The sequence below is a fragment of the Watersipora subatra genome, chromosome 9 (genome assembly GCF_963576615.1).
Source record: "Watersipora subatra chromosome 9, tzWatSuba1.1, whole genome shotgun sequence".
Classification (NCBI taxonomy): Eukaryota; Metazoa; Bryozoa; class Gymnolaemata; order Cheilostomatida; family Watersiporidae; genus Watersipora; species Watersipora subatra.
Window position 1 is genome coordinate 28563411 of NC_088716.1, and position 114481 is coordinate 28677891.

Genomic DNA, 114481 nt, shown 5'->3' on the forward strand with positions numbered 1-114481 from the left:
CTGTAAAATAATTTCAGTTTTTTATGAAAGGGATATAAACTATTTAAAATTGCTCGCAGCTTGCTACATGACGTTTAAACGGGCTGGACGCCGAGAAAAATTAGCTCAAAAAGCGCGGTTTTATCACAAGCTAGCGTTGTTATCGCACTTTTTAAATATGCATTGCAAAATAGCTTATCTACCTTTCTGAAAAGACTGATATTATTTTTAAGGCTGAATTTAGATATTAATGGATTTTAAAACACCCATCTCTATTATTCTAAATCGGTCTAAACATATCTACGTAACTTCTGTTCCTTAAAAGCTAGGTTACGTCACGTATTTATGGGCGGAGCTTGTTATGCCGATCGTGTTGTTTTCGAGACCGATATTAAAACGCTATAAAAAGTCCTTCATTAATCTGAAAGTTAGTGGCCTAATCTTTATTTTGATTACAAAATCGGAATCAGCGTGTCTGATTTACCCAGTAAATACAATAAAAGTTGTTCGTGACAGTTATGGTTTAAAGCAAAACTATTTGCATCGTTTGCTTGGATAGCTGCGTTATGATTGTTGCTTTTAATGGAACGAACACCTTCTAGTTGTCCAATACCTTCCACAATATCTTCTGACCTCAACACTTCTTCTGCACTGCTGAACTAGTCAATATTAGCGTCCAAACAATTTTTGGCAGAGCAAAACTTTTACGCGGTGCATTTAGCACTAATGCAATGCCTAAAAGTTTGCTCACTAACGTAACTTTTGGCCCAAATCTTGCAAACAGTTTTTTATATGCGTGTTCTTCAAAGTATTTAGACCGGTTGAAACAAGTAACTACTATTAGGTTATTAGGTATTTCTATGCTGTTGCTTTCAAAGTTCATTTACCATCGTAAATCTAAACAGTTTTTTGTATATGTAGGCCACTTTAAAGTAGAAAGACCACATGAAACAAGGAACTGCTATTAGCCTGAGACTGTATTTGATTATTTCTGTTATTGATTATTATTTTATTGCTTCCAAAGTTTGAACAAAAAAAGCAAAAAGCTTTGGAGTTGGACAACGAGAGAATTGATTGTTATTAATGTGAACAATTCATTATTAATAGGATTTTGTGGACATTTTTCTATTGATCACTTGATATTATGGGTTCATAAAGATCAAAAATAGACAAAGCGGTGGTCAAATGGAGGTGGTGTTCAAATAGAGGGTGGCACTCTATTTTTAACCCTTCTCTCATAGTGGCGGTCAAATAGAGGTGACGGTTAAATAGAGGTTTTACGGTATATACAATGTATATATATATATATAAAAAATTGTTTCCTCACCCCGGATACCCCGTATGGGTGGTAAATTCTGCTCTAACTCGGGTCTCCTACCAGAGACCTGGAAGTTTGAGCACTCGCCTCAAGATCTTAGCTGTTCTCAATAGCGCACTTTTCTTTATATATATATATATTTATTTATACAAATATATATATTTATACATATATTTATATAGATAAAAGCCTCAGTGTTTGTCTTTTTGTATTTTTTTATTAAACCTTGTGTTCAGTTATAGCAATTAAATTCTAGCAATAAAAAATCTGCATGTCACTGGATTTGATCTCAGGACCTCCAGATCTAAAAGCAGCTAATGTAACTATTAAGCTACACGGAACACATTGAAATCATTGGGTAAATAATCATTACATTGGTTAAGATACTCACGCTTGGGGTTGATAACTAGCACTGTCGACCTTTAGGCGTAAAAACTGTTAAAGGTTGACTTGCAACAAAATTCACTTTACCGTTATTTGATATGAAAAGATTCTCCATGTCTTACTCAGCTGTGTTGTAGGTGCAAAATATGTGAAAGCAAAATATGTGAAAATATGTGAAATATATGATTACAAGCTCTTAAAAGCTCAAAAACGAACAGAAAATCGCAGCCACACGAGACCGCTGTAGTTTGGATTCCCTTTCCAAAACGGCTCAAATGTGATGTAGTTGTGAGAGATGGTTTCTGTTTACACTTTCTTGCAACCTTATTCGTCGAAATATTTTCACAAATATACTTCACGCATTCAATAAAACTATGTCTATTGTTCTTACGCCTCCGTTTTATCGTCATTGCAATGCTGTCACTTTTAGCACTGATATCTTATAACTTACCGTAAAAAATCGTTAAACATTTTAACCTTAGCTCGAAGAAGTATATATCATTGTCTGATAATCATGACAAGCCTGTTGGTCACCTGTGATAATCAAAAAGTGCTGCAAAAATTATTTGCGAAGTATTGGGTCACATGATCAGATTACGACTTGACGATTGAATAATGCCCAAACAAAACTGTAAAGTAGCGAGCATCTATATTTAATACGGGTCTTCGGTAAAACCCGAAGTGTTCGTCATAAACTAGTACTACGATAAGTTTTATATTGAGCTTTTTATTGGCCTTTCAATTCACGTGAGAACATACGTGACAAGACGATAACAAAATTTCGTGGTTACGTCATCGAAATAAAGAGATTCCAATCTACGGCGGCTTTTCGTTTTTGAGCTTTTAAGAGCTTGTAATCACATTTCCACATATTTGGCACTTGCAACACAACACAGTAAGACATGGTGAATCTTTTGATACCAAATAACTGTAATGTGAATTTTGTTGCAAGTCAACTTTTAAGCTGAGCCAAAATGTGGGTACTATTTTAGTAAAGATCTAGCTTTTCAGGTAAGTTACTCAAATTCATTAGGTAATTATTCTATTAACCAACAACTGCATAGCATTGGATTAGTAAAGGTATAATGATGTTGTTGTTGAGATGTATCAGAAGGACACAGTTTCTGATGATATTACATCTCATGAAGTAGTGTTTTAATCAATAATGAATTACTTATGCTCATCCTACCCACCCAAGGCCTACTTGTCAGGCATTTGCACCTCAGCAACTCTCGGCAGCCTGCTGACACGTTGAAAGGCAGTGAGTTCTTACATCTCAGCAAACAATTTGCATGTGGTTTACAGCGCATAAACATTTACGTTCACAGGTATAGCAAACAACAAGGAGGTTTCTCGTGACCTCTAGTACCTCATGGCAGCTAAAATAGTTGCACGAGATACCAAAAATAACAACACTGGAACTCATCACAGTAATAGAATGATTTGACGATTTCAACTCTTGCTGCATACCAGAGTTAGTCAACAGCAAGTACATATACTCCCTGCAAGATGCTATATTTTGATTAGACATTCTCTTTGTTAGTTCAATACTTTCTCCGTGGTGTAGTGGTCTAGAACGCCAACCTGCAAACAACAGATCAAGGGTTCAATACCCAAAAAGTGTGAGCAGTGATAACAGGAATTGCATCAGGCTTTCAATTATTCTCTTTACAACTGGGCATGTCTGCAGTCATCAGATAAGGACAGGGATCCAGATAATGAAAAGAGGTTCCCTTGCCACTTGACATGTCCAGCCAAGGTCACGGAGCCATTGTTTGTGTAACAATGGCTCGTGACCTTGAGCTCTGCATATGGCTCTTAGAAACATGTGCAGCCTCCACTAGCAGTAACATAAACAGACGTCATACTTTCATCTTTGAAAAGCTCATAGATCAAGTTTGATGTGCTTCCGCATAGTTTTTGTGATAAGCACAAAAAATAACTAATAATGTATTGTTCAGAAATTTAATAAATTTTTTTCATTAGGTTTGAGACATTTTATCACTGTGTTTACGTGCTTAAATAAAATTTTTTGTAAGATTTGTTATTTCTTTGAAAAAGTAGTTGTAGGTGAGTTTCCGAGTAGTTAGAAAGGGTTAACTAATTTAATTTTATGCATATACAGGGACTTGCATAAAAATATACTTTATATATTTTATGCAAGTCTATGCATATACACATTTATGTGTTTATGCATATACACATCTATGTGTCTATGCATATACACATCTATTGTATATGCATAGACACATTGTAAAAATTGTGCATTATTATGTAATCGTTTCGCGAACTTGCTAGCGGGGGGGGGGGGGGGGGGGGGTCATGTCGGTGCTGTCGCCAGTGATTGGTCAGCGGAAGTAGGGCAATCCTGTGTCTACCAATGGGGTCCAAAGTGACTCAATATTCCCTCTTAGCGGTTGTTTGTTCTGTCTGGGCTGTCAGTAGGTTTTAAGCCACATAAAGCTGTACTTCACATTTTACGTTTTTCTAACTAGGCTTTCATATTTCACCTTATATACCTACCTACGACATGATATTGTTGATGCGATTTACTGGAGCAGCAAAGGTAAATATTATGCATCTGTATTTAGCAATTATCTTTGCATACATTATTCTCACTTCATACGTACGCTCTGCATATTTCTACTCTTTATTTATCATGTATAATGTATTTTACACATGATGTCATTATTTTGCATTTTATAATATTGTAATCTTGTGAAATCTTATTTTAGATTTCACGGTGGTATTGGTGACTAATAAATACATTGCATCCATCACTACCAGCAGTGACTTCGATTTGTATCCACGTAAATTCGCAACATACACCAGATAGCATAACGAAATTTGCTACAAACATGGATGCGGTATAAGAGATACATAAAACCAACTGACTACTGATTTATTCATGATAAACCTGCTTCTGTATTGATTGCCTAAAGAGTTCGGCAGCCATCTTGAATATTAAATAGACTTGACAATAAACTTGGATATGGGTTGTCTACACTCAGTATCTAGTATCATTTGTGGTTTTGTTCACTCGTGTGACTTGAGAAAGCACAAATATATATCTAATTACACGTTCACATGTTCACATTTGCGCTATATATAAAAATATTTAACATTGGCTGAAACTATTGTATGAGCTGTCGTTAAGGACTATGTGCTCATTGAACTCTTGGAGTTATCCCCTACATGCTCTTTTTTAATGAAATATGATCTGATGTACTCTATCGATTAGACCCGATGAACCAGGAACAATTTTAATAAAATACTAGGTGAATGCCCGGCATTGCGCGGGTAATAGAATAATTAACTAATGAATTTGACTAACTTCCCTGGAAAGCTAGATCTTTACTAAAATCTTTACTCAAACAATACCAGCCTTTTTGGCCAGCTTAACTATCAATATGCGTAACAGTCAACAGTGTTAGTTATTATCTCCAAGCAAACGCTTCAAGCATGAGTATCTTAACCAATGTAATGATTATTTACTCAATGTCACCCAAATACCATGTGTAGCTTAATGGTTAAGTTTGCTGCCTCTAGATCTGGAAGTCCTGAGATCAAATCCCCTATCATGCAGATATTTCATCGCTATAATTTAATTGTTATAATCAGACACGAGGTTTAACAACAAGGCAAGCACTGAGATATATATATATATATATATATATATATATATATATATATATATATATATATATATATATTTGCACGACAAGCAGCAAGTTATTCTAGCCTATATACATATCTCAGGCTATGTGTACCCCATATGCATCCCTGCCTTGTGTTACCCATATACATACCTGCTATGCATAAAAAACCAGTAGCTTGGGTTTGCTTTGCGTTAAGCAAGACAGCATCTACCTTTGACTTTTTGTGTTTCTGTTTAATAGCTATAACTAAATTTCAGTTGTATGTTATGGTCTTTCAAGATCAACTTACACAAAATTGTTGTAGACTTTATTCAAAAGTGTTACTGTTTTTCCATCATTTGTGATTATTTTTGATGCTTGAGGTGATCCGATTGCCAGGATGTTTCAAGATTAAAATTGATAAAACTTGATAATGATTAGAACTCTGGAAAAAATATGTGCAAAATGGCATCACTAGTTGATATCGGCTATTGTGTTCAATTTGATGTGTTTCGCTTCTCTGGTCTGTCGGCAATGATAATCGTATAGATATAGATATAGATATCGGCATCGTAATCGTACTTTTGATTGTTCTGAACATTATAATTGAGATAAAGTTTTATTGATTTTAATCAGATCACCTCAAACGTCAAAAACAATTGCAAATGGTAAAAAAAACTGATAAATTTTGATAAAATTAAATTTTGTGTAACTTCATTCTTTAAGCAATGACAAGGTTTTACGCAAAAAATAAAATGCACAAATAGGAAATTTCTAACAAACGACTAAAGCCAGACATCAGCTAAACTTGCCTATTCGTGACTTGATATTCATCAACATGCACTTAAACAATGTTTGTTTAGTTTTCCAATTAACTCTATTTTTAACCCCATCCGTCGTCAGCAATTCTCTTTTTTCATTGTTGAGTAATACTAGAAAACTTCATCCTAACCTCCGCTGTCTCTCAACTTAAATATGCTTAAGATGGTTTAAAGTGACTGTTCAAACAATGCAAGTACTTTGAACTGAAGTTCATTTCAAATGTCTAAAGTCGTCCTCTATAAAAGGCTTACGCTGATGCAATCATGAATTGCTATACCTTATTGGAAGTATACATGCGTCGGGCGTTCCTCCCACTCTTGAATATATCTATTTTGAATAAGCATTGATTCTCTCTTCTACGCTTTCTCTCAACAGAAGGCTGAAGGACTTCCCTCGCTGAGACAACAGCAACTTACAGGGTAAGGCATAGATCTGGTATATGTTAATTATTTCCCAGTATTAAAGCTGAAACACACTAGGCGATATGTAGCAGGATATCGCGCTGCGTGACGCCAATCTGCGCTGGAACTCGCCTAGCAAGTTGAGGCTGAGCGATAACGCTAGACTTTCTCTATCAAAACTTTACCGCGTGCGAGATGCATTTCGATTGGTTGTTTTTCCCCAAAATGCAATGTTTTGGCTGCTAATTTTTTCATGTCAATGTTCACCAACGTACAAAAATATTTTGCTATTTTGTTGCGATTGAAACATCATCAAAATGAACATTGAATTATTCATAGATTTAATAAGTACACACCCAGTTCTGTACGACGCAACACACAAAAATTGCAAAGAAACCCAGTTGAAAACCCACACATGGGAGTCAATCGTTGCGCAGGTTGACCATCTTGAGAATGGTAAATACTTATCATATTAAAAATAAAAAACTACTATAACGGAAACTATATATAAAAATCGTAAAATATTACTGTTAAAAACACAAGGATCGTGTTTTTTATGTCTTCTTGTAGCGCACAATCCGTGAAAGTGAGATAGGCCTAATAATTAAAGCAAAAGTTGTTTACATCGCTGCCAAAACGGCGCCATATTGACTTGAATTTATTAACAGCTCCGAAGAAACTGATGATACGGAATTTTATTGGCAGTTTGTGAGTGTGCCCGCGTTGTCATTTGCTGATGAATCGCTCAAGTGTGTTTAGGCACAAGCCAGCAATATCTTCGCGTTCCTCATGACGCACACGATAAAATCGCCTATAGTGTGTTTTCAACTTTAATGATGAGCTTGCACAAAGTTTTAGTAGATTTAATCCGAAAGTATCGATACTTTTCTGTAATATGCACGATTGTTTGTGATGTTTGAGGTCATCTGATTGCCAGGATGTTTTAAGATTAAAATCGGCAAAACTTGATCGTGGTTAAAACGTGCAGATCAAGCAAAAATGCTATTATGATGTCTATAGTTGCAAAGAGATCGGCAGAATAGAAACGCGTAACGCTGCAACTTGAACATAATAGCTGATATCGACTATAGCAACGATAGCAACTAATGACGTCATTTCATGCGCATAGACACATTTTTTTTATCGTCTTAACCGGGATCAAGTTTTATCGACTTTAATCTGGAAACATCCTGGCAGTCAGATCACCTCAAACATCAACAACAATCGCAAATGATAAAAAAATGTCGATACTTTCTGATAAAATCTACTAGTTTTGGGTAAGTTCATCTTTAAGGCTGGTTCACACTATATCCCCGTATATTGGTGTTAATCACACAATACTTTGGTGATCGTGTCTAATAACAATATTCAGACTATCATAAACCCATCCATGTTTACACCAGCAAATAGTCCGTGGCATAGTGTTCTCATTATACAATGTGGTGATGGAAATACTAGTCCCGCAGCAACTGTTAATAACGAAGATCAAGCAATCCGCTACAGCCAACCACCGTTGCCGAAGTAGCGCACGTCGCACAGACAGTCGCGGATGCTCAGCGAATTATCAGGAAGTTTGGCAGTTACAATCTTTCCCAACGGATCCGCATTGCCTCGGCGATGTCATCGGTTTACGGTTCACGTAGTCGATGGATAATTCCCAAAATGACAACACCGACATGCGGCGATATAGTGTGAACCAGCCTTTGTGGTGCTTTTCGTCGTAAATTGTATTTTTAAACTTTTGCTCAGGTCTCTTCATCTTCATCTATCATCTATGAATTAAAGAGAGATACCAGCACGACCCTAAATGCTGTTTCCGATATCAGTATTATACTGTTATTTAGCCCCCAGGACAAATAAATACCAGATCTCGGGTGATCTACAAAACTAGCAAAATCTAACCTGGAGTGTTATTACTATTCTCATTCTATGACTATAATCGGTCTGTTGAACTCTCCTTTGTTTTATGTAAGTTTTTATGTATGCCGTGTTACTGATATCAACACCATTTCAATACTTGTCAGTATTCTAACATAAAATTAACCCTTTTAAATTGTGGATTGTCTTAAATTTATATAATTTACTTGTAAATATTGTATGTGAGCCGTTATGACAGATGTGTACTATTTTTGCATGGAGTGCCTGCGGCATCCCAAATACCAAATCTTGGTCGAACCCCGAATTACCAAAATCTTAGATGGGCTACCGAATGTATATGACATGAGTTGTCCGTGCAGTGAGGACTAGAGCTATTCACAACGTAAATGATGTGGCCACTACACCTAAGAATGATATCTGTACAGATATAAATTTTACACAGCGTCGGTATTCCTACTGTTTGTGACGCACCACCCAACCGTGAACATTCCAAATTGATTATACTTGTTGATGTTCTGTGCCAAGTCTAATAGTGACATTTCCGTCCAAGTGTTGCTTGAGAATCCAGTGATGGATATTTAATTTTTTCAGTTATCTGAGCAGGACAGTCTTTAGTTGTTCAATTGTTATTCTACTTTTCGGTATTCCTCTGTGCTACATGAAAATGTGTATGATAAAATACCAATTTGACTTAGATTTGTAACAGAGACAATCGTGTCAAGTATTGATTAGGTATTGACAAGTATTGATCAGGTATTGATCAGCTATTGATTAGGTATTGATTGGGTATTGATTAGGTATTAATTAGATACTTTAAAGGGGGGATTGAATTGCTAGTTTGGTGAACCATGTTTAATGTTTTTTTATCACTACGCGAGAACTTCTTTACTCAAACTAATTGCAATGCCCAACCTTTTAGGAAATATTTGCTAGCACTGCATGAGAATCCTAAAAAGATGAGCTAGCACAACATTTTTAGTAGATTTTATCACAAATTTTCGCTATTTTCCTTTTCAATTGTTTTTGATGTTTGAGGTGATCTGACTGCCAGGATGTTTCAAGATTAACAAAACTGACAATACTTGATTGTGGTTCAAACACTGAAATTGTGGTTCAAACACTCAGATTAAGCTGAGATCAAATCGATAAAACTTATTTTTTTAAAGTTTTTTCTGAGCCTTCAAACTGTGATCAAGTTTTGTCAGTTTTGTTTATCTTGAAACATCCTGACAGTCAGATCACCTTAAACATCAAAACCAATCACAAATGATAGAAAAACACCGATACTTTCTGATAAAACCTACTAGAAAACGTGTGCTAGTTCATCCTCAATGGCCGCACTCTCCCTACATGAGGTGCTCCGTGGAGTCTCTGGCACTCGGCTGCTCCATATTATGACAGTATTAATGTCTTTGAAATGATTTTCTATTGCCTCCAGACAGTCTTCCAGCTGTTTACACTCTTCATCCACTCAGATTTTTTAACAAAAGCACTCAGATTTTTAAGTAGAAAAGGTCAGACAAATCGGGAAAGGTCAAGTGAGTTGAGAGAGGTTACGTGAATCATTCAGTTAGGTCGGCCGGTTAACGACTGCTTATCTCTCTCTTTGCTTATTAATTGATGAGTACTTGTTTGGTCACAAAGGAGCATAGCGTTAACTTTAGATCATCGTTGCTCGGTGAAGGTGATTATTTATGTTGGTGATTTATGGTGGAGATTTAGTCAATTTTGGCATAATAAAACTATTATAAGGCTAAATAAATCAGTCTTATAAATCTCGGTTTATTATATTTATTTATCATATTAATCGCTTTTATAGCATACAATACAAGTAAAATAATTAACTTCAAACTCATAGAGCAAAAAAGTAAATATTGTTACATAGTATCAATATTTAGTTTTTTTAAACCTGTAAAACAAATTTCAACTTTGAATTAATATATTCTGTATTTATAGCACTTCTTTTCCTAATTAATTGTTTGATAATTTAATATGGATTTTTTTATTTTATTGAAGTTAAATTTGGTTGCTTATTTAACTCCTGCTACTCTGACAGCCCATAGATCTTGGACAAAAAAGAAATATGCTTCATAGATTTAAAATAACTAGCTGTCTCCTATAAATAGAGGGCAGAAGATAGATATCCAAATCACCCATCTGTGTTTGTGATGTTGCAACTTTTTACACCTATAAGTGTAACCCTAAATATTCCCATTTTTAATACACCTTAACATCTGACTTTGGACGACAAACAGAGGTCGATATCAAATTTGAGTACAGTTAAACTCGGATAACTCGCCCTCGGATAGCTCGAACACATGGTTAACTTGAACGGATTTGTTTGGTCCGTTCCCACGCAATGATAAATTGCTTTAAATAACTCGACCTCAACTTGGTTAACTCGAACAGTTTTTTGCCAACGGCTACTGCGACGGTTGTTATCGCTTTAGAATATCACTTTATTCCAAGCCATAGAGATAAACCTCAACTTTTAGTAGTTCATAGACGTCATTATTACCATCATCGGCAAAATATTTTCGTTAACGACTTTTCTAAAGGTTGGCAAAAAATCAAATTTTACTAAACATCCGCTTAGCGATGGTCCTCCGAAAGCAAGGAAAAGTGAGCTAACCTTGAAATAAACTTGAAGAAAAATGGGCAAACTTGATCTTGGTTAAAATTCTTCTGAGCATTTCAACAGCGATCAAGTTTTGCCAATTTTAATCTGAAAACGTCCTGGCAATCACATCACCTAAAACAACAAACCAATCTCAAGTGATAAAAAAGTCTCTATACTTTCTGATGAAATTTTTTTAAAACTTCACAGTAGAAGCTTTTTAATTTGAAACAAGCCATCTATGCACTCAATTTATATTATAGTTTGTATATGCACATTTATCTACTAATAAATACATGGACTTGTGACAGTGCTCTGATAACTTGAACGCTCTGATAACTCAAACACTTTCGTTTGGTCCCGTGAAGTTTGAGTTATCCGAGTTTCACTGTATATGTTTCACTGTATATATACAGTGAAACATATACAGTTTTAAAAACTTATATATAAGTTTTTAAAACTGCTATTTGTTTTTTATATCATTATTACTTTTCATTTTATTACCATTTGTGTATTATATCATAGCTGTTTGAATATTATATATGCATAAATATAATGCACTTTTTAATAATATCATAACATATTTTTTCTTCACTATCGTTTATTTTGTTTTTTGTCTGATAGTATAATTTTCTTTGAACGGATTTACCGGTGATAATAATGTCCATATCTAAAAAAAAACATTCTCAAAATTTCGTTTTCTATAAAGAAAAATTTGTTATTAAAAATCTTCATTAATTTTTTCATCACAGTTATGTAATATTTGCTAATTGGCCAATTTTGGCTACATTACTGAGTTAAGTTACTTTGCTCAGTTGCTTCATGTTTTCATAAAGGCACCTAACTTACTTTCTTGTAATACTACCCAAGCTAAAGATATTGTGATTTTGGTGAAAATTATTTTCACCAATTTTTGTTCATGAAATAGTCAGTTAAATATATATATAACATTTTGTTTTGATACCTATACTGAATACTTGTGAAATAATTTGAAGAAAATTTTAGCCAGGCACCATGTCGTATACAGAGCTTGCTATATATATATATATATATATATATATATATATATATATATATATATATATATATATATCATATACAGTCGTATACAAGTCGTATACAAGTTGTATACAGTCGATTGCTTGAGGTCAGCAGTTCGTAAACCTGTTAGACATATTGAACCCTACCAGTTTCATATGTGCTTTACCAAACCCTTCTTTAATGAAAAATGAAGTGTGATCTTTTTTCACATTCAAGACACAGGCACATGTTTTACTTGTACATAAAAAGGAACTGCGTACTAACATCACTGTGTTCAAAGAACAAAACCATGCAATGTATGAACTTACAACAACTACATATTATAAAAATAGGTGATATTTTTATTATCGAAATAACGATATCACCTTGCAAATCACTGTGACATCTGCTGATGCAGTTTGAGAGAGCTCCACTGAACCCCTAGGGTTCAATCCAACCCAGGATAAGAACCACTACTCTAGGTTTTCTGGTGTTTTGTTCTGGTGAAATGTCAAGTGTTTATTTTATTCACCAACTTTCCAGATGACCAGCCAATCATTTAATAGGATGGTTAGCCAATGAAATGTATGACGCACTCAGGTGGGTGGTCTGCTATAGACCTTTAGTTCAGTGCTATTCAACACACTGGGTGGGTTGGTTATGTCTATCTCTGGCTCTATATTATCATTGCAGCTGTAGTAGCCGCTATTAAACCGGAAAACATGCTGGACTGTTAAAACTGTTACAACAACGAATTATACAAGACTGTTTGAAGGTATGTTCGCATGAATATTTCCCTCAAGTCAAAATTTAAAATATTTTATCGAAAAGTATAGACATTTTTTATCATTTACAATTATTTTTGTTTTATGTGATCGTACGGCCAATTTTTAATTACTTACATAATTAAAAATTGGCAAAACATGATCGTGGCTAAAACATGCAGATCAAGCGAAAATTCTATTACGATGTATATAGTTGCAAAGGGAACAACAGAATAGAGATGGATAATGTTGTAACTTCAACACAATAGCCGATATCGACAATAGCAACGATAGCAACTAATGACGTCTTTTGCACATATTTTTCTTCTGATCGTCTTAACCGGGATCAAGTTTTATCGACTTTAATCTGGAAACATCCTGGCAGTCAGATCACCTCAAACGTAAACAACAATAGCCAATAATAAAAACATGCCGATACATCATCAGATCTACTAAAATTTTGTGTAAGTTCATCTTTAAATGCTGGTTCACACTATCGTCGTATGTTGGTGCTAATCATGCAATACTTCGATGATCGTCTATAATAACAATGATTACACTACCACAAACATATCCGCGTTTACATCGGTGAATTTTTATAATATTGTAATTTGACACGAGTGACCCTTTAAGCGGTGCTATTGAACAGATTTTAGCAGTACAGATTGCTAGTAACTTTATTGATTTTGAATAGCTCTATTATTAGATTACCTCTTTTGCAAAATTATTTCGAACAGTCTGCATTTGCATGAGCCGAGGTTATATCAGCGATTGTGCTCACTAATAGCATAGGCTCTCCAACAGAGCTGCCGAGGGGAACCCTATTGATCAATGTACCATCGTTAAAGGTGTGCTGCTTACTCAACTCTCTCTCACTGACCCGGGGCCAAGCTGCTAACGTCACTTGGGAGACGTAAAACGTTAGCTTGTTATTGTCAGCCTCTTTTTGCTGCATTAGCTAGCAGCTACAAGCGTTATTCAAGATGAACTTTCACAAAATTTTGGTAAATTTTATGAGAAAGTATCAGTATTTTTCTATTATTTGTAATTGTTTTTGATGTTTGAGATGATCTGACTGCCAGGTTGTTTAAAGATTAAAATCGAAAAAACTAGATCTCGGTTAAAACGCTCAGAAGAGAAATACATAATGGCAAGTTGCAGCGGTACGCATCTCTATTCTGTCGGTCTCTTTGCAACTGTAGACATAATCACACTTTTGCTTGATCTGAGCGTTTTAACCAAGATCAAGTTTTGTTGATTTTAATCTTGTAACATCCTGGTGATCGGATCACTTCAAACATAAAAAAACTGCAAATGATAGCAAAATATCGATGCTGTCTAATAAAATCTACAAAATTTTTGTGGAAGTTTACCTTTAGCAACACTACACGTTGATAGAGTGAGTTAACTTTCTGTTCTGCAGGAAAGCATTTAAAGAACTTGATTGTGGTAGGTTAGCTATCTCCTTATAACAGTAGAATAGAGTTTGTGATATCATGTTTTATTCATGTGCTAGATAACCTAGCTAGACTCTATTCAATCAATACCATTACTGTCTACATAGCCTGGTATAAGACACTTACTTAATGTAAGACAAGGCCTAATAGGCACCTATCCCAGGTCTATACACTGCAGCATATAATCATATGTTAGTACATGGTTTCTTTGTTTGAAAAGTTATGAGCTAAGGAAATATACATTACTTGAATTTCCTAGCAAATTGATTTTAGTATCTGTTCTTACGTTATAGGCTGGCTATTATTACGCCCGTGGCTTATAGACGTAAGGAGCTCCTATCCAATGGCAGTTTGATAGTTCTCACCATTAGCCAATCAGAAAGCAGTAGCTATTGAATTGTTTTCAGATATAATCCGCTATCCTAGCCGCAAGCACAAACATTGTTCATGCGTCAGAGAGTAACAGTAACGACAAACGTCGAGTGCAGTTTAATTCCGCCAGCTTTCTTTGAGCATGGAGGACATCGTACAAGCTCTCATAACACTTGCTTTGCTTCTCGTCAACCCAGGTAAAATATTGTATAGCTTTCCTTAACCAAGTTCATCTAATTTGGAGTTTGTATTGTGGTAGCGTTGGGTATCATCATTTGGTTGAAATACTTTGGCAGCTTTCAAAAATCAACATTCATAAGGTTAGTAATCAATGCAGCAGTTGAGGAACGTTATGAACAAGCTCTGGACGCAAGATTGAACTCAGCTGATATTTTTCTTATTGATATTGTAAAGCTCTGACCAATATTATAGTAAACCAACCTCTCCTTTTGAACAATAAATGACAGCTCAAATTGTTATTTGCAAGCTAATTGTGTGCAGGATTCGGTAAACATTCAAGTAAGCTATCAACAAACCAGTTACTTCACGCATTCTTCGTTTACAAAAGAGCGGACATTTTCTACTGAAACATCAAAGAGAGCGATTATTGATGGAGACGATGAGATTGTTAGTCAAAGTTCACTGTTCTGACACGAGTAAAAAATAGCCATGCCCTGGCTGAGCTTAAAATAAAACAAGGATATGAATGTCAACCTGTCTAGCGGCACACAGTAAACCAACTTTATTAATGAGTAACTGGACTTCCTCTACTAGGATTTACGCTAATCCGTTTCGAATCCTTGAAAAGACTTACCTGAAATTTAATTGAGTTTCCTTGACTTACCAAAGTCGAACCTTAGCTGGGAGGAACGATTATGCTAACAGCTAAGAGGGTACTCTTTTAAACAGGTTCTCCAGAAAGGCTGTGACAGCCATCAATAGGAAAGCTACCTCATGCTGCCACTTGTAATTAAGTCAAGGATTGCTAACTGGGTGCGCAGTGGCAACTAATCTATCTTTAATCAGATCAAAAGAAAATTTGCAAGATTGCGCATGCCTGTGTGGTTTTGGCAAAAAATATCATTCATCATGAAAAAAACTAATTACAAGGGTATTTGACATCTCTGCGTATTGTTCGTTGACACTAAAACTCTTTTGATGTGAAACTATCTTCTTGTTTATAAGTGCCTATATGAGATTATTTTTAACAAAAAATATCTGCCATCCAGTTTAGTTTACTTACCTTCATCATTGAAGAATAGCCGAAGAACTGCATTGCCGTATGTCTGCATCCGTTTTTTAACGATACAAATACCGTAGCTAAAAGCGCTGAAACCAAAAATTATCTGTTTTGTGCCAAATGTTATCTTTAGCACTTATATTACTAACTTGGCACTTATATTACTTATATTTGGCATTTATATAATAAATGCATTGACTAGTGGTCCGGGTTTAATAACCCCCCTCCTTTCAGACGCTTCATAGAGAAACTTAGCCCTTTTTTGGCTTATTTTTGAAAAAAATATCTGTTTGTTTATATAAAATTATTACATTTCAAACTCGGCGTAATTTATCTTGAATTACTGGTGCTGCTGAAGCAAGCTGTCACATTTGTGACAGCTTCCGCTAGATGAGTGTTCCAACTATAGATGTTTTGCAAGGTTAATATTTTGCACTTGGAAAGTAAGCTGCTGTAACATTCCATAACTAGCCTCAACAAAAGCGTGTTGTGTTGCAATGCACTGGAGGTCCCAGCGGTGCATATAATTACGACTTTCTTTGTAACGGCGAGTTCAACAGATGCGAGTACTTTGCCTTCTGTTAATTTGTCATCGCCTCATCCATTTTATACCAAGGTTAGGAGTCCGGAAGGAGAGGTATGTTTGCTATATGCCAGGCGTGTCCTGAAATGTGAACTTATACAAAATATTGGTAGATTTTATCAGAAAGTATCAGAATTTCTATCATTTGCGATTGTTTTTAATGTTGATTGGACTGCCGGGATATTTCAAGATTAAAATCGACAAAACTTGATCGCAATTAAAAGGCTCAGAAGGAAAATAAGAGAAATGATGTCATTAGTTGTCCAGCTGCGTGTCTCTCTCGTTTCTGGAATCGGTTATCGAGTTGCAGCGATACGCGCCTCTATTCTGTCCGGTCCCTTTGTGCCAAAGTGCAACTATAGATGTCATAACTGCACTTTTACTCGAATCTTAGCATTTTAACAGCGATCAAGTTTTGTCAATTTTAATCTTAAAACAAACTGGCAGTCAGATCACCCCAAACATCAAAATAATCACAAATGATAGCAAAATACCGATACTTTCTGATGAAATTTACTAAAATTTTGTTCAAGTTCATCATTCACACAAGCAGTGCCAAGAAGCGAGGGAGCTCGAGAGGTCGATGCTATCTTACGATTAATAATGAATCGAGAATCTCATGCTGACAAGAATAACAAACTTCTGCAGAAGTCCCATGAATCACTTGTGATTAGCAAGTGGGAAATATTCCTTCAAATATTTCTTGCTAATTATAATGTATGTCAGTTGAGGTTGGAAAAGTAATTTGTTGCAGAGTAAAGCTCTGGTAATCCAGTACTCTGCTCACAATTGATTGAGTATGATCTATGGTATCGAAAATGTTAAAAAAGAACTAAGCAATGCACTCGGAATGAAGCAGGTCATCCCCGGCAGACTAAGTTGTCTCCATGTTTACAACAGCTTGTTATTGTCAGCGATTAGGGCAGTTTTGGGCGGCTGAAAAAGGAGAACTGCTGCATGTTCTGCTAAGACAAAAACAAAGGACTTCTGTCGCTATTTATAGTCTTGTTGATGTCGGGTGTAGTATGTCGTACATTGGACAAAACAATGGCAAGCTCCACTCTTGCTAGTTTCTACGTGGGGAGCAAGTAGATCGGGGCTGTTTACCTGGAACACCTGTTTACTCTTGTTTGCGGTTTGTATAATCGAGGCCCTCTCACTTACCTTGATTTCGCAATCGAGGCTTTCTTAGCAAACGGCGTCCAGGGAGGGGAATTAACTTTCTCTATTTTGGTTGCTGTTCCAAAAACTAAGATGTACTTAGATAAAGCGCTAACTCTCTTATCGTTGACTTTAGACAGCAAACATGATAGTTATTACTATCTGTTTTCTGTCTAGTCTTTCTTTGATGCTATTATCATTCTACTGCTATAATCCTTCTGTCAAACTCTCCTTTGTTTTATGTAAGTTTTTATGTATGCCCGTGTTACTGATATCAACACCATTTCAGTACTTGTCAGTATTTCAGCATAAAGTAAACTCTTTTTTAATTGTGTATTGTTTTAAGTACATATCATTTACTCGTGAAAATTATTTGTGAACCGTTTTGGCAGATGTGTAGGCTACCATTGTTAAATGGAGTGCCCGTGGCATCCCAAACACCAGTTCTTGGCTGACCTCAAATTACTAAAATGTTACATGGAGTGCCCAAAGTGATTGTCAGGAGTTGTCCATACAGTTGGTAATGAAACTATTCGTTTCGTAAATACTGTGGCTCGGTAAATTTAAAAATGATATCTGTACACAAATGAAATGTTGGGCAGCGGCGGTTGTAATGAACGCACAAAATAATTAACATTTTGTGGCAAGTCTAACAGTGAAATTGATGTTCAAATGTTGCTTAAAAGGTTCAAAATTATAAATATATCATTTTCTAGTATCATTTTCTAGTTCGATTAGCTTGGTTATTCAATTTGTATTCCAACTTTCCGTACTCCTTGGTACTACATGCAAGTTTGTATACGAGGCTCTCAAATAGATGAGGGTTTTTACCAGTTCTATGTCAAGTTTGACAGATACATTTATGTCAAGTACTGATTAGGTATTGATTAGGTATTCCAAAGGATAATATGGAACTGTTATTTTGATGAGTAAACGTTTGGGGAATTAATGTTTTTTTCTTCTGACAACACTTTACTCAAACTGATTGCAATGTTTAATCCTTTGGTTAGTTTATACTATAGTAGGCTACTTTATGGATATCCTACAATATTAATACAATTCCTCATGTTATGCGAGTATGTGCTGGTTGAGTCATTTGATTTTATATAAAAAATTATATTGGTAAAATATTGCGAATTCAGTAGCCAGTGATAATGTGTTTTTACCGAAGTCAAACATGACACTGCGAATAACTTGCAGTTATAGCTAAATAATATTGCCCTTTCTAAAGAGGAGATATTAAGACGTGTTACTAATGACAACTGCCTTATACACCGAGTCTGGCATACCCTTTGTTCTCATGTTTGGCTCGCTCGTGCCATGCTCCTGAAAAATGCTTCCTTATAGGGTGCTACATGGAGTCTTCCGATTTGGGTTACAATGCCGCCATCTTGAGGAACTACAGTAATATTGCTATCCAGTATTTTGTTATAACTGCGTATTTAATCATAATGTTGAGGTTTTCTTGCTGGACACGAGTTGAATATAATATATACATGTTAATAGCTCAGACTAGTTGATTCATTCACACTTGCCTTAATTGGAATAGCTTTCTGTCAAGATTTATGATTGAATCAAATTGGCCTTATTTGTTCGTGGCAGCTTAACTGGACATCCTGTTCTTTGTATACACGCTTGAGAAGGGAACAGGCGCTGTGGCATTGACTTGTTCCATCAGCAAATTAGATATAGCAGAAGTGTGAAACGGCGCTTTCTTATGAGAGGCAGCAGTTTGGTTCGCTGCCATTTTAGACAAGTGCATTAACAGCTTCAGCAGGCATTGGCAAATTGTATTCGCTGACATTAACACCCAAACGCTGCCTTCGTAACATCTTATTCCTGCATTTCATCTGACATTCAACATCATTTAGGCAACTGTTGCAATAAGTGGTACTTGTACAAGCTTGCCTCTCCCCACCTGCTGCCCACCTGCTGCCCATGCTCTTGACTGCAGTGATAATTTGTGAGGTGTGCACTTTCCAGGACAGAAAAGCATCAGCACTGCACAAACAGTTTGCCAGTGTATATATGTGCCTTTTTTGTTTGGAATGCTGAACTGTTCAACGACTAGCTGGCCTCTCTGTTTTCTCACATCTCACCTCTTTCATTTGAATGCTCCAAATAATTGCTCTGAGATATTTACTCTGAAACATTGTATATAGTTGGCCAATATGCCATATCAGATATCCTATTGCAACCAGGTAATGCCGTTGTTTTTACTTTCTCTTCCTCTAACCATAAACTAGTACTTTCAAACCATATGCTAAATAGAAAAGGGCAAAGCAGTCATCAAAGGCACTGTTTGTTAACAGTAAAGGCCCATTCCAGGCCTCTCTTGGCAGTTCGCCAACTTTCATCATGCGTAATATATGCATCACATCTTGTAATATAAAACATAAAATAAATCGTGAAAATAAATATTGTAGAAAAATAATTTGCTATCTGTCAGGGAAAGTATAGCTAATCCCATTGTGTGACCCATTGTGACATGCAAGCTTTATTTTGTCATGAAGATGTTCGGCCAATAAATGAAGAGTATGGATTACCAGAGAGTATGGATTACCAGAGACTATGGATTATGGATATGCTAAATCTATTTGACCTTGTACATAACAAAGGAGTACGGCATACTATAACTCTCGCTAATAAAAGTTGCACTAAAAACAGATATATTATTTTTAATGAGTATCATTAACTGTAAAGCTCTCAGTTTTTATACATATGAAAATTTTAACTAGGAAGGATAAATATCCAAAAATATTTAACTTGGAGTACTTGCCAAGGTCACTAAGGTCACGGTCGCCCTAAAGGAGCTAGCAAATGTATATCAATTCAGAAGACATCACAATTTGATCTGTCCACTGTATCTGTGATCTGTCACCTGTATGCCTCATCCAGTCATACAGGTTAAAAGTGTGTATCGAACGAGCGAACACGGAACCACAGGACATATATAACCAGCAGGAACTCTGGTTTGGTTTCTTTGGAAACGAACTAAATGATAAAATAAAAGATATAAAATATATGGAATAGTACATCATGTTTTGGCCAATTTGTCATTCTATGTTTTTGTAACTTAACTGAACACAAAGTTACCTTTTCCTTTTGTAAGTGGTAAGAGTAACTTTATTGATGTAAGATGTACTTTTAGTATACTATTAATCTAATTTACCATATATTCTACATTATAGAAATGTTTTGCTCATGCAAACAGCTATGGATGAGACATGTTAAAGCACTTTTCAGACAAATATATGCTTCATATTGGCAATTTTTTATACCAAAAATATCCGACTTACTTATGCTTACATTTACACTCATCGTGTAGCCATGGATCAAAAGACTGAGATGTGAAACCTATATTGTAGTAGTTGGGGGCGGGTGTCCAGACAACCCTAGAGGAGAGACGATAACATTGCCGGGAAGATGCCTCGAGTTTATAAATAAAGAGGTGTTGTATCCGAAAGCTCAAGAGATGTGTAGGGAACGAGATGGCTACGTGATCACGATAGAAAACAAGGAGGAACAGGTTGGTTGAAACGAAGCGCTGTGTATTGAATAATGCTGCACATGACAATTGTTTTTTTAGATATGATCAACTTGCAAATGACAATTAGTCTAAAGAGAAAATGCTTGTCTGCATAATAATTATGATCCTGATAGTAAAATATAATTGAGATTCTTTCTTGTTTGATTAGCTACTGATGTTGCCTTTCCTTCTCCATATATGTAAGCTCTTATTGACTTAGTCGTGGTCCTTAGAGATTCGCCGTTCTGGTTTTTGTGCCTCCCAAATGTTAAGCTTATATGCTGCCCAGTACACCGGTACACGGATTCATTAACATCCGAAAAGAATCGACTTGTCAGGGAATTGTTAGACGGCGAACTGCTAGTTCTTCTCCTTGAGTATGGTTCCAAATTGTTAAGAGACGGCTAAATACACGGACGAAACACTTGCTTGCGCAATGTCGAGGTATTATGTGAGAACAAATGTGCCGTGGACAGTGTATTGTAGAGCCGTGGACCATGTGTTGCACATTTAATGTTTCTTGTAACAGCAAATGCTGGAAAAGTCAGTGAAAGAACTCCTCGGAATGGACAAAAACAATGCTGGGACTCCATCAGTCTTCTGGCTTGGCATTACTCGAAGGTTTGAAGAGACCAATGATGGCTCTAGGCGCCAGATTTGGTACAAGGACAACGGAGAAAAAGATGCTGAAAAAGGTTCGTAAATATGCAACATTATTCTTTACTATAATAAAAGAAGTACCTAACTGTCTGTTCAAAGCGATGCTAAGAGCATCAGAAAAAATTTGCCCGTAGAAGAATCAAACCCAGATAATCAGACTCCCAGACAGGCATGCTTACCAACTGCACTACTCTGTCACCTTGCTGCATAGAGTAATACTTGTGTACATAGCTATTACACATGACTATTACTGTTTCCATGATGCGCAGTACTTCGGAGTTGCACCCTCTCCGAATCATGGAAACGGCGTCTTCGCACTGAAATCACTACGCACTGATCAGTGCGAAGCCAGTGCAAATTCGCAGCAAGGAAACGGCATTTGCGCAGTGGCTGCGCATAGCTCTCTTGTTGTGGAGGCAGATTCATCGAGGGCCATAAACTAATACAAAAGTTATCCCGCTAATTTTGTTTTTTCTATTCTTCCGATCTTCTTTCACTTAAATTTAATTATGGTCTGCACCCACAAGGATGATGAGGTGATTACTTTTCTAGACTTTGTTATCGATGCCAAAACTTTTCGAAAAATAGGTGGCAAATCCTAAAGTAAGGTTTAAATAATATATTACTTAAAAATACTTATTAAAAATATATTACTTTGTAAAAATTGTGTTAAGGTTTGTAAAACCTTGTGAATGTTTATTGTAAATAAAAGTATAATGACGACAGAAGCCTTAATAGACTGTTTCGGATGTTCGGTATCCATGATCGATTCTATTTCTCCATCAGGCGATTCGATTTATACAATTTCTCTTCTCTGGCTAATTTGCTGAAAACCACTGCGCAGCATGTAATTGTACAATCCCCTAGACTTTGGAGGGGGTTGCATCGCAGTACTGCGCATCATGGAAACATAGGGTATATCTTTTAGAAAGTCTCCAGAAAATTGGACAAGGGTTTGAGCATATTTTGAACCGGATACCAGAGACTTGTAATGTTGGTTTTTACAGTTGGCAAAGTTATTATGGCCTTACTATCTTCATTGCTTCTTCGCTGTCATCAGCCATATTGACAAGTTTCATTGAGTTTTTCTTGTTTTTATCTCATGCAAAGCCATACAACTTACAGAGTGGGAAGACTAAAAATGCTTAGGTAAGGGTTGTATACAAACACCGTAAAACTATGAGTCAGCATAAGTGCTGTCAGCTGCCGCACCGTGTATTCCTCATTAGTTCACTTTCATGAGAAGCATTCGTTGTTGACCAGCAACGCAGCCGATAAATTTAGCTTGTAGTGGATGACCAATGTAGACACTTGTAGACACTTGAGCAACAACTTCGTCTCAATTATTTTAGCATTGGTGTGATTAGTAAGGGCAGACCTTTGTTTAGATTCTAAAAATATGAAGTAGAGAAAGGAACCAATAAATGAATGACCTTTACCTTCAGGAGTAAAGCCTCATCTTTGAAAAAAGACCAGAATAGAGCAATGATGCAATGATGCTGCCAATGATGTCACTATTCACTAATGTAAATATTTAGCTGGTCACCAGCCATTTTGCCAAACGGACTAAAAGACAAATAAAATAACTTGTCAACCTGCTTTTTATGATAGTCTAAAATTGGAATGATGCTATTGGCTAAACAACCATGTATAAATAAAACAAGGTCACAATGCCTATTGACCTACTTGTAGTCGGCAGCTTATCTCATTGCTACAAGTTGGTTTTCAGCAAACAATGTCAGACAAGGAGAATATTTCAAAATATACAGAGTATCGAGTTACTAATTGCATTTTTTCCTTGTTTCAGATGAGGTAACTCCAATCAACTACACTAATTGGGATACCGAGGAGCCGGATTGGAACAGGGACAGAAACTGCGCTGCCTTTGGCTATTGGACAGACTTTAAATGGCAGGCAGATTTATGCAACTGCCAACGTTGCACTTATCTCGTCATCTGCCAATATGGTGAGCGATTTGCGTTTCGACCTTGACTACCGGGCACATTCGGCATGCTGTTTATTTTCTAAAAGAAGCTTGTCAATGCGTCATGAGAATGTTCCCTTGTCAGTATCAGTGACTAGATGCTGTGACATAGCCTGGAATCTCTTGACAGATCAATGTCACAACACAGAACAGTAATGTCATGTAAAAACTTTCCAGTCAGTAAGCTGATGGTGCTCTTCTCTTCGGGGACCAAAATCAGTCAGTCTTCACCTAGGCCATATTGAATAGAAAACAAACGCTCTATGAAACTTGCCTTTTCGTTACGTGGCAGATGAATAGCGGGACAATGCTGGTGAACAAAAGACCAAACGCAATCCTTATTTTTATTATTCAATGCGATTGAAGTATGCCTCGGCAGAAGTTAAAATGTTTTACTGTGTGGCGACTGCTTAACCAAAGCTTGCTCAGTCTACCAACAGCACAACTCATGCCACAGGAATTCATTTGAACTTTTTTGCAGCTGATAAAATGTTGCTGTCACCAAGCTGAGGCTATCTTTGACATTTAGCTATCGGTTGTCCTCTTATAGTTGGCTGCCATAGATTCTCATGTCACAAAATGTAGTTTTTTTTAAATGGAGCATTCATTAGGTAAAAAACACATGCATCGTGTGGAATGATGTGGTAAAATGGCTGAGCAAAGCAATGCAACAATGTGAAAGAGAATTAGTTCCTATTATTTTGACCTGTTGTTTTGGTTGTAGATGAACCAGCTACCAGAGTACCTAAACTAGCATGTGAGTATACCTACTTACTAGTTACCTACTTACTAGTCGGCTAGCATACACGCCCTTGTCATTATAAGATATTAATAATCACCATGTTTTTATTTGGCTGATGATGCTGATTTGGAGTTGTGCGCACATTGAGTTACTTTATGATAAGTGTTTTAGTGGAAATTTTCATGTTGCGAATTAACCCACGCGCTTTATCAAAAAATGTATAGATTTCTACGCCAGAGGTCGTAGCAGCGCACTCGTATCTCGCTTAGCAGGCATGCTTTCAACGCAATGCTAGGAGTATGGAAATGTTTAAAATGGAATAGCTCCCGTGCCATTTTCTTGCGCATCATTCGCAAGTGCCATTTTCATTTTTCACATGCTCAGATTGCTCAGGGTTATTGACGCGCATTGACAAAAATGTCAGAGTTCACAGGCGAGTTATCAAACAGTGTTTAGAACGCAGGGCGCAATAGACAGAGTTTTTGTCCACTCCACTCGACGGATCCGTGAACCAAAACCCGAACTCGCAAGCCAAAACGCGAAACCGCAAGATCGAATTACTCAATCTCTATTACCCGAGACTCGAGAGAAGATAAACCCGCAAGTTCCACGAGTTTTATTACCCGTGCCTAGCACTATAGCACACAATGCATCACTCAACGGTACACCTGTTTTCTTCTCAACCGTTGCTAAGCAACTTAAAGCACATAAATTACATAATTTTCCCACGACCAAACAAGAGCGAAGCGATTGATCGGAAGATTTATGATAAATGCACATGTGCACACAACTCCCGAAAAATTATCTGTTAACGGCCGTCACCAAACCCTTGCAACGAAATCCTATCAACAAATTTAACTATTTTTCAGTAAAGTCGTTTAAGTATAATAATGATACAAAACGCATATAAACCTATTTAAATATGTTACCAAGCCTTTGAAAGGTTACCGCAAATTCCTAAAACTAACCCATCTGATCGGATTATACACAAATAGACAGATCAATTTGGACGAAAATCGCCACAAAATGCTTGAAAAGCTTGGTTTAATAAAAGTTAAGACCGGAAATTGAAACGCCGAGCGACAGAGAATAGAAAGATAGAGTCTTGCGCATTTCACGAAAAAATAACGTGCACTTTTCACCAGTCTATAGCATTGTCGAATTGCCGAAGGTTTCGGCAATTAACATAGGACTACAGAAATCGTTTCATTTTTGCCAATTTTAATTTTTCAATTTTCATTTGCCGACACATTTGAGTACTTTCGTATTCTAACTGATGTCCAACGCAGTGTAAGTAAAGGAAATGACGATGATATTTTTTTAACGGTTCTTATGAGATTATTACAATAATTAATTATAAGTTTGGATGACTACAGAACAATGACTATGTAGTACAGATTTTCTAAAAATCTATATAAATATCACAACTTCGTGATATTGTTAGCTATGACGTTTTGAAATGTAAACAAAATTGTGCATTGGTTTTATATTATTACTATATTAATAATATTGGTTATTCTAATAATATCAGTGCATTTTACTTCTAATATTGGCCATAATTGCATTTCTCTTTTTGCAGGAGGAGAAATATAAACATATAATCTTTTCCTTTCATTATTGCTATTTGTTGTATATAATAACACCCACACCCAGTACATTACAGCTACCATTGCAGTTATCCTATCTGACTGCTAATATTGCATTTCTCAACAATAAGTACCCTTTCTTTTTTCCAATATCACTTTGGTCGTGGGCTGTATGACAGTGGAATTTCTAGTTTTATTATATAGTTCAATACATCAGAGTCTTGGCTTTCGAATAAGCCTATATTCAATACACAAAGAATAATAGAACTATGAAAAACAGGGTGTCAAAAGTATGTCCTGCAATAAAAAAACACTTGGTTGCGGTTCCCACAATGTGATGTCACAATTAGTATTTAGCCTTAGGTAGTCGATCTCTTTCACTGCCATTGAGGTTGCGCTTTTCTGTGACAATCAGTGCTGTTAAACCCAGAGAGCGCTAATAATAAACTAGGATTTTAGATAATCAACAATGCCCGGGGATCGTGCTAACGCCCGACCAATACAAACACATGTTCTGGGTTAATTAATTATGCTTCAATAAATATACTGTCGTTGATAAAGGTAATGAAATCACATCGATTAAATTGTGACCTGCGGTTGCGTGGCCCTAGGATTATATGTCAATCGCACTTTCGTGCGATCACGCAATGCTTGAAATTAATTAGTCTCAGTCACGTCCCTCAACATCACAATAAAATGAGAGGGCTAGTGCATAATATCATCAGGAAAATATAGTATGGTGCTTGGAATCTGAACTAGTTATTATAGAAATAATCTGTACATGGAGAACTAATGACACTGATTCTTTTATCATCTTCATTAGTTCTCTGGAGTTGTCTTACCTTCCCCTGACACTTGCGTCATTATCGTAATTGATAAATATAAGCGGTAAGCAATAAAATATGCGGTAAGAGCACACAACACCGCATATGAAAATTGTGACGTCACAATTTTCGAGTCTATACCATTAAACATTTTTGCGGTAGAGCTCTGTGGAAATCCTATAAACACCAACCAATGTCTGTCTCATGTCAAACAAAGGCTCATTCGTAAGCCAAGACTCTGATGTATTGAAATATATGATAAAAAATTATGTAATTTATGTGCTTTAAATAGTTGGAGGCGAAATTTTAAACTTACACCTTCAAATAAAGCTTAAATCTAAAACTTGAAGAATGGACAAAATCCTCACAGCTAAACATTGGCAACAATTATTAACATTGTTTTTATAAATTTAAAGGCCAAAAGTTAGTTAAGTCGTAATAGATCAAAAAAGATCTCGAAACAAAAAAGATCACGAAACAAATATTTGATCTTTAATGCCATTGAAAAGACATTGTGTAGTTTAATAATAGAACTTAAAAGAAAGAGCGCAAACCGTGATCTACAGTGATATAAAGAGTGATATACATGTAAGCTAGTCAGTGCTGGGGAAGTCAACGATTTGACATATGTTGAGATCGCATGTCGGGAAGACTGTTGAGATCGAGAGTGCTTAAAGAAAATACAACTCTTGCAAATATAACGACAATACTTTGTGCTGAACTGCTATTTAAATTTAATTTTAATAAATATATTTAAAAAGCATTAAAGTTTAAATACTATTCTACCAAATTTGCAAAAATAGTTCAAAACAAATTTTAGGTACAAGTCAATGTGTAAGTTTAATTGTTACTTTTCTGCTCACCTGGTTTTGGGATGATGTAAGGAATGGGATAGCATGGTGATATGATGTAGTGGTGTGACATGAGAGAATATTTGTGGTCACACCGAACAAACTGTTTGCTACAAGCTATTCTAGTAAACTCTAAAATTCAAAATATTTTTATTGTTTACTCAATCACATAATATTATTGCTTTTCACTTATGTACCGTTGCGGAAGAATACGCGGAGTCGAAAATGTTTTAAAAATTTGTTTTTGTAAGTTTTGGGTTCCAGCTTTAAAATAGCTTTTCATTTTTCTAGTTTGTTTTTTCTTTTAAGGCTGTAAAGCTCCGACGCTAAAGTGTCGCAGTAAACATTTTATGAATGCAATCAATTTACAGCTGGATTTCTATAAATGTTTATTTTTATGTCTATAAGTGGCTTATTTTATTTAGTTTAATGTGCATGTGTAATCTAATAAGAACAGATTTATGCAATTGACACTAAAAGGAAGATGTCATACAGATTTGTAGAAGGAAATAGTTAACAACATGCCAGTATCTGCTATAAAAATTGTCATAAAATGACTCGTGTATGTAGTATGTTGGTGTCATGAAACAGGAGAGGTTGTCTATTCTGTGACACTAACATACTATATCCATGATCATGTTTCAGTTTATGAACTTTCTGTTACTATAACCTTCAATTCACTACCCCAACTCCCCCTCAATACTATTAGATTACTAACTTCTGAAACAATGTCTGTTCAACTCACTTGATAATTCCCAATTGCTGTCTTTTTATTTCTCTTTTTGGCATGTGACGAAACACATCAGTCTGTTGTTGATCACCAATGCCAATTAAAGGTTTTACAAACATACATCCTTCCTACTTTCTGCAAAAAATTTATCACAGGGTTTGACATACTTTGCCGTTGTTCAAAACAACTAATGAAATTACGTCTGATCCTTGCAGGCTATCGTAACATTTTAGAAGATGTCTTTGAGGCTTTTGTACCATCTGCTGGCCTAGCTAGCAAACTCACATGTTTTCCCAGGAATCTTGCTCTGTCGCCTTTCTCTATTCTAATAGGTTTTGACATGTGATTAGATGAATGACATATCTTTATGCAATTGAGGTAATCATAATCACATCATATCACCGCTGCCGTGCTTATCATAAGTGTCTCTCTTGATTAGTCATTCAAATGCTTTCATTGACTGCACTCGGTAAACTATCTAGCTTGTTAGGAAAATAAACTCGACCATTGTCTATTAACGCTCGCGAGAAATACGTCAGCAAAGCAAATTTGTGGTAAACTGTGACCTAGACATCAACCTAATAAATGCTGTTAGATTAGCAAAAACAAAATTAAAAATGATTTTAAGTCAGTTGTTCAGTTTTCGTTAGTCTTTTGCCAAAATAATTTCCCGGGGAAATCCAAAAAGCTCTCTAATCACTTGAAAAAGTAAAAATATTTGATAAATAGACCAATTTTTAGCTGGCATAAATCTTAGATGAGATTACGGCAACCACTTTATACATTAATAGACATACCAGTAATAATTCCTATCTATGGAGATAATAAACTTATTCTATGTTATTGGAGAAGTAAAAATAAGACTTTATATTTAGTATAAAAGTCTAGAATCCGCAAGAACACCTTTCCCTCCTCGATGGGTGTAGGTCTTAGTTCTACTTCATTTGACATGCATCTACACCTCCCTTATTAGGGTTGTGAGAACATAACTCCATAAATACACTAATTTGTTGCAGTGCTTCTGACGGTAATCGGATTGATAATTGTATTTGCTGCCATTGGATTTGGGCTTTCCTACAAATGCTACAGCAGAAGGTAAGCCTTCTCTCTATGCACTCTCAGCGTGCGCATCAAATTCAGAAGTCAAACTCGCCTGTCAATGGCGTTTTTTAACTATGTTGTTACTTTATGTGTTGTCAATTCTATGGTGTTGTTAACACTATGGTGTTGTTAACACTGTGGTGTTGTTAGCACTGTGGTGTTGTTAACACTATGGTGTTGTTAACACTGATGTTGTTAATACTATGGTGTTGTTAGCACTATGGTGTTGTTAGCACTATGGTGTTGTTAGCACTATGGTGTTGTTAACTCTATGGTTTTGTCAACTCTGGTTTTGTCAGTTCTACAGCATTGTCAATTCTATGGCATTGTTAGCTCATTGACATGGTCAACTCAAGATGCCATAAAAACTGGTGAGTGCAGAGTGATATTCTGTCAATCATATTAAGATGTGAACTGGCATCCCGCTGAATCGTGTGCCGACACAAACTTCGTTATCTCAGCAAATATGACAGCATCCATCGCTGGCCTGGTACTCGCTTACTGTCTTAGTGTTAATAATGTCTGTTTATTCACAGGAGAGAGCTAGAAAACCATTTGCACAGCGAGCATTCGGAAGAAAGTATTTACTCCGCTCATGAATATCACATCACAAATACAGACCCAGATGCGAATGGAGAACAAAAGTTTTGCACAGATAACAACCTGACGCCAAACGCTTATGCACCGGTGGCTAATATAACCTCATCAGGAGAATCCTATCATGACTTTAACATACTCCATGATACCGGACACATTCAAGACAAGTTACAGTACAAGGACCTCAGTCTAGGCAATGTATATTCCCAGTCACTATTACCTGGTGAAAATGTAGAGTTTTCTCCAACCGATTACAGGCGCAGTATATCGGCTACATCGAGCTGCCCTCCACCATATCCAAGCGCACCGTCTGAAACGAGTTCAATCAACATCGACGACATAGAACTAGGCAACAGAGCTGATGAAACGCTGCCACTGCACATAAATAGAACAGAAAGCGTTACATCCAACAATCTCAATGTCTAGAATATGTCTAAAGCACTACACATAAAAATGCAAACTGTATTTATAGATTTATGGTAACTATAGGCCTTTGTAAATAAGTAAAATATTTTCATTGTTTTAACAACTGGTATTGCCTGTGTCAGTAGATGTCAGACTGCACAGCTACAAGACCCTTTTGTTCTAACTTCCATTCCACATTCTCCTAAAAACTGCCCAAATTTCTAGTCTCTAAAGCACAATTGGCAATAGGAAGATGCGGGTAAATATATTGCTGTTCATCTGTCTTCCTTGAAGAGCATTCTAAGAGATTACTGCATGTGACAGTGCAGTTGTGCACATATATGTTATATATCTGGTTCATGTTGTAATACATATAATATATTACAAAATGAACTGTCATACTCAGATTATTCTTATGGAGTTATGTCATTAATGTGTGTTTCTGAACCACAGCATTGTAGACATTTTATAATATTACCTTGTCTCCTATTTTTTGTAGCACGTTTTACGCCATGCGTGTTTGTTCCTGGTCACACTAGTCAAAATAAATAGTTTAGCTGATATGTGCATTGTTTGGTCTTGGCATTTGTATCTGATTTGTTAAGACAATGGCTGCTGGTGTCAAACTATTTGACAATGAGCCTATACCTCCACAGAGTAGCCGCTATACTTCCACGAAGTAGCCGCTATACCTCTACAGAGTAGTCACTATATCTCTACAGAGTAATCGCTATACCTTCACAGAGTAGCCGCTATACCTCCACAGAGTTGCCCACCAGTTTTCATGAGTTATGAACTATCTATGCCGCTCAAAGCAAATCGCACCATGAGACAAAAACCAGAGCTAGTAAAGTAAATTGTAATTATCTATATTGTAAAAATGCTTTTTTGCCTACCGCTGCTCTATAATGTAAATTGATGTTCGTGTCTAATACAAGGTGTAGTGGTTTCTTTAGGGAAGTTTGAATGTAACGGATGGCCTGGTAGATTGGAGATACGATCTGAATATTTTAGACATCAAATATCTAAAAACACATTTAGGTCCTCAGCATGAAGGGCCTTAAGACACTGATCATTACTGTCCATATCAGGGAGCATAACCCTAAAGCATAATTTTTGAAAGCATTCAATTTTTCTTTATCAGTTTTCGATAGAGATACCACCTTGAAGCAGTATAAGACAATATGCGATTCTATATTGGTATAGCTCGTGTTTTCTTGAAAGTAAGAGAATATGGCAGCTATGATGCCAGAAATGTTTAGCTACCTTGATCACAGGATAAACAATAATATATGGACCTACATTACTTTCACAGGGAAAAGAAGGGAAATAGCCAGTAAGGTTTTCAAATAAAACTTGCCAATTAAGTTTATCTTTTTATGTATTTTGGAAAACGAACGGCACTGCTGATGGAGAATAGGCCAGACTCCTTCAAGCATTTGCTTGTTTCACAAAGACTAGTACTAAGACTAGTACTTGAAAGTCTAGTAGACGGTGAGATAAATCGTCAAGTGTGCCAATCAGGCAAAGAGAATAAGTATGTGCACAATCATTCTAGAATCCTGAAATATTGATGAACTGAATGTTGCAGATGCGAATCCTAACGATGCAATATTTTTACCCAACGAGAGAGCGGCTGATCAGTGCAGGTGATAGTGGTGCTGGCAGGTGAAGGCAAATGTTTTGGGTTCGAATCCCCTACAATGCAGCATTTTTTCCCGACATCCAACCCAACCATGGCTTCGAACGGACGGACGAACATGGCTCTTATGCTAGTGAAGATTGAATAGCTCTTCAAAACCATTTAAAGATTAGAGTTGTCTTCTCTTCCAATAGTCACAGAGAATTTGAGAATTGTGTTCTCCTGAATCAATGCCTGGTTTTGATGGAATGCGAATGCATTTGGTAATCTTCAATTGTCTCTTCAGTGTGTAAGGTGAAAATAATGTTTAACAAGCGCCGTGTTTGTTCATTAATTAGAAACATAAAGTACACTAACCAACAGGCTTATCAAGTCACTGTCACAAATATTGATACGTTGCTAAATGACATTGACAACATACCTATTTTGGGAAATATTGTTTACTCAAAAAGCTGTTCACCTTGAATAAGTCGAGCAGTTTTTGATAGTTTATTTTAGCAGCTGACAGTTTCTATATTCAAGTTATTATAATGAACATGTTGTGCTGGTCACATCAGTAAGACTGTAGCAGCACTGATTATGATTAGATGTCACAGTAACAGTGTCACGCAGTCATGGCCTAGTGGTCTAAAACGCTTTACCTGTACCCAACAGGTAGGTGTTTAATTTTCAAACAAGGATGGTAGTGTTGACAGAAGGAAATTTTTAGACATAAATCTCAGTGTGTCTTTTTGTTGGTCTTTCTTTGTTTTCATCCGTGTGTCCAGATTTAGCAATTAAAATCTAACGATTGAAAATCCACTTCGTCGAGGATTTCAACTCACGAGATGCAATCCATATATCTAGAAACAAGAGCGCATAACTACTAGGCTAAGCCGTTCTTATCATTATTAACGCTTTTACATTTACCCTTGTCATGATTGCACACGCCAAATATGCGCTTATTATTACTAATTAATACCATATTATATTGTTATTTTATTTATTGTTATTTATTGATATTAATATTGTTATTTTTTAGAAAGTTTTTCAAAAGCTCAGTTTTTTAATATGCAATTTTTAAATGTGCTATTTTGATTTCAAATGTGCCGTTACACTCTTATTTTCAGTTTTTGTAAATCTGTAAAAGCTAAATACTTTATACCTGGCAATTGTATTATTTAGAGTAGGAGTTGCCTCTACATTTTCTCTCCGTTTGGATAGACAAAGTATCAGACAAAAAAGTCTGATATCACATTTTTACGTTTGTACCAGTACCGAGAGAGGCTAGTATCGTTCATCAAAACTTTGAATACAACGAACTTCTGCTGCAACAGTGATCTTTTTTTAAACACACAATTCCATGTACTCATTGTTTCCTTTGTCTCTCAACTTATTTGAACTGCACAAAAACACTTTTCTCATGATATGAAGTTTAAAAGTTAGAATGGTAAATGTTGTATATGTTAAATAAAAATAGGTTTTTGGCATGAAGACTTCATTATTGCCCGGGCAACGTCGGGCATTCAACTAGTCAAACCATAAATTGCTCTCTGCAACTGGGCATGTCTTCAGTCATAATGTTCCCTTGACTCAGGTATGTCCAGCCAAGATCACAGAGCCATTGTTTGTGTAACATGCGCAACCTCGACTTACACTAAGCTCAGCAGACATCGTACTCTTTCTTCAAAGGATTGCTCACACAAAGCATTAGCACTTGATATAATCAGTTTTATTTTTAAGATAAAGAATAATTATTTATTTTGCTTTGTTACCGGCTTTTATTTTTTACAATTTACTAAAAGGTGCGTGTAAACAGTACTTTTTGCTGCACCATTTCTCACGAAAGAAAAATTTCCGAACCGTATATTCGCTTGTCAAGTTATACTTCAAATACAAGACGCGAAAATATTAAAGTCATAAAGTTTCCTATCTGCATATATAAATCTCAGTGTCTGTTCGTCTGTGATTCGCTGTGTCCAGCTATAGCTATTAGAATCTTGGAATGGAGAATCCATATCGCAGAAGATTTTATCTCGGAACCTCCCTTTCACCAGGCAACAAACTAACCAATTGAGCTACATGAGATGCCCTAGAATTATTGGACGATATGAGTGGTTATTTAGGCTGAAATGCGCATAGCGATTCTGCATTACATTACAGCGCAACATCATGAAGCTTGCTCTCACGGCTGTTATTAGTAAGTTTAACAATACGAATACTAGCTTGCTCAAATTAGCCATAGGCAACGTGCCAAGCTAATGACAAGTGGCAGGCAACTACATTACCTGCCACTGTTTATAAGCTGATGTTAATACCCGTGCAACGCCAGGAATTTCATTAGTTATACATAAACATGGTATTTGATGTGCTCCCCAAAATTTGCTTTAAATTAGACTAGCAGATATTGAGCTATCGATGTAGTAAACAAACTCTCATTCAACTAGCGCCTAAGAAATAGCCATGAGATCACCATCGCATTATCGACAATATAATAGCTTAGTTAAGCCTGGTTTCCATATGATAGCGCAATGATCGTGCGCGGCGCAGTGATCGTGCGCAATGCATTTCTTAGGCTGCGGCGCAATGTTTCCATAGCGCGCGTAGGCGTCATGCTTGCATTGGACAGGGTGAGTAGTTTCCTTACTTTTTCGTACAAGAGACCAATTTCTTCAGAAAACAGCTCTTCGTTTGAATTGTGGGATAGGTTGAAAACGTAGAGCAGTGTATTGTGGGATACATCATCGCGTTCACTCGTCGCAAGGATCCATTCTGTTGGATCCTTGCGATCAGCATACGCACGTCGCACGATCGTCATGCATTGACGTTTCCACATCACAGCTGGCCTACGCACGACGTCGTGCGCCTTGTTGTGCGCCTTGCGCTGTCATATGGAAACCAACCTTTAGTGATGCTTGTTTATATAAACTATGCATGAAGATTGCATTGATACTGCCTATGAATCAAATTGGCCATTTTAATCCTTTTTTGTGTATTTTTAGCTAAGCTAGAGATTCATAGCTCTTGTACTACCATTTTGCAATAAATTGTATTTTTGTTTATGTTATAGCCAACAGTATATAAACCCTGCTGATTTATAATAAGTCAATTTATACCAAGCTACTCTGCTAGTTGGCAGCATGTAGTTTTTAATATTTACGCTTTATCAACAGTCATACCTTGACATACGAGTGATCAAGTCTTTTTACTGCCTTACCTGGGTAGAAGGCCAAAAAGTTATGCAATTTATATTATTAGCAGTCATTCATGTAATTGTTGTAGCATTTGCATATTATAGAACTTATAAATTTTATTGATTTTATATTGCTTGGAATTGTGCAAATTGCCTACTGATATAAGCTTCTATTAACACATGCCAAAATATTTTATGTCATTATGTTACGCTTTTATTTTAGTTTTCACGGTTTGGGTTCCAAATAAACAATATTAACCTGAATCAGTTGGACTCAGTTCTTTAACCCTGTAAGGACAGTACAATCGATGTCCATTGGCCAGCCCAGAGAAATCACCATAACTGAGTAGACAAGGATTTCGACAACCAGAGCTCCTTTTCTCTTTTATGATGCTTCAGAGTGCGGAGCGTCGCGCTGCAACCCAGCCTCCATATGTGTTGAGAGTTCAAACTAATTGTGGAAACACTATATAGCTCAATGACCAGGCAATCCAATTTAGACTATGGTAAGTGTAGACCGCAGAAGTCTAAGAAGATGCCTAAGTATTCAAGTGACTATGTCTATCATTATAATAGCAACCAATAAGGAAATTCTAACACAACAGATGCATTGTGGGTATTATAAACGGCTGCTTATTTATGTTATTATAGATACCAGTACTCACAGATTTATCAGTTATGTTTTTCTAGAGAATCGACATTGCTTATACGTTTATATAGTACTCTGAAGGTTAGATAGAGAATGTTGTATAATATAATGTTGCAGGTATATTATGGTCCTACATCCCTGATGTATAATATTGGACAGGCATTCCTGACTGGAAATAGCGCAAGGTGCTGTCATGAATAAATATGATACTTTCTGTCACTTTATCGTAGACCAACACACTCGCTAACCAACACATATAAAAATATTGTAGCTAAACTATACGCCGTGGTTTGACATTTGCCATCAGCATATTACCCACAATACTTCTAGCTCAAACGCGTTTCTCAAATAGAATTAGGAATATGAAAAAGGTTGAGCTGATTTGTTTGTAATGTATATATAGATACTTTTATTGGGTAATAAATAATAACTTTTATAGAAATACATTTTACGCATGGTGCTAAATATAGAAAGAAAGAAAGATCACATGACACCACATGACATCACATGTGATGTCATAAACGCAAAAACAAAAACTTATACAAGGAAGACTTGACATGATTTATAGTTTATGATTTGGTTATAAATTTATTTGGTTTTTTAAATTCATGCTGTAAATTACATCAATGACTTATCAACATTTTCCCTGCAATCATTGCGATCTATTTTAAATTGTTCAGCATCTTGGAGTTATCATAGCCTAAAAGTTATTGTTTATTGGCTGTTTCTATCCTACTGTAACAGTGGTCATTACTGATTTACGTCTAGCTGTGTATTGTCTCCCCTTCAAGATCCACATATACATGTATCTTAGCATTGTGTCCTGCATCATAACTATTGGTTGTTTGTTGCCATCAGTTCTCGTCTATGAACATGTGACCACACCATCGGTTAGAAACTGCATAAGCATGAATGATCGATTGATTGATGAGTCATCTATTGGTACACAGTTGACCCAGAAAATTACAAGTTGAGGGTGAGTGACACAACTAAGGTAAGTCAATTATATTGACTTGAATCACACACTCTTGAGACACCGACTAGTTATGTTGAGCAGAATAGTGGCAAAACCGAAACCAGTTAAAGTTCCCATTGATGGAAATGGAGGGAGGAAATGTTGTTAAGAAGCCAAAAGATTTATAAAGTGACACACTTAAAAAGAGAAATTGATATTGGTTCCGTCTAGATTTCTCTGGTTAGCCAACTTCCACCACTCACTTCACAGTCTTCTGGTTCCATATTTTTGAACCAGTATAATAATTAACATTGGCTCACTCCGAGCCTAAAATTCTGGAGTCGTTCTTTGCAGTTTCTCAAGAAGGTAGAATTATAATTAAAATCCTACAATATTCTCATGGCCTTAGCTCTATTCTGTTTAAATATTTAGCTCATACAGAAATTTTATTAAACTGATTATTGGATTCAAGTCTCTGAGCAAAATAAAATAGGATAAACATTATTAGGATAATTATTATTAGGATAATTATTATTAGGATAATAATAATATAATTACGATAATAATAATAAAACAAGGAGTAACTCCTATGGGAGGTTAACAAATAATAAAATTTACTATTAATATCAATATGGCAGGTAAAATTTATTGTATATCATTTTGTTTCTTCAGGATCGTGGTATGGACCTATGACTAAAGCTTTGGCTGCAACAGTGAAATCATTTGCATATGGTATGTGCATGGTATAGTCATTGCTTGGTAAGCGTATGACCTGGGTAGGCGTCAATGGCAGCCGGTAGGCCTTTGGCTCAAAATTGAAATCTCTGTGTTCAGACCTTCAACAATGCATCACACTCTACAATCTACATGGTGGTTATATAATGTGAGCAAGTGGCTGCCTTCTTACTCACCATTACTGTAATTATATTTCTGTAGGAGACAGCAGCTATTTATTCAAGATCAATTTTAAGAGATGTATAAATATTGGCTATGATTTAAAGACTAGCTAAATGCCCGGCGGCGTTGCAAGGCTATTAAAAACAGCTTATGAATAGTGGCAGGTAATGTTGTTGCCTGCCACTTGCCATCAGCCTGGCACATTGCCAATGGCTAATTTGAGTAAACTAGTAAACTTACTAATAAGAGCCGTAAGAGCAAGCTTTGGCGAGAGTGCCAATGCAGGGTGCGATGCATATTTTTATCCGAATAGCGACTCAAATCGCTCGACGAATCCATTGCATTTCGTTAGTTTATCGCCTGGTGAACAGAAAGTTCCAAGGTCAAGTCCAGCACATTAAGGATCTGTTGAAATACTTGAAAGCAAAGAAACCAATTACTCTATTATTGAAAAGCTAATGTCTATATTTCTATCATTCATTAAAGTTTTTTGATGGTAATGCTTTTTTGGCTATAAAGCTAACAAATGGCTATATAAATGAAACCATATTCTGTACTCATCAAGTTATGAATAAACTACTACTGTTATTCAAACACTGGAAGGACTCAGTATTTCAGACCTTTGAAATAACCGCATTATAAACTTAAAATTATTGAGAAACATAACAGGATCGTTCATTCCTAGATTTTAATAGCTGAAAAGACCGAATGATGAAGTTAGAGATTTATTTATATAAATTAAAAAAATGGTAGCTATATCCGAGTTGAATATTTATGTGAATTGTGGCTTTGGTTATTTAAAAGATATAAATCCCTACTAATACGACGGTACAGAGACTGTCAACCTACTCTTCATATTCTATACTCCTCTGGTGGCGGATGAGAAGTACCGTTTCATAAAGAGCTAATTATTATTATTATCAATATAGAAACTATTCTGGTCAAACAACTATTTTTTCCTGCTTCTATGCCTGTGATCTTGTTTGTATTTTTAGAACAAAGCTGTGGTGATATTTATTAGACAAGAACTCTCGAGCTAGATCTAGTTGAGTACCATACATACACACCAGTGAAATAATAGCAAAACACCAACCGAATATCGAATAGAACTGAATAGAACTGAATAGAGAATTACACATGACACAATTTTACGCTTAGGCCTCATGCTTTAAAAATTTTTGAAATGCTTGTTGTTGCATTTTTATAACCATTGTGTTTACAATTTCTTCTTTGTATATGTTCATTATGTGACTGATGAGGAGTAAATAATACAGACTGGGCAAGGGTGCACACACCCAGAAGATCATGTATTCTGATAACTCTGATACACTCTAAATTATTAGGTGCAAGTGGAGCGCCTCAGGAAACGGTATGCTACAGTGTTATTACATTATTACAGCCGTAGCTATTTAGTGATTATGCAGCCTCTGCTAGTACTCTCGTGTCAAGCTGTTGTGAGTTCCGCGATATACTGAATCGACTGAATCGGTTTCATCTGGTGGTGGAGGTTATGCCTACAGTTTTGGAGGTTGTGCCTTCTCACTCATCAATAGAAAGAAAATGGAAAAAACATGGTAAGAAATAATGCAATAATAGTGTTTTCTCTGAACATTGGTTGTAAAATTTACTAATGATAGGGTATATTTCATCTATCAATCAGAACGAAACACGTATGAATCTAAAATCAAAGGAACGCATCATCTGTTATGATACGGCACAGGTAGTGGGTTTCATTTTATATTTGTTTGTATTATGGTTAGAATACTCATTCAACATTCGTGAGCAAATAAGCAAGAGCGAGAGAAAGTAGCAATACTGACTTTTTGTCTAGAGAGTTTGTAGCGAGCCACTCGTAACGTCATCCATTTATCCATCTGTTTCTTTCTCTACTACTTCTACCACCTTTGTTACTACCACTGATACTATTACCACTGGTACTACTACTACCACTGTTACTACCACTGATACTACTACTACCACTGATACTACTACTACCACTGATACTACCACTACCACTACTACCACTGGTAAATACTACTACTACCACTGTTACTACCACTACTACTGATACTTCTACTACCACTGATACTACTACTACCACTGATACTACCACTGATACTACTACCACTGATACTTCTACTACCACTGATACTACTACTACCACTGATACTTCTACTACCACTGATACTTCTACTACTGATGATGGCTCCTCCAAACCACCAAAACACTAAGATGTGCACTCAGACTTCCAAGGTTCTGATAGATGCCCCGAGTCTGAAAAGATCATCACCACCTTAGGATGAGTGAACCCTTTTCTTGTATTATGAATCATTATAATTTATTAATAGTTGGTAATTCATTAATAGGTTGCAACTCGTAGTGAACTAGTATTATTAAGTCCATATGCTTATAGTAAGTTGATATTAAACCGAGTGTAGGTGCATGAATGAACCAAAACAATCTAATTATATGTAAATAAATAATAAACAAATAAATATTTGTTTTATAGTTTAATTATTCCATTTTTCTGGTCACTTGCGGTATATTTTATTGTCTTGTTTATTGCTGATTTATAGTAATGAAGTAAAATCACAGCCGATAGCAGACTGTATATATGCCAGTGCAACCCTTTGATCCAGGTTGTCTAAGTTACTGGAGAAGATGAGTTATACTTGAATAAATTTATTATAGTATCATAGTATGTCTCAACATTCTAACCAAATTCCGACTGTCTCTCAAACACAGAAACGACTGTTTATATAGGTGAGCAGAAACAAACTCAACATATGACTGGTGAGTAATTGAAACTTCTAGGTCAAAATGACAGTTATTTTTTTTAAGAACAATCGCTATTTACCAGTAAATGTATACTATACAAATTTTGCTACGTTTTTGTAATATACTAATTAAGACGAGAAGAGAGTTAATAACAAAACAAAGAACCAACGATTATTCCTTCTCTATTTTCAGAGGATTTTCTGCTTGTAAGTCCAGGGTAGCAGGTGCCTTATAATTCTTTTAGCAGGCGCATTCTCGCCTTTATTTATTCCATCAAGACGCTTTGTCTCCATTGGCCGATGAATCACTTCAAAATTTAAACTTTTTGGTTGGGTGCATAAGCACAGATTGATCCGCTAGCAGGCCTATAGTTTTAACCTGTGCTCCCATCCTCTCCTCGGCCCTTCTCAGTGCCACCAACATCTAATAGAGTTGTTCCTTTGCTTTAGAGGTGGAAAGTCTTTTCAATAATACACATAGTAGTAGTAGTAGTGATATAACAAAAATATATACCATAAAACTTCTATTTGAATGCCATGGTGCTCTATTTTTCAACTCTTCTCCTATAATGGCGGTCAAATAGAGGTGGTGTTAAATTAGAGGTCTTATGGTATCTTTGGTATATATCTTATATAGCGGTTTTTATTATTTTGTGCTGGTTGATTGATCAAAAGATTGAGCCATGAGTTCAAACTGTTTTACTGGGGATTGCTAATAGTGATAAAAACTGGTAAATAAAATCTAAATAAATAAATACCTGCAATAAAAAAATTTAAGCTAAAATTTAAGCAAAGTTAGTCTAAAACTGTATAATATAAAAAGCCAACACCATGTAGCAAGCTGTACACTACAATTATACACATATGTTATGTAATATTTAAATTGCAAGTCTTAGGTAGCGGCTTTCCGGGTTCATCCAAAATAATTATTATAAACAAGATGACTACATGCCTTCATTCGGCTGGCAGTTGTTGGACCTTCGTCATAATCACTCCACATCATAATCATTCCAGTTTCATCAGCCTTTCCTAAACTGTCTTAGATGATTTTTTAGCCCTTTCTCTGATTTTCTTTGCTGAGATAAGTTTCACTTTGATAACTGTCAACTTAGATCCTCTATATAGTTTTGTAATGGATTTGTAAAGATTTGGGGCACCACAGCTGAATGCCCTGTGGTTGAACCGCCGGCGCCACCCTTCCACCTCGTTGTTTTTTTGTAGGACTCCTGAAATGAAACCATGAGGTGGGTGGCCATTAGCCTGGGCATGGCTCTCGTGGGGGATTGGGAGAGAGAGTCTGGGACACATAGCAACACGCGGGGAAGACAACTCTAAAAGTCGACTTCTGAAGTCGCTAATTCACAATCATTATTTCCAAAGGAGTATCATGTGACGGCCTTATGATCTACACAAGTATTATGTATTATTTTTAATCTGAATTGGCAGCAAACAAACGCTGGTTAGTAAGTATGAAATATTGGTTGCATAATAAATCAATCACGAGAGTTATATTATTTCATATGTTCAATTCATTATGTTTTGATTTAATTATAATAAAAAATTAAATCAATTGAATAAAAAAATTCGAAATAACAATACAAACATATTAAACGAATAGCAATAGAACAACAAAAATGAATCGCACGCTGCTAGTAAAGAAAATTTTATCTAGTAAAAAGTAATCTCAGTTTGATTTTACTCGCGAGTATTGTGATTACTCGCGACAGTTATTATGAACAACTCGGACCTACCACGGCAAAACGGTGCCATCTGAAAGCAAATACTCTTTCCAAAGCCAGTAGGAAGAACTGCAAATTGGTAAAAACTTGCGATAATATGTTGTAAAGTTTGAAACTGTTCTGGTCTCAGTGTGACTATGCCTAGCTTTGATAGTAATTTTTGAACCGCTCCATATTTTATCAGTATAGGAAAGGAAACTGCTAACGTGAAAACGCAAGAGAATAGTAACCTATGGTTCTTATCGTTTTATTATCAAATGGGGTGTTACGTAACCACCCAGCCTATCAAAAATATAGGGCTTTTTACTAGATCAAGTCACGTGACCATGACAATAGGCTTTTAAACGCACCACATCTAATACATCGTGAGATCCTAACGACACGCTTCCATTAGTATCAGTCTGAGCGTCATATGTAACATATGTCGCTCGTTTTGCAGAAGTTATCTTACCTTTTTTCTGCTGTGTCCCAGGCTCTCTCTCCCAATCCCCCACGAGAGCCATGCCCAGGCTAGGTGGCCATATAGTCAATATGATCTATGTAGACCTGATATACTAGGCTAAATATTCAAGCTTATAATCTCTGTTTGCCATTCTGGTCCAACATTCTTCTGTTGAGCAGGCAGAAGGTAACGCTAAAAGGTTTTTGATGATTTTCTTAATCTTATTGTCATCTTTAAATAGAGTAAGAAATCCTACTGTCTGTACTTTTCTATACATGGTTTGGGTCCAGTGAATGTAGCAGTCATGCTCTGATACATCATATATAGCTTTGGCACCTTTCCATAAACCTGTTGGAAAAACAAGATCAGCCTTGTTTGGTAAAACTGAAAGGTTGGTATATTCTCATGTAGCCTGCGGTTTGTTAAAAATTCGCAGTAATATTATGCTGTTTTTTCAACAGCACTCGCTTGTTGAAATAATCTTTCTGGATTATATACGTATTGCAGGAATAAAAATATCATAATAATAGCAATTTGCATACTGCTATTACACATTGCATATATATACATACTAGCTGTGCTACCCGACGTTGCCCGTGTTATAAAAAAGTCTTTGGACAAAAAATTGATTTGTATTTAACATATAACAACATTTCCCATTCTAACTTTCAAACTGCATATCATGAGAGAAGTGTTTTGTATAGTTGAAGTAAATTAAGAGACAAATAAGACAACTGTAAAGGTTTTAAAACTTTGTCAAAAAACTGTAACTTTCAAGCTATTAGCCTGGCACATTGCCAATGAAAATTGCAATAAGCTGCTTAATAAGCTAGGCTTCTAATGACGGTAAACCATGACTTTGCGTCTGCATCGTTGTCCAGCTGCAGTTATTCTAATAATAGCTATAGCCGGAATGCAGACCGACATACGACACATGGACATACTTTGAGAAATATATATATATAGATATAATAGCGTATATACAGGTAACTTATTAATTTATGGTGAGTCATAACGCTTACAACATTTTTTTTATAGCAGTTGTCATGTTTATCACCTGTTTATCACTGTCACATTTATCACCATGATTGTCACTCTGTACAAATCTACTTATCACACACTTGCCGTTGGGCACCTTATATATCAAGCTGAACCGAGTAAATTACATAATGATACTTTCTAATATTTTCTAGAACATATTGCTTTTTCTACTTTGTAGAACATCTGTGGATCGGGTGAGGATAACAGTCAATAGGAAGCTACATGATAATGTGTTATTGAACGTACAAATGTTACCATTTCAAAAAGTAGGTCTACCACTAACATGATGGTGCTACTATGTGATAATTGAGAAAATTGAACAAATCAATCCGTACTAGATGTTCAAACTTTTTTGCAGAATAAATCTTAAACTTGTAATATATCTGCTGATTCAATTTATGAAATAGGAAAACTTCAGCCAAGTAAAAATACTACAAGAATGTGTATATAGCATATGAACTGTCATGAGTGTAAAAGTAACATTATTCCCCGAAATTATACTTCGAAAATTTAAAACAGTCAACTTACGAGATATCCATGTTAAGATTCTCTGCTATGACGCTACTATTCTCTCCTTGTGGACTCCAATCTTTCAGTTTTTGTCAGCATCCTAGTAAATAGCCATATAATATATTTATTAGCATACTTAAGTGGGCATACTGCAATAAAATTAATATATTTGAAGTATGAGCAGCAGTTCAAAGCTTTTTATGTATTTAATTTACCAGGCTTTGGTTATTGATGAAACATTTTTACAAGATTTAACAACAAAATCTATTCTACAAAAAAACTTCTTTACATATTACATGTGAGCGTAAAGGGTAAACAATTCATAATAATTAAATTTAAATGTGTTTGACTTTACATTTAGAAAAATTTTATAGAAACACTAACATATACATAATTGAGCAAACCATTCCTTTTAGAAACAATTTCATTGTTAAACAGCGCAATTCATAGCCTGAGAACTAGAGCTTACTGAGGCAAAGTTGTGGTAAAAAGCAAAGGTCTCTCCATCTTGGCTTCCCTTCTGCTGCCGCCTCCTTGCAACATACGTACATATAACTCAAGGCAATGATATAACTTTATCACACAAGAGTTGTTTTAATAATGATTTGACAACTCCTTAAGATGGCCACAACAAATGCTGTACTATTCAGTTACAGTATGATAAGTTATAACAGCATTGTGGTAAGTTTATGATGTACAGACATTAAGCATAAAATAAAAATGTGTGCATGATGATCACAACCACCTGCAAAGGAAGCTCCATATGAATTTGAAACATAAGGATAGGTAGTAGAAGATAGACGAACACCGAGTTATGTCATGATATATTGACTGACAATTGAGTACCACTTGTTGCAACAAGCTGCTCATAGTATATAGAAATACTCAGCAATCAACATGTGTCTGTATGTATAAGACTAATGACTTCAAAAATCTATAAGCCTAATTTTTGGCTTTATGACTCAGTAAAATTATGGTTTAACCTCAAAAACGGTTTTCGCTTTGTTGCAAATAAACAGCTGTTAAAATTACCGCAATCTCCAATAGTCTACTCAAGGTAAATTTATATATTTTATTTGATTTGTTAACAAACAAACATTGCTCTGCATCTCCGCCCTTACATGTGCATGTAATTTGATAATTTTTGGCATTATTGATGTGTATTGTTTTAATTTTAATTTTTATTCAGTTGAAAGTGTGCGCGCGTTTGTATACATATATACATATACTTATAGCACATATACTATGTATGTTGTATGCTATATATATATGTATGCTAGGTAAAACAGGTACTAGAACAGCTTATAAACACTGGCATGTAATGTATGTAGTTGCCATTGGCTAATTTGAGTAACCTAGTATCTGTATTGCTACACTTACTAATAATAGCAATAAGAGCAAGCTTTAGTGACATTGCGGCAACACTGCGTTGTTATGACCTAGATACCGAATATCTGACTAAGGAATCCGTTATAGCTCAATAGGTTAGCTTGTTGCTGTGAGAACAGCAAGGTCTGAGATCAAATTCCTGGTGATGCAGATTTCTTTGCAGAAAGTATTATCTGATCTAAGATAGTTTTTTTTTATATATGCGATACATTCCCATGCATACATTCATCATGCCATTCTTTATTTTATACATATCAGAACAAAGAGTAGACATAATTAATTCTAAATCGTAGCCGGTCTTGACAAACTGTTGTTTTTGTGGAGTTGTCCCCCGTCAAGCGAAGTGAGCACAACAGTTGTTTTGCTCGCTCTGTTTGACGGGGGACAACTCCGCAAAAACAACAGTTTGTCAAGATTGGCTACCTAAATCGTAGCCATAGTCTCTCAGTTTGTAGGCTTAACCTCCTGTAGGCAAATCACTTGTAGGCAAATCCCTTGTAGGCGTAATATTCTGTAGGCAAATCACTTGTAGGCGTAACGTCATAAGTCTATACCGTAACCATTGAACTCAAACCCCTGGAATGGCAAAGATCATTCGCGAGTACGGAAATCCGCCCGACGCCATGTTGAGTTAGCGTTTGAGTAAATTAATATTTCATTGTGTTCAATGAGAGAAAGAAATATAGTTTCAGATTTAACAGCTATGTAAGATCACGAATACACCGCTGAATCAAAAGAACAGGCTACTGAGATTACTACTAATAATTTATGTAAGAGACCTTTTACATAGTGATATGGTAGCATTTTGACCTATTTTAATTTAGCTTATTTTATTAGCTGTGTTGTTGTACTATAATAATTGTTGTACTACTACTACTTGTTGTACTATGTTTATGTGAATAAGACATTCATTTTTGTTGATTGTATGTAATTGTTATAGTTGATGCTTTTGTTTAGGTGGTTGGAATAATAATCTTACTGTTACTCAGTTTACGCAAACTTATCAGCAAATGTGTTGCAAAATCAGATGCTCGTAAGACAGGTAACGTTGCTGCTCAAAACGAGATTCTTATCATACAGGCTACTCTACAAGTTATCAGTTTGTGGAGCACACAATGATTTCAGATGTCAAATTTCTGTTATAGGTAACAGTATAGTCTATATAGCTGGCTACATTGTGCAAAAGCTAACTAAAGTGCTGTCATGTGACATTGGCCTTCAGTCGCTGGTTACCTCTAAGTCAAGTATCCAGTACCGACATCTCTATACTCTACTCGAGCTACACACTAATGGAGGATTGGTGTGTCCATCAGACGGTGTCATCAGGATCCTGCTAGTTGCAGATCGATACTTTTGTATTAGTGCAAAGCCAGATCCACTCCATAGTGTGGTGTATGTTATCAGTAGTGTAGGATCTAGTGATGTGCTATGCCTTGGGAAACACCTTACGGACACAGCAGATGGCATATTTAACCACAGCTTCATTAATGAAAAACCTTATTCAATCGTTTTATGATCTCCGACAGCATCATTATGCTAAAATCGTACATTCAAACTGCAAGGTGCATCTTTGCGGCATAAAATACTAAAGCAGTACTTTTTAAAGGCCAGTAACAATGTAATCACTGTAATATTCATCTACAGCTGTTGTTGTGCTGTTATTCCTAATCTGATTTAGTTCTAAGAAACTGATGCACCTTGGCTCAATATCCAGTGATATACAAATCTCCTTTTACAAATTTTCTGTAACGTGTATGTATAAGTGTAATCATATGATTACACTAATTCCTGCATTTCCTTGTTTGCAATATTTTGATTATCCTCTATCACAACTATTCTTAATTTCCGTTTAGTTGTTGCAGTAGTTTATTTCATCTCTTACAAATACTGTATTATACATATTACACATTCATGAGCCTGAAAATGGTTTCTGTTTTGGCAGCATATGTGGCCATATGTGTTGTTTTTATCGAAATACTTCATGTGCTAAGTTTCTCCATTATGGTTTATGCATATGTTATATAATTTTACTATAATGGAACAGTTGTTATTTGCCTGAATATATCATTTGCTGGGTTTATGCATCTGTAATGCAACAGTTTGTATGAATAATATGGGCATGGTCCACGAAAATCTATTTTACATCTACTTATATTTATTATACCCCACTCCATATGTTATAAATAGGTTTTCTTTTACCAGGGCACTCTAAACGTTGTGTAGGAGTTTTCATTAACACCCAGCTAGAAAATAACTGTTCAACATGTACGTTTCTGTCATTTTTCACTGTTTGTTTACAAACGGAACTAGTAGGTATACGATCAGCTCTCCAATAATTATAGCGCATGCCTTACGTATCGCCAACGATGTAAAAGTCACGTGATTGTTGTTCCAGGGGTTTCAATGGTCGTAACGCTCAATGTGTCTTGTTACGTAGGCTTCGTCTCTGATATAGTACATATAAAAAATACACTACGGATCCTCTTGCCGAACTTTCAATGAGCATCTGTCAGTATATTGCGGGATGTTTATAAAATCTCGGGGCTTTTATGGCATCAGGTACATGTACCGTATATAGAAGGCGGGTAGCTCTAATCACGGGAGGGTCCCGCAAAACCTTGCAGCTTTGGCAATGATCTAGATTCTAGATAATGCAGAAAATTTTATTACATAATTTTGGTATTAGAAATAATGTAACTGATATATTTTTACAAATATGTGCTAATTACAAAAAAATCTAGGCTACGTTCATCGTGTTTCAATAGTGTTGTTTTTAAGCGGAAGTATACAATATGTAGCAGCGCAGCGAATATTCTAGATACAATGCGCTTGCGCTGTAACTGAGCAAGCTTTGCAATTGTTGCGTATTCTGAACTGTGGCTGTAATCTTGACAACTCGCAAAATGTTTTCTTTCTCGTTCAAGGATGATCCATTTTTCCGGTTTGTTATCTTTATATATGGTTGTATTTTTAGGTTGTATCAAACAAAATTTGATAATTATCATCCAAGGAACTTGCTACCGAATGCTTTTCTTTTAGCCATAATTTCAGAACGCACAACCTTGACAGATTTGTTTTACAATTATTTTGGCATGTTTGTTAGACATTTTATCTGCATTTGATCGTTACTTTTTTTATACGTTCAGGGTCGATAGTCTCCATTTCATTATGATCTAAGTATATTATTGTGGTTTTAGCGACCATGGTTTTCCAGAATTCTTTGATAAGCCAAGCATTGGCTTTGCTGGGAGACATGCCCTGGCGCCTTTGCGAGATGTGGACCGGAGCTTTGATCAAATGAGACGAATGATGAATGAACTGGCTCAAGGAAAAAACACTCAACTGGTTGGTAACTACCTCTACGTTAGTGATAATGGGATTTCTGCTGTTTCTTTTTGTATTTGACATCCTCAAGGTTTGACACTGCATAGTGTTGGTTGAAACTTTCTCTGTCATAAAGCGTTCAATCTCATTCATCGGTTGATCTGATCATGTGCATGAATATTCTCATTACTGGCAGCTTTATTTGTTGTGGCACGGTTTAATATCATAGTGAATGAAAATTGGATTATTTAAAAAAATTCTGAATACCAAATAAAAATCCAATTGAAAATTTTCGGTTTTTTTTGTTTAGAGTGTGGACGGAGGAAACGGCCATTCATACATTCAGTCTTCTGTTTACAGCTACAGTAGAAATGCTGATGGGAATCCTGAGATCTATGAAGCCCATCATTCTAACCGTCATGGGCCCGGAGGGGTAAACCGACTACGTTAATAGTCTGATGGGCATTAACATTTATCGGAGATGTGTGATTTCTCCAAAACTAAGCAATCATTTTATTTATGCTCACTGATGAAATTATGAGATGGCAAATTAGAGCCTATTGGATAGATAATCAGCACAGGAAGTAATCATTCCTTGCACCTAAACTCACTGTAGCTTTGGGAGCAAAATATTGTTTCCGATTATAGCACTTGACTTAGCAGATGCTAAATGGAGTCTAAGATTTTTTTAGATGTAACATCAAGGGTCATTTTATTGAACTTCTTGCAGGTTCGTGAAGAGAAAAAAGCTCTTCGAGATACACAGAAAAAATTGGAAAAAATGTCAGTCGGTCGCCACATAGGAGCCCGTGGCCATGTGGTTGAGAAATCAAAAAATACTGCTACTGGTCACATGACCCATCATCAGAATCTGATTGGGTTACAGGAAGGTCAGTTAATAAAAGGATGGATTAGTATAGAAGACAGAAATATTAAAATGTTCTACATTTTTTCATGATTTTATTTTAAATATCTAAAGTGTTTAGGTGTATTTTCACACTAGTCATCAAGCCATCTCTAGGAAAGATAGACTTATAAAAATAGAGCGGGTCATCTTTCCGATTCTTTCATTGGCTAATTATTTGCGTTTTTAATTGAAGAAGCGACTGAAACTGTTAAGCTCACTATTGTGATAGTTCCTCCTATGATTGAAATAATAAACAGATGGTTAAAAAATAGTCCAGTTTGCCGTCAGCATGGGTACTATTAAATATGCTGACAGCATATTTAATAGGTAGTAATATTTACGGCATGTGAAACATTCTGGAGCTAACATGAACATGCATACTTGACCTGTGTGACTACTAAAGTGTTGGATTGTGTCTAGATTTTGTTTATAACTACAGAACATAGTCTACCTTCTGTTGGTGAAGCTGGCAAATACTGTCAGCGCTAACGAGTCCTTTGAACAGTACAGTTAGCTTTGCTGATCTACTGTAGATCCTCCTTTAACATGAACATAACGTAAATTCCACTTGACGTAACGAATTTGTAAAACGTTTGCTTCAAATTACGTAAAAAATTACATGTGGCGTACTGTCAAGTCGGTGCAAGCTCTCAAATTTGATTTGGATAAAGAGAGTTCCATAGTCAGCCTTGAAATTATCGTTTTCCCTCTTGCCGCTATTGGGAGAGAAAACACTGTATCTCAATTATATGTACGAGTATCGTGTTAGTCTAGCGTACTGTGAGTGATCGTCATGTGTTCTCATTAAGCAAAGAGTATAGGTTGCTGCAGACTTATTCAGAAATACTTAAAAGCAGTCGATTGATTTCGGTGTTATAGTGTCGGTCTACCAACCCTAATGTCACGAGTTGGAGTTTTGTTGAAAGCGATGTTATATCCTAACCTCTAATTGTGGCCTCGGAAAAACGGACAGACAGACATCGATCATACGATAGTAAATCTGTATTTTTGTCCTACTTTATTTGAGACATATACACATTTTTGTTTCTTCCTACCATCTACCTGGTCTGAAAAAATTGATTTAAATTGACATTGAAGGTGTGCTCCCCTTGACTTATAGCCTGTCTTGACAAACTGTTGTTTTTGCGGAGTTGTCTCCTGTCGAGCGGGCGAGCAACACAACAGCTTGTCACAAGACGTACTGCACCTGATGCATCAGCTGCACTTATAGGGAGTTGTTCTCTTCCGTCTATGCGGCTTGGTTGCGATGTTATGTCGGTCGCTCCATTAGTAATCATAACGGATTTCGCGCAAAAATTTATGTAGAAAAAATAAGATTGCAACGTTTAACCAGCGACCAGTCTCTGCGGTAAACTTTAGTAGAATTTGAGAACTTAGGCAACAACAGCGACTAAATATGTCGTTATTTGTGCGCTCAGTTAGTTTATTTTCTATTTTTGTATCAGCCAGTTTTATTTGTTCTTATGGATTTTATTTTCAATTTATTTTATTCTTAAGTTCTACTAAAGTTTACAAGAGAGTTTTAAACAACCAACGGTCTTTGGTTAAACGTTGTAATCTTATTTTTTCTACATAAATTTTTGCGCAAAATCCGTTATGATTACTAATGGAGCGACCGACATAACATCGCAACCAAGCCGCATAGATGGAAGAGAACAACTCCCTATAAGTGCAGCTGATGCATCAGGTGCAGTACGTCTTGTGACAAGCTGTTGTGTTGCTCGCCCGCTCGACGGGAGACAACTCCGCAAAAACAAGTTTGTCAAGACAGGCTACTTGACTTACTATAAAATTATTGTAACCATGACCCAAATTTAAGCGTTAAGAAGCAGGAGAAAGGTTGTCGATACAAACTGATAATACCACAGAAATTCATTAAATAACAAAGATAGGTTTTGTTTTTTTTTCTATTTAACGGACCAAGCGTGTAAATGTGAGAATATCCTGGAGCGGATTAGGCAATTCCAAGTATTTTGCTGTCCATATAACATAAAATCCCTATAACGGAAACATTCTCGGGACGGATTATTCACGTTGTAGGAGCGTCTATTGTATATATACTAGAAATTCCACTGTCATACAGCCTACGACCAAAGTGATATTGGAAAAAAAGAAAGGGTACTGATGGTTGAGAAATGCAATATTAGCAGTCAAATGGCACTGCAGTGCAATAAGGTAACTGCAATGGTAACTGTAATGTACTGGGTGTTATTATATACAACAAATAGCAATAATGAAAGGAAAAGATTATATGTTTATATCTCTCCCCCTGCAACAGGAGAAATGCAATATTGGCCAATATTAGAAGTAAATCGCACTGATATTATTAGAATAACCAATATTATTAATATAGTAATAATATAAAACCAATGCACAATTTTTTTTACATTTCAAAACGTCTTCGCTAGCAATATCAAAAAGTTGTCATATTTATATAGATTTTTCGAAAATCTGTACTACATAGTCAATGTTCTGTAGTCATCCAAACTTATAATTAAATATTGTAATAACCTCACAAAGATCCTTAAAAAATCATCGTCATTTCCTTTACTTAAACTGCGTTAGACATCAGTTAGAATACCAAAGCACTCAAGAGTGTCTAAAATGTCAGTTACTTTGAAATCGGCAAAAATGAAACTTTCATTAAATGAAATGATTTCAGTACTCCTACGGAAAACAGAAACCATACAGAAACCTTCGGCAATTCGACAATGCTATAGGCTGGTGAAATGTGCATGTTATTTTTCCGTGAAATGCGCACGAATTAATCGTTCTATTCTCTGTCGCTCGGCGTTTCAATTTCCGGTCTTTACTTTTATTAAACCAAGCTTTTCAAGCGTTTTGTGACGATTTTCGTCCTAATAAATTTGTCTATTTGTGTATAATCCGATCAGATGGGTAAGTTTTTAGAGAATTTCGACAATTTACAAAGACTTGGTAACATATTTAAATAGGCTTATATGTGTTTTGTATCGTTATTATACTTTAACTAATCTACAAAACGATGGTTAAATTTGTTGATGAAATTTTCAAACAAGGGTTCGTCTCATTGTTGATGAATAATTTTCGTAAGTTGTGTGCACATGCATTTATCATAAAAACTCCCTAACTTCGCTCTGCTCGTTTGGTCGTGAGATTAAACCTGTTGCTACAGTATATAGTGCTCACATTAGGTGGGTGATTATGGAAACTTCCTAGTTCAACCTCATGAGCATACTGCAGCTAACCTATTCCTTTTTACCATCAACGTTATGTATATGCATCCTTCAAAAGTTGTACCTTGTTCAGTTATCATAGCATTACTGCTAGTTGTTTTTGATACAACGTACTGTTTATAAAATAATACACAAGAAACTCTTTGCTGAACAGACCTGCTAGATGTTATTTAATATATTGAAGTTTAGAAATTGGATAAACAAATTGCTGATTTGTTTCACCACCTTTGATTCGCTAGCTGACATTGATGCCCATCAAAGAGAGTGGCAAGAGAAGACCAAAGACTGGTATTCATATGCTAATGATAGAGGCATCGGTTCTGGACGAGAGGAAAGGCGCTACCCTGGGCATCGTGATCTGGGCTATGGGCAAAGGCAGCAGTCAGCGTTGGATAACAAGCCACACAAATACAAATCCTCAAAATACCACGATTAAATAGTCTACCAACGTCATACTATAACAACCAAAACATTAATCATTCCTATCTAGTATTCGTTGTGGGTTACTCGAGATAGTTTGTGCATTTCATCTAAGGCTTGATGCTGAGATATTTTGCTAGTTAGCTGTGTCTGTGTGAATTATCTTATAAAGCTATGCAAGCAATTGATACAACTTCTTATATGAGTGAACTGCAAATAAACATGCTATGCCTGCCTTAACCTATCTGATTTACTATTAAGCTATTACTGGTATTAGCTCTGTAGTGCAAGGCTGCGTGTAGCCGACATATTGTCTAATAATATATTGAATATGGTTGAAGCTTATTAGAATATATTGTCATGTAAGACACAAATGAGTGAATAGCGTTTTTGTTAGAGCAGACAGAAACTGATATTAGTGTTACAAATTCTTTAAAAAAAAAGGCTGTAATTTTCCTAAAATATAGATGATTAGATGTATTTTGCATAGCTGGTTCAGTCAATGACAAAGGAAGATATTCTATGGTATATTCTATGGTACATCGTGACAACATTTAAACCATCATTTGAAGGGAAAAAAAACCATGAAAGGTAAGGAGCCCAGAAGATGCGAACTGCAAAGACAACTATTGTAATTGACTCCTTTTATCAATCTTTAAATTTTTGGCAAAAAAATTAGCATCCCACAGGATTCAAACACAGACATTTGATTAAGTAGCTTGAGTTCGGCCTGGCTTCCATGTCCAGGCCGAACTCAAACATTCAACCCAAAGTACCATGCGAGTCTCTTGACCATCTTTCCGCATTTAGGAATAACTATGCACATACATGTAGTTATGACAATTGCTCACGGCTCACCGGACTATGTATGGTAAATATAAGTCAAGAACGCTCTACAACAGGAATAGTACTTACATATATATAGTAGCGGTGGTGAAGAGTTAATTTCATAGATCAAGGAACGTAAAAGAATAGCGTGTTCTTTAAAATAGCGAAATGGATCTTTGGTTAAAGAATATATGGCTATCATTAGGTAAGTATTAGAGACATTTGAAATGTTGTGTAATTGATTAAGTTTGTTTGAAAGAGGTTTTAAGGATAAATAAAATGGTCATGCATGAATTTGTACCTGTCGTAAGTGACAGAAGTCTTAAGGTGTTAAATTTCTAAGGCTATCCTACCTAAATATTCTGATAGGGTCAAACAACTAATCGGAAAAAATATGAATATTGGCTCAAATGCTTCACACTTGATTTTACAATTTAGTTCTGTTGTTGACAAATGAACGCGCTCAAAGAGAGAGAAAGTTCTGTCATGCTACTCTAGAGTGACCGTATTTCTGTAAAATCTCAGTCTATATATAGGCAAGAGAATGGGTGAATCAATTGCTACGAAAGTTTAGGAATAACTAAAAAATCATTAATCAAAACAGAATATTTATACTTTAGTTGATTCATCTATACATATAAATCTCAAAGTTTGTGTGTCTGTAGTTCGGTTTGTCCAGCTATAGTTATTACAATTTAGGAATAAAATAACTCTTTCATGCTGAATTTGATATCGGAACCTCTTGTTGGCCAGGCAAATATCTTATGGTATGTCGGTTTAACCGTTATGTCGGTTTAACCGTTATGTCGATTAAAATAGGCATAGCATTCTGCGTTTATTAATGCAACTTGATTAAAGCTTGCTCTCACGGCTCATATTAGTAAGTTACTAGCTTACTCAAATTAGCCATTGGCAATGTGCCAGGCTAATGACAAGTGGCAGGCAACAACATTACCTGTCACTGTTTACAAGCTGATTTTTAACACATGTGCAATGCCGGGCATTCCGCTAGTCAAAACATATGCGTTATTGTTTACGACTGCATCTGCTGACTCTATTCTGGTTGTCATCCTGGTACACTACACTTGATATATCAGCTTGTCTGTATTTTCCAAGTTTGATTTCCTAGGGAAGACACTAATTGCAGTGGCGTGGACTGCTATAACCAATGAGAAGCTAGGGATAATTCAATGATTATCAGCTCATTAGAAGCCACCATGCTCATGAACTGTAAAGCTGCTTACCTCAGATGTAGTCAACGGTTCCAAGGCTTCGGCTAGTGGTACCATGCAATAAGCGAACCATTAGTGACACCAATAGTTTGCTTATTACACAGATAAACAAATACATATGCAAATAATATTATGTTATCTTGAATCTGCTTTGCTTTTTAGTATTTATCCAAGACTTTGTGTTTGCTCAGGCATTAACATCAATAAAATTCGAATGAACAAGTCAAATGAAAATGGAGCCTTACACGATTGATCTAACATAAACAAGCTCTTAACAGCTTTATCAGTTCACATCCAGATATGTTAGACAATGAATAGAGTTGAATCAGTTGAACTGGAGTAGTGAGTTGAGACAGGTACTGGCAGGTGAGTTTATACTGGGTAGTGACAAATCTGCACATCTTATCACCTTCCACTGTGTCAAAGTATTTGTAGGCATCTTTGTAAACAGTATTTGTAGACAGTTTCTCATGTTGTTATCAATGGTGTATAGATCATTTGCTAAAATTTGCTTATAGTTTTGAAAAAGTTTATAAAGCATAATTTCAGTCGTACGTTTTTCTCAAAAATTTAATGATACTGAACTGAGGTAAATAGTTTAGCAAAAAAAGATGTTTTGCTCAAATGCGTAACCATAGAAACTCGGTTTGCCAAAACAAAATATGGTTCCTTCTTGTCATTACCTTGTACCAGATACTATATCACTGAGCATGTTTTACATATAAGAATAAAGAACATAGAGTGGATACTCTGTAGTATGTCACACATATATGAATAGGGAATATAGAGTTGATATTCTGTAGTATGTTATACATATACGAATAGGGAATATAGAGTTGATATTCTGTAGTATGTTATACATATATGAATAGGAAATATAGAGTTGATATTCTGTAGTATGTTATACATATATGAATAGGGAATTTAGAGTTTATATTCTGTAGTATGTTATACATATATGAATAGGGAATTTAGAGTTGATATTCTGTAGTATGTTATACATATATGAATAGGGAACATAGAGATGAGACTCTGTAGTATGTTATACATATATGAATAAGGAACATAGAGTTGATATTCTGTAGTATGTTATACATATATGAATAGGGAATATAGAGTTGATATTCTATAGTCTGTTATACATATATGAATAGGGAATATAAAGATGATATTCTGTAGTATGTTATACATATATGAATAGGGAATTTAGAGTTGATATTCTGTAGTATGTTATACATATATGAATAGGGAACATAGAGTTGATAATCTGTATCATGTTATACATATATGAATAGGGAACATAGAGATGATATTTTGTAGTATGTTATACATATATGAATAGGGAATATAGGGTTGATAATTCCTACCGTAAAGTTGTGTAATATTCTCATGTTATCCATTCATACGACAATCCTAAAGCTTCTAACTTTGTGATAAACAGTTGTAGACCAGAGAGATGGCGACTTTCAATACGAAGCAGTTGAGGATGACCAACAGGCTTGCAGAGTGTAACCTCCAAAAGCAATTGTTAAACCTTTCCGCGGAGTTACACAGGCAATTGACGAATCTGCATAAAGATAAACTTGATGCGAGGGAGTTCATAGTAAAAGTGAGGAGGTGCGACTCCAATAACCACCCTAATGCCCTCAGGTATTACAGCGTAACAAATACTCTGGTAACCATGACAGCATAAACACTCACTTTAGTTGTCACAAATACTTCATCTACTAGCAAAACAATTAGATTTCTTCGTTTTTTCCCTCTTTTTGACGCACATAATATGTTTCTAATACTTTCCAACTAACTCTTATGGGCTGAATAATCTTGGCACATTTTGTGTGTTCAATCTCTGAAAGACGGATTATGATGTCTGTTTAGCTTACTGCAAGTAGAAGCTGTGTGTGTTTCTAAGAGCCAGTGTTGAACAAACAATGGCTCTGTGATCTTGGCTGGACATGTCTGAGCCCTTTGGCGAGGAAACCTCAACATTCTCGTGGGGAGTTGAATCCAAACCTGTTCATTAAGGTTCCTACTGCTGCTCATTAGGCTAGGAGTTGCTGAAGTTTGATGCACTATCTATCGTTTGAGAATAAACCACAACTACCTGTTGCTTAGTAGACCAGGAGCTAAAAACATATTTGAAGTCAGTCAGTGTAAAAATAGCCAGGTGCTAAACTTAACCCTTTATTTGCTGGGTGCTTTCGCTAGTAGTCTACCTTCTTCAACTTTGAATAGGTGATGTATCAGTTTTTATCTACAAGATCCATCCCTTAATAAGCAGCCCTTCATATAAAAAATCCCACAAACCTTCTTTGAAAGAAAGTGAAGCTATTGTTGTAGGCAGTCGATCAACTGCATTGCTGAGTAGCCACCATACATACCATACAAGGGCCTGTTTTGAAACCAACAAAACTCCCTCCTGTAAAGTACTGCATTATATACAGCAAGGGTGGGCAACTGTCTTAACTCCCTCCTGTGAAATACTGCATTATATACAGCAGGGGTGGGCAACTGTCTAAACTCCCTCCTGTGAAATACTGCATTATATAAAACAGGGTTGGGCAACTGTCTAAACTCCCTCCTGTGAAATGTTGCATTATATAGAGCGTATGTCCAGTCAATCTCACAGAGCCATTGCTATAATAACACTGACTCTTAGAAACACGCATAGCCTCTGCTCACAGTAGGCTAGCAGACGTCATACTTGCTATTCAAGGGGTTGCTCACACATAATGTAGACTAGATTATCTGTCTTGGTTGTTTTAAAGAAATGTTGGTTTATCTTTCGATGTTTAATGCTTTGAGGAAACTTTTACAAAAATGACCATCACCCAGTATATTTACTAATATTAGATGTTGGAGAGAATTCAACATATTAAACAATAAATAAATTTATATTTATTGTTTAATACGTTATTATTATTGTTTAATATGTAGTTATTGTTATTATTGTTTAATTCTAATTGGCGATTCCTAAACATTGCAGTACAAATTTTCCTCGCACAGTGAGCTAGGCCAAAAAAAAACAACTAAATTATACACATTTTTGGAGGCAGCTGATGCGGTCAACAATTTATGGCTTTGTACAATATAAGTACTTCGAAAAATATGGCAGCAATATCTACAGATGTTAGGACTCAAAAGTCAACAATCACCAGCCTAAATATTTTAACCTGAGGCAAGATGTAAATATCGAGACGAAAGATCTTTTGTTAACATACTCTGTGAAAGTTTTATCACTAAATATGAATGTCCATACGTAACCCTGTCACTGTATAGGCAATACAACTGCCTTATTGTAGCCACATTTCATCATTTTAACAGTACCGTGAGACAAAGTTTCTCCCTCACCAGTCCTAAACTAAGTTAAAATCATTTGTAAAACATTTGCTTTATTATTTGCAAGATATCTGGCGGGAGGCAAAGGGCCTGGCCTGGATTCAAACGGCATAACTCTTCCTCCGGTTCCTGATGCAATGGCGAGACAGAAAAAGTATCAAATGAAGATCCGTCAAATGATGGTTGGTGTAAGATACTTTGTCAGATCAATTTGGCTGCTACCAAATTGTGATAGCCAGTGCTTGTCAGATTGAGTTCAGCTGAGCTACTTTAATGCACAAGTACCCGAACACGCACACTATGTGCACAAAATAGACAGTATTTTAGACAAGTTATCAAAATCATTTTTGTGCTACACTCAAACAGATTAGATTAGTTAAAAAGTAAAGCACTGCGTTTTATGCCATGATCAAATGTTTTAATTAGTTATTTCGTTCAAAAAAGTCTAAATAATTTACTTTTGTATGAAATAATTTCATCTTATTTATGCAATATGTTGAACTTTCAGATGTCTAGAGGTCAAACAAGTCCAGACGCAAAATCTCAGCTAAGCCTCCCACAAATAAAGGGTAGTTCAGCTAAATCTGTGAAAAGACCAACTGCATCAGCACATGCCAAACCATCCCTCCAATTTATGAGAGCCTCCGAACGCAACTACCAGATGCAATCTATCAAATATAGAAACTATGAGAAGATAACTTCTCTCTCAATAGACTTCCTTTTATAACAGAGCATTCTTGTCGTGTGACATGGAATATTACTGTTAGATATATTACTGCTTATAGGAATCCTTAAAATGCTACTTTTTTCTCAAGTTTACCAATACTTTATTTTATCCAACAACAAAAATACTTGATCCGATATTTACCTCCAAATAGTTGTGGCATTGTAACAACATACTTCAAGTTTTGACCGATGAAAATGCATAGTGACATGCTTATAGCTTTGGATTGGTCATGAATTCTTGGCTTGTAGCTCGCAATAAAAAGCTTACACGTCAATACGCAACCACTCACATTCAACATCTTGTGTTTGTTGTATGTTCAACGAAGGTGTCCAGATAATATATCGAGTGCATTGAACTTACTTATTATATTGCAACAGATGTATATATTGTTTCAGATAAGTGATACAAGTAGTAGCCTGCTATAGTTGCTGCAAATAATTCTCTACATAAACTAAATGCATTGCATATTCATGAACAAGAAAATACAGAATAAATATGAATAAAATATCTCACAACTTAGCCTTTGGTCACATGCTATAAATGAAAGAAATAATTCTTACAAAAATAAACAATGGAAATTCTCACAAGCACAGTACAAGGAAAATAGTGAGGGTAAATCTGGCATACAGGAAGGCACGGTCAGCCATCATTGTTCACATGTTCACTGATCACAAACTCATTGGGCACTGCAAATGTTGACCTTGACCCATAGGACAACCCATATATTGCATTTGAATCATTAGAAAATTAAAATAAAGCCTTTATTCTCATGGGACAATACAAATATTGCTCTGCGGGCATTCCACAATCTAAATAGCGCTGCTTTTGAAGAGCGAGAATACACAAGGACTTAACAAGAGAACACAATTAATAATACCAAATTACATTCGATGCAGAAGATGCCAGAATTAAAACTGTGTAAATATTAATACTGCCTGTTACAGTCTTTTATGATCAGCAGCTGAATCAGTAAAGAACCAAAGACCTCTAGACAGACTTATCAATCCTAAACCATAGTGACATTGCGTGAGACTTCGCTAATCTCATTCGTATCAATATCTGTGGTTATTGTTGCGATGGACATTGTTTGGCCGAGGTCTCCTGTTCCACAGAATTCCTTTAGACTAAGAACCTGGGCACCTGTCACACAAACAAAAGAGGATATAGGTTGTATCATGTAGATTACCTCCGTATAATGGCTATGCGATGGAGTATAAATGTTAGATGTATGTTGATGTATGGTAAGTGTAAGATATACTATTTAATCTGTACATCCTCTATAGAATATCGGGTAAACAGAACAATTTTATTTGTCAATCCATCAGATGAACACATCTATCATTCAGTTTATAATAAAAACCATAAGACATTCTCATTTAAAATCTAGCTAGGTCTATAAAATCTACAATCATATGTATGAAGCGATCTCTTGAAGATCGGATATCATGTCTGCAGAGGCTGCAAACAATGTCTCTGTGATCTTGGATGAACATGCCTGAGTCCGGTGGTAAGGAAACATCGATGACTGGAGACATGCCCAATAGAAAACATCAATTTAAGGTTGGATCTCATGCCTGTCACCACCAGTGGCCCTTGTTTGGAAATTAAATCGCAACCTGTTCCTTGCACATCAGGCATTCTAGACCAATAGGCCACGGCTGATCTCAATCTCATCACACATGTACATAACTATACAGCGTCTCATCTACAGATCAACCAATTTAATATAGAAGCAATACATACCAACATTTTCCATGGCTGTTCGGACACCCATATGTAGTTTGTGAGAATAATTACGTCCAGTTTCCCTGATGGTCTGCAGTGATTGGCTAGTGGTGTCTTTTATAGTCTGCATCTTTTTGTTCATTCGTTCTTTCCTTTTCTCCATCGTGTCTCTCATCTAAAGAAAAAACAAAACAGTTTTTGGAGCTTCCAACATAATTCTAGATTCAATTTAGACTAGTTTGAACTTGTCCTTAGACCTAATAAGGTTTATAAGGTGATCTAGAGTAGATGGTATGAAACTGTTGCAAAACTTTGAAATCCTGACAAAACTATTAGTGGTTTAAGTATGCCCTCTACGTCAACTAGTGGTGATGTTATTATTGTCTGAAGGGTTACGATTTTTACTTAAAAACCAGAACCAGTCTAGGCTGTAACTGAATGGCCTATTCCAAACAAAAATAATCTGTAAATCAGCTAATTTACTACATAATAAAAATTTTAGTTTTATTAACTCTTTGACCGGGTATAAGCCCTTCAAAAACATCCGAAACTCGTGTAATTTATTTTTGAAAATTCAATAAAATCGATATTTTATGAACGTATATAGCTCAAATCTTAAATTTATTCATATGAACAAAAAATTTTTGTACAGAAACATTCATTTATATATTTACTACTAAAAAAATACAACCATGTGCAATTGCCCCTGTATGAAATGCTTGGAGCATTTTTTTTCGGTAGAGTCAAACGCTATAACGTAGCCGTGCGAGCCACCATAACGATCGTTTTCTCTGTATATTCCAAGTATATTAAAAGTCCAAAAAGTTAACATCACTTCTATCATTTGAATTATTTTTATTCTGATCAGACAAAAAATCACTAACAATCGCAGGATCAAATAATCTTTTATTATACTGTTTTGAAAGTCGAGCCGATGTTGAGTGGTTTTTCCAACTTTTATTCTTTTCCAAGGCTGCGTGATTTGTTTAGCTTTTAGCACAAAGCAACGCCTCTAAGATAATCGTTCATATTGTAAATCATCGACCGATATCTTGTTGATGATATTTAAAACTTACTAGTGTTCATATCCTTTGTTTAACGTTACTAGGCTACAGCTTTATAAACGTCTACCGAAAGGGACATAAATGTCGTTTCCCCACGCAACCGGTAAACGACATTTTGGTAGTTTTCCCAGCCAAAGGGTTAATAATATTTACATGATATTGTAAATGCAAATATACTATTTACCTTTACAATTTTGCATATTGTATATTTGATTGCACCTAATCCTAAGATTCCATCAATTAAAAAGTCATTGTACATGGTAAAGCTGTAAACGAGCTAAAGTACTATATACAAAAACATACAGAGAAAAACCTTTTGTAGCTTATCAACGTTTATAGAGCTTAAATTCAGCAGGAAGTACAACGATGGGAAAAAGCAGACAGACGGAGTTTGCAAATAGGACATAACTACTGTAATCCTAAACACTCTGAATGAACAAGGTGACAAGGGCTGAGACTTACTCGTGCGCTGTGCTTGCCCATCTGTATACGCAGACGTTCCTTCATCACCTCTAGCTGTTCTCCTCTCAACTTCAGTCTCACCCTCACACCTTCGAGTGTCTCCAGCGTCTTACCTAAAGGTCAGAGGCAGTAATAAATGAGATATTCCAAATATAATCCAAGTGTAAATGAAATGTCAGGTGTCAAGCCAACTAACACATCGATGTTTTGTCTATTACTCAAAGCTGACAACAGATGCATGTTGAAAAACAAATAATGAACTGGTGAATGACTTTCTAATTTTAATTCTACATAAAAGTTAGGTTTGTAAATCAATATTCCATATTATACATTAGAAAGCAGTTTTCTACACCATATAACACTATGTAAAGCAGTTTTCGACATTATATCATATTTTGTAAGGCCAATATTATAGTACGCTTTGTAAAGGAATATTCCATACTATATTTTACTTTGATGGTGTCATGAGTCGTGGAGCCATGTAAAAGCCGCTGAGCTACTTTGACCAAGAATATACTCCAGATTTTTACACTGAGAACAGTAGAGTTGGCAAAACAGTGTCATGTTGCGACGGACTTCACAGAGCCTTCAATTTAAGTTGTAAAACATGCAAGAGGTTGCTATAGTTTACTCAGCGCGCATGACAAGCCAGAGCAGGTGAAACTGAAAAGATGAATTGGACAGTGTATTAGCTATATATGTCTTTATGTTATCATCGCACTACATATTGATAGGGCATTTTATGATGTGAATATTCATCTAGTAAATTCTTTTTAGCACACTGTCAATATATCTTATCCAAACCAAACGGCCTCCTTTTAGAGAGCTGAGACAGTGAGCATACCATGCAGAGGGTGAGTGGAGCACCTCACACCAAGAGTGGGGGAACCCGACTTTTTAGAAGTTGTGTCAAAGCTTTCAACTATAAAGTCATCCGGATACTCTCGGAAGTAAGCGTCCCAGACTTCAGCCGTGAGCGGAGTGTTTTCAGTAATCTCGATGGGACACGCCTCCGCCACTCCAGCAGCCGCACCTAGCAGCTCGTCATCCTATGAGAAACAATAGTATTCAGCCATAACACAAATTTGCTTATAGAAAATGTGAAATTATAGTAGCGATAAAATAAATGATCTTTTATTGCATCTAGATGTCCCAAATAACACAGAATTCTATCAACAAAACATTGGAAGCTTTAGACTAGATGGGAGTAGATCAAAATAACTCGCACACAGAAAAATCAGTATTTCATTGGTGTAACATTTCATATATGATTTTGGAGTTATTTCCTCACGATATTTTGAGATTTTATTGTTGTCAAGAGAATTAATGAAACTTACGCTATGCTTTCAAGTTTTGCATTTTCTTTACTAAAAATTTTATCTGTGACATTTTAAAATTAAAAAAAAATTTAAATAAATAAATATCAAATTAACAATTTTAACAATTAACAAAACCTCGCATCTTCAAGTAATAACATACAGCATTAACACGAATACATTATATAAAACTATTTAAAACACCAGATGCTCTCCACTTTTATTCAGTTGAAGCTCTCTTCGCCTCACTCACACTGTTTAGTTCACAACAGTTACTGGGTAGTTTGTTACTGGAACATTGGTATGTAGAGAGAATCATGGCAGCATTTAGGTTCAGCAGTAAAAATAAACAAGAAAATCTTAAACAAACCTTCAAAATTAATCAAAGGCACGTAACAAATGCATAGCTATATACTGGTAGGTACGCAGTCTGCCAGCAAGTAGACCTTTTCAGTCTTTCAATCGTGTTAAAATTTGTTCATGCTCTAATGGCTAACAAAAGTTCGCGAATGTGAAAACAAATTTCCAAAAACATCTTAGAAAATTGCATGACAGATGCGTCACCAAAAAGCTCAAACACGATTTTAAACCAGATGAATTGAGACAGAAGCGAGTCTTCGAGACCAGAAGCGAGATATTCCTGGACCGCATCATAAAGCTTAAAATGACATCAAATATGACTATAAAATATCTTCAGATTGGCATTTACGATTTGCTGGTGGCAAAGATTTTCACTGATTACTTTCTTCAGCTCTCAAAACTCACCTATATTTTGTTAAAACTGCACTGAATGTGTATAAATAAAATACACAGATTCAAACAATTTAACCCTAGCAGTAATATCTCAACTATCGTAAGTTTGACAGGGTTGTGAGAGGGTGTGTCACATCATCTTCGTTCCATTACTACAAGTAGCAACTAAATAAAAACAACTGCTTGAAAAATTCATCAAAGTTCTTTCCTCTCTTCGATGTATCCGATGCTCTAGTCCATGGAGAGCAACAGCCAATCAATTTCCAAAGGAAACATAATTACCGCCTGGTATGTTTAAATCAAAAGCAAACCAAGAAGAAAGGTAGATTCTACCTCTTGGAATTCATCGTCAGAGCTGCTGACTTCATCATCAACTACTGAACAGTCATCCTCTGCTGACTTGTCAGCGTTGTTGTTGTTAACAGATTCCTTGCTGCCGCAGTTCATCCAGCTGCCGTCATAATATGTGATGTTCATAGATTTGCAGCAGCTACATTTATCAATGCAGGCAGTAGTAGTGCAACCAACCACACCTACAAGGTGAGACACATCAGCACCCAAGAATACTGCAACAAGGAATAACTGAAACTGACTAGTAAACTATAGCTATATGTTGCTATAGCTATGGTAAACCATAGCTATAGGTTGCAATAATTATGGTGAACCATAGCTATAGGTTGCTATAGTTATGGTAAACCATAGCTATAGGTTGCTATAGTTATGGTAAACCATAGCTAAAGGTTGCTATAGTTATGGTGAACCATAGCTATAGGTTGCTATAGTTATGGTAAACCATAGCTATAGGTTGCTATGGTTATGGTAAACCATAGCTATAGGTTGTTATAGTTATAGTAAACCATAGCTATAAGTTGCTATAGTTATGGTAAACCATAGCTATAAGTTGCTACAGTTATGGTAAACCTTAGCTATAAGTTGCTATAGTTATGGTAAACCATAGCTATAAGTTGCTATGGTTATGGTAAACCATAGCTATAGGTTGCTATAGTTATGATAAACCATAGCTAAAGGTTGCTATTGTTATAGTAAACCATAGCTATAGGTTGCTATAGTTATGGTAAACCATAGCTATAGGTTGTCATAGTTATGGTAAACCATAGCTATAAGTTGCTATAGTTATGGTAAACCATTCAACTCCTTTTAAATGTTTATGCAAATTGGCTGATTGACTGGCTCATACTCATACAAGACGAGAACATGGATCCTTTAAAATCCACCTGTCAGCTCTACGTTTGCTGTTAGTTAAACTTTAAAGATGGATCTACACAAAATTTTAGAAAAGTATCAAAATATATTTTTCTAGAAAAGATATTTTTCTATCATTTGTGATTGTTTTTGATGTTTGGGGTGATCTGACTGCCAAAATGTTTCAAGACAAAAATTGACAAAACTTGATCACGGTTAAAAACAACCAAAGAAAATATTAGAAATGATGTCACTAGTTACTGGGCTGCCTGTCTCTCTCATTATTGCTATCGTCTTTTGCGCTGAAGTTGCAGCGTTACGCGTCTCTATTCTGTCAGTCCCTTTGCAACTATAGGCTTTATAATCGGAGAGTTTTGACTGCGATGAAACTTTGCCGATTTAAATCTTAAAACATTCTGGCAGTCCGATCATCTCAAACATTGAAAACAATCGCAAATGACAAAATATACTGATACTTTTTCATAAAATCTGCAAATTATGCCGTCAATATTTAGTTATGTGAAGTTTTATCAACAGGAAGCTGTTTTCCACCAACAACAGTAATCCTTGTTAGTAGCATGTGACATTTTCTTGCACTATTTACCAGAAATGAGTAAAAATCCATAAATGAATTCAAACTAAAAAGTATTCCACTGCTTTTGGTTTGGAAATATACTGAAACAAAGTCGAAATGAGAATGTGGCTTATCAACGAATAAGCAGGTTGACAATATCTTGGCCTCACGAGCAATGCTGATACCCAAATAAAGTTAAGCATTTGCGAATTAATATGAAAACCTTGCAAGCGGACTGAAAACATACCGATGCATATAGTGATAAGCACTGCACAGCCTCCAAACATAAGTGATGGGATGAAAAAGGGCTCAATGGAGGAGACCATATCTATGTTGAACTCTGCTGATACGTTCCCTCCTGGGTTCATAGCTAGACATTGGAACGTTCCGGAAGAGACCAGATGAAGACTGTTCACAGTGAGAATGGAATATCCAGGAGATGACCTTGAAAAGCACAGCATGACCAGTAATCCCTTAAAAACCACTGCAAGGAATTATCTACACCCTCTCCAAACACACGAATGCTCTGAGTCTAAATCACCTGTGTAAGAATGTTATTGGAAATACCCAAGACTATTTATAACAGTTGACATCAGATTGACTGACTGACTAAAGGGTCAGAGACCACAGGAATTGCTATTTGCCACCAGCAGATTGTGAATGAGGAAACGCAAAGTGGGTTTTTAATGTATATATATATATGTATACATTTTTATTAGAAAAATAAAATGAAATTACCAACAAAATGTGTGATGTGATTGGTGGAAGTGTGGTGAGCTGGAATATGTGATCGGTAGTACACAAGTCTTAAGAGTACATTTCTGTAAGAGGAATGTCATTTTCTGCTGTCGGTATAGCGAGATGGAAAAAAAGATTTTAATATGGAAATGATAAAATGTCAGATCATGAAGATTTGACATTTCTGACTCAATAAAAATCAAATTTTAAACAAAAAATAAATCTTAAAGTTTTCCTCATCGTAAACTCATATATTATCAAGAAGCGTAACAGAATCCACTGTGTTAAAACAAACAATTATACAAAATCTGCAGTTAAAATAACTCGGACTGTGTAAACCCTAAACAACCATACCTTCACATTACAGATGACGCCAGACTGAGGTCTTTAGACATTCAGTAACATTTTAAAGCTCTGTTGAAAACTTTTAGTAAAGTTTTGCAGCCAATAGCTAACTAATGTATATATGGTAAGCTTTATCATAAATTGTAGGTAAAATACAACAGGACATCATATATGCTCTCATTATACTCATGGTGACTCACTGAACAATGAAGTGGACCACCTCCCCGGTAGCATATATCCGATATTTCTTCTCCCCAAAGGTTGGAGGTACAGATCCATCCAACCACTCTCCCATATGTGGGTCACTTAGGTAGTCGAACAAAGGCGTTTTCCAAACAATTGATGGGTGTGGTGATCCAGTGGTGGAACAATTCAGCTTCACCTGATAGTATAACGACACAAAGTTACAGCTATTAGACAGACTAATAAACCTGCCTGCTTTCAAATGTTTTGCGTAACAAACCTCTCATAAAAGTTTATACCCATATGCCTCATCTTTATATTTCTATTGAATTGTCTCAAAGGACCATCAGCAATATACAGTGTTCATCTGCACTGGCTTCCCTTACGAACTGAAACAGCTTAGATAACTAACTGCATACATCGATGTTCGTTTCGGGAGACACGATTAAACGCAATTATAAATTTCTAACCTGGCTTTTATGGATATGATTTTTGCTCTTATCAACAACGATGGCCGTGGGAGGTGTGCAGTTCAAGTGCTCCAAGGGAATATCCCTTAACTTCCTGTCGTGAAATTTCCTGGGATTTGCACAAACAACATGTGTAGCATTGAGTAATTCGAGATGAGCAAACGTTCCTTTCACAGCGTCTCTTAACCAGACAAGGCCACAATTACAGTCCAAAGGATTGGCAATTACAGAGAGTCTTGTCTCCACACTCATGTTGTTCGATGCAAACAGATCTTCGTGCAGGGTAACGAGAAGGTTGTTACTGAGGTCTATGTATCTTACCACCGATATATCGCTGAATGTTCGTGGTAAAATGTAAGAAATTTCATTGTGAGATAGATCCAAATGCTGCAGATTAGGCAGACCTTCAAATATTTTGGGAGGAATCAGACGTAACAAGTTGTGACGTATTTCTAGAGTGTGAAGGTGGGGGTTGCTCTCAAACAACTTTTCTGGCAGCGTCTCTAAAAGGTTGTGGCTTAAAAATAATTCTGTCAGGTTTTTTTGCGACAAAAATAACTTCACGGGCAATTCTGATATATGATTATTACTCAAATCAATTTCTTCCAATAGTGAAAGTCGATGAAAACTAGGCTCATCTATTTTCCTAAGACGAGAGTTTGTGATCACGAGCTGCTTCAAGGATGCGAAACGTTGAAAACGCTGACCAGACAAATGTTTTATAACAAAGTTCTCAATCGTGATTGAAGTAAGATTATTTGGCATGAGGTGGAGGGCATCATGGTCAAGAACGTATCCATCCTTACAACTCACAACAGTATTTTTACACAAGCAGTAGGTACTGCATATATTAACTTCGGCACCAACGAGAATGAGCATACACATGAATGATACGATAGCTTTGATAAAAGTCACGTTCTCCATCATCCCAGCTTTTGCTGACCTATCTTGTCATATCAGCTCTTCAAGAACCAATCTACAAAAGCAAACTTCGTGACATAAAATTGTTTTCATAAGTAGTGTCAGACAACTTTAATTTGTTCGTAAAGTTGTTCGCTGCTGAAACCTTTTCTGTAAGAGACCAGCAAAGCTTGGTATAGTTGTGACTGCGCGACAAATGACTGAACACTTGAATGGAAACTATAATGTCTTGAACCTGAATGGGTAACGACAAAAGAATGGTAAATGAATCATTTTTGTTCAATACAATTCAAACTATTTCATTTATTTTGTATCATTCAGTGTACCAGAGTATAGAGTAGTCAACTAAGAATATAGATTTGATAGAGCAAATTTATTTTACTTTACATAACTAGTGTCATTGGGTGTACAGTAGACATGTTCATAAGACTCACAAGTGATTACAACAGTTACTAGTATGTTGCCTTTAATCTAATATACCGGGCTCACAGCACTAAATGAATCTGAAGGTAGGAAAACTATGACCTGTTACTTGTGCACAAATAAAAACCTGCCAACTTTACATTTCCTGATAGAGACTATGTGGTTGTCATTAAAATTGAGACTAACCTGTTTGAGCATTTCATTTCTGGACCACCAGTATACTACCAGCCAGTAGCTAGTATCGCTACTTAGCAATTGCATCATTTGTAAGTAATACTTATTCAGTTTGTGTGCTGGCAGTTATGGTTCAATGGACAGCTCATCAACCCCTAACCTTGCCTCCCTTACTAATAAAATAATAATTAGGAAGGAGCAACGCAAGGTCATGCTAGCTATACGCATTAACAAAGTAACTTACCATAACACAGTAAACATAAATTACCAACTTTAAAAATTTAGCTACAAATACAAAACTAAACAATTTCCAACATTAAATCTAGGATAATAAGAAGTAAAGTTTTGAAATGCGAAGAATAAACATTTTCTCACAAATGATATCATAGCAAGTTAATTAACTTCAATCTCATCATAATTTTATGAAAGCCCAATGAAACCATATGACATTTGGCAGGAGTACAATGCATCAAACTAAAGCATTGTCTATCATGCCATTCATGTCTTCAGATAAGACATGAGTATTGTTTTTTATTATAACATTCACAAATACTAATCAAAATAGAGGAATCTAATCCATCAAATAACAAAACACTTGATACAGGGTAGTGACGAACAACATCCGCGTCTCCTGATTACCAAGTCTTTCTTTTGTTCCATTATTATTATAATATTCCGGTCTATTATATCCGAAGCGTAGACTAAGGATCGATACAAAAAATACCAAAATGAGTGGCAACTGAATTTCACCTCAAACGCATTATAGCAACAATTGGCGGTGGCATAGCTACAAAACAGCCCTCACAGATTTGGGGCTAAATCGAATGTAATCAAAGTTAATTACAAACTCAAAACATCGAAAGATACCTCGTAGTTGTGGTACATAAACATTTGGTAAGTGGCAGCTCATTAAATGCACTTAAAATAAAAACTTTATAATTATTGATCGTTATTCTTAAATATATACTATCGGACAACCATAAGCTTCAGATAATTCATCAATAAAAGCCGTTCATATCAACAGACGAATCGGAAGCACTAAGGATTGCAACGATCGTGGATTGGCAGTCTTGAGGCAATATTCACTTCAGGCTCTACATGAATGGTTCGTGTTGCCAATGTAGATGAAAAACAAAATAAAAACACATACACTAAAGGTCTTTAAGGATACAAACAAGAAACCTTCAGGGCCAGGAAAGAAAAGTATGCCTATAAGATTGACACAATAAAAGATATATACAGTCAAACATGGATAACTCGCCCACGGATAGCTCGAACACATGGTTAATTCGAACGGTTTCTTTGGTCCGTTCCCACGTAATGATAAATTGCTATATATAACTCGAACTCAACACTGTTAATTCGAACTGTTTTTTTGCCCAACGGCTTCCGAAACGGTTGTTATCGCTTTAGAAAATCACTTTATTCAAAGCCATAGAGCTAAACCTCATCTTTTCGTAACTCATGATCGTCGTTATTACCACCATCGGCAAAATATTTTTGTCAACGACTTTTCTAAAGGTTTGGTGAAATTTGATTTATACTGCTATACGAAGAATAGCACGGGCTAGCCGGGTCACGCGTGCAAGGATTTTCGCCACGCACATACAAAACAAAAATCGCATGTTGTTTTGTATGTGCGTGGCGAAAATCCTTGAGTGCGTGGCGTAACCCAGCTAGCCCGTGATGAATAGTTTTCCGACGTTGATTCTATGTTGAATCAACGTTGGAATATTGAATGTTTAAAACGTCTTAAAAATTGTTGTAATTAAACGTATGCGTTGTCTTAGCTACAAAACACTATTCATCGTTTGACCTAAACACAGAATATACGTGTGTACATTCAATAAGTATCTATTAAAAAAGCGTGAGTGATATAAAATGTACGTAAAACCTCGTAAAACTTCTCATTGAACTGCCTCGGAGTGTTGCTCTTAACGAATCCCAGGTAAAGTAAGGTAATCTTTGCATAAACTTCAAGAAAAAACGGCAAAATTGATCGTGGGTAAACCACCAAAAGAAAAAAATGTCTTTTCTTTTGAGCATTTCAACAACGATCAAGTTTTGCCAATGTCAATCTAAAAAACGTCCTGGCAATAACATCACCTCAAACAATGAACCAATCTCAAGTGATAGAAAAATCTCTATACTTTTTGATAAAAACGTTTTAAACTTTACATTAGAAGCATTTAATTCGAAACAAGCCATTTGTGCTTTTGATTTATATTATAGTTTGCATATGTACATGTATCTACTAATAAATAAGTAAATACATGGACTTGTGACAGTGCTCTGATAACTTGAACGCTCTGATAATTCGAACACTTTTGCTCGGTCCCGTGAAGTTCGAGTTATCCATGTTTGACTGTATATATATTGCTTACTATGACTAATTTAATAGGCTTATAGAACCCGATATTCCAGAATGTTCTACTTGTTTAAAGACTGAAGTGCACGGCTAGCTGATAATCAACGAGTACATTTAAAAGTAAAATCCGAAGCACACCGAAAGAACTTAGTCTGATGTACAATAAAAACAAATTCACTCTAAAATAACAAAACACTCAAAATATCTATAAAAAATAATAAGCAACATATTTTATATTACTTCAGTCATAATAAAAATTTATTCATATATTATCCAAGGCAAAAATTATGCTTGTGTTTGCATATCACTTTGTTTCGCATAGGTACCATGCACATTTCTTTGGACTAATTTTTGTTTTTGTAACTATTTCAGCACATGGATGATGCAGGCACTCATTCAATTATTAGGTACTGTCTGAGCATACAAAACATGCTGTTTTACCTTGTACAACCAATACGTCAACTTCTGGCCTCAATATACTTTCATACTTCTAATGGTATACTATGCCTGCTAGAGACTCTCACAACTTGCATCGAATCAATAGCCAACACAGCCCATTAATACCAGGTAGGTCATTCAGCATGAAAGGACTGGCCTCTGCAACGACATTTCAAAATATTCTATCTAGATGTCCCGGTATATTCAATTGTGCATTCAAGTTGTTCAAACATCCCTGCGAGATTCTGTATGTTTTTTGCCGAACTGTAGTTACATCAACGAGAAATTGTACAAGTCTGCCAGGTTTTGGCTTACGAATTCCCTCAGTAGAGTCTAGAATGATTTCACGTCACTTCTGTCTGCAGCAGTTTGAAGCTCCCTAGCTTTTCTTCACTATCGGGTAGTAGAGGATTTTTACTCTATAGAAGATGTTTGTGAAGACAATCTCTGTGAAGGAGTTCTGAAGTTTACGCTAGGTATTCAAGTACACCCTCCTATTTTATCTGGACTTGCGCTTGAAAGTCTGCCTTGTTTCATTTCTTTCCACAATTAGCTGTGATAGGCACCACTCATGTACATTAAAACAATCCTGATGTTTTTTATCCTGCTTCCAAGCATGTTACTAGCAATCAAATACACTGTTTTCTTTAAATACTTCCACTGAGATCCAAAATAAACTTGCTCAGCCCCAATCCTACAGATTAACAACTATCTCTTCTTCCAATTCATTTCTCTTTACCTGCTTTCACTCCACCTTTGCTCAGAATTGGATCTGTTTGATCATCAGTTTGTACCTTCACATCTCATGGTATGTTGGTTCATAATTCTACTCTCATTATCCAATATCTACCACCTCCTTTACATATGTTTTAAATGACATAGTCCAGTAGAAGTGTCAGTGTTTAGATCATGAAAGCCTTCCAGTGTTTAAAACAGTTGTATTCAGCACAGAGCATTGGATTTGCAATTATTTACCCTGTGTCTGCCAAGTACACATTTTTACTTCCCAGTGTCTGAGCATGCTCAAGCATTAAAATCACCAATTGGTATTAATATATCATTGACTGGTCCTCATCTGATAGTATCCCTAAGATGACTGTAATATTGTGTCTTTGCCTCCTCAGGAATTAGTCATTGTGGCTGGCGGAAGACACACTAATGAAGATAGCGCAAAACCTCTGCAAAAGGAATTTCATTGCCATAATTCTGTAATTGATAAAGAGTGATTCCTCATCAAAGATGCCTGCTAGCTCTCGCAGGCAATATCTACCTCACCTTTTTTCCAAATGATGACCATCTGTTCCAAAAAAGTATAACTATGAGTTTTTAAGCTGTCATAACCTGGCAGTCTAAATGAGCTAAGTAGCATTTCATCTGTGCCGTCTGTCAATTTTCATGGCCACACTCGCAACCTTCCTGTCTAGACGATTCAATTCTGACTTTTCCATCAGCATGTGCACTATCCATTCGGTGATATACATGTATAATACTACTTGTCTATCTGTATTCTTTATCCCTACTAGCATACTTTGAGCTAACTGCGGGAGTGTGAACGAACCAGATGAGCTTCGGACGATTAAAAATACTGTCAAACTTGAACTTGCGATTACTTGAACGTGCAGTTTTCGACATAGAGTAGAACCCTAAGATACGTAAGGTGAAATCGTAATGAACCACCAGGTGAAATTGCCATATGACGGAGCCTCTTAGCATCTACGCTTTCTGGCGCTTCTCTTTTGGAAAATACATATGCAAAGACACTTGTTTCTGGTGACTCCTCCAACTAATTCTGAAATGCCCTGTCATTAGCACTGCCTATAAGATGTGTTATTGTGAGATTTTTTCAAGTAGTTGTTGTGCAATAAATCCAAAGAGATTTATTCTGCTGATGATGTTTGATGTAGAGTATTCTTATAAAAGATACACTTCAATATATGTCCATTTTGACATCAAAACCAATCTCAGACTAGATTACTTCTAAAAATTCCCACAACATAACAGTAATAAACATAACGCATATGCTGCTGGAAACAATCAAATCCAAACCTTGCGCTCGAAATGAGCGATGGGTACTGCGACTACAGCCATACAACTTCAAAGTGGTTTATGTAAAAAGTAAAAACAACTTAGCTGATCCATCAAGCAGGCTCTTTGAGGCAAATCCAGCAAACTCGGTCTAAAGCGCAGCTAGAAGACATGGCATACGTAAAGGTGTGTTGCGCAGTTGGCAACACCTCCTGCGGTCCCTATTAGAGAAATTGAACGCACATCTGCCGAAGATGATGAATTAAAGCTAGTTGGGAATTGCATAAACCTTTAAAATTGGAAAAAATTTACTGGTTCAAATATATATATATATAGAGCTATGAAAGACGAGCTATGAGCAGTCAGTAAAATAATACTCAGAGGCAGTATATTGATTATACCCAAAAAGCTTAGGTCTAGAGTTTTACAATTGGCTCATTAAGGACATATGGGTCCGAACTAAACAGAATTTGAAGTCAAAAGTCTATTGGCCAGGTATTGACGTTGATGCTGAAAAGTTGTGTAGAAGTTGCCATGGGTGTCAAATCACTTCTAAAAGTGCAATTCCTGAACCTATTAGAATTATCAAATTACCTGTAGAGCCATGGACCGAAAGCTGTTGACCTTTTGGTTTCATTACCATCACCATCAGGGGAGTACATTCTGGTCATAATTGACTAATACAGTCGGACTTTTTGAGGTAGTATACATGAAAACTATCACTAGTGAGAAGACCATTCGAGAACTAGAGAAAATGTTTTTTACTCACGGCTTACCCAAGTCTATTAAAGGTGACAATGGGCCCCAGTTTGTATCCCAGGTTTTTACTGATTTCTGCGCTCACAATGAAATTGAAGATTTGAGAGTGGCCTCAGGCTAACGGCGAGGTTGAGGGACAAAATGCTAGTTTGTAAAAAAGAATCCGTATAGCTTACGATGCAGGCAGTGACTATAAGGTAGAAATCTCCAAATACTTAATGACGTACAGAAGTACAGTACATCCAGCAACGGAAGAAAGCCCAGCTGAGGTGCTATTTGGGAGAAAAAGTCGTACAAAGTTGCCTCATTCTTCAAACGTAGATAGCGATCTTAGTGTTCATGACAAAGATGCTGAATACAAAGGTCTGTCTAAACTTTACGCTGACGGCAGACATCATGCTGCATATTCAGACATCATGCTGCATATTCAGACATTATAGTAGGTTACAAGGTTTTGGTGCAAAAATCCAGACCGAAATAAAGTTGATACTCCCTAATCCTCTGTCCCCGCAACCGTTACTCATAGAGTGGGTACGAAAGTTACAATCATGACATACAATGGTCATATCTACGATCATAGTGTGTCTAATGTGAAAAGATTTGTGCCATCTGATTGTTTTGTAGGTAACGATGAAGATGATTGGAGGGACAGTAGGAGAAAATAGTGAAGAATATGCTGGGAGGACAGCAGGCACCAAGCATGCCGAAGTGACAATAGGAAGCACCAAGCATGCCAGAGCGACAATAGGAAGCACCGAGCATGCCAGAGCGGCAACAGGAGGCACCGAGTGTGCTGGAACCTATGGTAGAGTGACTAGAGAAAGAAATGGCTCAGGGAGTGAGAGAAGACGACCGGAGAAGCTGAAAGATTATGTCTGCGTTGTGACAATAAATTAATAATGCTCAGCGTATATTAATTCTCGAGTACTTACATAGAAATTTAGTTACACCAATACTCGCATAGTTTTAGTGGCACAGCACTCATGTGGTGTGAAATAGTTTGAATTTCGTACTGTTTTGTTCTAGTTGAGCATTACTCAAAATAGTGTTGGATATATAGTATTATCTTTTATTTTTGCGGAAAGATATTTTCCATTTTAAACAAACTCAAGAAGGAATGTTGTAACATTATCATATAATACGTGATTAACATTCACTGTGTTCTGAGTATTTACTGCAGATCAGTTCTTTTTCCTATCTGCGTGACTTCTGGAATAAAGCTGTTATTTGTAACGCTTATATCATGTCTGATTAATCCATTAACATCCTGATGTATCTGCATAAATACACAACAAATCGTGCTTACTCGCTTTTGACAAAGTGAGAGTTAGCTTGCTACAATATTTTACATGCATGAGTGGTTCAGTTTCAAACTTGTGCTAAAGTGGTAAATCGTTTAATCAAGTTCCATGTACAAGAAATTTAAAAAAAGAAATTAGAACATACTTTTTGATCACTTCTTGTGATAATTCAAATATGCAATATGGCACTATCTAAATACATTGTTTCAAAATATCCTTGCTCAACATACAGTATAGTATTATAATAATATATTATTGTAATGGTTGCCAACGGTTAAAAGGCTTTCATATTGCTATGATACGAAAAACTTTTTTGAATTAGTGTGCTCTTATCTGGTTTTTAGGCTTATCTATTTGGCTGCACCTGCTGCAGCTGTTAGGCTACTCATATGACAATGGCTATTTTTGTGACGGGCATGACTGACATGAGTGGTTTGAAATTTTGAATTGCGGATTTTGTTAAAAATATATCAAACAAATTCCAGCTTTATTAGAAAGCCGTTCAAGTGCTACTACGACACCATGCTTACAGAACTATTAATGTTCACAAAGTATACTTATTAGGCTCAACAAACTGCCCTTCCAATATATTCTGTTTATCGTAACTTTGCAAGTACGTATAGGCAAACACGTAAAATAACAGACACCTAGCCCAGCTTAAGAATGTTTCACGTAAAATAACAGACACCTAGCCAAGCTTAAAAATATTTCACTAAGTAACATCTTCGGATAAAAATAATGTAATAAACTGATAGGCAAATTTAGCTTATGCCCGTACTTGGCAATAAAATCTGTAACGACGATGGATTTTTATCTCCAGTTCTTTCCCAGCTGTTTTTACTGTTAGTGGTGTCGTACGGTGTAATGCGACAGGCGAGTCGAATGGGTTCTGTGCGCACTTAGTTTAGTATGGTCTAGCTGACTGCGGCCGAGTCGTTTGCAAACTAACGGTTTCCCGTAAAATGGTAGAGTAATTTTACAGTGCTATCGTGCGTTAACGCAGTCTTCCCGTTCACGATACGTATATTTTTTACCACCAAACAATACAATGATCTAAACTCAACTAGTAGTTTGCTCACTTACACTTCATTATTATTTCTGTCATCACAATTACCTTAAACTATTATTTACTCCAATTTTGTGATTTTAATTTTCTAATATTTATTGGTCTAACGAGCACCAAAATAGCCATTTTCAGTAAGCCAAAATAGATAGTGAAAACTTCGTCAGATATATTGCTGTTCCAAGCAGACCTGCCAACCCAAGAGTGAGGCAATGCGTGAGATTTGGTATTAGGGCAATTGATATATCAATGATAGTATATATAAAATTGTGGAAATTGGGGCAAAAATCTCACGCATTTCTATTTTTTCTTTGGGGTGATTGCGGGAGTCTCACGCCCAATGCGTGAGAGTTGGCAGGTATGGTTCCAAGAGTATTTTCTATAAAAAACTCGAATATTTTTGATCCGAGCATGGAAAGGATTAGCAACATATGTACTTGGTAGGTTAAATGGGGCAACAAGCTAACTGTAAAATCTCTCAAACTAAACATTAATACCCTTTTGAGGATTAAACATCTCTGCTGATGAAACGATGTTTTTAATTTTATTCCTCTAAGTTCAATGCAAGCAACATCGAAGTTACGTACTACGGCCCGCCCACTTTGAGACGTCTAACGGGTTGTTCGATCCAACTCCGTCGGCTCTTCCATTTTACCCCTTCGTAAAAACTATTGATGACTTACTGTATGGTACATTTGAAATACTATTATTTTTTTTAATTTAATTCAGAATAGTGTATATAAACAATTTGTTAAAATTTTTGTATTCACAATCATTTATAATTTTTAAAGTTATACGTCAAACTTTCAGCGGAGTAATCAATTAATGCAACAGCGGAATAATCTCCGAAGAGATGTATCCATTACTGTGAAGAGTGCCTTCAGGTGCGCTTCTGTTAGCGAGGTTCCTGTATTTTGTCGCGCGAGCCGAACCATATGGTATACACCAAAAAACGACTTGAATTGTTTGTATGATATACTTAAGTTAGTAATATCGTCACTAAAGTTATCACTATTATAGTTTTGTCCGTCTAGCCCGTTGCAGTACGAAGATGTCGAGCATAAGATTTCTTTGCTTGGTCGGTGTAGCCATTATAATGGGGTTATCAGCTAAGGTTTCTGGTGAATCTGGTAAGTAGCTTTTGTTTGTTTTGCTTAATGACATCAGTATTATTTATATTACAATGAAATATGCTATAACATAATGTTCGTCTGGCTATGAGTAAAATGGGTTTGTCATACCAAAGTGTGTTCCATGTACGTAATAGGTTGCTTGTACTAAGAGTCTAGGCAATTAATAAACCATCATTCAGTTGGACAGCTTGGTATTTAAACACAACCTAACGTTTTTAGAGCCTAATGCTTACTCTCCCGAACTTAACATGAAGGATACTGATGGTAAAGAGGTGAGCGTATACAAAGGATTTATTGTTACAAACGAAGACACTGTATCTATAGTGCCCGAGTTATCTGCGAGCGATAAAGATGAAATTGGAGGAGCACGTAAGTACTATCGTTACTGTAAGGCTAGTGCGTTGTCACAAACTTGTCTTACTGTTCTAGCTTGCCACACCAATCAGGTGATTGGAGGCACTAGTTCGCCTAAATGTAATTTTAAAACTATAGAACTATGGGGAATCTTCAACTATTTTGTGACTTACTATTATGACTTGCTATGTCTGTTGGCGGAAATGATATTAATTGTGATGGATAATTTATATCAAAGCAAGGTTATCTGTGATGTCCGAACTAGAGTAAACGTGTTAACCGAGGAAAAATTGTTACCAGTAACCAGTCGTTTTTCCGCTTTTGCGATTGTAAATGAAATGCATTTGTGCGTAATCAAATTTCAGTAGATAATTCATACTAATCTACCATACATACAATGACCATAAAAATAGGTGAAAGCTATAGTTTGCAACTAATGGAGATCTTATATACTGTATCTTTAGTTATATCATGATAGATACCATGATAGTTATATCATGGATGTTACTGCGAAAAGTAGACTATCTTGTTAATGGTATTTCACTTGCTTACCAACCTAATGTTTCTTTGGCTCCTCTCAGGGGATTTTGGTCCAGTAAGGAACCACTGGTTTGATGTTATTAAGCATTCGGGCAATGATTCACTCTACATTAGTTTTATCATGTTTATTCTAAACCGATGAAAAACTAATCCAATTCATCCTTATTTGGCTTCTAGAGAAAGCCAGTGTCATTAGCTTAATGGAGCTAAATTTGTGTTGGCACATTTTATTCATTCTCGGCATGCACAGTTGGTCCATTCTGATATATGCCTAAATATTAGAGCGAATATTCATATAGGAATTTACTGCATTGTGATTAATCCATTCTTTGGCCTAAAAATCAATAATAAATACTTGAGATAAACAAGTAGCATCAAAGAAGTGTAGTAGTATACCAAATGTGTTAATGATCACCTCACTGTTATATTGAAGACGAAATATTCTAAAAACAGACTCTTTGTTTAGAATTGTCAACTTGGAGGTATTTTCAAGCATCGGTTTTCGTGAGCTTGCTAAAATGTAGATGCACATTTGGTTAAAAAAACAACTCCTGTTGTGACTCGCCGGCTAATAAAGGGTATAAATAATTTGGTGGTACCATCTGGAGCAACTGTCCAATGAATTGACGGTATTCAAATCTTACATCGTCTAAAACTGAAAGCCGAATTTCTCAGTTATCCAATTAAATAAAGCCAAATCCTAGCTGAGGACTACTTTCACTTGCCTATTATTCTAGTGTTTCTAATAATTACTGGGTTTCCATGTTCTGAATGGGTTTGGAGTTTTTTTTTTATCTTGAATCATAGAAACTGAAATCCGAACGGATTCGATGCCATTTCGCTTCGCAAAATTGGTGCAAAGGCATTCGCACTGAAACTCTTATTCGACGCCGCAGAGACGCTCACCGCGGATAGATTCAAATCGAGAATACCCAGTTGAGCTCTTCCCAGTCGAGGTATATTCTAACGACTATTGTCAATAATGGGTTGCTCATATGACAATAATCTTACCTTTTCATTTATTTTATCACCTTATTCATTACATAACTGAACCTATCGATTGTACAGATTCCAACTTCACTGGTGCTGACCTCTTCCTAGGCGTAACTCTCTTAGTGTAGAAAAAGGTTTTTGTTCACTAAAAGCAATTGTCGTTCATGCAACCTTTGAAGTAGTAACTTTACAGCAAGTAGTAATTTCTGTTGCTGTTTTTAATATAGAGAGATATTATTATTATAAATAATAAATAAAATTTTGATCAGCTATACTGGCTGAATTAGCGCAACTATTGTACAAAGCACGAATCAAAAAGTGACTGTGAACTGAAAGCGATTCTACTTTAACAAGTTTTGTTTTGATGAGTACATCGCTAGTCTTGAAAAAATCGATAACGTGCAACTCCGAATCGTTGAAACGATAGGATACAAATTTGTTGGTAGAGGTCAACTCCGAATCTAGCCAAAATATGGAAACCCAGTGAATGTTACTCCTTCAACAAGCTTTAGACTTTTGTGAAGTTGGAGTTTGTCGCTGAAAGTCAAATCTTGCATTATCTCCCGTGAACATCATTGGTGCCCGAGTCCATGCACCACTAAATGTTGAGCACATGTTGCTAGCAAAACATCTTTACTCCAGAAACAGATCGTGATCGGTTGAAGCATAATATAGTAACTCTGGACTAACATTTTGTAAAAACAACATACAATTTTATATACGTCATCAAATGACTGGCCGAGGTCGTACTTGCTTTTCTGATGTCGGTCAAATATGCATGCACATTTCGTCCAGTAACAATACACTGAAGCATCAAATGGCCTGAAATTTGATGGTTTTGTATAAAAGGCTTTGCTTAATGATATTGTGTTACGAGACTGTTTCTCCTAAACATGACCAAAGGACATTTAGAAAAAAGGTTTAGTCGGAGCCATAAAGAACATGAACTATGCGTAGGTAAATGTTGCGATACGAAGTTACTCTAAATCACATGAAATTTTAATTAACATAGCGTATATTTTTATTTGTCGTATTGGGGAGGATTGACTTCAATAATAATTTTAACATATAGCCTCTGCGATTGCACTCTGTATGAAATTACTTTCACATCACTTTCTCTTCTTCCTATTGATAACTAATCGGCTCCCAAGAATTTTTTTTAGAATTTATCAAAAAATGTTAGCTGAGCATTTTCTATGATTTTTTGTTATATGAAAAAACATTCTTTTGATCCGCTACAAAGATTCACACTAGTGTTTGTCAAATCCATGATGTTAAAACAAATGAGGGTATGACGCTCCGCTTCATTTTATTTCAGTATTTTGTATATACATATTGATTTAAAAAATGAAATGTTTTAAGAAACTTAGACCGTCATATGTTGAGATAAGTATTTGTTCAATTTTCATGTCATATGTCGAAAAATTCATGTATTGAGATGATCGAGTCTTTTAGTGGAATTATGCTTTGCGAGAATGATGAGTTGCCGAGAAAAGCTAACAATGTATCATATGCATTCAGTAATAGCTGAAATGCTCGGCTGGGCAGTAGACTATTTGAGCAACGTGCCGGCCTGTTTCTTTTGTAGGGTTTATCTGTGGCTACCGGATCTACTCGGATGATTATGACATTCCATTCCAAGCAGTCATCGCTACCCATGTTGATGGGAAAGCAAAACTGAAGACTAAACCTGGTATCAAACTGAATGAGCTCTCACGGCGAAAGTTCAAGTTTCAAATTGCTGCTTTCGATTGTGGCAGCCCAACTCTGTACAGTGAGAAGTAAGTATCGTATCACAACTAGTTTGTGTCTATTAACGGAGGGTCTACTGGAGCCAATTGGTGAACTTCTCAGTTCAAGTCACTTCAAAAATGTGATAATTGTTGCCTGGTGAATCACACTGGAGTGTTTTGTTTACTTGGGCTTTTAGTTGCTGCGGGGAGTCCTGTATAAAGGTGTCTGAAAGACATTGCTTCAATACCAAACTTTTTATGGTTAACTACTTGAAACAAGTTGGCTTATGAAACTTGAGATGGCAATACATCGGTTATAGCGTCAGTTTTCAGCCGGATAACTACCATCACCTTGTGGTACTACTTATACCAAACGATTAGCACTTCAATTCAGAAGTTTGCTTTAAAAAGTCTGTATTGGCTCTGCAGTGATATAGAATCACACTGTTTAGGTCAGACTTGTGAGATCAGCGAGTCCGTCCGTTCTTTTAGATGTTTCAAGCGTGGGCTAGAGTTCCTCTCGTGCTTATCTATCTGTTAATCATTGCTAAGAGGAAGGCATCATCTGCATGATTCATGCCTGCCCTGATTCGCTACTCTAGCATCATAGAGAAAATAGATTCCTTTGTGTCATCCTATTGGCATGTTGAGCGCATAACTGGCCAATTGACCTTCTCATTATATGGCTATTACTAGCATACTGCGCGCAGCATACAAGTGGTACTCTTATTTTTATCAGCATTATAGTTTAAGGAAGGATTTACTTCTCTCAGTACCGTGGTTGCTGCTTTGATGTGCGATCTTTACTGATAACAAAATTGTAGCCGTCGGTGATCTTAGAAAGGACAGAATATCCATATATTTGGTTAGAAAGTGTTAGTTATTACAAAGCTTGATCGCTCCTCATGCTTCCCTCATAATTTATTTTATTTGTATTGCGGTAATGGTTATAGCTTGAGTCAGTCAACAATTCTCTAGTTAGGACGTCGGAGCTATTTTTTCATTCGCTCGCTCGTGTTTAATAGGTTTGTTTGACGTACTTAGGTTTCACCTATATGTTGATCTTAGCATAACTTTATGGTGGCAGCATAGCATGCCCTTGAAAGTAGCAATGCCTCAAAGGAATTTTTCTATATAGTTATTGTGAAATAGTTTAGTTGCAATAAAGGTCAATGACAGTTTGGTATTTGTAGACTCAAATTGGCTACATGTTATTGCAACCCGTAGGCCATAATGTACATACGGCACATCTGTGGATATATTGCTCGGAGCTGTATGTTGCTACTGATGTTTTCATCTGATGTGATGGATAAGACAGTCTTCTGTGTGTTTTTAGGGCGCATGTCGTAGTACAAGTGATAGACGCCATGTTCAAGGGAACTCCTCCACTGCCGCTGCCAGACTTCAAGGAGCTGGTGGAGGAAGATATTCAAATAGTTGATCACAAGACAGCCGGACCGCCAGCACCCCCACCCGGTAGTGAGGGAGATGTATTGGTGAGTCTGGTTGTTACCAATTTTACCTGATCTCTTATTGAGTAGTTTTTAGGCTCGGGGTGTAGGTTATCGAGTTGCGATTTGCGTTACAGGATTATGTTCAGTACATGAGGTGAGACCAGTCACGAGTTGCCATGAGTTGAAGACGAGTTGCCATGAGTTGAAGAGGGATTAAAAAGTAGTTGGGTTCAAAAAGCATTTTAAGCTCGTTTGTTTATTGCTTTGTTGAGTAATGATTAGGGGTGGCACAAGGCATGCAGCTAGACTGAGCTAGCCATATCCCAATACAGTGTCAATCATACAATCTGTCATATCTATTCTTTATTATGTGACATCAATTGGCCATAGGGACCACAAATATGCTCCATATGCCTCACACTTCTCATCACTTTATTCACAAACGTCCACAAAAAGATAGCTAAGTTGACCTACTCACGCTTTGAAATTATGCAGTTAGCAGTAGAATGTAAAAATGAGGATGCTTTATGAATGTTGTTCCATGATGGACCCATTATTTTACAGTAAAATAGGGGAAAACAAATTGCGTTTTTCCCAATTATTAATCTAATTGATTCTTGCTGGCTCTAATTTGTAGTCCATCGCTAATGACTAGTTATATTGAGCAGCATTCTGTTGACGTAGTACGTTTCTTTGTTGAGGTATTCTTCTATTGAACATCCGTGCTATAGTACTTGATTTGTTGTATTGAGACACTCATCAGTGGAGTGTTTATAGCACGGCGGTGAGTTATTCTTAGGTATGAAGTTTCTCTTTTCTTCTATAAGCCACAAATGCTATTCAATTCTCCATAAAAACCTCGGCTGAAGCTCACCGTCTATTTGTTATACTTTTTATTCTCAGATCTTCCCATTTTAGTTACAGCAACTCGCTGTACTAGTAGGTGTGCTGACAGTCTTATATGAAGGCTAATGTTAATAGATTATTCTGTTGTAACCATCCTATTGTAATTTATTGTATTATTAAATGTTTACACAGTATTTTATAATCTTATTTTATTGTTTAATAGTATTTTTAGAGCAAGTCAAGAGTTGATTTTTAAGCTCAGCTGTCAATTTTCTTTTCAAAATACAACATAAAGCTGGGTCCTCATATAATGGTGATATTTGAAAGATGTGGCGCGATAGTTATAAAATACATGTTGAATTGTGTTGTGTGAACACTGTACCCTGACCAATAAGAACTGGAATTACTTAACTGTGTGTCTTATATATATGAAAGGAGTCATAGCAGCAAAGTATACACAACGCTAGCTAACGGTTACCGAGCAGACAGCATGACTTCAGTTAAGAGTAGATTCTGAGTGTAACAGTTTGCACACAAGTGGGAACGCAGTTCAATAGAAGGAAATCCTTCTATTGAATTGTGTGACTAATTAAAGAAACTCGGTGCTTTCTGTATTACCATCGCCAGGTTTTCAGGCTCATACAAACTTTGTTTTGTTTTAACAAACCAATTACGATATTAAAAAATAGGCACATGCAAAATAACCCTTCTTTATCTACATAAGAAATATGAACACAGGTAAATGCCTTTAATTTCTTGCTATATACACGAGATATTTGTTGTTGACAATTACATTTCAGTTGTCAAGAAGGGAGGCAACTCTATTATTGGTTTTAGCATTTCAGGCATGGACAAGTGGTTACTGCGTAAATTTGTTAGTCTTGTTTTACACATTTAAATATAATGGCTGAGCTCATATACTCTGTTAAAAAGTGATTTGGTTGTTTTTTGATATATATATTTAATGGAATGCATGCGTTTTTCAGTTATTTAGGTTTAATAATTTAGTAATTATATGTAGTTTGTTTTCTCTGTAAATTTAAATAACATTAAATCAATGTTCTTTATCTTAAACTGATATGAATGGCCAAGGCAGCAAACAAAATGCATATTCTCAATTAACTCTTGGTATCACCAGCAGGTGTTGCACAAATGTGCTGTCTGTCTGTATACTGTTTGTTGATAGTGTGAGTTAGTCAAAATATGGTATCTAATTCATCGTTTGGTAATTAGAGTTTGGTTATAGATGTTGTATGCAAGTCAGATGAAATAACTCCCAAGTACATGAAGTATACAGGAAATGCATTCCCTGCAGAATTATGTACATCAATGTTGCTGGTAGCTCGGGTTGGTGTTTTTGTTAGTGAGGCGGGCGGCCTTCCCAGTAGAACATTCTACACAAGCCTTTTGCTGACATGTAACAATTTGCAACAAGGATTCGCAGCTGTGTGTATGTGTTGAAAGTTCTGAAAAAATATTGTAATAAGGTTGGTAATGCTATGTTAAGTGCATCGCTAGGCGATAGTGTGTTTCCTTGGTATTCATTCGTACTTAGTCGTTTAACCTTATCGTTCAACTGCATTGCTAACAGCTCAGTTGAAGGAGTAGGTGCTTTAACTTGAAACAAAGTTTAGTGTATAAAAATCTTGAAAATACATTAGCGGTTTAATTACAAGCCTTCAAATGGCATACGTGAGTGTCAAAGTTAAAACTTCTACCGATGTAGCTGGTGCTTACTTTGACTGCGCTTAAATTCCCATCTGGTTTTTTATCTTGTCGACACCTACCATAATGTTTGATCGGACTGCCCCGTTGTTACGTATGTAACTGGTTGTTTTATTAGATTAGCTTGTTGTTGCGTCAGCCATTTTTATGCTTCATTACCATTGCTGTAAACATGAGCGCATCCCACGACAACTACTCTCATGGAGATTATTCCTTGACGACAGAGTCATTGGGTCTCTGTGTACGGCTTAACACTACAGGAAACTAGCGCCCTTTCCTAGATAGTATCATAAGCTGCTTCAGTGAATAGGAGGTACACCCAGCACCATCCTTTTTTACTAAGGCACTAACTGATTTAACAACCACAATGAAGGATAATAATCAGGCATTGACACATTTATTGATTTTAGCGGATGGAGCAGCCACCCGTACCAACTGAGGACATGGCTACTTCAGTCTATCCCAAGTTGCCCTTACCGGATGCTGGTGGGGAACAGTTCTTTGAGAGACCATCTTACATTGTTGCCATGAGAGAAGCGACTCTCTATGACAGCATTCTTAAACTTCGACCTGCTGATGGAAAGTCGACAGCCAACATTTGCGGCTATGAAATTGTGACAGACGACGCTCCCTTCGCCGTTGACGAACTCGGTTAGTGTTTGCTTTCGAGTTTCCCAGAGACTAATGAGTTTGCTTGACTGGCTATGCTTTATGTTCGCTCACTCAGTGTTGAGATTTGTTGGCGGCCTTCATGAAAGTCAAAACAAATCGCGTATTTTCCTAGAAAGGTCTAGATGGTGCAAGCATAGCTATTCACTGCTAGCAAGTTTACTTGAATGAACTCAAGCGCTAAGTTTTAATTTCTTTTGATTGTCCGGATTGTAAAAATCTAACCGCTTTGTCCTCAGTCATTAGGAGCTTAAAGGAACTAGATTGATAGAATCCAAGAGTTGAAATCAATAAGGTTAGTTTGTGTACTGGAGTTTTGTCTAGTGCCCCCATCTGGTGTCAGTTTCATTGTAAATAATGGGCAATAGAGGATTGGACTAACAGACAGGTCTTTGTGTGGCAATCGGGTATCTGTTGGCCTTATTACGCATACAGACTGTTTATCATATTGCGTGTTCTCGGGTATTGAGGAGGAATGTCTTAAACCATAACTGTCACGTACAACTTTTATCGTATTTGCTAGGTAAATCAGACATGCTGATTCCGATTTTGTACTCAAAATAAAGATTGGTCCAATAACTTTCAGTGTATTGAAGGCTTTTTAACAGCGTTCTAATATCGGTCTCGGAAAACAACACGGTCGGCATGGCGGAGCTCCGCCCCTAAATACATGACAAAACCTAGCTTTTTCAGGAATGGAAGTTAGGGATGTTTAGACCGATTCAGAATAATAGAGATGGGTGTCTTAAAAAACCCATTATTATCTAAATTCAGCCTTCAAAATAATCTGTCTTTTATGAAAGGTATATAAACTATTTAAAATTGTTCGTAGTTTGTTACATGATGTTTAAATGGGCTGAACACCGAAAAAAATGAGCTCAAAAAAGCGCGATTTTATCACAAGCTAGCATTGTTATCGCTCTTTTTTGAGCTCATTTTTAAATATGCAATGTCAACTAGCTTATTTACCTTTCAGAAAAGACAGATTATTTTTAAGACTGAATTTAGATAATAATGGATTTTAAAACACCCATCTCTATTATTGTAGATCGGTCTGAACATGCCTAAATTTCGTTCCTAAAAAGCTAGGTTACGTCACGTATTTATGGGCGGAGCTTGTTGTGCCGATCGTGTTGTTTTCGAGACCGATATTAGAACACTGTAAAAAAACCTTCGATACACTGAAAGTTAGTGGACCAATCTTTATTTTGAGTACAAAATCGGAATCAGCATGTCTGATTTACCTAGTAAATACGATAAAAGTTGTACGTGACAGTTATGGTCTAAGGAAAAGTTAAATAATAGGAATGTCTAGCTCTTAAACTTTCACGTGGGCCAGTGATCTTGAAATTGGAGTCTATAACTTGGTCATAGCTATTATAATCAGCTCTGTTAGTCCGCGTAGTGAATCAGTAACATCGTCATGGGCTCCTCCACAGAGAGCTGTGTTACTATAAGCCAGCCAGTCCAGGGTTCTCTGTCAAGCACATGATTGGCGTTTGTAAACATGTTGTCTGCGAATTAAGGCAGTTGTTCTCACGTCGGTATTTATCTGGTAAATAACCGTTTACTGGTGAATGCAGATACTCGAAAGTACTGTTGTTAATAGGATAATGTGATTTATGTTACCCAAAATCTTGTTACAAAACTCTCTCAGAGAATTATAATGCTTTAATTTACGTGGCAGTCAATGTATTTCTATTGTAGATGATGCCACCAATGTATGTTTTTCATAGTGCATTTAGCAACACGTCGTTCAACTATTGTGTTGAAATAGAGGTTCTTTAGCGCATAAATCATCAGCAGACTGAATTTATAATCAAGTCGCTGATGGCTTAAGCACCTGCGGATCGCACTCTGAACCAGTGATGATCAGCCATTGTTATTGACCATTATTATCTCCTTTCGCATTTATCCTTTTAGGTAACATTCGTAACACAAAGTCCTTGGATGCCTCGGTGCAAGAGTCTTACATCGTATCAGTTGTGGCCAAGCACTGCAATGGAGTCGTCTCTAAACCCGCCCTCATTAACATACAGGTGTCGGAGATCTGCTCTAACGGCTGGAAAGGTATCCGTAACATATTGAGAATGATAATTTATTACACGTGACTAGTGTTGAGGACTTATGGCGCCATACTTTATTGTTTGTTGTGATGAAACTGTATTTCGCTGATATTACATGGCAAACTGTGCCTCTAGGACAATGACGGACATTGTCGAGCTATACGCAGTTCATATGCGAGCTATACGCAGTTCATATGCGAACTATACGCAGTTCATATGCGAGCTATACGCAGTTCATATGCGAGCTATACGCAGTTCATATGCGAGCTATACGCAGTTCATATGCGAGCTATACGCAGTTCATATGCGAGCTGTACGCAGTTCATATGCGAGCTATACGCAGTTCATATGCGAGCTGTACGCAGTTCATATGCGAGCTGTACGCAGTTCATATGCGAGCTATACGCAGTTCATATGCGAGCTGTACGCAGTTCATATGCGAGCTGTACGCAGTTCATATGCGTCATTCAAGGCTTTCAATGTGCCTCCATTTTTAATTGTGTTAATAAAGATCGATTCACACATCAGCGTTTTTGACTTCTCAAGATCAACTTCTACTAAATTTGAATTATACATTCCAACTAGCCAGAGTAGTTCCGAGGAGAGTCATGATATTTTTGAATCTTCACACATGAATTTCAAATGTTGGAAGTAGATTTATCTGCTGCTCATAGCATTAAACTGACAGATTTGTCTTCATTTTTTGCTATTCCTCTTCTCCGTAAATGTAGCTGATAACTTTGTATTATTATTATTATTGGTGTAGATTTGACCTTACCTGTGTTTCTTTTACGGTTACCCCAGATGTATTCATTCGCTTGTTTTGTTGACTTCCAAACTCTAGCATGATACGCAAGGTAGATATATTTCTTATCTGATATATCTTTTGTCATGCATGCTGTACTTTGAGATACACTCAATTTAGTGGGTATCTTAAAGGTTTAATCTAGGCTGGGTTACAAAGGTATTGTCAACTTTCTCATAGATCAGATATTTTATCGGTAGCATTATTTTCTCTAGATCTTCCGACTGATCAGGAATACAAGGCTGGCTCCAAAGCCCTTCAGCCATTTGCTGACGCCTGGTTTGACACATGCACGACATCCTGTTCAGAGTCAGAATCTGCAGCAGTGACAGTGTCACTCAAGAGCGAGGATGGTGATATCAACACATGTGAGCACGACTCCTTCTCCATCCAGAGACAGCGTGACTCGTGTGGTGAGCTTTTGTTCCTTTCGACTACATCGATGCGAGAATAAACTGCGACTGTACTCGTGTCCTTTTATTATAGCGTGCTATAATACTAGATGGAAGTTAGTAGATTCATATTGCTAATCATGCTCAAACTCTTACATTGAAGGATAAAGATGACACTCACTTGCAAAAGTATACTTGATATTGCCTTTTTTCAGTTTTAACGAAAACTTTAGCCATATATCTAAAATGAATGACGACTTCATTAAGTTATATCTGATGGAAGATCATTATATGTGACAGGGTCTGCATTTTCAGACTTTGAGGTGAATAGGGAGTTTTTGAGTATAATATGTAATCAGATGCAGAATTCTGTGAGGATTCAGAATCAATTTAAATTTTTAAAATCCGGCCATCCTACCCTTGTCAGCTGTGTTTTCTGACAGCAAATGTCAGCGGAATACATAATCCATTGTTCTGAGAATAAAAGAGTTTAAATCTGGAGAGTCAACAAAGCGCTGACTTTTTTGTTTGGTCCCTAGCAACGGCATCATCAACCGCATCATTCGGAATGAAAATTTGAGCACAGACTAAACTTGACGCTGCGAACCTGATCGATGGATTCCTCTAAGGTCGTGACCTTAGTATTGACCTTGACCTTTAGTGCGGCTAAATCAAACTCTATTCTCTATGTATAGCCTGTGTTACTTGCACAATAGCAAACACACCATGATGATGATGAACTCTTTATTGATTAAAAATAGCACAAAAACAAAAAAATATATTCCTTTTTGCGGGCCAAGATGAAAGGTTAATACTTGAAAGTGTATAAATACAATCTACAGTGTAATTGTTCCTGTACAGATTTTTACAGCGTTATAATGGTATAAAATTTACAGTATGATACTTGAAAATAAAGATTGTATGAGTATTACTCATACAAACACCCCAAAATTGAAATGAATGACCATCATTGCTATCTCAATAAAACAAAATCAGCCAATATTGATGAAAATGATTAAATGGTTGTAATTAAATTTAAAAACAGGTTGCGACCTGTTACGATAAGCATTCGCCTTTGATTGCTATGTCTTTCTGTCAAATATAACATGCACACATTCAATGGATTTGGAACTTACTTACACATGTCCAGGTATGTTACAATAAAAATAGAAGTACAGTCAAACATGGATAACTCGCCCACGGATAGCTCAAACACATGGTTAATTCGAACAGTTTCTTCGGTCCGTTCCCACGTAATGATAAATTGCTATAGATAACTCGAACTCAACGCTGTTAACTCGAACTTTTTTTTGCCCAACGGCTACCGAAACAGTTGTTATCGCTTTAGAAAATCACTTTATTCCAAGCCATAGAGGTAAACCTCATCTTAAAGTAATTCATAAGCGTCATTATTACCACTATCGGCAAAATATTTTTGTCAACGACTTTTCTAAAGGTTTGGTGAAATTTGATTTATACCAAACATCCGCTTAGCGATCGCCCTTTGGAAGCAAGGAAAGTGGTATTCGTTAAGAGCAACACTCCGAGGCAGTTCAATTAGAAGTTTTACGAGGTTTTACGGTACATTGTATATCACTCCATCACTCACGCTTTTTGAATAGATACTTATTGAACGTACATGTATTCTGTTTAGGTCAAATGATGAATAGTTTTCCGACGTTGATTTCGTGTTGAATCAACGTCGGAATGTTGAATGTTTAAAACGTCTTAAAAATTGTTGTAATTAAACGTATACGCTGTCTCAGCTTGAAAAACTATTCATCGTTTGACCTAAACACAGAGTACGTGTGTACATTCAATAAGTATCCATTTGAAAAGCGTGAATGATATACAATGTACCGTAAAACCTCGTAAAACTTCTAATTGAACTGCCTCGGAGTGTTGCTCTTAACGAATCCCAGGTAAAGAAAGGTAATCTTTGCATAAACTTCAAGAAAAATCAGCAAAATTGATCGTGGGTAAAACGCTCAAAAGAAAAAGATGTCTTTTCTTTTGAGCATTTCAACAACGATCACGTTTTGCCAATGTCAATCTAAAAAAACGTCATGGCAATAACATCACCTCAAACAGCAAATCAATCTCAAGTGATAGAAAAATCTCTATACTTTTTGATAAATACGTTTTAAACTTTACATTAGAAGCATTTAATTTGAAACAAGCCATTTGTGCTTTTGATTTATATTATAGTTTGTATATGTACATGTATCTACTAATAAATAAGTAAATACATGGACTTGTGACAGTGCTCTGATAACTTGAACGCTCTGATAATTCGAACACTTTCTCTCGGTCCCGTGAAGTTCGAGTTATCCATGTTTGACTGTATTTCAATGCTTGAATCATCACTTACGGTGCCTTGTTCGGTGTAAAAGTACTCTTCTAGATCATCTGCGTTTACATACTTTTCTACACGGTCCGCCATTTTGAACCGGATATGGATCGCTTGACTACGCAAAAAACGGAAATTTCCAATTGATGCGGTGGATTGATAATAAAACAGAGGTCATGAGGTGAAAGAGCAGGTCTCAATTGATCAATGGAATGACATAATCAAATATCCATTAGCGCAGCATTTGACCGAAGATTCAACTTCACGGCTCTATACTGAACATATAGAGATCTACCGCGAAGTCCGAAAATCACGGCCACTGTCACATTATTACCTCTTTAGCTAAATACTGCTGGTATAGTGCTCTGACACAAAATGTCTGTTTAAAATAGCTTTATTAACAACTACAGTGGACACCCGCCATAAAATAGCTTTATTAACAACTACAGTGGACACCCGCCATGCGACATTAATTTGTTCCGGTGTTGGCATCTAAGACAAATGACGCGTAGAAACCTATAATAATTATCTAATGCAAACTACCCCTGGTAAAAAAACATCCAAATTTTATATACATGTAATGGACACATTAAAATTTAGTAACAAAATAATACATTAACCTTAGCAACTATAGTTACCTGCAGTAACTTTAGTGTATTTAGTGGTTATGATCTGCAATAAAGTGTAGCATTACTGTGTATAGTACGTACCGTACCGCATGGAACTCTTACCTTCCAGACAGACGTATAACATAAACTTTCAATTTAATTTAAACGAATTTGGCTTACTAAACACATACTTGAAGCTAAGTTTTAATATATATTTTACGAAACGAATCTTTGTTACTCTTAATGTTTTCACTAAAACTTGTAACGAATTATGCTGAACTGAGAGAGAGTTAGCGTCGTATCTCTTTCAGGCGTTGCAGGAAATATTTCGACTAATAGTGTATTGACGTATTCAGCACACCGACTGCCAAATTTGAATTTCAAGAGACATTTTTGTTGATTTTGTATGGCGAAAAAATGCTGTATGGAAGGGACGAAAAAATGTTGTCTTACATAAAACATCTTGTCCTGTAAAACAAGGATGTTCTAACTTGGGGGATGATGGGAGGGGGTGCATTGTGTCTCGCAATAATAGCAGGTTGTGAACAATTGAGTCATTTCACACGGAAGCAATGATGAGTCGATTCTTGTTATTGCTTGCCAATGGCAAAATAAGTAGTCTGCTCATCGACTCTGCTCAGCGCTTCTGGCAGCGAAAGCGGTTGAGATGTTGAGATGTTGCTCCTCTCATATTTTCAGTAGCTGTTTCTGTTGACCGCCTCTAGTTGTCTTTAATGTAAAAGTTATTGTGAAAAGTTATTGGTGCTTTCAACTCTGTTTGTCATGCTATCAGTGATTCTTTCATATGTTCTCAATGTACCCTCTCATCGCTCTTCGCTCAGTTGATTGTGAATCAAATAACAAAAAGGACTGCAATAACCCCAAGTCTACTAGTTCTCATACTAACACTGTTGTCAGTCATTGAGCATTTTCAAGGTCAAAAGTGGGTCATGAGTGTGAATTCCTTTTATCTTAGGCGCTGCACCAAACTCTGTGGATTTGCTGCCGAAAGATGCTGACTGGGTTGAGCCACTAAAAGCCATCGAAGGCCATGAAACAGCCTACCGGTTCGATGGAAAGACCGCTGTGAATGTAAGTAGGCTGTCTTGGCACACCACCCGACTTTAATCTCTATGATATGCTGTTTGGCATTCTTGAAAAGGTTTGGGGTTCGTCTAGGTCAGGGTATGGCGTCTCTACTGTCATCACTTTAATGTGTTCACTTTACAGTCATTTCTAGTATTGTAAACTAGTGTAGGGATCTGCATGTACCTCCTCTCAAGGATTTATTGCTATTATTATTTGCTTCAATGCCTGGCCTCTCTTGTGAGCAAGAAAAGTAGATTCACACTCTCAGTTGCAGACTTTCAAGACCATGTAGGTTAATGACAGTTTCGTTATCTGATAAAATAAACAGGTCTTTTCAGCAAGCAAATTAATCTTACCCAGAATTCATTTTATGTTATGGTGATAGATAGGAAGTTGGCACACTTTCTGGTTCATCAGTTCATCAATGAAGTGCTGATATTGTGGTATTTGTTGGGGTCTTGTTATGCAGTACTTGAGAATAAGCAGAGAGCTACAAGGGCGGCATTCTTATCAGTTCGATTTTGCGACAAAAGATCTCCACTCAACAATAACAAGCATAGTTTCATCTGTTTTTTCTCCTCAAAGGTCTCCCACAATGTCTGTGTTGCTCACTGTCATCCTGTGCCAAGAATTATTATTGGTCTCAAAATTTATGAAAGGTCTGTCATATCTAGCTGTCAACTTTTCACACAGGTTCCTAGTGGTGAGTCAAATCATGTGCTCAGTGAATTCTTCACTATCGCAACCTGGATGAATCATGGTGACGAAAAGAAGGACGGACACAAGGAGCACCTGCTCTGCAATGCCGACGGCGACGGTAAGGTGGAATTATTACTGTCTGTAATAACCAGTTGTAGCAATTGCTCTGCTTGCCAGCTCTCTGATTTTCTGCTTGCTAATTGGCTGTCAGAGTGTAGATAGGAATGTAATTGGTTAAACTGAAGAGTAATTAGTGTCTGAAGCTACACTCAAGGCATCCTAGCTGGAGGTCTTCAGGTCTTGAAACATGTTTCAATTGCTTGTGTACAACTAGGTCAGTTATTCTAGAAGGTAATCATGCATACCTAAATCTGTCTATCACGGAGATGACCTATTGCGAAACATGGCAGCAGGTTTTGTTAGCTGACTTTTGCGAATTTCATAATCCTTCCACCACAGTTGCCATTTCGCATCTTCATCTTTCAACAGATGTTTCGTAGTTGTATTCTTAAAGACTTTGCGTAGCCTCGCATGAGCCTCACGTGAGCCCTGATGAGTTTAGGCTATTTTACAGGTTTTGTTGAAGTTATATGTTCCTGAAAAACAATAATTGCGTCTTTTGTACACGCAACTGTTACATGTTTGTTAATGAAGAGAAAAAGCTTTGAAAATTTCAAACTTTTGAATTGCCATAATTATTCAAGTCTGGCCTGATGAGAAAGCACAAAATACATTGTTAATGAGGTTCTTTCGAAAATCATAAATGATAGATGTTCTTTCAAGTCATCACCTTGTGATGCGTATGAATTCCAAAAATTATACAGTTTCAAACTCACACATTGAGTAGAGGGACTCGCTGTGATTATGCAATTACAGTCTATTCTTTGAAATATCGCTAAATCCTTTGGTCATGTGGAGCGGCTTAGAAATGCTGTTCGAACTATGTAGTTACTTTGTAGATGATACATACAATAATATTAATTGTTACTTTTCGGTGCTGCTGTTAATGACTTTTGTAGTTTATACGCTATTAGTTACCCTTAAATATAACAAGTTTGCTCTTTGTCACTAATATAAGTTGGTTGTACATCATCATTGTCTCTGTATGCAGGTATGAACAGACACCATTATTCTCTGTTTGTCCACAACTGCCGACTCGTGTTCCTGCTAAGGAAAGAGGCTAGCCAGGTGGAGTCTCTTGACACCTTCCAGCCAGCTGAGTGGAGGTGGACTCTACCACAGTTCTGTGATTCCAAGTGGCACCACTACGCTCTCTCTGTCACCTACCCTCAAGTATGTCTACCGCGCTCTGTCCTTTTTGACAGTTTGTTCAAGTATGGCATCATGGCACGCCTAATATCCAATAGTTTGATAATATCGCCTATGAAGTCTACTGAAGCAAACTCTGTTGTTTCAAAAGTTTCACTTTCAAGAAAGTTCGAGTCAGTACATAGGCATCGTCATGTATCGATGCGTGTCCATATGCTATTGCTACGTGTTCTATTTGTTACGTATAATGATGATCACAAGGTCAGCATTATCATAAGCGAAAAAGTTAAGTTCTGGTTGACATTGCTGCTATCTACAACGCAAAGAACCAATTTATTATACAATTGTGTTTAATGCGAATTTTGGTATACATTGTTATATTTTTGTTTGCTTGTAACTTAGTGCTGGTATGATGTTTACTAGTGGATCTGTGCTGCCTGATTATAAAATATGATGAGCGTAAACTTCATACACTGTTACTATTCCAAAAGTAACAAATAGTATAAGGAAATAGATCAAGTGACACCACGGCTGCAAGTTGTGCTACATACATCTGAAGGCTCCTGTCGAGTCGTGAGCTGTGACTCAGAAAAGACCTTGGACCTTATTGCTCTCATTAGTGCATGCACGTGCCCGTTATTAACAGATAAGAAGCTGCACTTTAACCTTCCCTTCCTCACTAGCTATCTTCTACAGTAGCGACGGAGATTTACTGAAAGTAGTTCTACTCGTGTGCCGATCAATAGAAGAAGTGGTGTTGCTGCTGCCGTTCCTTGTCTTGTCTCTCGTACATCATCAATAATTTGCTATCAACTGTAGGAGAGTCATGCCTGCTCGACAATTGATTTCTTGATTAGTAATTAGTTGAAGTGCTTGTCTAGTGATTAATTCTCCAGTTCTGTTCACTCGGACAGACTGTTATAACATGCCGATGTCTATTACACGCTCTACTACATAGACATCAATATCTTATCCTGCTCTATAAATCTGGCTGGCCAAAATGAACTCCATAGCAAATGTTATTTCCTTCCTCATGCAACATATTTCCAGAATTTGCAAATTTTTTTCACATTTTGCAGGTTAAATTGTACATAGACGGGCAGGCTGTGCAGGCTGACAAGAGTGTTGTAGAAGTGGTTGATGATTGGGCTCTCCATCCGACTGACAAGGTGACCTTTGAGCAGCTGAGTGTTGGAGGCTGTTGGCAAGGTAGGCTCGTTGCTTCAGGCTAGTCATAGGCTGCCTGTCAACGTAAATTGCAGTTTTTTGTCAATAAAGGAAACCGTCGACCTGTCAACCCAACTTTTAAATTTTTGTATGCAAACTTGAACAAGCAACATGATGGCAACAACCAACAACACTAAATCAAGTTGGAATCAACGGTGAAATGGTTCTAAATTTCGTTTTACACAAATTGTTATAGTAAGTTATCTGCGACTGTTCCCTAAAATTGCGAAGAAAAACAGCAAATTCTCATTACATCTCTGGTCTCTAAAAAAGGTTTTGACCCTGGAATGTATCGCTGACAACTTACAACATTTAGTCATATACCTCTCATGTAATAATCATACACCGACCATGTGATGGTCATACACTGACCATGTGATGGTCATACACCTACCATGTAATGGTCATACACCGACCATGTGATGGTCATATTCCGACCATGTGATGGTCATATTCCGACCATGTGATGGTCATATACCTACCATGTGATGGTCATATACCTACCATGTGATGGTCATATATCTACCATGTGATGGTCATATACCTACCATGTGATGGTCATATGCCTACCATGTGATGGTCATATGCTGACCATGTGGTGGTCATATGCCTACCATGTGATGGTCATATGCCTACCATGTGATGGTCATATGCCTATCATGGGATGGTCATATGCCTACCATGGGATGGTCATACGCCTACCATGGGATGGTCATACGCCTACCATGTGATGGTCATACGCCTACCATGTGATGGTCATACGCCTACCATGTGATGGTCATACGCCTACCATGTGATGGTCATACGCCTACCATGTGATGGTCATACGCCTACCATGTGATGGTCATACGCCTACCATGTGATGGTCATACGCTTACCATGTGATGGTCATACGCTTACCATGTGATGGTCGTACGCTTACCATGTGATGGTCATACGCCTACCATGTGATGGTCATACGCCTACCATGTGATGGTCATACGCCTACCATGTGATGGTCATACGCCTACCATGTGATGGTCATACGCCTACCATGTGATGGTCATACGCCTACCATTTGATGGTCGTACGCCTACCATTTGATGGTCGTACGCCTACCATGTGATGGTCGTACGCCTACCATGTGATGGTCGTACGCCTACCATGTGATGGTCGTACGCCTACCATGTGATGGTCGTACGCCTACCATGTGATGGTCGTACGCCTACCATGTGATGGTCATACGCCTACCATGTGATGGTCATACGCCTACCATGTGCTGGTCATACGCCTACCATGTGCTGGTCATACGCCTACCATGTGCTGGTCATATACCAACCATGTGCTTGTCATATACCAACCATGTGCTGGTCATATACCAACCATGTGCTGGTCATATACTAACACAGATGGTTACAATCTTTTCATTTTATAATCATAATTTTACGGTGTGATAGGAATATACCTGCATTTGCAATATGATTGTCATATTCCTACCATGTAATAATACCGTAAGTCCTCATGCTCAAGCCGCGCGGCTTGTGCTCAAAACCAGATGATTCACGAAAGAAAAAATAATCCTCCAACAAGCCGCGTATGCCCACAGACCGCGGCTAATGTCCGAGGTTTTGTCGTCCTTGACCCCTTCAGGAGCGAGAGTGTTGAGAAGGGTTTCGTTATACCCAGTACTCTTGAATAAGAAAACAGGCTACATCAGTACATGTGAAAAGAATTTTCTTTTACTTCCAAGTTCAAATTAAAATTTCTAAACCCTTGCATCAACAACTTTTTGTCATGTCTCAGCTAAATTTTTATTGCGCTGTTAGAAGGCTTCACGTTTATGGAAATATGCGGTCAGGAATGAAATGGTTTTAATGACCTACGACTGTGGTGAGTTAAACATTAGCGATAAATTCTTCATTTGTCTAAAGTATTCCATAAACATCACCCTGAAAATAAACGATTAGGTCGCCAAAATCCCGTATGTAAAAGTGTATCACTACTGCGGTTCTATGGTTATAGCGCGGAACTGAGCAGAGACTGCATTTATCGAGAAGCCGCCCTAAGCCTCACGTAAGTTTTAAAAACTTGGATTTAGCCGCGGCTTATTACCTTGAACCAGAAGCCGCGCTCAACGACAAGCCGCGCGGCTTGAGCATAAGGACTTACGGTAGTCATATTTATTTGTGCCGTGGCATATTTCTACAACTTAGTCAAAGTGTCCTGCAAAGTGGGGCATTGTGGTTTTGAAGTTTGCCAACTAGTGCATTGGAATCTTTCTCTGGCGCCTAAAAGGTTAACCGCTTTCTGCCGAAAGCGGAAGCACCATTCAGATTTTCTAGCCAGCTGGCTCCGGCTTATATTACCAGATCACATCCTATTAAAGGGTTTTCATCAAAGGAAGAATGTAGACAATTTATCATAATGATTTCATTACACCATCTCTATTTGAGAATAAGAAGTTGAGTGGCTCTCTTCTAAATTGCCAACAACTGAGTAAAGCTATCTTCAAGGAGCATTTACCAGTTTGTAGTAGTTGTCGTCAGTTTTTAAAATAAGTTAAATTATCTGATTCGTTTATGCCTAGTTCAGTTTTGACCGGAGTCAGGGTGAAATGAAACAGTTGAAAAGTATCTTTTTAACGAATGGATGCCTGTGAGTTTCATCGAGTCTCTTTCTCTAGCAATCATTAAACCATAACTGTCACATACTACTTTTATCATATTTTCTAGGTAAATCAGACACACTGATTCGCAGACACGTCGAAGAAAATGAGCTCAAAAACCACGATTTTATCACAAGCTTGTCGCGCTTTTTTAAGCTCATTTTTCTCGGCGTTCAGCCTATTAAACATCCCGTAACAAGCTGCGAGCAATTTTAAATAGTTTATCTACCTTTCGTAAAAGACTGATTATTTTGAAGGCTGAATTTAGAGAATAATGGGTATTAAGACACCCATCTCTATCATTCTAAAACGGACTAAACATCCCCAACTTCTGTTCCTAAAAAGCTAGGCTACATCACATTTATGGGTGGAGCTTGTGCTGATTGTGTTGTTTTCGAGACGGATATTGAAACGCTTTCAAAAGGCTTCATGACTTTGAAAATTAGTGGACCAATCTTTATTTTGAGTACAAAATCGGAATCGGCGTGTCTAATTTACCTAGAAAATACGATAAAAGTTGTGTTACAGTTATGGTTTAATGTTATTAAAAATAATTTGTTTTGTGAACATTTTCTTCTGCTCCTGAAACTTGGTCATGGCACCAAAATGGCGATGCAATTGTGTAAAAAACTCTGTAGATAGTCTATAAAGAATTTTGTAAATGTTTTCTTTGTGACACTGCGGGTAAGGAACACTAGTAAATGTCGCCTGCTGGTAAAATTAGTTGTTCAACATTATTTGATTTACATGCTAGATGTAAATATGTTGGCTAAATCATAAGCATCAAATTTGCCAGCCATGACGGTGGGGCTTCATGTCCAGTATGCCATCTGTTTTCAAGTCTTGCACAAGGAGGCGGGCTAAAGTAGTTAGGGCTCGAATATGATTGGCTAATTAGTTAACCTAATCGGTAACTCACCACGCTGATGTGAGAAAGCATTAACCATCGAAGATTGCACCCTGAAGACCTCAGCATTATTGCGGTTGCCGTTTAGATAAATGTGAAATATTAATTAGCTCATATAAGAGCTAATTAATATTTTACATTTATTTTAGTTAAAATGTTAGCGACATTAGTATTCGCTTTGTTGGCATAACTTCAAACCATATCCTCACATGTGTCGCCCACTTGGCCATTACATTATTACAGGGATATGTCTCAATGTAACGTTTTTTTTATTGCTCAGCTAATGTTGTCAAGCGGTTTCTTAATCTTATTTTATTGTTTGAGCCCTACCATTGATACATATGGTTACATGCTGAGGTCTTCCGTGTAACTATATTAGCGGCGTGTCTGTTATTTTTCTCTTGTGACTGATTGCAGCTCCATAGAACTGCCAATTTTGTGTCAACAAGGAAATTATCGTAAGATCGCATAGTAGTTTTTAGAAGAGTGACGCATGGTATTCCATGACCAAATCTCAGGGGTTCACTCTCAACTTTTACCCCCAAGGGCTCGATGAAAAAAAGCATGTTTTAAGGGTGTTTTTTGGTGGCCTGACACTCTAGTGTTTTCATAAAAAAAGGGTATGTTTTTTAGCTTGGTACATGAATATCCCTTTCCACACAGTGACAAGGAGTATTCATCAGCAAAGAAGGGGTAATTAGTCTGTGGTGATGAAGTGATAATGCATAGTTTCTTATTAATGTGTAAGTCAGTGAAAAGGGTGCATTTTATCATCATTTTATCTCAGACTAGCCCCTTGGGAAGAATAGAAGAGAATGAACCCCTAAAGGCCAAATAACAGATTGTGATGCTTGGAAAGAATGGTACTAGTTGAACCAGCAGGCCGAAAAATGGTTGATATCATTTTTTTAATCTCAGAAACATGAAAATGTTACATCTTGCTTTGATGTTGTCATAACGGTTTGTTGTTACGTATGAACAGGGGAGACAAATGACTTTGGACAGTTCTTTACGGGATCTCTGGCCGGTCTCACAATGCTGTCTGGCACAACAGAGACTGAAAGAGCCATCAAGTGCTTGAACCGCTGCGGAGAGAAATTACAGTTTCACGCGATGGATCAGCTTTCAGTCGGAATGGTTAGTATGCATGTTGGCACTGAACAAGCCCATGATGCTGAAGTTGTGAAGCTAGCTTGTGTCAGTTGATCAGTGTATTCTTTTTTGATTACACAAGAGAAATTCCAAGTCAACAAACAAATGAAGCTGACAGCAAATAGAAGTACTGACATGTTGCTCCGAAATTCTCCAATGTGCCTTTTGATGACATTTAACCCATCAAACCTCAGTCAGCTCAGCTATTTTGCGTGCTTGTGATGAGACAGCGACGGCCTTCTCCAGGGTTGATGATATGCTACCAAGCAGAAATTTATTGATTTCTCACTTTACGGCAGTCAACTTTATTCTTTTCATTTGGTGTTGTTTCCTTTTCTAGTCGGTCTCTTTCAACACAGAACTAACTGAGCTGACAATTCGAGGAGGGGACGTGGAAGATATTAGAGACATTCTTCGGCGAGTCGGCTACACTAATACCAATGGCAATCCAACTGCTGGTTACACGAGAATCCATGTCAAGACCAATGCCACGTGAGTTTGTGAAAGATGCCATGTGAGATGTGAGCCAGCGATCTTACTGTAGGATGTAGAAAGGGTAGCCATAAGCTGTGGCTAGTAACACTAATAAAGGTGTTAATTGTCTAATTGACCATGTTGGTTGTGTGAGCCTAAATTAGTCTCTGATTGGCCTAAAGAGTTGATTCCATTTTATTCATTTTTAGTACAAGCTATTTTCACTCAACTCACTTTCTTCTCTATCAGTGGTGATAGGGCTTCGCTCAGCAACTTCCTTCAAATATATCTTTATCTGGGAAGGCTCTGTTGTCAAACAGAGCTGCTCATGAAGCAGCTCAAGATAATTCTTCATACGGTCATATCTGTTTGTTTCAATTCATCTGCCTACATTATCTTTACAGCTAGCTGGTTTGCGTCATTAGTGTACAGTCTTTCCTTCTGCCTACAAAAGGAGTAGTAACATAGCTGTATAAGCAGCTGCACTAACACTGTTGCTGGCCGACTTACAATTGTATATTCGACTACTACTTGGATTGTGCTGTGATGAGTCTCTTTCATAAATCAATCTGATGGGTCTTTTGAAGTGCTCTTCTTACGAGTTGATATGCTTTGATACGTAGCAATGCTTTGATACAGTGAGATGTCAGCTTAATGATTATCTTGGAGTCTCTAAGCTTGTTTACCTGAGCTTCTTCTTAAGTGTTTTGCTGGTGCAGTGATTCCTCAGTTATCGTGGTTCATGGGGTCAGCTTTGATGACAAAATGTTGCTTTTTACAAACATTTTGCCGTAAGTTCTGAGCCAGTATGTACAAAACTTCAATCTTTTTGGATGTTAAAAAAAGATTATATGATTGAAACCATTATTGTGAATGACTCACCTTGGTAGCGTTTATGCTGGCCATGCCTCTTCCGCCGTGTCCCTCCACCATGCCCCCTCCGCCATGCCCACTCCACCATGCCCCCTCCTCCATGCCCCTCTCCGCCATGCCCCCTCCTCCATGCCCCCCTCCGCCATGCCCCCCTCCACCATGCCCCCCTCCACCATGCCCCCCTCCGCCATGCCCCCTCCGCCATGCCTCCTCCACCATGCCCCCTCCACAGTGCCCCCTCCACAGTGCCCCCTCAACCATACCACGCACGATAGAACTGAGTTTATTGAGAACTCTGTGCTTCATTTACAGAGTGCAAAATCCGGCTTGTACTAATGAGGCTTCACTACAATCACCAAATCGTTGGTCACAATTTCCAATGACAGTGCCTGGTGACTTTGGCTTTTGGAAATATCATTTTGTTTTACTGGATATCAAACAGTTTGCTGCTTTAAACCTCTTCAAGTTTATCTTCCAGGTTTCTTGTCTGTTATACAAATTAGCAGTTTTTTTCCACATACCTTCCCTTGCACCTTCCCTTGCACCTTACCTATATTGTAAGCTTGTATGCTATTTGGTGTTAGATATTAAGGACACATTAATGACCACCTAATTTTAATGGTTTTAAGCTTTAAATGATTTTCTAGCAAAATACACAGTACTATGTTGGTGTTGCTGTAATAATATAATAACGAATAATAGAAAATCTAGCAAGGATATCATAGCCTTCATTTGACACCACCTTTAGTTGAGTTGTGTCACTGTGGATATCTACGGGAGATATCTATGGGGATCTATTCACAGTATGTTGGCGATACATTTCATTCACAGTATGTTGGTTTTGCATTTTTTACCTGCGCTTAACCACAACATTAGGCCCTAACATAATGCTTCCCCTGAGAGTAATTAAATTTACATCCACGCTTGGTCGCCATTATCCATAATTTGAAGCTCTCTCAGTGTTGATGCACTAACTCCCTTTAATTCTGAAGAGGCTTACAAGAAAGTAACCAGTCCGCAGTTCATCCGAGTATTTCACTATCGCCGACTTTGTATTGATTAGCAACTTGTAGAATCATCGACAATTATCTATTGAATGTTGCAATAATTGTGAGTGGTTGAACAGGTGTGACGGAGAGCCACTCGATGTCAATGAACAGACGATTCCAATTTTGGTGAGCGAGGTGGCAGACCCTGAGATTACAATTGCTGGTGTCGCATCAAAAGAGCGTACTATCGGTGAATTTGCTGAGGTAGGTATGCTTTGTCTATTTGTGATATTTTGTTTAATTAACAGAAAGATGAAGCGCAGTAAGTATAGACTGCTTGTCATGGTTGTCTGACATCGTTCCTAGTGCAGTCTTTAAAAAATGGCAGCTGATGTGAAATGTGTAATATCAAGCTGCACCAAGTTGAATGAAAAAATATTTGATGTACCTGCATCGCCATCGCGAATGTTTTGGAATAGGCATAACATCACTGGGGTAACGATAACATCACTGTGATACCCATAACACCACTATGGCATTTATAACACTGTTGTGGCATCTATAACACTGTTGTGGCATCTATAACACTGCTGTGGCATCTATAACACTGCTGTGGCATCTATAACACTATTGTGGCATCAATAACACTGTTGTGGCATCTATAACACTGTTGTGGCATCTATAACACTGCTGTGGCATCTATAACACTGTTGTGGCATCTATAACACTGTTGTGGCATCTATAACACTGCTGTGGCATCTATAACACTGCTGTGGCATCTATAACACTGCTGTGGCATCTATAACACTGTTGTGGCATCTATAACACTGCTGTGGCATTTATAACACTATTGTGATAACCATAATACCTTTGTAATAACCATAACACTGCTCTGATAACCATCTCTATTCAGCTGTGATATTCAGAAAGTGTGACTACTCCTAAGCTCTCCGTGTTTACATCCTGGGTATAATACAATGACTAGCATATGTCTCATCTAGGAGTGTAAAAACATCAGTTTCATTTTTTTGTTGTGTCATTGTGTACTTTGCCCCATTTTGCATTGTTTATGTTTCCTTGTAAATACCGCTAGCATACATTACAATGGTAGTGCGTATCATATGAGATATCTGCTGTTCAATAGCCTCTGTCTCTTTGTGATTCATCGGGACGCGCAGCTATTGTCAATTATCTTCTTTGTACCGGGTTTCAATTGATGACACTGTTTTTCTTATAGGGCGTTGATGTGTTCACAGAGATCATGCTTCTGAGTGATCCAGAGAAAGAACTTAGCGGACAGGAGAACCGAATTAATAAGATTGATGTTGAAGGTGAGTCGGACTTTTTTGCCCTTCTTTCAAATCATTGTGTTGATAGACATTGGTACGAACCTCATGATGGTGTGCTAGGATTTGAGCATTTACTCTTGGATTTGGTGACTCAATAGGATTTACTGAATGCTTACCGACTTGAAGATACATTGTAGATTTAGTGATTTTGCTAGTATTAATACTGTCAAAATTCAACTTACGATCTTAATAAATAAATTTTTTGACGTACAAGCAAATATTTGTTTTGACTTAGCTAGGAATTTTTTAAGTCATGATGGTCCATGTTTGTTTGTAGAAACAGCAGTTTTGTGAATTGTACATCTTCTACCAGTTCTCCTTTACATGATTTGGTTTGATGGGGCTCAGATAATGCTAATCAGTGCTTTTTAGTTTTCAAATTTATTGTAAAGTTATGGATCCGAAAAGCGACAAAGAAAACTGTTTTTCTTAATGTTTGAACAGCAAATAATTGAAATACTTGAGCACACGTTTTCAGAATAATTCTTTAAACACAGTCTAAAGCAGTCTAGTAGTTATCATGAGGAAACAAGTAAAAGTGAGGATCAGAAAAGAAAACCTGAAACTAATTAATAAGTTGTTTTGATTTAAAGTTAGACTCCATATCGTTTTCATCACCTCTATCTACGTATCATCCATCTCATGTCTCACCAAGGCTACAACTCTATTCGCCTCTCTTTTCACATGAAGACCATACGACAATAAAGATCTTTTTAATGTTCCATTTGACTTCTTACAAATTATTAAGTTTGCGCCTTTAAATTTTTTTATGATTTTGTTAATGCTTGTTTTAATACTATATAATATTACCTAAATTATTCATCATTCAGTTTTTTCAATAAAATGTGTTACAAAAATAGTTCTGACACGATGTGACAGTTTGGACAAACAGAAAGATTATAGGAGCAGATTACCTCTGTATGTCAAGGTTTGGTTGTATTACATTGTATTACACTTGACTTTTAACACACTGCCAAGTATCTGTTAGCATTTTGATATACTCAAATATTTTTAATAAGAAGCGATTTTAAGTCAGATTTGGCTACATCTCGTTTGCAGCTTTGCCATAACACTCATAGATAACATAAGTCACTGCCACTCGGATATTTGATCAAAATTTTTCACTGAGACTTATAGTAAATATTTTGACGCATGTCTGTATATTACACAAAGGTCAGAGCAGCGAGTCTTATGTACATAACTACTGCAGTTCAATTTTACTCAAGTTTACTATTAATCATTTGAGGAAAGACGATTCCTTATAGATCACAACAAAGATGTTTATTCCTGACACACATAGTTTGAATGATTACAGGTTATTAAAACTCACAAGTTTTAATAATGCATCTGCAGATAACTCTCATTTATTTAGTCCCTTGGTTTTCTAGCTCCCTTTCGTTTGGCAGTAATTTGTAAAATATTGTCAATGTATTTGTAAATGCTACAACAATCAGTCTTGCGCATTTTCATGGATTAACCTGTATTTGCTGTTAGTTGTTGGAAATGACAATTTTTGGTATTTTATTTCAGATGTTAACAAGATGCAAAAGGATTTGAAGAAGAGGCTGATATTGGACAAATGTGAGGTGAGAGTCGATCAGAAGATGGACCCTGTGAAGGAGTCGCTGAGATTGCCAGCTGATTTGCTTGTAGAGTACCTGTTGGACACCAAGGAGTTTGATGAAGGCTTTGATATCACTGGTAGGTCTGCTTTTCATTTCCGTTCTGATTGAGGATGAGCCGATATTGTTTGAAGTAAGAACTCTATACACTTGTATGAACTCTATATACTTGTATGAACTCTATACACTTGTATGAACTCTATATACTTGTATGAACTCTATACACTTGTATGAACTCTATACACTTGTATGAACTCTATATACTTGTATGAACTCTATATACTTGTATGAACTCTATATACTTGTATGAACTCTATATACTTGTATGAACTCTATATACTTGTATGAACTCTATATACTTGTATGAACTCTATATACTTGTATGAACTCTATATACTTGTATGAACTCTAAACTTATATTTGTTTAAGTAGTGTTCTTCAGCTTTTATGTGCTTGTATTCCAATCTGTCACAGGAATGGAATCTTTTGCCAACTATGAAGCGGTATTAAGAGAGACCTTTTACTACAACAATGCTGCTGAGGTTTCATCTGCTGCCAGGAAGTTCACTCTGCAATGCTCTAGCATGGGAGGCACATTTGTGAGCAACTCATTCACGGTAGAGGTGAGTCATGTATTTGCGTCATAGAAAAGAGCAGGCAACTTTCACGATTTATGGGATCTATCTGGTACTTAGGGCCTATGATTGGTGGTGATTATGATTGGTGGTGATTACGATTGGTGCCCTTTTTCTTCCATTAATGATCCTTAACTACCCTGACCTGACTGTTTTATCAGACCCTAATTACTCCAGTTATAATAATTTTACTGGTAATGTTATTCTTGCTCTTCCTCAAACACCAGCATGATTTATGGCTTCAAATTAGTGTAACTTGCTGCTGTTGTAATGCTTGTGTATCAGTCTATGTAACCTTATTTTGGGCTAGTCATTTTGTATCACGTGTAAGAAGAGTTGTAACCTCACGCCGGTCTGGATCCTTTGCAGCTCCGAGTCATGTCTGATGGCTCTCAGGCTCAGGTGCTCTACAATGACCCACAGCAGTATGCTAACATACAGGCACAAGGCCTCGCCGTTGAGGGCAATGCTATCGCTTCAGGCGTGCAGGCTACAGTTGTCTCAGGTCTGTATCATAAGTTGTTTGCTCTTGCTTTTCTCCGAGGTCAGATTTTGATTACAACTAATCTAAGTGAACCAAACCTGTTAGATAACATTTAAACATAGAAAATTAGTTTACAAAGTTATATATTCTCATAGTTGTAAGTCTTACGTCACGGTTTAGATATTTTCATATTCTCCTGTTTTCCACTCGCTTATCCTCTCCATGAATAAGGCCTTCTATCTGCAGCATTGCAAGCCATACAAGTAGTAATACTATTATCATTACTTACGGTGGCACGGCTGATAAAATTGCATATCAGTTGTAGTAACTACTGGAGCATTTGGATGGATTTAACAGTTGCAGTGGAATTATATCTACACTTCAGTAAAATAGATTTTTATGGCTCTTTATGAACATTTTTTCTTGAGTAAATTCATTTCACAAATGTGACATTTTAGCTTCCGACTATTTGATAGCTACTATTGTATTCAAAGAAAGTGAAAGGTGCTATTTATTGTTGATAAATGAGTATGCTGTAAAAGGCAGCGTTACTACAGGAGGGAGATTAATGGAACTAAACCAGCAGCTGTCGGCAGATAGTTGCCTTAGTTGTCCCTGAGCATTAACATTCACCGACAAAGTCCTGTTTTTCTAAAGTAACAGACTCTGGAGTGATATATTTACTACTTGTAAACACGTATGATCTGTTCTAACCATAGGTGGTAGCAGCGGAACTGTGGCTGCAGTTGTTGTCGTCTGCCTCGCATTTCTCGTTGGAGTGATTGCCGTTGCTGTGGTGCGAATCAGACGAGTGCAGGCGGAGAAGGCTCAAAACCCTAACCTCACTATTGAGGATGGACCTGAGATGGAATGGGACAACAGCACTCTCAATGTTACAGTCAACCCTTTTGAAAATGTACATCCAATTATCGGTTTACCCTTAATTAATGCCAACTGTTGTTATGAATGTGCATGTACAGTAGTAGCCTTAATTTGTTTATTTTCACTGGTTTCACCATTTCTTGTATTAGCTGTTTCTGCCTTCCATAATTTCAAGTAAGATCAGTACATCTACTGCAGGTTACAAGTTTCTTCCTTGATTGTATGTATAACAAGATGTCCGTAGATGGACTGTAAGGCTAACAACTACCTGCATTACTTGTCCGTGGTAAATCTTCCTTCGCAGAGAACTGTATAACTTTTACCCTTTGCAGGAGTCTCTCATGAATGAGCTTAAAACTGACTCAACAGCAGCCTGTGAGTCAGAAGACGAACTGATGTCATCGGATGATGAGGATGACTCGCGTAAAGATGGTGGACTAGAGTGGGACAACTCCTCTTACTAACATACCTTATCCCTATTATTACATCCTAAATGTGCTTAGTTATGAGTGATTAACTAGTTTTGTCTAAGAAAATGACAAGACTTAACCCGCCTGATTTTAAAATCTTATCAAGGGAGCAGACCGTACACTACAACCTACACACGAAGCTCCGTGCTATTTCTTTGTATGTTTTAAGAAAATCTGGCTAACAGTAATAATGTTTGTCTATCTAGCATATGTAGTATCTGGTCCAGTCACAGAAATACCTACTTTCAGCTCTAATACATGTATGCCATCTAATAATAATAACGATTGATAGCTTTTCAACTTTGTACTTTATGCAACATCCAATTATTTTTGTTTTCTCATAAACAACTTCCTGACGATTTCATGTCTGCCACTTTACCATTACGCTTTCTTACTATTTTATCTATCTTGTGCACTCGTTTCATCCTTTTTAGTCTTGTGACTCCTTTAGCTTAATAGTCTTAGCTTGTGACAATTCATCAGTGTATCGGCTAATGATGCCCTGGTGAGGTCTGTCAGTACTTGTACTCGTATTGATTTGGACCTTTTCTCAGGATATCCGTACTCCTAACTACCACGACTCCTTTCTGATGAATTGCCAAGTGCCGGCCTTTGTGAGACTTTTTGCTACAGTTGATAGTGCTTAACATTCCCAATTGTATCTGTGTTAGATCGCTTGTGTACATTAACAATAGCGTAACCACTTGACCTTACAGGCCTTACGGATGAGCCACTAGTGTGCCACCTCTATAGCTTGCTGCTGTATTATGTCAGTCTATTCTTTCTATATGTATTATATAATCATATTAATACGAAATACTTATTGTTCACTTATCAGTTTGTAATAAAAACTACTCTTAATTAACAGCTCACTGCAGCAGCTCTAGCTTTTCCCATGGTTTCATCGTAACTTGTTTACAAACATACCTAGAAAATGGATGACTATCTTTGAAAAGCTGCATGCGAATATTCAATAGTAGAAACCCTTTCCACCCTGTTAAAATCACAAGATGCTCCCGTGGTGTTCTTGCAAGCAAAAGACGGTTCATAAAGCAGTGAAAGAGTTTGGACATATATGTATATATATATATGAATATATATATACATGTATGTCTATATATACATGCATGTCTATATATACATGTATGTGTATATATACATGTATGTCTATATATACATGTATGTCTATATATACATGTATGTCTATATATACATGTATGTCGATATATACATGTATGTGTGTATATGTACATATATGTATGATTATGTGCTGCATGGACTATAGACCTAACAGCTAATAGTGACAGATAGTTGCATGTCTCTGTTAGAATTATGAACATTTCCAATTGTATTCATCTACTAGCAATATATAGTCACAGTAATAGCTTTTTGCTCACGCACTCGCAAAAGCTCTTGCCCTGTGCCAATGTGTTTGTGTAATGTTATACAGTAAGAGTTAGTGTATTATACTTAGCCATCTTACCGCCTGCTGATATGTACGTTGTTATACTAAATGGCTATGTAATGAAAAGAAAATTGCTGCAAACAAGAATGGCTTTTGATAGCTAATGTACAGTATGTATTGTAGTGATTTATCGCAACTTAACTGGGTTTGTCTTTTTCACCTAGTTAAACTGACCACAAGACTCGTTAGTTAATATATATGCTATGCAAGTAATTTTTGATAGTGTTGTAGAACTATACTATTACTACTGAATGCCCAGCGTTCCACGGGTAATGAAAAGTTTTTGCAATGAAAGTTTATCTTTAATCAACTTCTACAACATTCAAACTTTTAAATGAAAGTGTTTTGAGTTTATTTCTGTGTACTGTGTTTATGTCCGTGTAATTCATACTGGACTGGCTGCTATGCCTGTGACAAGTCCAAACAGATTACAACAGTCGTGTTGGTCAAGTGATTTTAACCATTTTTCACATATGGGCACAACTTTTTTTGTGGTATGGCCTCACGCATTTTTTAGCTGCAGGTTTTTGCTTGAAGCCATGAAAGATTGGCTTGTATTATAAGTATATGCCAATTTATTCTATGGTCAAGCCAGTTGGTCAGTGTAGTGTATTGGATAAATGCCTGTCTGCAGAACTGGAGGATCGTAGTTCAAATCCACCTCATAGCAGATTTGCAATTCTTAAAACATTATTGCTATAACTGGACAGATGAACAGAAAAACACTGAGATTTATATATAAAATAAAATATAAATGAAGAAGATTATAATATAATTATCCCACGAGCGAAGCGAGTGTTTGGCAGCATTATGCATATGTGCACACAACTACTGAAAAGCATTCATCAACGGCCATACCCAAACCCCTGTACCGAAATCCCATCAAAAATTTAACCATTTTTCTGTGGAGTCATTTAAGTATAATAATAATGCAAAACACATATAAACCTATTTAAATATGTTACCAAGTCTTTGAAAAGTGTTGACAATATCCGAAAACTTACCCATCTGATCGGATTATACATAACTAGAAAGATTAATTTGGCCTAAAATCGCCATTAAAACCTGACAAGCCTTTTTAATCAAACTTACGACGGCCAGCAAAACGCCCATAAAGCCGTGCGACAGATAGTAGAACCATGAAGTCCTGCGAACTTCACAAGAAAAATGTGCACATTTCACCAGTCTGACCGAAATTACCGCTGGAATATCGTTTGTTGCTCTATCTCTCGGAAGAGTATAGTTCATATTGGAAAAAGCTCGTTTCCTGTTACAATGGTAAAATATTGAGAATAGTAACTTTAAGATCTTGAGATTAGATTTTATTGAACTATATTTTTCCCTATTATTAGGGAACCTGAAAAATTTGCGCACCTTCAGTAAAATCCAATTTTAAGATCTTAAAGTTACTATTCATCGGCTCACACAAACCAACTCAATAATTTACAGTTGTAACGTTGTAATGTTCAACAATCCGCTACTCAAAATAATAACAACAACAACACATCTGATTCAGAAAATTCTTTAGTAGATGTTGGAGGCAATGTAATTGACATGGACTTGGCAAACCCTTTGTTTTCAGATGATGATCATGATTTTATGGACATCATTGACCATGAAAATATTGCACCAAATATTGCACAAAACAATATTGCTCCTCCCAATGCTGCCCCCTTTCATCACATTCCTCGTTTTCAATCTTTAGATTGTCCTGATTTTCAAGAACTGCGTAACAACTTTCTAGGCAGACTTGACAACAACATGTCACAGCTCGCATGTACTGGATGTAATGAGAAACATTTCATTACATACAATGCTCAACTAATACTATGTCATACGTGCCAACAAGTTAGACCTGACACTGTTAATAAATTCAGTGCAGCCAGCAATATGGACCCAGGTCCATCTGCTGAATTGTTATGAATTGTCACTTTGATTGTGGGCTGTATGACAGGGGAATCTCTAGTATATATATATATAATATATATAGATATAAAAAAGAAGATTATATAGGGTATAAATATAGAATGTGTATCGCATGATTCAGTTGTCATTTAGATCAGTGCAAAATGTTGACTGGCTAAGTTTTTTCAAAAATCGGATACTGGACATTTTCAGTTATTTTTGTTTCTGAAATGGTGAGCAAATGGTGAGCTGGCTGATAAGCCAACTCACTTGGAATTACCATAGATGTTATATTAGCAAAATCTGCTATATTGTGTAGCTATGAAGAAAACACTAATGCAATGCAAAACCTCTCAAGTCCAAGGATCAGTCTATTCTCAATACATTCTTACACTTTTCTTGATATTCAAATGTTCTGTTAATACTTTCGAGGGAGTAATTGTCTGTATGAAAACTCTTCTGACGCACTTTATATCGCTCCAATAATGTTTGTTCCTTATTTAA

General features: G+C 36.6%; 5 protein-coding genes and 1 long non-coding RNA gene across 7 annotated transcripts; 4 read left to right on the forward strand and 2 right to left on the reverse strand.

Annotated features, from left to right (window-relative positions):
- Nucleotides 1-12708: 12708 nt before the first annotated feature.
- On the forward strand, nt 12709-31206 carry LOC137404068 (uncharacterized). Its single transcript, XM_068090224.1, has 8 exons — nt 12709-12832; nt 14686-14847; nt 21003-21163; nt 21693-21858; nt 23631-23789; nt 24532-24564; nt 29557-29635; nt 30178-31206. The coding sequence occupies exons 2-8, from the start codon at nt 14793-14795 to the stop codon at nt 30662-30664; spliced, it is 1140 nt and encodes a 379-aa protein (XP_067946325.1). The 5' UTR covers nt 12709-12832; nt 14686-14792; the 3' UTR covers nt 30665-31206.
- Nucleotides 31207-42943: 11737 nt separating this feature from the next.
- LOC137403884 (uncharacterized) lies at nt 42944-45003 on the reverse strand. Its single transcript, XR_010979629.1, has 3 exons — nt 44937-45003; nt 44486-44567; nt 42944-43264 (listed from the first exon to the last, which is right to left on the reverse strand). It is a non-coding gene; the product is annotated as an uncharacterized lncRNA (long non-coding RNA).
- Nucleotides 45004-48105: 3102 nt separating this feature from the next.
- Nucleotides 48106-54154, forward strand: LOC137403883 (myeloid leukemia factor 1-like). 2 transcript variants are annotated; one of them, XM_068089985.1, is made up of 5 exons: nt 48106-48415; nt 49054-49201; nt 49491-49613; nt 49911-50070; nt 53563-54154. In XM_068089985.1, the coding sequence occupies exons 1-5, from the start codon at nt 48381-48383 to the stop codon at nt 53757-53759; spliced, it is 663 nt and encodes a 220-aa protein (XP_067946086.1). In that variant the 5' UTR covers nt 48106-48380; the 3' UTR covers nt 53760-54154. The 2 variants fall into 2 exon arrangements, with proteins under 2 accessions (XP_067946086.1, XP_067946085.1); XM_068089984.1 differs by lacking the exon at nt 48106-48415 and adding an exon at nt 48699-48797.
- A 3135-nt stretch (nt 54155-57289) lies between these two features.
- Nucleotides 57290-59894, forward strand: LOC137405422 (uncharacterized). The gene is made up of 3 exons (XM_068091676.1): nt 57290-57453; nt 59210-59324; nt 59651-59894. The coding sequence occupies exons 1-3, from the start codon at nt 57290-57292 to the stop codon at nt 59867-59869; spliced, it is 498 nt and encodes a 165-aa protein (XP_067947777.1). The 3' UTR covers nt 59870-59894.
- Nucleotides 59895-60229: 335 nt separating this feature from the next.
- Nucleotides 60230-77965, reverse strand: LOC137403708 (leucine-rich repeat and fibronectin type-III domain-containing protein 4-like). The gene is made up of 9 exons (XM_068089720.1): nt 77890-77965; nt 68703-69678; nt 68250-68431; nt 67214-67410; nt 65523-65722; nt 63965-64169; nt 63121-63233; nt 61613-61769; nt 60230-61009 (listed from the first exon to the last, which is right to left on the reverse strand). The coding sequence occupies exons 2-9, from the start codon at nt 69627-69629 to the stop codon at nt 60876-60878; spliced, it is 2115 nt and encodes a 704-aa protein (XP_067945821.1). The 5' UTR covers nt 69630-69678; nt 77890-77965; the 3' UTR covers nt 60230-60875.
- Nucleotides 77966-79050: 1085 nt separating this feature from the next.
- Nucleotides 79051-111474, forward strand: LOC137403886 (calsyntenin-1-like). The gene is made up of 20 exons (XM_068089987.1): nt 79051-79304; nt 79527-79676; nt 82783-82975; nt 84264-84423; nt 87363-87603; nt 89545-89691; nt 90708-90905; nt 94819-94934; nt 95625-95748; nt 96742-96923; nt 97979-98108; nt 102660-102814; nt 103170-103321; nt 105303-105429; nt 106403-106496; nt 108045-108215; nt 108611-108759; nt 109141-109276; nt 109975-110171; nt 110470-111474. The coding sequence occupies exons 1-20, from the start codon at nt 79226-79228 to the stop codon at nt 110599-110601; spliced, it is 3033 nt and encodes a 1010-aa protein (XP_067946088.1). The 5' UTR covers nt 79051-79225; the 3' UTR covers nt 110602-111474.
- The last annotated feature ends 3007 nt before the right edge of the window (nt 111475-114481 follow it).

Bases quoted from the DNA above. Each gene is read 5' to 3' on its own strand.
- LOC137404068 (XM_068090224.1), top strand. From the start codon at position 14,793: ATGGAGGACATCGTACAAGCTCTCATAACACTTGCTTTGCTTCTCGTC. The intron at 23,790-24,531 runs GTGAGCGATTTG...TTTTGGTTGTAG, and splicing joins TCTCGTCATCTGCCAATATG to ATGAACCAGCTACCAGAGTA. The intron at 29,636-30,177 runs GTAAGCCTTCTC...GTTTATTCACAG, and splicing joins TACAAATGCTACAGCAGAAG to GAGAGAGCTAGAAAACCATT.
- LOC137403886 (XM_068089987.1), top strand. From the start codon at position 79,226: ATGTCGAGCATAAGATTTCTTTGCTTGGTCGGTGTAGCCATTATAATG. The intron at 94,935-95,624 runs GTAAGTAGGCTG...CTTTTCACACAG, and splicing joins ATGGAAAGACCGCTGTGAAT to GTTCCTAGTGGTGAGTCAAA. The intron at 98,109-102,659 runs GTAGGCTCGTTG...ACGTATGAACAG, and splicing joins TGTTGGAGGCTGTTGGCAAG to GGGAGACAAATGACTTTGGA.
- LOC137405422 (XM_068091676.1), top strand. From the start codon at position 57,290: ATGACCAACAGGCTTGCAGAGTGTAACCTCCAAAAGCAATTGTTAAAC. The intron at 57,454-59,209 runs GTATTACAGCGT...ATTATTTGCAAG, and splicing joins AACCACCCTAATGCCCTCAG to ATATCTGGCGGGAGGCAAAG. The intron at 59,325-59,650 runs GTTGGTGTAAGA...TTGAACTTTCAG, and splicing joins TGAAGATCCGTCAAATGATG to ATGTCTAGAGGTCAAACAAG.
- LOC137403708 (XM_068089720.1), bottom strand. From the start codon at position 69,629: ATGATGGAGAACGTGACTTTTATCAAAGCTATCGTATCATTCATGTGT. The intron at 67,411-68,249 runs GTGAGTCACCAT...GTGCTTTTCAAG, and splicing joins GTGGTCCACTTCATTGTTCA to GTCATCTCCTGGATATTCCA. The intron at 63,234-63,964 runs GTATGCTCACTG...TCTGACCTTTAG, and splicing joins CTCCACTCACCCTCTGCATG to GTAAGACGCTGGAGACACTC.
- LOC137403883 (XM_068089984.1), top strand. From the start codon at position 48,760: ATGTTTTCTTTCTCGTTCAAGGATGATCCATTTTTCCG. The intron at 48,798-49,053 runs GTTTGTTATCTT...TTGTGGTTTTAG, and splicing joins AAGGATGATCCATTTTTCCG to CGACCATGGTTTTCCAGAAT. The intron at 50,071-53,562 runs GTCAGTTAATAA...TTGATTCGCTAG, and splicing joins TCTGATTGGGTTACAGGAAG to CTGACATTGATGCCCATCAA.